At 45.7% G+C, this 124,051-nt stretch overlaps 5 protein-coding genes and 1 long non-coding RNA gene across 11 annotated transcripts; 4 read left to right on the top strand and 2 right to left on the bottom strand.

The window, feature by feature from the left end:
- The first annotated feature begins 19,642 nt into the window (after nt 1-19,642).
- FAM78B (family with sequence similarity 78 member B) lies at nt 19,643-26,792 on the top strand. Of its 2 annotated transcripts, none has more exons than XM_083621480.1 (2): nt 19,643-19,911; nt 22,631-26,792. In XM_083621480.1, exons 1-2 carry the CDS (start codon nt 19,649-19,651, stop codon nt 23,151-23,153), a joined length of 786 nt encoding a protein of 261 aa, XP_083477606.1. In that variant the 5' UTR covers nt 19,643-19,648; the 3' UTR covers nt 23,154-26,792. The 2 variants fall into 2 exon arrangements, with proteins under 2 accessions (XP_083477606.1, XP_083477607.1); XM_083621481.1 differs by lacking the exon at nt 19,643-19,911 and adding an exon at nt 20,949-21,049.
- An 8,874-nt stretch (nt 26,793-35,666) lies between these two features.
- Nucleotides 35,667-53,121, bottom strand: UCK2 (uridine-cytidine kinase 2). The gene is made up of 7 exons (XM_083621475.1): nt 52,867-53,121; nt 45,868-46,027; nt 44,407-44,503; nt 40,260-40,402; nt 38,601-38,698; nt 37,423-37,471; nt 35,667-37,081 (listed from the first exon to the last, which is right to left on the bottom strand). The coding sequence occupies exons 1-7, from the start codon at nt 52,981-52,983 to the stop codon at nt 36,942-36,944; spliced, it is 804 nt and encodes a 267-aa protein (XP_083477601.1). The 5' UTR covers nt 52,984-53,121; the 3' UTR covers nt 35,667-36,941.
- Nucleotides 53,122-53,496: 375 nt separating this feature from the next.
- On the top strand, nt 53,497-68,133 carry TMCO1 (transmembrane and coiled-coil domains 1). The gene is made up of 7 exons (XM_083621431.1): nt 53,497-53,654; nt 55,234-55,311; nt 55,987-56,046; nt 56,966-57,012; nt 60,461-60,528; nt 63,573-63,717; nt 67,721-68,133. The coding sequence occupies exons 1-7, from the start codon at nt 53,585-53,587 to the stop codon at nt 67,817-67,819; spliced, it is 567 nt and encodes a 188-aa protein (XP_083477557.1). The 5' UTR covers nt 53,497-53,584; the 3' UTR covers nt 67,820-68,133.
- Nucleotides 63,575-89,276, top strand: ALDH9A1 (aldehyde dehydrogenase 9 family member A1). 5 transcript variants are annotated; one of them, XM_083621418.1, is made up of 12 exons: nt 63,575-63,717; nt 72,499-72,705; nt 78,941-79,086; nt 81,118-81,247; nt 82,983-83,117; nt 83,895-84,091; nt 84,781-84,921; nt 85,816-86,004; nt 86,882-86,969; nt 87,608-87,749; nt 88,091-88,203; nt 88,748-89,276. In XM_083621418.1, the coding sequence occupies exons 2-12, from the start codon at nt 72,525-72,527 to the stop codon at nt 88,840-88,842; spliced, it is 1,557 nt and encodes a 518-aa protein (XP_083477544.1). In that variant the 5' UTR covers nt 63,575-63,717; nt 72,499-72,524; the 3' UTR covers nt 88,843-89,276. The 5 variants fall into 5 exon arrangements, with proteins under 5 accessions (XP_083477544.1, XP_083477546.1, XP_083477543.1 ...); XM_083621420.1 differs by lacking the exon at nt 63,575-63,717 and adding an exon at nt 69,950-70,052; XM_083621417.1 differs by lacking the exon at nt 63,575-63,717 and adding an exon at nt 70,069-70,178.
- A 9,444-nt stretch (nt 89,277-98,720) lies between these two features.
- Nucleotides 98,721-108,226, top strand: LOC310765900. Its single transcript, XR_014549863.1, has 2 exons — nt 98,721-98,853; nt 108,073-108,226. It is a non-coding gene; the product is annotated as an uncharacterized lncRNA (long non-coding RNA).
- Nucleotides 101,500-118,524, bottom strand: CRIP1 (cysteine rich protein 1). Its single transcript, XM_083621518.1, has 5 exons — nt 118,302-118,524; nt 112,336-112,430; nt 110,558-110,615; nt 101,908-101,955; nt 101,500-101,799 (listed from the first exon to the last, which is right to left on the bottom strand). The coding sequence occupies exons 1-4, from the start codon at nt 118,339-118,341 to the stop codon at nt 101,915-101,917; spliced, it is 234 nt and encodes a 77-aa protein (XP_083477644.1). The 5' UTR covers nt 118,342-118,524; the 3' UTR covers nt 101,500-101,799; nt 101,908-101,914.
- Between the last annotated feature and the right edge of the window lie 5,527 nt (nt 118,525-124,051).

The following is a 124,051-nucleotide window of genomic DNA, read 5'->3' as shown; positions in this document are numbered from 1 at the left end:
CAGAAGCAGCTTAGTCATACTGGCCACATGCTGGCTGTACGTCGGCTCCCTCGGCCAATAAAGCAAGATGAGCACTGCAACCCCAGAGTCGGTCACGACTGGACCTAATGGTCAGGGGTCCCTTTACCTTTACCTTTATGTGACCTCCTTGGTCCTGCCTCCAGGTCCAGGGCATAGCTATCAACCTTCCCTTTTTTTGCGGGAAATTTCCTTATTCCAGCGCCTTTCCTGCTGCTTCCCACTGCTATCCTGGATTGTTAATAATAATAATAATTTTTATTTATACCCCGCCCTCCCCAGCCAAGGCCGGGCTCAGGGCAGCTAACAAGCAATAATAAAAACAAGTTGAATGAATACAACATAAAAACAAGATTAAAATATAACATTAAAATATTGAAACATTAAAATATTAAAATGCACCCTCATCATAGGAGGAGAAAGGAAAAAGAGAGGGGGGGGGAATCAAATTGGCTCCAAGCCAAAGGCCAGGCGGAACAACTCTGCCTTACAGGCCCTGCGGAAAGAAATCAGATCCTGCAGGGCCCTGGTCTCATAAGGCAGAGCGTTCCACCAGGCCGGAGCCAGTGTTGAAAAGGCCCTGGCTCTGGTTGAAGCTAATCTAACTTCCTTAGGGCCTGGGACCACTAGGGTGTTGCTATTTATGGACCTTGAGGTCCTCTGTGGGGCATACCAGGAGAGGCGATCCCGTAGGTACAAGGGTCCTAGGCCGTGAAGGGCTTGAAAGGTCAAAAGCAGCACCTTAAATCTGACCTTGTACTCCACCGGGAGCCAGTGCAGCTTGAAAAGCACTGGGTGAATATGCTCCCATGGCAGAGACCCCATGAAGAGCCTCGCTGCAGCATTCTGCACCCGCTGGAGTTTCTGGGACAGCTTCAAGGGCAGCCCCGCGTAGAGCGAATTACAGTAGTCAAGCCTGGAGGTTACCCTCGCATGGATCACTGTGGCCAGGTCGGGGCAGGAAAGGTAAGGGACCATATTGTTAGATATCCCGTAGACTGTCCCCCGGACAGGTGAGGCTGCCGATCCCTTATTTTAAAATCTGAAAGTTGACAGCTATGGTTCAGGAACCACCAACTGCAGTGCACCTGAGTCTGCACATTTTCCAGGTTGGTAAGGGGCTCCTGGAAAGTATTACTCTAAGATTTGTTTATGTTTAACTGAAACTAAAAGTTTATACCAAAAAGTAACTCTTCAAGCCGAATCAGAACATCAAACTTGCTCTGCTTGTCAATTCTAAATATTCATTTTAGTTCCTTTTTAAACACATTCAACCTGTTGCAAAAGCTACCCTATGCATGTTTACACATACATGCAGGACAGGAAGGTTGCAATCATTAACAAACAGGCTGCTTACTAGGGATTAAACTCCACTGAACTCCATTTACCTGATTTCCAGGTTAATATGTACACAAGATTGCTTTTACCCACTCTTCATTTTTCTTGCTGTCTTGATGACTTCTCCCAAAGCCAGGTCACCTGCCCTCACTCCCTCTATACATCCTCCATGATACAACCTTTTTCGTCTCATATGTTTCACACTCCTAATGTATGCCATGCTTTCTAACCAAAAGCGAAGAGTGTAGAGAAAGCAGGGGTTTAGCAGTCACAGAAAATGACCAAGGGAAAGCATGATGCATGGAGCCTGAGATGTAAGCAAGCACAATATGTGAGCATTTAGGACACGTTTTCTTTTCCCAAAGCACAGGTGTTAATAGTTGGTCAGGGTGCACTTGTAAATTATATATTGGAGCTGCAGCAGGGCTGTTGGCTCCTTGTGGGATGTGGCAGCGCTAAATATGCATTGTAAAAAGAAGAGGTGGGAGTAAAAGAAGACAAGATGGTGCTAAAAGGAACCTGAAATGGCCTGCAGCTGATACTGGTACATTGTTCCCATGTATAATTGCTGCTTGGTGTGTCCTTTCAGACCTCCTCCATGCATATGCTAAGACAGGCATAGGCAAACTCTGGCCCTCCAGCTGTTTGGGACTACAATTCCCATCATCCCTGACTACCAGTCCTGTTAGCTAGGGATGATGGGAATTGTAGTCCCAAACATCTGGAGGGCCAGAGTTTGCCTATGCCTGTGTTAAGAGCACAGAGAAGGGGGAGCAGCACCAGGCAGCTGGCCTTGTTCCAGACATTCAGGGCCCTGTGGTCTCCCCTCCTGAGATTTATACTTAGAGCTGAAAGTCTGAAAATGGGCATCTACTTGCATACAATGAATGTGCACAGGTATTCCTTGCATTAAGGAACTTTGCATGATCAGGGAACCCAACTGTGTGGAGCACCTGTTCAGTTCACACAGTGGCCGGCTGGAGAAAAATGCTGGAAACATATCTGCCATAGATAAAATCAGAAGTCATTTTACAGTATAGCATTCAATACCATTACCTCAGCAGTTTCAGCTGGTGCACTTAGTCCCATCCTTATCTAGCTGTTTCTAGGATATAGTTAGCAAGAAAGGGTGGAAGAGATAAGGCTCTCTGCTCACACAGCTTCCTGCAAGGACACATTCTTACATGGTGCACGTTCACCTTTCTCATGCTTAGCTGACATTTCTGATTCCCTTTTAGGGAGGACTACAATTCTTCTTCCTTAGTTTGTATGCATGCAAACTCTTTTCACACCCCCGACTCTACACAGGAAAGTCTGGGTGGGCCTGTCGGGGGTGGAGTTGGTGACAAAATTTGAAAAGGAAAAGTGAGGTTTTGATGTGCCTGAAATTAAAACTTTTAAGGGACTTAAACTTTAGCATCACAATTCACAAGATTATTTAAAATGAATTGTGTGCTAAAACACTTTCATTTGTATTTGAGAAAGATAATCAAATATTGTTGTATTACTTATTCTTGCAATTTAAAATAAATTTAGCAGTTTCAAGTTTTGTGCTTTTCATTTTTTTCTTCATCTGTTTTTGAAAACTGAAATTTTTAATTAATTATTTAATTAAATATTTTCTTGGGTTACAAATGTACATGCATTGTCTCCTTTTTCCGGATGGTATTGTCTTTTCAGTTACATTTGAGACAGTGAGACACTGATGTTGCATACAGTATAAGGCTGGGGGAGAAGAGAGGTGAGGAGAGGGTGGTCAACTTATATTCTTTTACTTAGTGTACGTGGGAGGTTTTCGTGTCAGTGTCACTTGGGTGGGTTCTCTTTCTATTTGTTTATTATATTTCCTTGGTAGTGAGAGAGGTTGCGGGGGGGCAGGTTGGTTGTCTTCAGTTGACACGGGGACAAATAAAAGAGAATGCCTTCATTACATTCCTGGCCCAACAAGGCAACACTTGCCATTTTTTGAGCAGGGTACAAGCAGTTTAGCCTTGCCCAGGGTGCAAGATAGCCTGGCCATGGGTGTGGCCAATGCCATGGTCCTGCTCCTCCCTTCTCCACTTGTTCAATGCATATGGGGAGAATCCTAGTGCTGTGGAGTTGGGAGGGTCTAAGAGAGTCATCTAGTCCAACCCTCAGCAATGCGGGAATCTTTTGCCTAATGTGGAGCTTGAAGCCACGGCCCTGAGATTAAGATTCTCTTGCTCTACCTTGAAAGGGTTTATTATAAATATATAAATTCCATTAAAAAATGGGTCGCTTCCAGCTGTTTATGCAAAGGGCAAGGAAAATGATGGAGGATATTGTAACAAACAAAGAAAATTGAATTTATCTGAAATGAAACATCTAGCAGGGGAAGCTAATCCTCGGGCTGTAAAAGTGTTTGCCAACTTGTCCAGCTTGCTTAGAGCCCTTGAATCATATTCAGGACAAACTTTAGACATTTTGTTTGATTACCCTTTGGACTTTCCTGACCACCTTGTTTGTTCTGTTTATCCTGGGCCTGGTGAAGAAGGAGCAGCAAGGTCTTTCCTCTGTCCAGCACTCAAGCCACTGGGGGGACTAGGAGCTCAATGCCAACTGGTTTTCCTTTTTTTTTAATAAATATTTATTCAGTTTTTCAATTTTATACAAACAATAAAGAAAAAGAAAAAGAAAAATATTAAAAACAAATCAATTTCGATATCAATTTTTCAATAACATGTTTCTTTGACTTCCTCATACCTCCCCTTCTTGTTTTCTAGTTCAAAATGATTATCCAGCAAATCCTAATCTCTTAACATTCCTTTTAACTATCACCTTATTTTCCAATCAACTTTTTTAAATTTTATAACTTAAACAATATTTATCCCATTTCTTTTTATCATAACAGCTAGAGACCACATGAATTCAATCCAGCATGCCAACTGGCTTTCCAGGCTCACAAGACAAACAAAATAGCGCCAGATCAACAGTTAGAAAAATCTACCAAGAAACACAACCAGCCAGCGCTTTCATGTTGTATTGCCCCCCACCCAATCTCTGAGCAGGACAAGATCCCAAGGATTCACTTTCCTCAGACTGAGGGACAGTGGAAACTGTAGTATCTTCAGGATATAGGCTTTATTTATACAAGATACAACCTGAGCCTGTTGTCTTTGTCCATGGAGTTTTCTTGGCAGGGATACTGGAGTGGTTTGCCAGTTCCTGCTCCAGGTGGATCACATTTAGTCAAAACTCTCCACTATGACCTGTCCATCTTGGGTGGCCCTGCACAGCATAGCTCATAGCTTCTCTGAGTTATTCAAGCCCCTTCACCACAACAAGGCAGTAATCCAAAGCACTGCTAATAACAAGGCCAGTGGAATTGATGATATTCCAGCTGAACAATTTAAAATTTTAAAAGATGATGCTGTTAAGGCGCTACACTCAATATGCCAGCAAGTTTGGAAAACTCAGCAGTGGGCAGAGGATTGGAGAAGATCAGTCTACATCCCAATCCCAAAGAAGGGCAGTGCCAAAGAATGCTCCAACTACCGCACAGTTGCGCTCATTTCACATGCTAGCAAGGTTATGCTTAAAATTCTACAAGGCAGGTTTAAGCAGTATGTGGACCGAGAACTCCCAGAAGTGCAAGCTGGATTTTGAAGGAGCAGAGGAACCAGAGACCAAATTGTAAACATGCGCTGGATTATGGAGAAAGCTAGAGAGTTCCAGAAAGACATCTACTTCTGCTTCATTGACTATGCAAAAGCCTTTGACTGTGTCGACCACAGCAAACTATGTGTTGACCACAGCAAACTATGGCAAGTTCTTAAAGAAATGGGAGTGCCTGATCACCTCATCTGTCTCCTGTGGGACAAGAAGCTACAGTTAGAACTGGATATGGAACAACTGATTGGTTCAAAATTGGGAAAGGAGTACGACAAGGCTGTATATTGTCTCCCTGCTTATTTAACTTATATGCAGAATTCATCATGTGAAAGGCTGGACTGGATGAATCCCAAGCCAGAATTAAGATTGCTGGAAGAAATATCAACAACCTCAGATATGCAGATGAGACAACTTTGATGGCAGAAAGTGAGGAGGAATTAAAGAACCTCTTAATGAGGGTGAAAGAGGAGAGCACAAAATATGGTCTGAAGCTCAACATCAAAAAAACTAAGATCATGGCCACTGGTCTCATCACCTCCTGGCAAATAGAACGGGAAGAAGTGGAGGCAGTGAGAGATTTTACTTTCCTGGGCTCCATGATCACTGCAGATGGTGACAACAGTCACAAAATTAAAAGATGCCAGCAATGACAAACCTAGACAGCATCTTAAAAAGCAGAGACATTACCTTGCCAACAAAGGTCCGTATAGTTAAAGCTATGGTTTTCCCAGTACTGATGTATGGAAGTGAGAGCTGGACCATAAAGAAGGCTGATCACTGAAAAATTGATGCTTTAGAATTATGGTGCTGGAGGGGACTCTTGAGAGTCCCATGGACTGCAAGAATATCAGACCTATCCATTCTGAAGGAAATCAGCCCTGAGTGCTCACTGGAAGGACAGATCCTGAAGCTGAGGCTCCAAGACTTTGGCCACCTCCTGCGAAGAGAAGACTCCCTGGAAAAGACCCTGATGCTGGGAAAGATGGAGGGCACAAGGAGAAGGGGACGATAGAGGACGAGATGGTTGGACAGTGTTCTCGAAGCTACCAACATGAGTTTGACCAAACTGCAGGAGGCAGTAGAAGACAGGAGTTCCCGGCGTGTTCTGGTCCATAGGGTCACGAAGAGTCAAACACGACTAAACAACTAAACAACAACAACAGTTACTTGAGCTCCACATGCTCTAGGGCAGGCTTCCTCAAACTTGGCCCTCCAGATGTTTTGGCCTACAACTCCCATGATCCCTAGCTAGTGATCAGGGATGATGGGAATTGTAGTCTCAAAACATCTGGAGGGCCAAGTTTGAGGAAGCCTGCTCTAGAGTATGTGGAAGGTGCTGCCTTTGGAGAAGGTCAAAAGGTGGGATACCATTTTGAATGAATGAATGAATGAATGAATGAATGAGTCATAGAATTGTAGAGTTGAAAGGGACCTCATGCATCATCTAGTCCAACCCGCTGCAATGCAGGAATCAAGAATGATTTAAGCCTGAATAAAAGGCATCACTTGTCCAAGACGGAGATAGAAAACCACTTTCCTTTGATTTCTAAGGCTACTTGAAATTGCAGTCCTAACCCCACCAGTAAGCCCCATTGAATTCAATAGGATTTACTTCTGAGTAGACCTTGTTTGGATTAGCCATCACCTTAATTGCTCATGGAGTGAACAAATAAAGGTAGCATTCTAATCCCCAAAAACATTATCATGAGATCCTCCCATGAAATCACCCTGCAACTGTTTAACTTGGCAGAAAATCACGGGTAGAGCATGCACTGATCATGAGTTAAATCGTCTTTTTGCTTCACTTTTCTGCTGATGAGAGAAAATCAATGGACTTCTACAGTTTAGCCAATGTCATTAGGATACTGAGCAACTACTTCTGTAATCGGTTTATCTGTATATGCTATGCTTTAACCCTATCACAAATCGACTATGGATGGGACTACTGCAGCAGCTGTAAAGAGGTAGCTTTTGGAACTGTGCCTTCTCCTTCTCCCCTGGGGTTCATCTTCCCTGTTCTGTAAACCTGGCAACCTACATTCTCCTACAGGAGAATAATGTCACATGCCACCCCAATGTTTGAGTGGTGCATGATTCCAGGGATCAGTTTCCTCGGCATGACAGTGGTGTCTTCAGGATATATGGTTTATTTACACATCCACACAACTTGAGCCTATGATGGAGGGTCTCACAGCAGTAACACCCTAAGAAGGTATTGCTTCTCCCACAGCCACAGCCTTGGAATCAAGCAGAAATAATTCAATATCAATATCATATTTATATTGCACTCAGTAATCCTGTAAGTAATCCTTACAGCAATCTATAAGAGAGGCCACTTGATTGAGCCTCCTGATCTTAATATTGAGCACACTTACTTGTCAATCTCAGGAAAGTCTGTGTGATCCAGAAAAGGAACATTAACCATATAGCCAGTACAGCTAACAGTAATTTGGTATCTTAACTGATGAGTGCAATATAGGACCCCACTGGAGTAAGGTCTTTGCCCAGTCACGTAAAACTATAATTTTCTGTTTTCTCCAAATATTGAGGATTGAATAGTTCCCCCATTATAAAATAGCATGGTAAGCCATGGAGTTCATTCTTTATGAAATGCCTTGTAAAACAAGTAGTTCAAGCCATCAAGCCCTGGAGCTTTAATGAGTTTTCATTTTTTGATGACCTCTACTTTCACCTCTTGAATTGGACTATTAAGGTACTAGTGAGGTCAGCAGAGTGTGAAACTTCTGCTTGAGAAATATCCATGTTCTAGATGCAAACAGATTAAGTGAAAAGGTGTGAATTCATGTTGCTCTGTCTCACTTAAAGTGGAAATACTAGGAATTCAGAAACAGAAGGTCAAAACTTTTAAGAGGCAGCATAATAGGAATTTGATAGTGTGGGATAACCAGTCTCATATAACCAACATGCTTTAGTCTAATTAATGCAGGAAGGGGTTGATACCATACAGTAAGTTGTCTTGCCAGACTTAGCTGGGTCAACTTCCCTTCACTTTGGGAAGAAGTACCGTAAGTAACCAGGCCATTGTTCTCTCCCAGTCTACCTGTGAAACCCAAGGTGTGAGGAGATCTGAGCTGGTTGCTCAGTCCACCACTTTTCGGCCACTCTTGAATTCCTTATACCAATAATTTAGGAATTTTCACCACTTTGGAACTAAGCCAAGTTTTACTGCAGGTGCAACCTTTCTGACTGATGTATATTTAAATGCTTTCCATTGCTGTGTGTTTTGTTATTTTAAATCTCTGCTGTGGTTTTCTCACCAAAGAATACTTGCCCGGATTATACTGACAGTTGAAAAAGAAGAAGAAGAAGAAGAGGAGGAGGAGGAGGAGGAGGAGGAGGAGTTTGGATTTGATTTCCCGTTTTATCACTACCCAAAGGAGTCTCAAAGCAGCTAACACTCTCCTTTCCCTTCCTCCCCCACAACAAACACTCAGAATATGAATATCATTTATTACGGCCATAGGCCCATACAGGTAAAAACAACACATAAATAACAGCTTGTGCCGTAAGGAGAAAAAAAAGCAATCGCTAAAACACCACTATAACAATAAAATACTATAAAATGGAAAGGCATGCTACGCCTTAATTAGCTTGTAGAGCTCCTTGGCGTCGCTTTTGGGAAAGGACAGCAACTAGGAACCTAGCCACCTTCAGGGTCGTGTGGGTATCCTTGTCCTGCAAGATTTGGGCAAGGTGGAATTTTGGTGGGGTACCCTCTAGTTTCTGTATGATTGATCCCAACAAATTTGCCCGTAGCACATTAAACAAGGGGCAAGTGAACATAATGTGCTGGAGCGACTCCAGCGTCACCTTATCACATTCGCACACGGCGGGGGCTTGGCCCTTTGAGAACCTATGTCTCAGGACATTGGAGGGAAAAACGTTAAACCTCGCTTTGGTGAAGGCCAGTCTATGTGCAACAGTCGAAAGGGAGGAGAGGTATGATGGAACGCAGTAAGTTAAAGTGATACCAATGTTCTGGGGCGAACAAACACCTCCCCCCAGCGTATAATTTCGCTGTAAATCGATGTCATCCAGTCTTTGGCGGATCAGTCTCTGAGCAGTGATTTGGTCTAGTTTTAGGGAATCTGAGGGAGAGATTCCATAACTCAGGAGTTTGGCATGGATTCTACTAGTCCAAAGGCTAGAGAATTCATCTCGCCATAAGCATTGGGCAAGGTAATGGTTTGGTAATCTATGCCACAATGATAACCAGTAATTGAAGACTTGCTTCCACAGGCAAGTTTCTAGGGATGCGACCTTCAATTCTAGTCGCATGGCTGCGTTGCTTACGCACAGGGGGAGCATTAGGAGCCGACGTAGGAATTGGCTTTGCAGAGTCTCAAGGGGAGCAAGATCTGTCATCACGGCCCAGAGCGGGGCAGCATAAGCAAGCACGGCAACCACTTTTGCCTTGAACACCTTTAGGGCCGAGGGAACATGCAAAGCTCCGTCCGAAAAGAAGAATCGGAGGAGCGCATATGACAAGGTTTTGGCCTTATTAAGTAGGTGTTGAATGTGAGCTTTCCACCCCAAATTGTATTGAAAAATAACTCGTAGGTATTGAAATTTTAGGACTTGCTCTATTTTTGCCCCACCAAGCTTCCATTTGTATAATCTCCGGCTTCTGGAGAAGATCAGGATCTTGGACTTGGCATGGTTGATAGTTAATTGATTGAGTTGACAATACATGGCAAAGATCTTCAGAGCTCTGTTTAGTCCAACACGTGTATAAGATAGAATTACCGCGTCGTCCGCATATAAAAGGAGTGGGCAGCGGTAATCCGCTAGCCTAGGCGCGTGTGTACTTGGAGATGAGTTGACTAGGGGTGCTCGCATGTCGCTGATGAATAGGTTGAATAGGCAGGGAGCCAATATACATCCTTGGCGCACTCCCTTGTTTATTGGTATCGAATTTGTAAGTTCGCCCGCTGGAGTGAATCTCACTCTGGCAAGGGTACCTTCGTGGAGCTGGCTTATGAGCCATAAGAGTCTTCTATCAATGCCCTGTTTCGCAAGTTTCTCCCAAAGAATATTTCTAGGAACGCTGTCAAAGGCTGCCTTTAGATCTAAGAAGGCAGCACAGAGGTAGCCCCGGGGGGGGGGGAGGAGTACTTCCGTGCCAGATGATAAAGAACTATCGCATGATCGGTTGTAGAGCGTTTAGTTCTGAACCCTGCTTGTTCATGGCCAATCTGGTTAGTCTCATCTACCCATCGCAATAATTTAGTCATCAAAAAGCTGGCGTAAATTTTCCCTATGATCGAAAGGAGGCTGATGTTACGGTAGTTTTCCGGCTCCGTTGGAGAACCTTTTTTATGAATTGGTACAATAATGGCCTCCTTCCATGTTTTGGGGATGAGACCGGAAGCGTTGATTGCATCGAAGGTTTTGGCCAAGATGCCGGCCCACCATTGTGGGTGTAGTTTGATGGCTTCAGCAGGGATCAGGTCGGGCCCAGGGGCTTTGCCCGGTTTCAGCTGAGCTATTAACTTGGCTATTTCGTCAGGATCGGTGGGAGGCCAAATAGGTAGGTGGGTAAACAGGTGCATCAGATGGTCGGAGGGAGCATCTGCCTGTGAGAAGCATTTCTTCAGGAACCGTTCCCATGTCGGTGCAGAGATGACTGCCCTTGGGGAATTCCTCCCCCTTCTGTTAATCAAAGACCAGAATTCCCTGGATCTGTGTGGTTTTGAAGCAGTAATCAGAGCCTGCCAACGATTATGTTGCCACTCACGCTTGGCAATTATCTGCGTGCGTTTGTAAACTTGCTTGGCTTGTGCATAGCTAGCTGGCAGAGTAGATGCATCAGAGGTCTTGTATGCATTATATATAGCACGGAGGCGCTGTCTTGCTTGTTTGCACTGAGAATTATACCAGGGAGCACCGTGAGTATACTCGTTTCGATTTAAATTTTTGGGTGGTAACCTGAAGAAGGACGTAAGATCAGTCATATGATGGTAGAAGCGCTTCAATACTATGCTATGCTCGTCTGAGGCAGAGCCTATGTTGGGATAGGGCCCGAGGATTTCTTTTTGAAAGAATTCCAGGTACCTTTGAGCCTGTGTCTCCGACCATTTGATTCCTCTTACTTGGAAAGATTCGTTGGTTACCATCTGAGTCGCATGTCTATGAGCCTCCGGCTGCCAGTTCAGGGAAAGCTTAGCAGCAAGGGGAAGGTGATCACTAAATTGTACATTCTCGATCTTAAAAGTGGAAATACACTTAAATAGATCCCTAGAGACCAACAGGTAATCGAGGACGCTGTTTGATTTAACGCTCAGGTGAGTGAAATCCCCTGGAATATCGGGGAGGCATGTGCCATTTAAGGGGACCAAATTCAAACAGATGGCCATTTGATAGAGGAGTACTCCAGCCTCATTTGCTCTGTGGTCCTTAGAAGTTCTCTTCATGATGTGTTCCAGGTCATAATTATCAAGGTTTGGGGTAACCCACCATTTGGCTTTGGTCAACGAGTCCCAATTTGCTGCCGTACGGGCATTAAAATCGCCACCAATTATGGCCGGGGTGTTAGGAAACTTAACATAGCATGAGAGCAAATGCTCTTCTAGCGAGCCCCATTTAGAGCCCAGTTCAAGGGAAGAACCCCCAGGTGGCAAGTAAACATTTGTAACTAGGAGCGAGATCTTTTCCCCCGCAATCAGCCCGGTGAGGGCGTAGGGAGGCAATGCCTGTACTAGAGTAAATTTGGAATGTAGGTTGAGGGAGATGCCTATTATTAGGCCCCCTTTAGGGCGGCCTCCTTTCAGGGAGGGGCAGGCAGGGAGTTCTAGAAGCTCAAAGCCATTTAGCACAATTTTTCCTACTTCCCACGATTCTTGGAACAAGATGATATGAAACCGATTGATATACTCCAAGAATTCTGGCTCATGTTTTTTTCCCCTCCAGCCCGCAATGTTCCAGCTGAGGACTGATAGGGGGGAGTTCCTGTTGTGTTCAATTCGCTGTCATTTCGGGGAGAGAAGTGGGTCCTTTGGAGGCAGGGCAGACCCCACAAAAAAGTCAGTTATTTTACTTTGCATGGCAGGCACCTGTTGGAGGTGCCTAATCTTGGAGTTGGTAGTGGGGTGTTCAGACTGGGACAACAGAGCGGGTCTCCCGCTGGCTAACCCAAGGGTGGCCACTTCAGTAGGAGGCTCCACAGGATTTGCAGAGACTGCCCCACCGCGAGGTCTGAAGGTCGCCAATGAAACCATTTGATTTATATGTCCGGCCGGGTCTTCAGTCAAATCCGGATCATTTTTTGATGTAGGTGGAACGCTCCCCTGACCTGATGCTAGCGAAGGTACTGGGGGTGCTCGACGTACAGATACCGTTTGTATGTCGTGTCTGTGCCGCTCAGGAGAATATGAGGACTCCAATTCCGGCATTGATGGATTAGATGGTAAGGAATTGTTTTGGTGGAGGGGACTCTGAATTACACTCTTCAGCGGGGGACTCTTGGAGGGCGAGTCAAAATTTATCAGGAGTTGAGATGAAAGGCCAACTTGTGAGGCAAAACCTGGGTCTGCCAAGCGTCGATGGGCTTTGCCCACAGGTGGGGGAGGCATGGGTTTAGGAGCTGGACTGAGGTGTGGAAGTCTTCCTGCTTCCTTAGAACACGACTCCGAAAAGCTGGCATGGTTATCCTGAGAAGTGGGCAGGACTTTTCCGTTCTTCTGGACATATATGAGCTGATGATTAAGTACTTCTAATCTATCAATTATTTCTTGTTGTTCCCTCGGTGGAAGGTTGCCAAAAGTGGCTAAAAGCTCTCTTTCCTCCGGCGGGGTCAGAGAATTACATGCGCCAGTGGATTCCTTTAGAGCTCGTGGGGACGTAGGGTAAGTCCAGTTTCGGTGCGGATGGGTATCCTCCGGAAAAGGAGGCTCAATATCCCGAGATGCTCCCGACCTCTCCGACAGGGTCCGCTCCGTGCCGTAATCGGCAAGTAGAAGGGGATGGATCATGCTATCCATAAAAACTCTTGTTGGGATGATATCGTACCTAGCCAAGAGTGATTTCTGCCTGATGATAGCTGAAGGGATCCTTGGAGAGTAAAACGCAAGCATCACTCTCTGTTGCCTGAGGTGCTGGTTCAAGGGTAATACTGCAATGAGATCGCATTGTGTGATTTCTATGTTTAGGAGGTTGCTTAGTTGCTTTTTAACCCCACCCAAGGTGAGCCACCTTGCTGACCCTACCCCGATATTTAGGCAGATTTTCTTAGGTTGCAGGGACAATGCTTGATGTTTCAGTGCAGTATTTGGTTTATATTTAGGGATCTCACTTCCTTTTTTGGTTGAGTGTAAGGTCCTCTGGCACTTCATTTCCCCCGTATCTACAGTTGGTTTAGACATTGACCCGAGGTTGTCAATTTTCTGTTCAAGGCTAGATAACTGGGAGGATAGCACATCAATCTTCTTGAATATGCAATTAAGGGTTCTGACAACAAGATGGAGATGTTCATGTTGTTCTAGTCTAGCACAGTCCTCGGCTCCGGCGTCCTGCACCACCCCCAGTGGGGGGCTCCCTCTTCCTCCGAGCTTGCCGTCCGCAGTTTTAGTCTGGGGTAAAAATAATTCCTCTGGAGTTGACGTTGTTTCTGGAGACGTTAGAGGGTAGAAACGGTTCTGAGTTTTCACCCTATAGCAGTGATCAGTGGGGATACTCCATTTGCCAGACACGGGGGGGGGGTCGGTTTTTGATTGTTTAGTTCTTGGGGAGGGCGAAACCTCGTCACAATCCCTTCGGCGTTTGCTTTGGCCCATCGTTGTGAGTCTTTTAAAATAGCAGTGCTTAGAAGGTAATAAAAGTGGTAAAAATAGAAATACAGCCGGATGTGGGCCGGCGCAAAGCCAGTGAGACAGAGGTTGCTTCCAAGACTGCCGGAGAACACAGTTATCTGCTCATTAAAGCTAATTTACGATGCAGGCTTTACAGTTATCAGTTATCAGTAATGTGAGCTCCTGGCATGGGCTCCAACACCCTGGTACAATCTTCAGCAAGAGCTTGAAGGGCTGGGAGCCGCAGCACAAAGTTTAGGACGGATTCGAAATGAACTCCGGCAAATGCGTCTTACCTCGTCGCCTCCTTGCTTCTGCCTCACCACTTTCTTACAGTCTTGAGTGGTCGTGAGACTGTGGAGAGACCCGGCGAGCGAGTGACGGAGGGGCAGAGCAGCGTCAAGGTTGCTGCTGCTCTAGGCAAGTAATTAAAACCAATTGCTGAGCTCCTTTGCCGTGGGAGTCACAGGCTTTCAAGATTAATGGTGTCGTCTATTGTTCCTTATCTACAAGGCGCTGACTCATCCGGCACTTTCTCTGCTCACAGCTCTACAATCTTCTTCTCTCAAGCTCCGGCTAAAGGAAACAGTTGTAATTAAGAAAAATAAAATACTGGTCTAAAACGAGTTAAAACAAGATAAAAACAATTAAAACTCAGTTAAAATTTGTGGAGCTCTGGGGCTGACTGCCTAGCCTGCCGCCATCTTGAAAGCTCCCCTCACCCCCATATTATACACTCAAATAATCCACAACAAACACTCTGTGAGGTGAGTGAGGCTGAGAGACTTCAGAGAAGTGTGACTAGCCCAAGGTCACCCAGCAGCTGCAAGTGGGGGAGCAGAGACGCGAACCCTGTTCACCAGATTAGGAATCCACCGCTCTTAATCACTACACCACACTGGCTCCAGGGTCCAGCTTCAAAACTTTTAACAGTTGACCAAAGATCCAGCGAGTCTTAATCCTGCCTAGAAAACCCACCCTCCAGGATGTGGTGGTTCATTGTTGAGAAGGGTGCCATCTTCCAGAGCAGGCCTTCCCAACTCTTGTCTCAAATTAAAGTCCTGTGCAGCTACTTGATAGTGGGAATACAGGGCTGAGAGACAAACCTACTTAAGAGTCTCTGGCACGGATAGCTTCCAGCTGTTGATTGGTCTATCTGAAGCCATGCAGAAGCCCTTTCTGATAAAATATCCAAAGACCCGGTTGCACGCTCAGTTATAACCCTGCATTATTGCACCATGAAATCCTTCACAAGTATTCTTGGCCCAACCATACTCAGATGCTTACGCCCTGCAGGGATTTACTTTGTTTTAGCCACTAGATGGTGCCAGGAACCAGAGATTGGAATAGCAGCAACAATAAAAGCATTTCATCAAAACCTTACAATGAACATCCACAACAAAAATGCACAGTAGAACAAGCTGGCAATGATTTGCAGAGGTTCCTTCAAACTTTCTTACAACTTGATGACTTGATGTCAAAGAAAAAGAGCACTTTTCAAAATAGCTCTAAGAAGCCAAAATAGCTCTAAGAATACCTGAACTCCAACCAGTCATACCTGAGAACTAGAAAGGAACCAATGGAACACCAGTTTTTAAAAAGGAAACCATGGGCGTCCTAGAAATTAAAGGTTGGTTAGTTTGACACCTGTCCCCGGAAAACCAGTGGGAAGTCTTGTTAAGGATAAAATAATATAGAAGACTTACTGAAGCAGAGCCAGCATGGCTTCTTCTCACGAACCTATTGGAGCTTTTTGAGAGTGTCAACAAGCATATTGACAGAGGTGACATGGGTGACACAGTGTACTTGGTCTCTCAAGAAACATCCAACAAGGTACCTCACAAAAGCAAGCTTAGCCATCATAGAATGGGGTTCCCTAAGGATTGTTATTGAGACCTGTGCTTTTTAACTTGATCATAAATTATCAAGAGTTAGGGATGAGGTAGTCAAGTTTGCTGATGACTCTAAAATGTTCTGAGTCATTAAAACAAGTAGAGATTGTGAAGAGCTCCAAAAGGACCTCTCAAAACTGAGTGAATGGGTGGGGAAATGGCAAATGCAATTCATTATTTAAAAAGTGTAGAAGGATGATTTCGGCTCAAAAAAAAACCCCCAAACCCCAAACTCTTAATTTCACATTAATTATACATTCATAGGGTCTGAGCCAGTGCTGACTTACCAGGAATCCTAGGATAGCTTGTTGGAGGTGTCAACTCAGTGAGCGTCTGGCCGCTGTGAAAAGGGCAAATTCCATGCCAAGGATCATTAGGAAAGGATTGGACAATAAAACTGCTGATATTGGAATGCCGTTATATAAATCTATGGTTTGACCACATTTGGAATGCTGTGTACATTTCTGGTTGCTTCACCTCAATAAGGATATTGTAGAGTTGGAAAAGGTTCAGAAAAGGGGCACAAAAATGATCAAGGGGATGGCACAAAGGGAAGGCTGCAGTGTTTGAGATAATTTGGTTTATAGAAAAGGGACTAAGAGGGGACATGATTCATAAAACTAATCATGCCGTGGGAAAAGTTGATAGAGAAATCTCCCTCTCCCTCACACATCACATAACTCATGGTTGTCATGGCAGCCATGAAGTCCTGAGCCATCCCAGAGCCAGTCGCCGCCTCCTCCTCCTCACCACCGAGGTCAGCTCCATCAGCTCAGGCAGGGGGGCTGCTGGGCAGCGAGGTGGGCAGTAAACCAGCAGAATCCTTAATCTGTCCCAATTGCCCAATGCCAGGAACACTGGTGAAGCTGCATGCTCTGCTACCGGGGACAGAGAGCAGGTGGGGGCGTGGCGCACATCCCGAGGGCGTGGCACACCATCCCCAGAGGCGTGGCATGCGTCCTGGGGGTGTGGTGTCCAGCGCAGGGGTGCGCGCGGTGTGTGTCCTGGGGGGGCGCTCTGCGATGGCACCCTGCTGGAATAGTAGTGCTGGGGGCGGTCTGCTCCCTCCGCACTCCCTTTCCTCCGCCAGTGGCCAGGAATGCACACTCTAGATTCCCCCCAACTGGACAGAGAGAATCCCTATAAACCACAGTCAACTCCCCCTCTCCAATTCTCAAGTCTGTCCTGATATGGTAGGCGGGGGGGGGTTACTTTGTGTGCCATCCAGTAGAGCTGGGGTCAGCAACCTAAGGCCCATGGGCCGGAAGCGGCCCGTGGAGGTCATTTGACCGGCCCATGAGCCGCCCCTGAAACTGGCACAGCACAGCATGGGGACTCACTTCCACTGCACAGACGCGCACACACAATCCAGTTCATGGAGGGATTTCCGCGGGACTGATCTGGCCCAGGCAAAATAAACCTTGCTGACCCCTGCAGTAGAGCTTTCCTGGTTAGTACCATGCGTTTTACACTTTGGCCCCAAGAAGGTGACAGAACTGATGGTAGCTCACTGTGACTTGTTTGCAAGGCATTTTGAGGATAAAATTGTTTGCTTCTGCCAGCACCTTGACTCTGCTGCTTTAGCAGATGAATCTCAGGGGTTGTTGTGAGCATTGTCTAGCCCTGTAGTGTTGGAATAGTTTCAATTAGAATGGCCAAAGGACATGGGCAAGGTGCTTGGATCAATCAGGGTGGCCACTTGCACTCTGGACCCTTGTCCCTCTTGGCTGATAAGAACTAGCAGGAGGGGGACAGCTGGCCGGGCCAGGGAGGTGGTTAATGGCTCTTTGCAAGAGGGGCTGGTCCCTGTCTGCTTGAAAGAGGCCGTGGTAACACCAGTCCTCCAGAAACCCCCCTGCATTCCAAAAATCTAAGTAATTACCGGCCAGCTGCCAATCTCCTCATCCTGGGCGAGGTTTATGTATGGACTGGATCCGAGGCCTCTTGTAGGAAATTGATTTTCTAGATCCATTTCAATCAGGGTTTAGGCCCAACTTGGGCAAAGAAACGGCTTTGGTTCCTCAGTATGATGACCTCTGTTGAGAAAGAGACAGGAGAAACGTGTTTTTGCTAATTCTCCTTGATCTCTCAGCAGCATTTGATACCAATGACCAGAGGTTTTCAAGCTTTTTGAGTCCACAGCTCCCTTGATCAGAGGTCGGCAACCTTAATAGGAGGATGAGCCGGTTGACGCGCCATCTGTTGGAGGATGGGCCGGAGCGTGTGCGCATGCACGCTCTTCCGGGTAGGAGGAGTGCCCATGCATGTGCGCGCACACTATTTCCGGCGCTCCTCCGACCTTGAAGTGCGCCGGAAATAGCATGTGCACATGTGCACGAGTGCTTCTCTGTACCGCATGCTTGCGCACACGCTATTTCCAGCATACATCTGGGTCGGAGGAGCGCCCATGTGCATGCGCACAGGCGCCATCAACCCAGAAGTCAGTCCCCGCGTCGCACCTGTAAGAGAGGGCAGCAGGGGGGCGGCATGGGTCGCCATGGGCCAGTTAGACAAGCCTTGTGGGCTGCTACCGACCCATGGCCCTTAGGTTGCCGACCCCTGCCCTTGACCCATGGGGCTCAGGAGCTGTTATGTCACCCCTTGCCTGCAGAGCTGGCAGCCTCTCACCCTTTTTCAAAAACCCTCCCTTGGGGAGTATTCCCTCAGCCTCCTCTCCTCGGGAGTCCTCTGGGCAGCAGCTGCCACCACCCCTGGTCTCTGAGCTGCCCCCCTGCTCAAAAGAGAGGTGGCTCCTAACACTGCCCCACAGGGGCCTGGGACTTGCTGTCCATTCCCAACAGCAAGGACTGGCAGACTGGCTGGCTGGGCTCCCTCAACCACTTGCTTGCGTACTCCAAGGCTGCCTCAGCTCCTGGCAACCATCACCCCCTGGCCAGCCCCAGAGGCACCATTCACCTATGGAGCTTACAACCAGGGCTGCTGCCACAAACAGCTGTGCCAGCCTTTGGGAGGCAGAGACGCAAGAGAGCCTCAGGGGAGAGAGGTAAGGCAGTGGAAGTGCTGGACCGCTGTCTTGCCTTCAGCTTGTGCAGAATTTGGCGACCAGATTGTTCGCCAGGACAAGATGGTTTGAGCTTATTACACCGAACATGGCCTGACCGGATTAGCTGCCTGTTAGTTTCCAGGCCCAATTTGAAGTGCTCAGGACCGCAATACTTCCAGGACTGCCTCTGTCCATCTGAATCAGCCCAGACCCTGCCAGCATCATCCTCAAATGCCCTTCTTGGTGTGCCTCCTCCACGAGGTCTGGAGAGCCACAAGGACGAGCTCCCCATTGGTGGGATGCTGCTCTCCCCAGGGAGGCTCACCTGGCACCTTCCTTACTGTCTTTGGCACCAGGTGAAAACGCTCCCCTTTTCTGAAGCCTTGGCTCATGAAACAATTTACGGCCTTTTAAATTGTGTCTTTTGGCGCGGTGGGGTGGGGTGTGTTTTGTTTGTCATGTGTGTGTGTTGTTGCTTTTATACTGTAAACTGCCCTGTGATCTTCCCATGAAGGGCGGTATAGAAATTTAATAAACAATGGCGAAAGCAATAAAAACGATATTTTAACACCCCCCCCATCCAACAGCACCCGGTGCAAGGCTACAGGTGTTTCCCTGTGCGGCTTCCCTTCGGCTTCCGCCCGCGCCTCTTGGGGAGCCCCCAGCCACCGCCCGCCCGCCCCGCCAGCATCCTTCCCCGCGGCGGCCCTGCGCGCTTGGGCGCCGCTGCTCTGACCCGCTTCTCCTTCCCTTCACGTGACTCCTTCCCTCACACGTGTCCCCGGCGCGCCCTGCTCGGCGTCGGAGAGGGAGCCGCCGGCGAGTGGCGGGCCCGGCGAGCAGGTGGAGCCGCCGGGCGGGCGGGCGGGCGGGCTGCGATGCTCGGGGGGCGGCGGGCGGGGGGCGCCGGGGCCCCCGGGGGGCGGGCGGGCTAGCGGGGGCGGCGGGTCCGGGCCATGGGCTGCCTGCAGAGCGTGGCGTGCAAGGCGCGCGTGCGGCGGGAGCACATCGTGGTGTCGGACGTGTCGGCGTGCATCGAGCCGGGCGCCACGGCCCTGGAGGAGACCTCGCCCATCGTGCTGCGCTACCGGACGCCCTACTTCCGCGCCGCCGCGCGCGTCCTCATGCCGCCCATCCCGCGGCGCCACACCTGGGTGGTGGGCTGGATCCAGGCCTGCAACCACATGGAGTTCTACAACACCTACAGCGACCTGGGCATGTGAGTGGCGCCGGGAAGAGGGGGGGGCTCACCGGGTCGCCATAGGAACCCTGCGCCCTCCCACAAAGATGGCTACCCCCCCCCCCCGCTCATGGACCCCAAAGGGAGAGGCCGCCGCGGCGGAAGACACCGGGCAGGACAGCTGGGCCGGCCGAGGCTGCCCCGGGAGCAAGAGCACCCCCTCGGCCCGGGGGCGGGGTGGGACGGCGCCCTTGGGAGCAGCACCTTCCTTAGCTGCTGTCTTGGGCAAAGGCTGCTCCTCCTCGCCTAGAGTTTTCTGGGGCCAAGCAGCCCAAATCTCAGCAAACCCAGGGAGGAAATTGCTGAAATGTCTACAGTTGAAATACAAGCCCCGTGGCAGCTCTCAAGTAAAAGTGAAAATGGGAGAGGTTGGTGAGTTGCGGGTCTTCTGTCCTCTCGTGTAGCTTGGCCCTCAGCTGCTTCTCTGTGGGTGTCTCTTCCCCTCCCCTTTCGATGCTCCAACACCTACAGCAACATGGTCCTTTGTGAGCAGTGCTAATTGAGCCCACCTGGTCAGGTGAGTGCACCTGTCCTCATGTCACCAGGCACCCTTCTCCTCCTGCAAGAAAGCACCTTGGACAGTGCACTGCTGTGCCAACCACTGCAAAGCTACACGTCCCCCTTTAAGTGTAGCATCAGGAAAGTGAATGTTCTGTCCTGGCAGTGAATTACCTCCTGTTGCCAGAAGACTCAACAGCACTTTGGAGCTCCTTTTCATGTGGTTGTCTTGGGCCTCATGATGATTTGGAATAACTTGATACTCTTGAGCTCTTATCCTTCCTAATCAGCAATCATAATGATATTTGATTTTTACATTGTACTGTACTTTTATTTCAGAAATCCTTACAGCAGTTCTGTAAGAGAAGTCAATGGATTGTCCCCATATGAGGAGCTGAGGGATAGTAGCAACATATGTAGGACAGATTCTACAAAAGAAAGCCTTTGCCAGCTTGTTAATTGTCACCCTCTCCTCCCCCCCTTCTGATAGTAAAGACTGGCAGCCCTGGCAAGGTTCTTTGTGGATGCAGTTGCATTGTGGGAGTTCCCCAGTGACACTGCCACCAGATAAAAGGCATTGTGCTTGACATTTGTGGGGAACGTGGCCTCCATGCAAAAGGTAGAGTTGATCCTTAAATCGAATGAAGGCTATTTGTGATTTAAAGGTCAAGACCAGCATTTTGAAGTCTTCCCTGACATAGATTGCTGCTGATAGGCCCAAGGCTCATAACTTGAACTAATTGTTTTCTGTAGGACTTAATCTGTCTCTCACATCGTTGTGGAGGAATTTTGGCCCACTCTTCTGACTCGGCCATTGCAACCCCTTGATTCTGTTCTTTTTCAGCCATTCTGTTGTAGATTTGCTGGTGTACTTGGGATCATTGTCCTGTTGCATGACCCAATTTCATCCAAGCTTCAGCTGTTGGGCAGATGGCCTCACATCTGACTCTAGAATACTTTAGTATATAGTTCATGGTGAACTCAATGACTGCAAGGTCCTGTGGCTGCAAAACAAGCCCAAATCATCATCCCTCCACCACCGTGCTTGACAGTTGGCATGAGTTGTTTGTGCTGATATGCTGTGTTTGGTTTTCACCAAACATGGTGGTGTGCATTACGGCCAAACATCTCCACTTTGGTCTCATCTGTCCAAAGGACATTGTTCCAGAACAATGTTTGTTTTTCAGTTGCAGTAAGATCCTGCCACAGTAGATATATTAATATTGGAGGTGCTGAACGACTCTTTGTTATTTAAGTGAACAATGGAATGGGGTAGAAAATGAGGTATGCACATGTGTGAGAGAGAGAACCTGCATCTTAGAAGCTCTTGCGGGTGCTCCCTGTTGGGTTCTCATAGATCTACTGCATAGCCTTCTATGTTCCCCTAGTGTGAAGGTCAGATTTTAGAGCAGAAAACATCTGTGGCCCACCAGATGTTTCTGGAGCACAACTCCTATCATCGCTGGCAATTGGCCTAATGAGAGTTGGATGGCGACAGCATTGGGAGGGCCACAGGTTCCTTATCCCTATTTTAGAGAGTGATGTAGTATGTCAAAGAGCAGCACTACACTTTACCAGAAGAGTGATTAGCAGCAGTTCAATTAGAAGGGGACAGGTTAACGATGCTCTTGGTGTAGCACTAAAGTAATTGCTATCCCTGTTCTCTTTCTCTTGGGTTCCCTTTGTTCTCATACTGTGAAATGGGGTAGATAGATAAAAGTGGATCCAAACCTGAATCCATCCCTCCTACTGGAATCCCTGAGGTTGATGTATTAGCGTGCTTGAAAGTGTTGGGCACAGTCAGCTTCCTGCTGCTTCAGTGGCATCGTTGCAAAAGTTGCCAGTGAAGGGATGCTGTCTATGTGAGAAGGTTGTGTCACAATCAATACATACTAGCCAAAGCTATTTGCTTAGAAGGCTGTCTGCTGCTGAAGTGTTGTGCATCATTTTACTTCAGCTCTTTTGCCATTTAGAGTGGTAGTTTTTAATCTTTCCAGGCCTGGGAAATACATTTAGATCCAGCCTGAAGCATAGGACTCACTTTTAGTATTTTTCCTATACCTTTTATTGTATTTTTAGTCTTTCATTCCCCTTGCCCTCCTATTTCCCCCCTCTTCCCTCTTGCTCTTAAACATTCTTAGCAATTGTTAATACACCTCTTAACCCATGTTTTTATTTTGTTTTTGCTTTGCCCCTCTAGGTCAAGCTGGGAACTTCCAGACTTGAGAGAAGGGCGTGTAAAAGCCATCAGTGACTCTGATGGAGTGAGCTACCCCTGGTATGGGAACACCACAGAAACAGTGACCTTGATTGGCCCCACCAATAAGGTCTCCAGGTTCTCCGTCAGTATGAATGACAATTTCTACCCCAGCGTAACGTGGGCTGTTCCTGTGAGTGACAGCAACGTGCCACTACTAACCAGGATCAAACGGGACCAAAGCTTTACGACGTGGCTAGTAGCTATGAATATGACCACCAAGGAAAAGATTATTTTGCAGACTATAAAGTGGAGGATGCGAGTGGACATTGAAGTTGATCCCATGCAACTCTTGGGCAAGCGAGCCCGGCTAGTGGGGAGGACTCAGCAGGAGCAGCCCAAAATTTTGAGCAGAATGGAACCCATCCCACCAAATGCACTAGTGAAACCCAATGCCAATGATGCCCAGGTCCTTATGTGGAGACCCAAAAGAGGACCGCCTTTGGTAGTGATACCACCCAAATAAAAAATACACTTGATGGTATCAATGAGGGCTTTTGCCACCACTGGCATGGATAACTGAGCCAAAGAAGACCTCTGTGTTCACCTGCCTTTTGCGATACAAATGCAAAGAGGGCTTCTTCAAGACAGCGTGAGATCGCAATGGCCAGTGCTAGGCCACAGTAGAGTAGCTGGACGTATGGACTTCAGAAGATTTAGGTTGTTTCACACTTTGAGTGTGTTCTCATGTGGAAAGAGGCTGAAACACAGAGATCCAGAGTTTGATTTCCAGTGCCTGTGGCCAATGCTGCTTCCCAGCCAACTAGATGTAGTCCTGGAGGCTGTTCTTACCAGACATTCAGTGCAATGCCTGCTCTTTGGGTTAAGACAGGAAGGGATGGCATATTCCCACAACATGATACCTATGCATTTTTGATTGATAATCAATATTATCACCTGCTCATTAGAAGGAAGAAAATGTTTACAAAGGGGGGGACAAGAATGCCGTCTGTTAAGCTTCACATTTGTAGAAAGTGCAGCTTTATCCTGAGGAAACTGTCCATGGTGCTGAACTAAAACACATTTTGAACTACCAATAATATCACCCACTCTCCCTCTTTCTGGGGCTAATTGATTCGGCCTCATCGGGTTCAGACCTTTTGCATGTTTCTCGGTGTGTTTCAAGTAGTTGTAAGTGTAGGAGTTCTGCCATAGTTTTCTATGCTGTGGGTGAAATGCAAGGCAAATCAACTGGCTACACCTTAAAAACAAAACAAAATGAAAAACCACACACCATCCCCAGTTCTGCTTTTTATCCAAGCACAGTTAATCTGTATTTCAGAAGATTGTCTGTGCACAGTATGTTTCTCCAGCACAGTGGGAAAGGGTTATATCTGGCACCCAGAAAAGCCCAGGCACAATATTGCTCAGTGTTTGGGGGGCGGGGGGCGGGTTGGATTCTAACAATCTTGGTATGTTGTTTCTGCCATAGGAAGATTGAAATTGCCATTGAACAAGGAAAATGGGTAATGCTGGAAACACTACTTCTTTCCATATCCTCCCAATCAGTGACAGTTTTGCTCATGGTGGAGAAAAGACTGGGAGAAAGAACACCACCTGGAGCAAAAACGTTATCTTGTTAATGGACAGTCAGAGCTGGACAGAAACTCACAAGGTTAGATGCCACTGACTGACTGACTGACTGACTGACCTACTTATTTATTTATTTATTTCCCACTTTCCTCCAAGGAACGGAGGATGGCATACATGGCTCCCTCATTTTGTCTTCACAACAGCTCTGTGAAGTAGCTTAGGCTGAGAGAGTATGACTTGTCCAAGATCATGAAATTACCTTCATGCCTGAGTGGGGATTTGTATCTGGGTTGCCAAGTCCTTGTCCAACACTATTTGAAAATGCATGACATAGAGGGAAGGTTTTCTGAAAATTATTCCTTTCCCATATTTAATGTAGTTAAGGAAAGTATTATTAGATCATCCCATATTTGAGGAGGAATTTTTGATTTTATGTAGGATAAATGAAGATTGGAAGGTAATGGGAACTTCTCTTGAGCATACCACAGATTGGTAGCATCTTTGCTTATGATGGTGATGGTGTCCTAGCAGGAAAGGGAAGAGAACCTATGGAGTTTAGCTCCTGTGAAATCTCCAGAGATGTGCAGTCAGCTTACTTCTCTTTCTGCTCTGTTGCTGACTCTCAGCCAACACCCGTTCTGGAAAACTGGGAGGAGGAACACAGTGCGTCAGTGACTATAGCTCCAAGCTTTGGTTTTTGGTTCTCCAACTGTGGAAATGGAGCATTAAAAGGCTTTTGAGCAAAATTAGTGTAGAAAAGTGTGTAGAAGATCAAAACTACTGACATTAACTCCCAGAATAATGTGAACATACTACTTCAGATAGAAAATGTAGATGAGAGATAAACAGAAGTTGAAGATTTATGTTGTGAATTACTGTATAACAAACAATTGGTTGCAGAATCCATAATAGCACAGCACATGGGGCCTTTTTGTGGATTCCCACCATAATTCTGCAAGTGGTCAGCTACTGGCCTTAAGAATTTAAATTCTCAAGTGAACAGAGATTGGCACTCCTAAAGAGTGATACATTTTCCACTGAGTTCTTCATCTAGTCCCATCTCTTTTAGAGCTATGATTTCATTAGTCTCCAGGTTCCTCACTCAGCTCTTCAGCTGAAGTGCCCAGGCAGGTCTGATCAGAGCAGAATAGAGGGGTATTTGTCGTGATCTGGGCACTATATTTCTGTTGATGTAGCTTAGAATTGCCTTAGCTTTTTAAGCTGCCACTTCATCCTGCTGAATCATGTTTAGCTACTAAAACCCCTAGATCGTTTCTACATGTACTGCTGCCAAGCCAGGTATCACCTATCCTTTATTTGGGCACCTTAGTTAGCCTACCATAATGCAGAACTTCATATTCATTTTTGTTGAAATTCATTTTGCTTGTTTGGTTTTGTTAGTTTTGGCCCAGATCCTGCCAAGATCACCTTGATTCCTGCATCTAAGTATTAGCAAGAACTCTCAGTTTAGTGTCATTTGGAAATGTGATGAGCAAACATTGGACAGCACTGGGTTTAGGGAAACCCTGAGGGTTTCTAGGTTGATGACCCATTGAAGAGCACTCTTTGGGAACAGTACCTAGCTTTCCATCAAAATATGAGAGAGCTTGTTAAAAATCGTTAAGATACTTTGTGCACATCTGCACCCCTGATCTAGCAAGCCATTAGCTGCAGCCCAAAAGGAGATGAAATTAGCTTGACATGAACTCTTGCTGGCTCTTTGTAACCATTGTGCTTTTTTAAAGACAGACCAACTGTTAATAATCTGTTTAGAATTTTTCTAAGCATTGATGCCAAGTGAACTTGCCATCAATCACCCTTTGTGTCGCTATCTTCAGAAGGGGGGAATTTGCCCGCCATCAGTCACCTAGCATGCCACCTGTTCTCCAATAAGTCTCAAAAATTACAGGGACTCTGATACAGTCATACCTCGGGATGAATATGCTTCAGGTTAAGCATTTTCGGGTTGCGCTGCCACATGTGCAGATGCTCAAAATGACATCACGCCCATGCACAGAAGCGGCAAAACACGACCCGCGCAGTCGTGTGTTATGTTCACTTCAGGATGCGAATGGGGCTCCGGAATGGATCCCGTTCACATCCAGAGGTACCACTGCATTATCTCTGCAATGCAGCTCATGTGACCCTGGACCACATTTAGGGCAGCTAGGTGTTGCTGTTTGCATCTTGAGTAATAATTCCCTTAATTATTTCATCTATCTTTTTATTTTTTATTTTTGGCAGAATTTCACTTTTGGGAGAAGACAGAGGTGAAGTGGGAGTTGAGCAGTCCCATCTCCCTGCCTCCCACTAACATTTCCATTCAACTGATCTATGGTTTTCTTGTTCTTCCACTTGCTCCAGACTGGCTCCTTGTTGTTGTTTTTAACCTTACTCACAAGCTTAAGTTCATCCTGAGCTTTATCTCCGTGACACTTGCCCTACAACTTTGGCTATTCATGTGTCCTCATCCGTGATAGTCTGCCCATGTTTTCATCTCTGATAAAGAACATTGGGGGAATGTAACCAAAGTCTTCCTGCCCAGCCTGTGTGGGTTCTCAAGACCTGTGCCTTTGCTACAGGGAACCAGGCAGAGGGCCTTCTCGGTAGTGGCGCCCGCCCTGTGGAACGCCCTTCCAGCAGATGTCAAAGCGATAAACAACTACCTGACATTCAGAAGACATCTTAAGGCAGCCCTGTTCAGGGAAGTTTTTAACGTGTGATATTTTATTGTATTTTTGGTTTTTATGGAAGCCGCCCAGAGTGGCTGGGGAGGCCCAGCCAGATGGGCGGGGTATAAATAATAAATTATTATTATTATTATTATTATTATTATTATTGCTTGGCCCTGGCTGGGAGCAACTGCTATTTCCATTACCTCAGCAAACCAATGACTGTTTGAGGAGCCTAATGCTCTGAAAGACTAGGACAAACTCTTCCTGGAAATGTTCTGCACAAAGGATTATAATGGCCTCCCAAAAAGCTGAATGGAGAGTTTTATTATTTTCTGCTGTTCCTGAAAATTAAAATGGAACAGCTTATTGAAAGGTAGTGCAGTTTTAAATATATATTTTCTTATAAAATATCTCATTTAAAATTAATTATCCTAATTCTGGGGAAAAGAAAATAAACAAAGTTGCAGAAAAGGAAAGGAACAGTGAATTATAGTATGGAATACCCCCGCTCCAATCACACCCTAAATGTTGGTACTTGAATTTCTAACTTAAAGTAAGGGCAGCCATGATCAGGGGACTGGAGCAACTCTGCCATGAGGAAGGCTTACAACATTTGGGACTATTTACATGAAAGAAAGACATAAGGAAGGACATGATAGAGGGGTCAAAAATTATGTATGGTGTAGAGAAAGTGATGAGAAGTTGTTCTGTTTTGAACCATGGCCTCAGCAGTACAGAGGTTCCACAAAGGCTTCTGAGGTAGAAGAGGGCAACAGCATATCTTCAGGCGGGGGACATCCTGGCCCAACTAGGTCCTCTTGCAGAAATTCCTCTCCCACTTCAGCTCTGTGGCCTCATCCCCTGAAGGAGGGATCTGACCCCAGGGGGATGGCAAGTCTTTCTTCCTCTCTCACAACACTCCAATCCAAGACCCATCCAATTAAGCAGAAGAATGGGAGACTGGCACTTTTTCACCCAGCACAGAGTAAATTGCCGTGTTCGGTGGGCTTCGCACAGACATTGGACTGAAGACCAGTTGCTGGGCAGCATCAGTGGGAGGGGGCTGTTGCCCTCATGTCTGCTCCCTGGCTTCCCATAGACCTGTGGCTGGGGGAACAACCTGCAGGGCTAGATTGGCCTTTGGTCTGATCCCGCAGATGAGCCTTTTTGGTGTATTGAAGAAACTCATTAGGAGAGAGGTGTGCATGCACCCCAGTTCCCTTTTCTGGCTATCATGTGCCTAATGCTTGTTCTTTTACATGGTCCTGGCCCCCTGGTCAGAATGCTGCTTCTCAGCAGTTGTTTCTTTTTGAAGATGGACAACAATATTGTTTGTCCCTGGCAGCGTTAAAAGGCCAGTGTGAGAAACCAAAAACTGCCCCCATTGAAGATTTGCAGACAGCCAGTCCCCAGGCCAGAAATGCAAGCTAGCAAACATGCATTGGTGCAGTAGAATAGAGATCTGATTGACAACTAATACTGATGTCCTGTTACTTGGCTTTGGGATATAAAAGATGGAACCCATATCTGTGCAGTATAGTAAGTGGTGTTGTGTACATTAGACATGGCTATTCCAACAATCCCACTTGCCATGATAAGTGTTGTGCTACCTTTGGGCAGGAGGAATGGCCCGCCTCCAGGGTTTGAACCTGCAGGTGTAGGCAGAGATCTGCCTGCTAGTTGCTTGGCCGGTCCCCACCACCTCCAAAGCTGTGAGGAAGGTTGGAGGTTGTTTGCCAGCTACATGGCAAATATACCCTGGAGAGCCGTGTCGGGGTGGAATTTGGTCTTTCAGATTTTAGTGGCACCTTGAGCAAGGGTTGACACCAACTTGCCCAGAGAGGGGGGGCGGGTTGGGGCCTTCAAGTTTGGCTTAGCCAGCAAAACTGATAATTGGTATCCGTTCTCCTTGCAACTTGACTTTACTTCAAGCTACTTCACTGTTTGAGATACTGTAACTAAAAAGTGTTTGTGTGTGTATTTTAAGTGTGTTGCTCAAGTGAAGATCAATCAGGGGTGGTGATTTAAGAGGTCCCTCTTAGGCATATTGCAGGACCTCACTGCTTCTTGGGTGAGCGAGAGCATGGAACTCAATAGATACAACTTAAGGTGCAGGGAATGTTCAGGGAGAATGAGCCCAAGATGTTCAAAGCAGGGACTAATATTGTAAGCACTTTAGTCTTTGTTTGAGTGTAATGCCCAGCTGTGAAGGAATGCAGGTGTGTAGCCCACTAGCTAATTTCAGGCCCAAGGCAAAACTGGCCCCCACTCCAGGCTGCTTTTTGTCAATAACAAAAATATTTTTTTTGAAACATTTGGCACAACTGGTTCAGATACTGGATTAGTGGGTCATCAGAAGGGTCTCTGACAGTGCCTGGGTCAGCTGTTCTGACATACAATAGGTAGAGGATCCCAGGAAATGGGTATATTTAGAATGGGGTGGAGTCCTAGGAAAGCAAGAAAAATGCAGAGAAGGTACCAGGCCAGTTCTCAGATTACACTGGGGGCAAGAGAAGGCCTGACCCCTTACCCTTTCATTGGCCCCCTTAGCTCCTGTTTCTAAAGGCTGCAGAAAGCATGATTGGGCTAAAATTGGGGTGACTCAGGGTGGCTTGTGGGTTTCATTAAGCCCCCCCTACTTTTTCTCATATAAAAAAAGACTAGCATCTTTAGAGGGAATGGAAAGCCAAAAGACTATGGCCAACAGTCAAAGAGGTGAGGATGACTGATACTACATATTGATTGAAAACAGCCAACCAGATCTTTATGGGGCTGACATCTGCCAATGTAAATATGCAAGCCTTTCTGTTAAACAGCACCCCTTCCAAATTCTCACCTGTGCATAGGACAATGCTATTTCTAAAAACTAATACTCCCCTCATTTCATAACTGTTGAGCATTCTCTTTTGATTAAATTATTTTGCATTAAGGATGTACAAAATGGGCGCATTTTGCATTCTCAATAGTTCCTAGCCCTTAATAGGTTTTGGAAGCACTGCTGTTGTTGTTTTAAGAAAGTGTTTTTGGTGTCTGCAATGAGGCTGGAAGAGAGCAAGGAGCTTAGCACTATAAAGTTGTCAATTTTTTCCTTAATGTTGAGGTTGTATTGGTTAGGAATTTATGTAGACATAAAAATATAAGCATTAACTTGGATATAATGGCCTCATTTGCATGCATTTTTAAACAATAGCTAAATAAATGACAGTTTAAAGGTGAACACTCCGTGTGCTGGTGCACACTGTTAGAGTTGTGGCCCCTTCACTCCTCCCCAACTGCTGCAACCTCAGCGGCGATTTAGACCAGGCTTCCTCAACCTTGGCCCTTCAATTCCCATCATCCCTGACCACTGGTCCTGCTAGCCAGGATCATGGGAGTTGTAGGCCAAAAACATCTGGAGGGCCGAGATTGAGGAAGCCTGACTTTTAGACCAATGAATTCATGGCTTTTCAGTTATATGATTCAGCCGCTATCCACTATCCACCTTAGAAGACAAAAACTATGGCTGAGAATGAGCTTCCTTTCTACTCTGCTAAGTTTTGTGCACATTATCCAGCAACAGCCATTGGCACAATAAAACATCCTGCCTGCACTGCTTCAACTTTCTTCCTAGGGGCTGGCAGCCTTGGCAGTCTTTGCTTTCCCCAGTTCTTCGGGCTATCTTAGAACATTTTACTGGATCCCACTTGCAACTTGCTATAAATTGGATTCAGTGGGTTAAGTTGCAGGGAACTGTGTGGCAAATTGCACCTTGGGTCAGTTAAGTGGACTTTCTGGACCCTACCAACCTGTAATCGTTGCCTCTACCAAATGTATGCAATCTTACCAGTTGGCCATGTCTGTTTTGAAATGGTTCCCCCATCTTCTTGAAGCAGCCTCCCCCAATGTGCTCCTGCTGTTTTAGACCAAACTCCATCATCTCCAGCAACATGCTTATAGTCCAAACTGCAGGCTGAGAGCACCAGGGTGCAGAAGGCTGTTTCGAAAGGATCCAACATCTCTCAGGGATAAAAATAGAGCCTGTTTGTAGAATGGGGACTCACAAACTTTCTCCAGCTCTGAAACTGGACATTAACCTTCTTCAGTGCCCAGCTGCCTTTTGTGCAAATGCATGTCACACCTGTGCCTTTGCACAATGAGCTCCAGCCTCCAGGGTGGATGCATAGGAGCCGCATCCCCAAGACATCTGTTGCAGCAGGCTGGGCGGTCTGCCTTCACCACTAGAGCCAGTAAACCCTTATGGACTTTTCAGAGCCATCTTCTGGGGCCTCAAGAGTAGAGCAGCCTCCCCCTTGGCTCTCACAGATCTCAGAGCTGTGTGGCGGCAACTCTGCTAAAAACGCCTTGCCCTTTTTGCGAGAAAGCTGTTCCTGCACTGGACCCTGGGCTTATCCCACACTTGTCCTCTGCTTAGCAAGCACAGGTCTGAGTAGTTTTGCCTCTGCCCTGCTGCATCCCCCAGGAAGCCTGCTCTTTTAGCACTACATCTGCAGAAAACCCAACGGCTGTTTGTTCCAATTCAGTGCTAACCCACAGGTTTTCCCAGGGGTGGGGGGAGCGGCAGGGTAAATGGAAGTGTGGATGAGCCCAGAGAAAGCGGCCCTCCACAACTCCACTCTGCGTAGCTCCATGCCAAATTCTGTGCTTATCTTAATGTTGTGCATCAGGGAAGCAAGCACACTTTGTGTTCTGGACTTGAACATGAACTGCTTTAAACTGAAGGGTACTTACTCAGCTTATTTATTTGATCTATTTATTTTAAGTTATTTTTTTTCAATTAAGAGACGCACGCACCCTCCTCAGGTGAGCTCCTGAGTATGAAAGGTGTACAGAAAACGGAGGGTGGGGTCGGTTGTACTGAAACAGAGAGCTATACATAGGGAGGGATGATTTTCTCACATGTGCAATTTGTTGTCTTAAGCTTCAACCTTGTCGTTGTCCTTTATCAACAGGATTGGTTATTATTATACAACTTCCATTAAATCAGTTGAGGGGGTTGGAGAAAGAGGGTTGAATCTATTCCTTTCGATGTGATTCTCCTTTCATACCTTTGTCTGCTCTTTTTGGATCGCCCTCACCAGTAGCAGACTTTGGGCTCTCAAATTTCAGTGCTGCCCAGCATGTCACTAAAATTTGGCAGCCCCACCTCTTGGGGCTCTGTTCTACAGCGTCATGGTGGTGCCCTGTGCAGTGTGGTGTCCAGTGCAGCCAAACTGGTCATAATACTCTAAAACTGCCTCTGCCCTTGCACCCTCAGTTTTCTTCCTTCTCCCTTTGTGGTGTGTGTGTGTGTGTTTTTTACTCCTGCAGTATTAGATGTTGCCAGTTTCCAGAGATATTTATAGGAGCAGGAGCATGTGGAAGTCCCTTTGGAAAGAAAAATCAGGTATTCTGCCATTTTGAAAAGACTGGAAGCAGGGAAGGAAGAGGCAAGCGGGCTTTGCAGAGTGCCTTAAAACACTGACTTTAATCTGAAATGGGAAGGGGATTGCTCTTTATCTCTGAATTTTATAGAGGGTCAGGCAATGTTGCATTCCACTTTTCTGGGGTTTTAAACAAATTGTCAAATACATCATGTATTGCAAACAGAAGGCTGTTTCCTTTATTTAGGGGAGATGGGGCAGGTTTAAAGCTCTGGCTTCCAAATGTCAGTAACATTTGGGAGAGGATTCCGTGGACGTTCATCAACCAGGAAAATGACTAAACTAGAGGCTCCGATGATCTGTCTCACATCTGCAGAACCTTTGATTTTCTCATTTCTTGGTTATGGTTCAAAGATGTTAACATGATGCCTAACCCAACACATGTGTGTGTTTTTCATCGTAGATACCTTGAAAAACATTTTAAGCATTTGTAAGATGGAACTCTTCAGTAGGGCTTCTCTGGCAAATTTCAAATAATGAGGCAGTTGATGGAGAAATTATCCCCTTAAGTTCAGGAGACCAGGGAGTGGGGGGAAGGCAGCACTGCCATTTGGGGCTGGGAGACCAACTCCAGAGGAGGAAGGGCCCCCTCAAAGTTCCAGGCTAATGTCCTGCTAAAAATGACCAACTCAGCCTGATAAACTTTAAACAACTGAATAGGCCTGTTGGCAAAAGGGTCTTAAAGAGACATCTGAAAACCAGCTGCAAGGGTGCTTGCCAAATCTCTGCTGGAAGGGCATTTCACGGTATGACACTGGGAACGCTAAATACCTGACTTCTGGCTGAACCCATTTGGGCTTCTGAAGCATAAAAGGTAAAGCTCTGATGGCGTTTCCTGCTTGGCAGGGGGTTGGACTCAATGGCTCTTGTGGTCTCTTCCAACTCTATGATTCTATGAAAGCTAAAGGGACCCCTGACCATTAGGTCCAGTCGTGGCCAACTCTGGGGTTGCGGCGCTCATCTTGCTTTATTGGCCGAGGGAGCTGGCGTACAGCTTCCAGGTCATGTGGCCAGCATGATTAAGCTGCTTCTGGCGAACCAGAGCAGCGCACAGAAACTCTGTTTACCTTCCGGCCGGAGCGGTACCTATTTATCTACTTGCACCTTGATGTGCTTTCAAACTGCTAGGATGGCAGGAGCAGGGACCAAGCAACGGGAGCTCACCCCGTTGTGGGGATTCGAACCACTGACCTTCTGATCAGCAAGTCCTAGGCTCTGTGGTTTAACCCACAGCGCCACCCGTGTCCCTTCCTTCTGAAACATAGGCGGCCACTATTAGCTCTTCTCCGAATGATCTCAGTGATTGAGCTGGGGTAGAAAGGCTGAGGCAGTCCTTAGGGTATCATGGACCCAAGGAGGTAAAGAATTTTGTGGACTGAATCTGGCCCGGCAGCATATGGGCAGCAAGTGCAGCAGTTTTCATGCCCTCCAAATGTTCCTATTTTCCAGGGAAGGTCCTGGAATTATGAAAGCCACCCCAGTTTCTGATCTGATCTCAGAATGTCCCTCTTTCCCCCACTGGTGCCGCCACCACCAAGCCTAGGGAGGAGCCAGTGCTTGTGGTGCAGCGGTGGCGGCATTGGGAGCATCCCACTGCCTCTCCTGGGCTGCTGCCGCCAGCCTCCTCTCTTGGGCAGCTTGTAGCAGCTGTGGAGGAGGAGAGGCTGCTGCCAAAGACCAGCCCTGTGTGACGTTCCGACTCTGAAGGACAGGTATAAAGGGGGAGCAGAGTGGAGCGCAAGGAGTCCTGCTTTTTTTTTATTTAAAAAAAGCTTTGCGTGTCCGCGTCTAATCTTGTCCCCTTTCTAAAATTTATTGGTGTATTTTTCTTTTTGCAAATCACTTTTCAGCAATCCAGTTTGGAGGTCACCAGTGCATGAACTAGAGTGGCTAGACTACCCTTATCCAGATGTAGCTGATGGACCACCTGAAACACTTGAGCCTCCAATGACAAGCAAGGCACCTGCCCCTTCAGAGGGAGTGCAACCCCATTCAGAATAGGAAATGGGTTTGTCAGCTGTACCTGGGAGCCGCCTACCCAGTCACACTCCATTTGTTGGCCCTCTTCCAGTCTGCCACTACATTCTGGCCCTGGGTCCAGGGCTTGCTCAGCCACGCCCTATGCAAATGTTAAGGAGAAACAGGTGTGCGCCATCAGAATACTGACCACCCTGCGCTCCAAAACAGTTACCAATATCAGGCTCATGTTGACGTTAAATAGGATTTGGGGACAAAATAGTGCCCTGTGGGATCCCATAGCAGAAGTGCCCCCTTGCCCTACTCGGTATGTACTCAACTGCACAGGGAGGAAGGGCAGCATTGAAATACAGCACCTCCCAATGCACAGTCAAGGATACTGTGGTCTCAAGATTGGAAAGAAAAACTGAATATCAAACTGAAAATCTTTTAGGCACGACAAAACTCAGTTGTTTTGCTATAACAGACAACCATAGGAAATTATGGTATTTATTAACAGAGAAATCCAATCTATCACACAACCAAATTCATCTATTAGGAAATGATGGTGCAACTGGCGCAGGGCAAACTTCAGAAATCCTCTCCTCCCATTACCATGACAGGCATCCTTTGGGTCTCCCTCCCGCTCGGCCCCAACTAATCTGCTGTTGCAGGCGGGGGGGGGGGGGGGAGCAAGCCAGATGGTTGGCTTGGGCTGTCACTCAAGTTAATCCATTCAATGCTAGAGAAAGACAGCTTCAGCCCAGCTAAAAATGTCTGGTATCATGGACAGAAACTGGCCTTGCCTTTCTGCTGAGCAAGTGTTTCATGCCATCTCAACCGGTTAAGGGTGGTGTGCCAAAGAACAAAATCAAAGTGGTTCTGGGTTAACATGCGAGCGGGGAGCTCGGAGACAGGAGGTCCAAAGTGGGGGAAGCTCAGGATCTCACTGGCCCCTTTCTCCACAGCATGCATCATTTTGTGAAAGCCCTTTCATCTCTCCCCCAAACTTCCTTCTAAACTAAACAGCTCCAGATGCTGTAAGGTCTCCCCACAGGTGACTTGCTCCAGCCTCTTCATGATTTGGGTTGCCTTTTTCTGCACCTTTCGCAACTTTATTTTTAGGTGCAGCAACAGCCCATTCTCCTTTTGTCACATGTTCCCAGCCCTCATTCATTGTTCAGAAAGAGAGACCATTCTAAATTTTGCAAGGCATGTTACAATAATGCATGTAGAATGGCATAGTTTATGTGTGCAAACAGAACTCATGCATACAGATGAGTTCAATGTGTATGCTACAGGAGATCTTTTTAAATACAGAATTCTAGAGCACCTGATGTTACGCCTAGGAAAGAGTAGTCAGCGTGACCAAAATTATAAACAAAAACCACAATACACTTTTCATGCCACCTTTATTAAGTCTGAATATTACATCTTGAAAGCAATAATTACGGAAAAGAGCAAAGTCCCAAGAGTTCTCCCACCTGACCTTATCCAGAAATTCCATCTAAACCCTGAAGAACAAGCCTCCTAGACTTGCAGGCAAAACAAGTGGCTCTTCCTATTCCCCTTCTAGGACAGGAGCAGGAAGCTGCTAATATTTAGCTGTGGCTTGTCAGCCAGCCAGGACCCAAAACACCAGAGGACATACAAGCACCTTCTCTCTCCAACCACACCATTAAGGTGGGTGGGGGTGGTAGAAAACATTGTTGACTGCTTCAATCTGTATCAGCACAACCCTACACTGAGCACCATGGCACACGCACCCCTTTTCCTGTGTCCTGGTCACTCCCCATTCATTCCCAGGGCCCAGTCAGAAATGCTCACTATTAGCCCTGCTCATCCAAGTCAGTATCTATACATTGCTCCCTGGCTGGGATGGACACACAACACTCTTGTGTTTAGCACCACTAGGATGAACATGCAGAACTTCTGGTGATCCAAAGGCATCAGATGAATACCAGTTCTGAGGCTGGCTCAGGAATACTTGGGAAGGCAGAGAGTATGTGGCCATATAGTCACATGGGTGCAGGCTTAAAGCCAAGCAGCACTCGGGAGCTGTGTCTGCCTTGCTCTCATCACTTTTAAGATTAGTCCGTTGCAGAACTATTGCTCAGCAGTAGGGGGATGAAAACGGGCATTCTGAGCCCAGGTGAGACTTCAGTTGAAACCTTTTTCTCTTAACAGCTCCCCCATCTCTCATCATAGCAGAGCCCAATGATCTACATTTCTGAAAGCACAAGCCAAAAATGGTGCTTTCCTTACCCACTTCCCTCCCTTCTTAGCTGATAATACAAACCTGAGGTCCAGATGTGATATGAAGCTAGTGGCAGAGCCATTTGGGCACCCAGTTCTGGTTCAATGCCCCAATGCCTTGCACACAGCACCATCTTCCCCAAAGACAGAGATGCCACCTTTCCATTCCACAAAACCTAGAAATCATCAGCATCCTCACTGTAGGAATGTATTGCCCCGTGTTGGAGTTTGGAGCAGAGCCACCCTAGGAAGGCAAAATCTGACCATGGAAGCAAGAGTCCTTAGCACAGACTCATCAATCTATCCATCAGTCAGAAAAGAAGCCACCAAGCCCGGCAAGCGTGTTTGTACATGGGGCTGTAAATACAGGGCAGGAACCAAGGGCATTCAGTTCCTAAGGCAGCAGCCCTGAGGTCAATGTGGCCGGCTGCTTGCTTCTGAGTGCTGTTGCAGGCGGGGAGGAGTGTAGCCATTCAGGCAGCCGTTGGGCTGGCGCTTGCCAAGGCCTCCGTTCAGAATGTCCTGGATGTGCTGCACAATCAGATTGATGGCCACTGGGCAGAGAAGAGGAGGAGTGATTAGAATATAGTCCGCATAGAGTCCCAAGTTTCCTTCAAAATGCCTCATCACCCTCCACACATACTTAACATCTCACTCTACTCCACACCATGGTCCTCTCTCAACAAATCTATCCTTTTCTTGCAGAGTTGGAAGGGACCCCAAGAGTCATCTAATCCTAACCCCTGCAATGCAGGAATAAGAAAAGGAATTGTTGCATTGTTTCCAAGGCTGTAGAAACCCAAATCCTCATAATTACCCTCTCCAGTTTCACATTCTCCAGAAACAGCTGCACAAGTCAAAAGCAAGTATTGTACTTGGAACGTCAACTACTCACCAAGATTATCCACGCCCCTTGGGATAATCACATCAGCATACTTCTTGGTCTGCCAGAAAGATAAAATCACATTACAGGGTGCTGCAGATGAAATCCAGAGCTGTTACCCATACCCGTTTGAGAGAACTGCTTTAGAATTTTTTCTCCTCAGCTCAAACAGCTGATGAAGTAATGAATGCTGAAAATACATTTCCTTGCTCCCCTTTTCCCCTGGCAGAACTGCTGCCAGGTTCCACATTTCACAGCAAAAAAGAGGAGACTTTGTGGCCCCTTAAGTACATAAGGAGAGCCTGCTGGATCAGGCCAAAGGCCCAACTAGTCCAGCACTCACAGTGGCCTCCCAGAGCCAGAGCATAACTCTCTCCACCTGTCATTCCCAGAAACTGCAATTCAGAGACATACTGCCTGACAGTGGAGACAGAACACACACACAGTGCGGAGTAGCCACTGATAGCCCTTCCCTGAACTGGAGACATAGAGAAAATTAATTTTAAATTATTATTAATGATAATAAAGTTATATAACAAGGAAAAAACATGCACACCCATGAGATATGGATTTGTGTGCACTTTTTACACAGTATCTAGTCTACGGAAGTTTATGCCATGATACATTTGTTACATCTTTCAAGTGTGACAAAACTTAAATAATATGGCAGCTGTTGCAGGATCACTTGAGGAAGCTCTGCAGAAAGAGACCCTGGAATTGCAGCAGGGATGCATTCACAGAAAGCCCTCAGCCCTTATGGTAACAGATAAAAGTGTGAGAAATTGTGACAAGTGCAAGGAGCCTGCAAAAAACCAACTTCATATGCCACAATTTATTTTGAGCACCTGTTTGTGGAATGTCCAGCACAAAAATATCCAAAGTTAATCTCTCTCATGGACAGGAATACAAAGCTCTAACTGGGAAGAGAAAGTTACAGATAGGTAGCCGTGTTGGTCTGCCATAGTCAAAACAAAAAAAAAAAATTTCTTTCCAGTAGCACCTTAAAGACCAAGAACTAACTTAGTTGGTCTTTAAGGTGCTACTGGAAAGAAAATTTTTTTTTTTGTTTTGGGAAGAGAAAGCACCCAACAAATCTTTCCCCCTTGTGAGCCTCCCAGGCACTCACAAGGAGGCCAGCCCAGCACTGACAGAGATGCAAAAGCCCTGGGGCTACCATATCCTTTACTCACAGGCAAGCAGAATTCTTCAAAGGCTGGCTTCACAAATGTAATATACTGAGATAAGATCTGCTCCAGGTCCCTGCCTCTCTCGCTTATGTCTCGGAGAACTGCAGGGGGGAAAGAAACCATGAGGAGGAGACTGACAGCAGCAGAGCTAGAACACAGCTACACTGACAGGTTGCCCAGCCAAGCAGAATATGGTGCTCTAAGCGGCTTGCTTTTTCTTTTTCTGCAAAGAGCAAGGCTTAAACTACAGAGATAGTTTTTCTTTAAACAAAGGAAATAAAACTTGAATACCAAAGTGTCCCGCCCCCCCCCCGCCCGCCCCAAGAAGTTAATAAGAACAGGAACTTGTGCTGGGTGGGGAAAATACAACACTGCGCTACTCAAAGCCAGCTTGGAAAGGAGTATGAGACTTCTGCAATGCGGAACAAGATGCATGTAAGACACCACAGGGCCACTCCCACGGTGCTGAACAGTAGCCTCCACAGACGGTGGGCTCAGCAGCCCCAACAGCTCTTAGCTGTGCCTGCCTCCAGGTTGCTCGCATGAGGAAGCTGCTGCCCCTCCCAACTGGAGGCGTCCTTCCAACTGGGAGATGCTGCTGGACCATGGGGTCTGCAGGAGGGAAGGGGAGGCCCAAAGCCTATACAAGCCAGGCTAGCCCCTCGGGGGCAAAAGTTACATCCAGGGGGAGACAGCACCCAAATGGGCCTTTGCAGGTACCCCACAAACTCTGCAGCCAGGGAGTAACCTCCTGGGGTGAGGAACTCCCGGGGTACCCTGTACAGGCGCCCCAGGGGGCCAATGTTCATCCAGGCGAGCTCCATCTTCACAGTAAATGCTCCACTGTTCTCCATCCATTTTCCACCTCCTCCACCCTGAACCACCAGGAGCCTCCAGAGGTTTGCAAGGCCCTGGGGGAAGGAGGCAGCTGAAGAGAGCGGGAGGGAGGGAGAAAACTACTGCTGGAGGCAGAAGACAAAAAGCAGGGGGCGGAGGAACAGATTGAGTGTAGGAAGACCAAGTAAAGGTTTTTCAAAATGGCTTTCCCAACTTTTCTGTGCCGTGCCTGGGGGCTGCTGGCTGAGGAAGCAACAGTGTCTTGCAGTGGAGCTGGCAGAAGTTGAAAGGGCAAGGGGGCTGCCCTGCCCCTAGATGTACCCTTTCGAAAGGGTGGGTAATGACAACCCACAAAGTACCCCCTTCCTCCACTCTTGTCAGGGACTGGGTAGAGGAGGCGGAGGAATGGTGGATACCGCCTCCTCCACCTGAACCTACCAGAGAAGAAGGAGACAGCGTAGATTGACAACAGGAGTTTGCGAGAGGTCACAGCTGAAAGGCTGCAGAGGGGAGAAGCTGGGAAATATTGGGAGAGGAATAGGAAGCAGCAGCAGCACCAGGGGACAGACAGCTGACAAGACTCAGTGTCTTTAGAAAGCATTCCACCACCCCCCACCCCCCAGTGGGCATTTAAAGTAGGAGAGCAGAAAGCTCAGATCAGCCAACATGGAAGCCTGACAACTATAGGAAAACAAGGTTTTCCCTCACCACCACCACCACCACGTTATCCTCAAGTGCAATGCTTTGCTTTTGTACTGTTGTGAACTTCATTTTTAAAATAAACTTTTTTACTCCCCTCTTCATCTGAAAAGGCTACCAACTTACCCCTGCGGGAGAGTCGGGTGTCTGCATCTGTGTCCACAAAGAGCTTCATCTGGAATAGGTCCCGAACCTCTTGGTTGTAGAAGGCCAGGATGCCCTCAAATAACACCACATCAGCAGGGTACACAGTCACTGCCTCTTCTTTGCTGTTAATATGCGCAAAAGAGATTAATGCATGGTCAGGAAAGCCATGCAGATGACAACAGGGTCTGATCCAAAGCTCTTATGATGCTCCTGTTTTTGTTTTTTTTATTAGGCTATTGTTCACATTTAAATTAGTTTTATTTATTTGTATATGTTTAGGTAACATGAAACCAAAACATGGCATATAATTATTTATATAAATAAAATGATTGGGAGCAGTTTGTTGCTCCATCCACATAGGACTGCAATTTCCTGAGAATTCTTTTCAGCCCAAGAAATAAGTGAAAAAACCTGTGGACTTTGATTGGTTTAACTTCAAGAAAAGGAAGGGATGAGCACATAAAGGATTGTTTTTTTCTCTTTCCCAAGCCTATCACTCAGAACTCAGTATGCCCGTGAACTACAACTGAGGACTCGAAAGTTCTCAAACAGATCCATGAACTAAAAATGGTAGTTTAGGAACAGACAGACAAAAGATCTGCAGGAAGCAGCCTCATTTTTGACACATGGAGTCACTCCTCCAAAGAGTTAAAGACTTTTGTTGCAAACTTTTTATAGTTCACAGCTGCTTCTTTTAAGGCACCAGATATGCGCATGATTCTTAGATGGGTGCAGAGTAATCCTCAAGTGAGAGGCATATAACTGATGAAATGAACTTTGGTCCATAAAAGCTTATGCCCTAATAAATGTGCAAGTTTGAAGGCATCCCAATATTCTGTTTTTAAAACATTTTGTGAGGTAGTATGTCTTGAGCCAAGGGACGCGGGTGGCGCTGTGGGTTAAATCACAGAGCCTAGGACTTGCCGATCAGAAGGTTGGCAGTTCGAATCCCCGCAACGGGGTGAGCTCCCGTTGCTCGGTCCCTGCTCCTGCCAACCTAGCAGTTCGAAAGCACGTCAAAGTGCAAGTAGATAAATAGGTACCGCTCCAGCGGGAAGGTAAACGGCCTTTCCGTGCACTGCTCTGGTTCACCAGAAGTGGCTTAGTCCTGCTGGCCACATGACCCGGAGTACGCTGGCTCCGTCGGCCAATAAAGCGAGATGAGCGCCGCAACCCCAGAGTCGGTCACGACTGGACCTAATGGTCAGGGGTCCCTTTACCTTTACCTATGTCTTGAGCCATACACTACAAAAACAACAGAATTATAAGACTAAAGAATCTAAATACTGATTTTTAGCATCAGAAATGTCACTAAAAATTACTTTAGATGTTTCCAGTGGTTTTTGTTTATTTCTACAGCACTACCCATGGATCCTTGGTTTCATAAGCAAAGATAACAAATCTGGAAGGTGTTTATAATCTAAACTTGAATAGTGGTGAGAGACCTTAACACTGCATGTTCAAATATTTTTTATCAGCACTGGAAAACTACACAAAAGTATTGGAACAAGAGAAACCAATATACAGTCCTACCTTGGAAGTCAAACGGAATCTGTTCCAGAAGTCCATTCAACTTCCAAAACATTCCTGCAGCCAATCGGAAGCCACGAAAGCCCTGTTGGATGTTTGGCTTCCAAAAGAACATTTGAAAACCGGAACACTCACTTCCGGGTTTTGTCGTTCGGGAGCCAAAACGTTTGAGAACTAAGCAGTTCGACTTCCAAGGTACGACTGTATACAAAAGGTGGTGGGGCAGGGAGGGTGAGAAGACAGGAACTGGAGACCCCTGGGAAAGGTATTTAATTGGAAATATCTATAACTTATTCCCCCAAAGAGGAAGACAGGTGACACTATTCTCCTTTAAAGGAGGAAGCTGCCAGAGATTATGCGCTCTAGTTCTCTTATCTCAGTTTTTTCTTCTCCTCCTCCTCCCACAAATGCTATCTCCAGGTTTTTGGGGCTACCTTTCTGCTCAAATAAGTTACAATCATAGAATCAGAATCAGAGTTGGAAGGGACCCTGAGGATCATCTAGCCCAACCCCTTGCAATGCAGGAATACACAGCTGTCCCATACAGGGATCAAGGTTGTAATAACCTCTTTCATGTGGTAGCTCCACAGACTGTGGTACCTCAATGTCCAGTGCTTCCAGTATCCTTGCAGTTTGTGCCACTTCATTTGTTGAGAAACAGCAGCTTAAATGCAAAGCCCCAGTGAGAAGCAGGTCTTGCTTTACAAAGGCATTCTGTGAAATGGCAGTGAGATTTGTGCTTCTGGAGTTTCAGGGCAAGGATCCTGATACATTTGAAATTGGGACCCAATCCAAGTTGCACAAGATGTTCTGACTCTCATCTCCTCTAGCGTGAAAGGGTGCCTAGTGAAATGTATCAAGACTGCCTGTTGAGATCTTGGTCCTAGAGTTTAATTAGTTATTTTATGTCTTCCTCTACCACTGCATGTCCAGGCATACTTCACTGATCCATTTAATTAAGAAAACTTTCAGGTTGACTTCTTTTGATTTTCTCATCCTCAAATTTAAACATCTCCTGTTTTCAGGTCACCTGCCTGATAGTGGAGTGCTTTATTAGGGTGAGCTGTTTTCTTACTTTCTTATAATGTTAACTTTCCATGTCACAGTATTTACTAGTATTTACTGCAATTTCTGTGTCCATTAATTTTAATAAGATTTCAGCTTATTTGTAATAAGACTTCTATTTGTAATAAGACTTCATTCCAGGCTGAGAAAAGTTATTGGCACGTTAGAAACTGGCAAGGAAAAGTGCCCTTCATTGGGACTCTGCATGGGAGTTTTGGTGACTTTTGACAGTCTGCATTCACCACCAGATAAAGCTCAGTTTTGCTAGCTGATGTCCCTGGGTAGTGCAGAGCTTCTTGTGCCAGAAACAGGCTTAGAATGGACTGTAGGGCTTAGAATGGACAGTCTTGGATTTGTCAAGAAGAAGAGTTTGGATTTGATATCCCGCTTTATCACTACCCTAAGGAGTCTCAAAGCGGCTAACATTCTCCTTTCCCTTCCTCCCTCACAACAAACACTCTGTGAGGCAAGTGGGGCTGAGAGACTTCAGAGAAGTATGACTAGCCCAAGGTCACCCAGCAGCTGCATGTGGAGGAGCGGAGAGGCGAACCCGGTTCACCAGATTACGAGTCTAATGCTCTTTCAGTCTGACTGGATTCAGGATTCTTTTCTGAGAAAACAGTACAAAAAGGAGATCAGGAAAAGCTCCCTGCTGATATGTCACAACTTGCTACCTCCTCAGGTTATGCAAACTAAAAAGCAAACATAGAAACATGAAAAGAACCCATCCACATTGATAAGTGGCCCTGTACCAAAGGAGCCTAAACTGAGAGGATGTAAGAGATTTCATTCACAAGATACACGCACAATGTTCACAGTCTGCTTCCATGGATCCCTTCAACTTCTCTGAGGAGTCCAGCTTTAAAAGGCCCCTCATCATTTGGAATAGCTCTGGTCTGTTGGCAGGAAGAGGGCAGATGCCATGGGGAGGAGAGGAAATTATGTCTCGTCGTCATCATTGCCATGGAGTTGCCCAAAAATAAACTCTAGACCAAGTACCTCCTACCTTCTCAGACCCACGTCTAGAGCAAACATGCCTTTTGGGAACCATTTCTTCATCTTTTACCATGTAGTTGCATACTGGAGTGCTCATGTCGCGACCAGCCTTGGATCGGGGTGTGACCCATTGTGTGGGGCCCGACCCACCAGTTGAAGACCACTAGGCTACAATTCACTGGATTTGGAATAGTGAAACTGAATAAAGGCAACAGCTCCTTTCTTGTCATTTCATTGCAGGGAACGCACCCGACACAACATGGGAGTCCACCTCTGTTTTCTTCTACCAAAGCAAACACTAGATTAGTGTTTACCTCTGATAAACAGGAGGGAAGTAGGAAGAACTGTTTTACAATTTTCCTTCAACTAGACCATTAGATATTAAAGGTTGGTTTCGGGGCAAGATGCAGCATTTACATTTTATGCAAATGTTTTCCACCATGGGCTCACTGGAAGGATCTGCTAATGAGAAGCAATGCAGACAGAAAGCGCCACATCCAAAGCACAGAGCAAAAGAGGGGAGAAGCAGACTTACCGAGAATGAGAGACAAAGTCATAAACGGGGATCTGAACTGTTTTCCCTTCCAATATCTCCCTAAGAGTTTTGACGATCAGCTCATTGTCAAAGGCATCTGTAGCAAGAATGAGAGAGGGGAAGTTAAACAGCTGTGTCTCTCAGTGCGAGGTAGGTCTCCCTAGTGAGGCAGAGGAAGCCTCAGAGGAAAGCATAAACGTCCCACAAAACCTTCCTAGTTAGGTGAAGTCTTCTGGATCACAAGAAAGATACAATTTTTGGCTAACCAGAAATTGTGCCTGCCAGGTTTCTACCCAGTCCCACTTGACAGCAGTGGCCAAGGAAGCCTCTGAATGAAAGGATGGCTTGGAATTAGTGGGCTCTGACTGCAGCACCAGCCAAGAAAGCCCCCAAACTCTTATTTCCTGCTCTGGAACAGGAAAGGGAGGGGGGCCTGCCATTTTGGCTCTACCTGGCAAAGGTGATCCAGGAGCCTTGGCCAAACAGCCTCTGGGTATTGGTGGGGGGGAAATCACTGGGTAGCTGCCAGATAATTTCTCTCCAATTCTGTAGTTTCAAGCTTGGGAGAAATGGTTGTCACACTCAGTGGAGAGGAACAGTCCTTTTATCAGAGTGAACAAGACTATCTTTGCTCTCATGGTTCCTTTCTATCTGAAATAAGTTTACACAGAACTTTCCACTGCAGTGGGAAATATGGAGCTTGGGAATGAGTGAAAAGGCCTCTTCAGCTTTGGTACCTGTACAATGGGGGGGGGGGAGCCAACAGGAGGCCTGGTTTCTACTTTGTTCTTCCTCCCCCTGCTTCTTTGCTCTTTCCTCATTGTAGTTTCACCTTGGCTTTATATTGTTTTCCACTATACTGTATATCATTGCTTTAATTTAATTTTTGATAGCTATGGATCAGCTCTACCTCTCTTTTTCTGAGGCCTGTAACCTGCTAATTTAGGTAGCCACTTCATCTACAGAATAATCAAAAATTACTCATTACTTATTGTTATAACTTCAATAATCAGTATCATGAATGATCAGAACATTGTATATTATGTAACTTGGGTAGCTGAAGGGAAGAAAGAATTGGTTAAGCTTGTACTCCAAGCAAATTTAAAGTAGCAGGATGAACATAAGAGGTTTGCAGGGGAAAGGGTTATTGTTTTGTTTTTCTTCTTCTTTTATGTATTTTGTGTTTTTATCTTGCTTTTTTTTTGCTGTGAACTGTTCTAAGCTCTATGGATGAAGGGCAGCATAGAAATTTAATAAATAATAACAACAACAGCAGCAATAACAATCTATCCTATTGTCAAGGTGGGGCCTCCTCTCAACAGCTCTCAAATGATCTCTCTTGAGCAGGGCAGGTTGTTTTGACATTGCAATTTCCCAGTTCTGTCTTTGGGAAGTCTAAGTAGAAGCTAAGGAAAAAGCCTATGCCCCTCTACTCCCTTCCCAGGCTTCATGATGAGTTACCTGGGTGGTCAAAGTTGAACTGGCCTTTGAGAGCTTTGGCTTTTTGCTCTGTACTGAGCACACGATAGAAGCTGTCCTGGCTCAGAATCACCACCTGTTTCTGGCGATGGTCTACTTCATTCTGACCAAGCAGTTGGACTATTTTGGCACAGACAGAGGACTGCAAAAGATGCAAAGTGAGAGAGAGAGAGAAACATAATCTGAAGTGGACTGAAGGACTGACAGGTGTTGACCCTCCAGTTGCAAAGGACCCAACTTATCCGCAAGCTTCCAAGGGGCAGGGGGCTGCTCTGGAAAGGAGTACGGCAACATCTGCCAAATATATAACTGTGTCCCCTGGAAAGAACAGAAAAGTGAAGGCCCTGCAACACCTAGTCCAGCAGGAACATGTTCATAGGACAGGGATCAAGCATGTAAAACTTCTTTTATAAATGTTGCAGGCATACTTGTCCTTCATTAACAGGCTGTCCTTTCATTCCTGTTAGTTCACCCCTTTCAAGCTTACATACCCACAATTAATTTGATCTCCTTGCCTCTCCCTTGCCAGGGAGGAGACAGGTTTGTGCCCCATGGCTGGAAGGCATTCCAAGCACCTCCTGACCCCCCCATCTTTTCCTTTCCAGCAGAAATATGCTGACAGAAGGGGCAGGCATGTATCATCAGCTGCTTCCCTTTTCACATATAAATCGGTGGATCTCAAAATCAGTAGCCGGAGCATTAGGCAATGACAACACCTGAGCATTGTCATCATAGGCAGAAAAGATATTCTCATATAGGCTTTGGCCCACTGCTCTGTCCTTCCACTGGACTGTCCTTTGGCCAGCTGCTTCTCTCCCAGCGAGGATTTCATGTCTCCTGCTGGTCTTTCAAATGTCAACAGACCATCCCTCCCCAACCTTGGACTAAGGGTATTGCAACTTGCTTCCAGCTCAGTCTGCAACCTTCTTTCCAGCACTCATCAAGTACATCATATCTGGGCACTGGGGGGGGGGGGCATGACCAAGCAGGGAACGCTCCACTATTTTACGGGACTTGGGCTCAGCCCAGGCCAGGTCAAGGTCACAGCAGGCCTGTTCTGATGTTCCTGACAGGAAGTCTCATTGTAAGTACTCCAGTTTGCTACACTAGTCAAAGGAACAGGATAAATCTACCAGACAGCAGAAGAGCTTACTGAGACTTTCTGCAGGGCTCCTAACTTGTGATCATTCTACCGGAAGCAAAGCTCACTTCACTGGCTCAGCTGGGAGCAACATTTGCCTCCTCCCCTTCCAGAACATCTCTAGCTGTTACCTTTCCGCATAGTCATTATAATAAATTCCATAGGAAACCTACAATATATTGCAGTTTATCCTTAGTCCCCAATAGGAGTGCTCCAAATCAGGGTTGTAGTCAGCCTGGAACAAACATCTCACAGTACATTTCTGGCACTCTTGGAGGACACTTTCTCCCTTTCCCACCCAATCAAAAACTTTCCCCACTGTGCTATATGGTACTAGAAGGCTGCCAGTCCTGAAGCAGAGAGCCTTTTAACCTCATGGGATGTATCCCCCCCTAATTCCAATTCCTATTTCCAGGATATCAGCAACTGCTACAGGTTCAAACAGGCAAATTCCCCTCAATCTTCCTCTATTCACCTTTGCTTCTACTGACATGTTAACAGTTGATGTTTCAATTGCCTTCAATTATCACCATCCCCTGGCCTAATAACAAACTCTGATGACTGAGTACCTGCCAGCCTGGAAGTGAAAGGGAACCACTGAAAAACAAGGTAGTGGTTTCTACATACTCAGGAGACACAGCAGCATTTACATCTGCAAATTAAAGATGATTTTTAAATATACACCCCAAGATAACCTGACAAATCCCAGAATTTACAGAAAGCTGATGGGAGTCAAGCCTAGACAGACAAGAAATCCTGCCAACCCAACAGAGTTCACACACAATGCTAGGGTCAGTTAACAAAAATTAAAAAAACAACAAGGAAAATGGAGGGAAGAGGGCAACAGCCCATTCAGGCCTGTAACAGCTTAAAGCAAGTGTCCTAGAAATGGGGATAAGTTTGTAGGGTACAAACAATGAAGCTTAACAGAAACCCTTCCTTCCCTGAACCACACAAGGAAGTTTTAGAATCACAACTGTAGAGTTGGAAGGGACCCCCAAGACTCATCTAGTTTAATCCATGCAATGCAGGAATCACCGTTAAAGAACCCCTCACAGATGACCATGAAGGAGAGTGACATCTAAAGGGAGGCACATGGAAGAGGGAGCAAGCTTGTTTTCTCCTCTCCAGAGGGTAGAACCCGAACCAATGGATTAAAGTTACAAGAAGGAGATCCCAACTAAACATTAAAAGGAACTTCCTGACCATAAGAGCTGTTCAACAGTGGAACTGTCTTCCTGGAAGAGAGGTTTTTAAGCAGAGGTTGGATGGCCATCTGTCAGGGATGCCTTAGTTGAGATTCCTGCGTTGCAGGGGGTTGGGCTAGATGACCCTTGGAGTGCCTGCCAGCTTGACAATTTTTTGATAGGCAACACTTGAAAGAGAAACCAAGCTTTCAGAAGGAAAGCTGTATTTACAGCAGCTGTACGTCCTAACTATGATAAATGTAGGTCTTTACAAGATCTAAAATCCCGTTGTACATGTAAAACTAATGGTGTAAAGCCTGCTTTCCTTAGAGTTGACAGATTTTTAATTATCTGCACTCCCAAATATTTTATTAACTTGTGGCAGGATTTAAAACCCATCTGTTTCTGAATGATTGATTTGTTAGCGGGAGAAATTCCCATTCTCAGCAAGTCTCCCCCTACCATCTGGGTATAATGATGGTGGACTTTGTATTGACATTCATTTTTAAACTGTTTACAGCAGGGGTCAGCAAACTTTTACAGCAGGGGGCCGGTCCACTGTCCCTCAGACCTTGTGGCGGGCCGGACTATTTTTTTTTGGGGGGGGGGGGGGAAATGAACAAATTCCTATGCCCCACAAATAACCCAGAGATGCATTTTAAATAAAAGGACACATTCTACTCATGTAAAAACATGCTGATTGCCAGACCATCCATGGGCCAGATTTAAAAGGCGATTAGGCTGGATCTGGCCCCCGGGCCTTAGTTTGCCTACCCATGGTTTAGACTCATTAGAAATAACTTGTTTATATAATATCATGAGCTGCTGCTGCTCACCAGTGGACAACTACCATTTGTTTTAGAGTTGACACACTAGTCCACAATCATACCTACACTAATATCCTAGATATCACAATATTTTCGGTAAGCCAAAAATCACTTCTCCACAGGGGAAAACCAGCAGAAAATGCTTAAAGAGAGTTCAGATAAGGTGTGTTAAACTCTAGCCTTCCATTTAGCCTAGCTAGAGGGTTTTTCCTGTTTTCTTTTCCGTATGTCAGAAGCTTGTGTATCCAGGAGCAAATTACACTTCATTCTTAATCTGTTGTACAGGAATCATTTTTAGCATTGACTAAAAGCAAGAATCTCTAACAATAAAACTGTTACAGATAGGTAGCCGTGTTGGTCTGCCATAGTCAAAACAAAAAAAATTTTTTCCTTCCAGTAGCACCTTTCGTGTGCATGAGCTTTTGTGTGCATGCACACTTCTTCAGATACACTGTTTTCTGCTCAACTATTGAGAAGTGTACAGCACATCCTAGATCACAGGTTAGGGCAGGCTTCCTCAATTTTGGCCCTCCAGATGTTTTGAGACTACAATTCCCACCATCCCTGACCACTGGTCCTGCTAGCTAGGGATCATGGGAGTTGTAGGCCAAAAACATCTGGAGGGCCGAGGTTGAGGACGCCTGGGTTAGGGCGTCCAAGGAATACTGGCTAAGCTGGGCGGTATCTGGTTTTCAACACTGTGATATACCAATACATCAAAATGTCTGAAATAAGGATGGAGCTATGTAGAGGCAAATGTGGTAATGTCTTGGCAACTGCTACTACTAACGGGTCTAAAAATGATAAAATTTTACTTACCTCTTCCTAAAATCTTCCTTTTTATATGGAGGGGAACTATTTAGGGGGAACAAACAACATAAACACCCCCAGAAAATAAAAACACTTCTCCCCTTTCCTTTTTTTGCCAGTGGGGTAGGTGGGAGGGAATAAAAAGGAAGCAGTAGCAGCACATAAGGAAGTATAGGGTTGGTGAAACAATGTGAGAAAGCAAAGGGGGGAGGGGAGAATTGGGAGAGTTCATGGGTGAGAAGGAGAAAATGGGAAGGATAACAAGGGTGGGGAGACTATCACACACAAACATGCAGAAGGGGAGAAGTGAGGAAAGAAGCTTAAACAGTAGGGCAAAGTTTTTGTTTTTATTCTGAAGTAAATAACGTTTCACAGGAGAAAGGAAGGGGGAAAGGGGCTTCCACCAAGAAGCCCAGAGTCAGCTCAGACCGGCATCTCCATAAGCCACTTACCAGCCTGGTGCACCACCTACTAGCTTACTTAAAGCAAGAGCATCTGAGGGAAGTTTCTGCTGGCTGCTTTTGCCAGTGCCTTGTGACTCACTGCCCCTGCAGGTGGTAGCAGAGAGCTGAACTGCACAGGAATCAAAAGCAGCACTGGCTGGCTATATGTGCATAGCACATCCCCCCCCCCCATGATTTGTGATATATTGCCAAGAAATAAATTTTTAAACAGTTATCATGATACAGACTTCAAAAAACAGTTCTGAATGTTATATTGATACCACCCAGCCCTAGAAAAGGGCTTAGAAAGGAGCAAGATTTTGTTCTGCCATATGGTCCTAAGCAGTCACCACCATGACACCCCTCTCTCCATATACTGGCAGAGTATCTAGGAGCACAGCTTCCCATTGAGCCAAAAGCAGTTTAGTCCTGCTGGCCACATGACCTGGAAAGCTGTCTGTGGACAAATGCTGGCTCCCTCGGCCTGAAAAGCATCCCATAGTCACCTTTGACTGGACTTAACCATCCAGGGGTCCTGGATTAAAGATCTCTTTCTTTAATGTTATTTCCTTGCTAGCTGTTATTTTTGGTTCACATATAAAGCCCAAAGAGAACCTTGTTGATTTTTACCATGAGTACATCTGTCTTGTACTTTGGCTGCTTTGCACTGGAAAACAAGGAAAATTGGGGAGGTGGAACTTATTGGTCAAATACTTGAAAGAAGTAATTGTTTGCTTCCTGTTTAATTATTTTTATTGATTTTCAAATTATTAAAAATCATTGCCAAATTAATTCAATTTAATAGGAAACAAACAATTACTGGCCACTTGATTCAGCTGTTAAAAGTGGGAGTTGTGATTTCAAACAAAAAAAACCTCACCATTTAAAAACATCTCTTAATTTGTTTTCCTAATAGAGCTCAGTAAATAGTTTAAGAAAAATGGAGGAACAGCTCTCAAGTTTCTTAGAAGCTGAGGGAATGGTGACATCTGTGTTGCCTTCACCCCCGACATCTGCAGAGAAACCCAGAACGGAAGCACCTGCAGCACTCAAAACTGCAAACCGCAAGAAATGAAATAAATAGAAAGAATCATAAACTCTTTCAGTATGCAACAACTGCAGCGAGAATATTAATGGCCCAAAAATGGAAGCAGGAAGAACTACCAACTCTTGAGGAATGGAGAATGAAGTTAACGGAATATGCAGAACTGGACAAACTAACTGGAAAAATAAGATACCAACGAGATCACAAGTTCATTGAGGATTGGGGAAAATTTTCTGAGTATTTGAAGAGTGTATGTGGGTTTTAAAGAAGCTAGTGGGTTTTAAAGAAGCTTTGTGAAAGAATAAGGAATATTGCAAGAATTCAAATATGTTTGTAAAGGTATCTTAAAAGGCGATACTAATTTTGGAGAATGCGTAGATAATAAATTTAAATACGGATGATTGTCAGAGAAGCTGAGGGGAGTCAAAAAGATGAAAATATGTTAATTGGGAAATTGTTAATTGGAGATATTTGTGTAAAACTTAATAAAAATTTATTTTTTAAAAAAACTGCAAACCGCTATTTGGAAGGGCAGGTGCAAGATGAAACCTACAATTCTGACATGCTGTTTTGCTTCAAGACTATCAAGTCTCAGGAACAACACAAAGCCTGGAAAAAATGTGGGAGCGGGTATAAAGAGTTTTCAAGTGGCTGTTTTAATACAGTATATAAACCCCCAAGCATGCAGGGTCTTAAGGACTTGAGGGGAGAAAACAGAAACAAGACTAGAGTTTCATCAGTCCAGCTGCAGGAGAAGCAGAAAGAGAGAAGGATCCCACCAGTCCATGACCATATTCCTGCCACCAAAGGATAAGCCAGCAGAGCGAAGCCACCCTGAGGGCTTTCTAGCCACTGAAGGACAGGCTAAGCTCTTATTTTCCTCTAGAACAGGATAGTCGGAATCTGGCTTTTGTCTTGCGGGAATGTGGAGACACGCAGCTAGCTGCACAAGGAACACGACGGGGTTGTTGCTCATAGCAGCTTGCTCCCCCCTCAGACCTGCTCCCAGCAACTCACCGGCAGGCCTGCAAACCTACCCCCCTCCCACCACTCCAATCTCTACGGGGCAGGAGAGCAGCGCCTGGGGGAAAAGGGATGCCATCCTTGTACCTGTATTTTGGGGGAAACTTTTCGCTATTAGCGTACACTACTTCAGTGAGCTCCACGCGCAGCTGTTGCCTTGACAAAGGGCCACTTCTGGGCCCGGAGCTCCCCGTACACGGAGAACGGAAGCCCGCTCGCCCACTCGTGCCGGCCCTCGAGGCCGCCGCGTGGCCGCCCGATCCCCCTCGCGCGCGCTCCCGAGGCCCCCCGGCCTCACGCGCGGGCGGGCGCGCACGGGGTGCGGCGGCTGCGCGCACGTGGCGGGACGCTCTAGCCCCCCTCCCTCAGCCACGGAGGCGCCGGTGAGGTCGCAGAGCCGCCCCAGCCGGGCTGCTCTCCATCCGGATGGCGACAGTGCCTCTGAGCGCGTGCAGAGAGGCGCCTGGAGCGGGAAGCGCGCCGCCGCCGCCCGGCCCCCGCTCACCTTGCCGCTGGCGGTTCCTCCGCCGACCCCGATGAGGAAAGGCTCCCCGCCGCCGCCTGCTCCGTCGCCGGGCGGCCTCCCGCGGCCCTGCACGCCCTGCTCGCTGTCGCCGGCCATGGCTGCTCCCGCTCGCCTGCGGCCGGCGCCTCCTCGGCCTCCCCGCCGCCTGGCCCTCGCAGGACCGCCCCTCCCGCCTGACGCACGTGGGAAGCGCCCGTCACGTGTACAGGTCCCCGGGGCGGCCTGGCTGCTCTTTCGTGTCCCTCGGCCGCATCGGGTGCAGCCCGCGCGCCAAGAGAGTCATGCGTCGGCGAAAGAGGCGGCAGCTCCCACCCCGGGAGACGCGCGTCTATGGGCGCCTCAGAAACGGCTTTCTCCTCGCGCCTCACCGCTGCCCGCCGGCCGTGGCGAGGGGAGGCGGGAGATGGGAGGGCGGGCCAATCAAGTCCCGGCACCGCGGGGGGAAGCTGAGAGAGAGGCCGCGACCGTCCAGGCCGCTGATTGGGGGAAGGCCCCCTCCGTCCCTCCCCCGCGTCCTGGCAGGGGAAGCTTGCGATTGGCCGAGCGAGAGCCGCGTTCTCTGCGCTGTCGAGACCGAGGACAGGCTCGACTAACCGCCAGGAGGGACGCAGAGGCCAGCGAGGCCGGGAGCAGAGCGGCGCGTGTCTCGAGAGCGCCTCGCGGATTTCCGGTTGGGCCCAACTTCCGGCCGCCCAAGATGAGCACCATGTTCGCCGACACCGTCCTCATCGTCTTCATCTCGGTGTGCACGGCGCTTCTGGCCGAGGGTGAGGGGAGCCCCGGGCCGGGCGAGGGCGTTGCGGGGCGGAGAGGGCGGGCGGGGTGGGCTCGCGGGTGGCTTCTCCAGGCGAGAAGCGTCTGCTCGAGCCTCTCTGGGAGAGACTAGCCGGCAGCCGTGGGGCGGCAGAGGCATCGGAGCTCTCCCCATTCTGTAGGGATAGACAAAGGGATCCACCTAAATTTCCTCGTCGTTCTGAAAGGCACAGGAATCTCGCCGCCCCACCTCGGCAACAGCCTCGCAACATGCTTTGAATTCCTCAAGTTGGAATTTCCAAATACTATAAAAAAAATCCTGCCAGGGAGGGAGCTGAGTTGCGCATGAGCAGGGGGGCAGCTGCATCAAGTAAATCAAGAAAAATACTTAACCAACTTAGGTTCTGCCCCTCCCCAACATGAAGCCTGTCTCCCCACCCCCAATGAATCCTTGCTATAACCATGGAGTTGCAGCACTTCACCTTCAGGAGTGGAGTAAGCCATCCTAGTATATACTAATTGTGACTTCATTCTAGATCCTTATGTAGCCAAACCAATGAATGCCAGTTTGCGCCGGGGGGGGCGGGCGGGCGGGCGGCGGGGAGAGTTGTGGACTGTCCTTGAATTCTTTGTCTGTACAGTGGTACCCTGGCTCTCAAACACCTTGGTACGCAAACAACTTGGAACCCAAACACTGCAAACCTGGAAATAAGTGTTCTGGTTTGCGATCTTCTTACGGAAGCCGGACGTGCTCCATTTTGGGTGTTACGCTGAGGTCTGCTTTTGCTATTTATATTGCGTTTTTGTGGCTCTTTTTTGTGGCTGTGTGGAACCCAGTTCAGCTACAGATTGATGGATTGTGTGACTGCAGTACATTATTGCTTTCATTTTATGGATTATTAGTCTCGTTAGATAGTAAAATTTATGTTAAATTGCTGTTTTAGTGGTTGTTTTTAAAAAGTTTGGAATGGATTAATCCATTTTGCATTATTTTCCATGGGAACGCGTGCCTTGGTTTTGGAACGGACCTCTGGAACGGGTTAAGTTTGAGAACCAAGGTACCACTGTACTGCAGCTACTGTTGCACTAGCACCTGCAATGGTTACAATGGTGTCTTCTTGCCATTCTGTAACTTGGGTGCAGGGAATGAAGAGATGTGTACATTGGCACTTTCAGGAGCAGTGGTGATGTTGATGCTTGTAGTCCAACTTAAAATCCCAGTCTGTTATTTTCAGATGCTCCTACTCATGCACCAAAGCCTGTTTTAAAGTACCATCAATATCTCAAAGTTCATGTGCTCACAAGACCTACCATGATGGGCAATGGGCTTCATCTCTCTTGGAAAGTGACATCAGTTGCTAGGGGCTCCCACCTCTGACTTTGTGAATGATGGTTGAGTCATGCATGCTGTCACTGGGCTGGTGGAATCAGTTTGGGAATAGCTTGTAACTCATGGTACTGCAGTTGTAGGAAGGAGACCGTAAGCTACTAGGGCTCAAGTTACTGGGTTTGGAAGTCCTCTGGCAGCCATGCTGAGCGCTTTGTAGATACATCGGTTATTCTGTTTCCTGATTATTGTGCTATTTGTTTCAGGCATAACATGGGTGCTAGTTTATAGAACAGACAAGTACAAGCGGCTGAAAGCAGAAGTGGAGAAGCAGAGTAAAAAATGTAAGTTCAAATGCATGATGGAGCTTGTCTTGTCCATCAACACTCCAATTCTGGGCAATATTTCTTTAAATTGAGCTTAACTGCTTTATCTTGAAATAAATGGATCCCTCATCATGGATTTGTCTGTAAACCACCCAGAGAATGCAGTTATATGGCTGATAAATAAATAGTCATGGGCTGTGTATTAATGTGAAACACTTCATGAGCTTTTGTGGCCTAGTGTCTGCTCCATCAGATCCATGATGTATTATTTTAAATAGGCATAGAGATAAAACTTTTAAAAGGGAGTAAATGTGAGCAGGAAGCTCAGCAAAGTTGGTGTTTTTAAAAAAAGAAAAATCAGTATTTTGTGCTTCATAAAGCTTATGTTACAATATGAACTCCATTCTGGAGGCTTTTACTTCTGGACACTTACAGCACCATCCTAAACATGTCTGCTCAGAAGTAAGACCCATTAATTTCAACACAGCTAAACCAGTATAGAATTGAAGCCTTATAATAATATAATTTAGGCAAAAATAAGCATTTCACCATTATTAATTGCTTTTCAGCTCTTGCTTACCATACCCATTGGTCTGATTTTTGTTATAGAGATTTCTATGAGGCCTGAGGGTCAATGGGAAGAGGAACCGTTTTCTTAATGAAAAAACTCACTGTGTTGTTTTATCTCTGCAGTGGAAAAGAAAAAGGAAACTATTACAGAATCAGCTGGCCGACAGCAGAAAAAGAAAATAGGTAACATTGGGGGCTACATGGTTTGTCATGTTTCAGTGTTCAGAGTGGGTAGGCCTGGGGGACAGATCTGGCCCAATTGCCTTCTCAATCCGGCCCGCAGATGGTCCGGGAATCAGCGTGTTTTTACATGAGTAGAATGTGTCCTTTTATTTAAAATGCATCTCTGGGTTATTTGTGGGGCCTGCCTGGTGTTTTTATATGAGTAGAATGTGTGCTTTTATTTAAAATGCATCTCTGGGGCATAGGAATTAGTTCATTTTTTTTTCCAAAATATAGTCCGGCCCCTTCTGAAAAAGTTTGCTGACCCCTAGTTCAGACAGTTTCATGAGGGAGTGAGGGAAGTGGTTTTCACACACACTCTGTTGAAAAAAATCAAGTTCCTTCTGTAAATCATGCAGTATGAGATCAGCTCTTTAACTGTGCTTCCTGAAAACTTGTTATTATTTCTATTTATTTATTTAATCAATCAAGAACATGTAATTCATTACATTACTCATTAGATAGAAAAATGCATGTTAAATTGCTGTTTTAGGGGTTGTTTTTCATCATCTGGAATGGATTGATCCGTTTTCCATTACTTTCTATGGGAAAGCATGCCTTGGTTTAAGAACGCTTGGTTTAAGAATGGACTTCCGGAGCGGATTAAGTTTGTAAACCAAGGTACCACTGTACTGTATACAGTTTTGCATTATTTGGATGGTTTGTATTGAGAAACGCTCTTGAGCTTCCATGGGGAGGAACAGGATTGCTACTATCTGTACTGAATGTCAGAGCACCTGAAGTGGGTTGGTGACCTTTACATGCCTCAGACTTTCAGTATGCCTTTTTGTTGCTGTTTTCCTGCTGTAAGTCCCTTACAACCTTATTGGGAGCAAGTTCTTGACTTTGTGACCTGCAATCATTTGTTTCTCTTTTTCAGAGAGGCAGGAGGAGAAGCTGAAGAACAACAACAGGGATCTGTCAATGGTGAGGAAACAGAGCAAAGTGAACCTTTATTGTAAATCCCTTTGGGAAAGTGATTCCTAAATGAAGAAAGTAATAATAAGGAGTAGGAACTGGGGCAGCTTTTCAGAAAAGCAGTGTGTTTAACCTGCAGACATTACAACTAGGAAGTGAGACCAAATTCCACTATCTCTGTGGGATGCAACACTTAAGAAATAGATGATTGGTAGAAGTGAACTGAAGTGATGATGAGTTTATATGAAAACTAGGCAACAGCTACCATAAAGAAAAAGAAAAAAAAATCAACAGCTACCATCAACTAATGCAACATTTCACTTTTCCATTACTAATGCCTGTGAAGTATTGTCTGCCAGCCAACTCCACCTGCTTGATGTTCTTTTAGGCAGTAGAACACCCGTGCTCCTGTCTCTCACCTGCTGCACAGAGGCTCCTGCCAGGCTTGGATTCTGTGCCCAGTTGGCACCACCCTTGGCCACTTGCTGTGCAATTTACCTCTTCTTCTACATTATCTGCTATTGCAGATGCTATTGAAAAAACATTGCTTATTACTTATAGTTCCTGGTGTTCAGTTTGTTTTTATGCTTTTATTCAAGATATTAACAAAATATTAAATTGACCAAAAGATTATATAATGTTAGTACAAAATGTCAATTAAAACCCAGTTTTAATTGCATACATTATGTATACATTATGTATGTAATTGCATGCATTAATTAAACAACACTGTTATGTTATATAAGGTAAAGGGACCCCTGACCATTAGGTCCAGTCGTGACCGACTCTGGGGTTGCGGCGCTCATCTCGCTTTAATGGCCGAGGGAGCTGGCGTACAGCTTCCGGGTCATGTGGCCGGTGTGACTAAGCTGCTTCTGGCGAACCAGAGCAGCGCACGGAAACGCCGTTTACCTTCCCGCCAGAGCGGTACCTATTTATCTACTTTCACTTTGACGTGCTTTCGAACTGCTAGGTTAGCAGGAGCAGGGACCGAGCAACGGGAGTTCACCCCGTTGCGGGGATTCGAACCGCCGACCTTCTGATTGGCAAGTCCTAGGCTCTGTGGTTTAACCCACAGCGCCACCCGTGTCCCATGTTATGTTATATAAAAAGGTAAAGGTACCCCTGCCCGTACGGGCCAGTCGTGTCCGACTCTAGGGTTGCGTACTCATCTCGCTCTAGAGGCCATGAGCCGGCGCTGTCCGAAGACACTTCCGGGTCACGTGGCCAGCGTGACAAAGCTGCAGCTGGCGAGCCAGCACCAGCGCAGTACACGGAAACGCCGTTTACCTTCCCGCTATAAAGCGGTCCCTATTTATCTACTTGCACTTAAGAGGGCTTTCGAACTGCTAGGTGGGCAGGAGCTGGGACCGAACGACGGGAGCTCACCCCGCCGCGGGGATTCGAACCGCCGACCATACGATCGGCAAGTCCTAGGCACTGAGGTTTTACCCACAGCGCCACCCGCGCCCCTGCGCCACCCGCGTCCCATAACACCCGTTATGTTATATAGTTAACATCTAATACAACTAATATCTAGCTGTGATTTCTGCATTGCAGGGAGTTGGACTGGATAAATCTTGGCATCCTTAACCTATCATTCACTGTACCCATACCAGTACTGATGTATCTATACCAGTACTGGGGGAATAATTGAAGGTTTTAATGTTTCCTATATATTTCTTTATACCTTCCCTAATTTGTATGACATAAGCAAGTTTCAGAATAAGGATCAACACTCGTGTGATTGGAATGCTTGGTTTTGTGCAGACAACAATGGAAGCTATTTTTGAGATCTGGCAGAGAATCCTAGGATGACCTTTATAGACTTGCTGGACCACCCCACCCCCGGAACACCTCTAAATAGTTGCATGTGGTGACCATGGATTGCTTGGGCAAGTAAGGTGTTCTGTAGGTTGTAGTGAAGTTTGACACTTGAATTGTACTTGGGCAACTAGTGAAGGATAGCTTATTTGAAACTCCTTAAGTGGCTTGTAATGTTTTGGTTCCCATTTGCTAACTGTAGGGTTAAGGCAGGCAGCGGTACAATACCTATGCAACTACATGATGCATTTAATTGTATGTCATGAGTCCTGACATCCGTGCCCCAGGTATGGTGTTGGAATATGGAGGAGGATACGCCAAACGATGAGCAGTCTACAGTAAAGCACATCTCCCACCACCACCACCCCTGCCCCCAGTCCTTCCCCTGTGGAATGGGAGACTGATGCTAGTTGGTAAACTGGGCTCTCGGCAGGAAGAAGGGGCAGGTTACAGGATGCAGTGGTTCAAAGACTGGGATTGGGAAACCAGTGCATGTCAGTCCCAGCAGCATATTAAGACGGGACACACCTCTTATGAAGGAAGAAAAACTTCTCATTGAGACCTAGTAAGCAATCATGTTCTGAGCATGTGCCAACAAAATGGCCCAGTCTCATGAATGCCAATGCCACAGATGCAAAAGGTTAGCTCAACATTTCCTATTAATTAGGAACCAAGTGTGAGGTTCAGGATAAAAGATGCTAACTCATAATAAAAAAGAGCAGGGAAGATGCATAAAATGAGGCCATTACTTGTTTTTTTTAGAGTCAGCATCACTGATAGGTTAGGAGGCAAGCTATTGGCGACCTTCACTGCTGACCTGAGCCCTTAAAATAGAAATAGGGATGGCTGTTTTGAATGGAGCCAACCATAGTTAGACAATTTAACGAGTGCTAATGCTGTGTTAGTTTTGCCAGCCAGTTAAGTTTTTAAAATCTACTTTGCTTCACTTAGACTCAGAGCAAGTTGGCATCTGGAAGTCAAGTGCTAGTACAGAGGTCAGCAACCTAAGGCCCATGGGCCGGAAGCAGCCCATGAGGGTTGCTTAACCCGCCCAAAAGCCGCCCCCAAACCGAGCTGCCCGCTTGGTGAGTCCCCACGCACTGCTCTAAACCGGCGCAGCACAGTGCAGGGACTCTCTTCCGTGGTTCTGGAAATCACTTCTACACATGCCCAGACACCAGAAATAGTGTCTGCGCATGTCCACGGCACCGGAAATCGCTTCTGCGCAGGCGCAATTTTCTGCGTCTTGGCATGTGCAGAAGCAATTTCTGGCACTGCGGACACGCGCAGATGCGATTTCTGGCGTTGCGCTGCACCGGTCCAACCCGCGGAGGATCTCCGCGGGGAGTGATCCAGCCCATGCCCGGTAAGCCTTGCCGACCCCTGTGCTACTACATTTCCTGGTCTAACCTTCTATAGCCTTTGGGCTGAGGACTCCATAAACATCCAATGGCCTCACCAAGGTTGACTATTTAGTGGCTCCAGATAATGCATATGCACATCCCAGTTGATTCATCAGTTTTTGTGGGAGGAGACACTCAGTGGCGATAGTCACTTCTCCAATTTTTCCTCTCCATTGAATCTGCATTTGCCAGACACTAATATGGGTCCTCAATTGTTCTTTTGACTGCAGGTTCGCATGAAGTCCATGTTTGCAATTGGTTTTTGTTTCACTGCTCTGATGGGAATGTTCAATTCCATGTAAGTGGTTACCACTCTTCTTTTCTTTAAGAACTGTTCACAATGCTCTATGTTCTCTTCTTCCTTCAGGGTACAGTGAGCCCACAGCTTATGTCGGGGCTACAGTAAGCACCCAGTGCCAAAACTGTATATAGCCAAAACACATTGGGTGATATGGCAGGTGGGATTGCCAGAGTTTATTTCCCACCCACCCCCTTTGTAATTTTTTATTTTTTTGCCATGCGCATAAAGCTGAATATGCTCAAGTTAAATGCGCATAAATTGCAAGTATACTGTATATGTTTTCCATAGCTCACTGTGCCTTCCTGGGAACTGCATGGAATTAGCATAAAAGGAAACAGTGTTGGTGCAGACATGCTTGCAGCTGTGCAATAGCCATTCTTGCAAGCGGTTGATGTCAACTGTGTGTGTGTGTGTGTGTAGGAATTTATATATAAAGGGGGGTGGAAAGAAGAGGATAGGAAGCTTAATTTCCTCTGCAGAGGAGAGTGGGTGTGACCCGAGTCTATCTAGCCATACAGCTCTGGTCCTTAACCCCTTCATTCACTAACTAGCAGGCATGCATAGTTATATTTGACTGCCATCTCCCACAAACTGAGTTGTGTATGTGTGACATAGGACCTGTGGAAGATCACAGAGCTATTTTCATGATTGCAGGGGAAAGTTGCAGTTTTCCAAATAATGGAAGTAGCCACTGTGACTTCCCATTAATTCCCATGTCATACACTCATAAGCTGTCTGTCTGCACTGGCTCAGACTCCAGCAAGATTTTTGGTCAAACATATGCATATCTCTATTTGCAGTGAACTTCAATCTTCTACTTTTATCCCAAATATTCAGTGTTACGGTTCTAGTAGAAATTAGCTGAGAGCTCCTCACACTAGCAATATGGATTCTCATTGGTAATTTTGGTATCTTTTCATAGTAGAAAAGGTGCTTTTCAGTTCTCATTTATCTCCCCAGCATTTCTGTGAGATGAGCTAGGCTGAGATCAAGTAATCTGGTCAGGCTATTCAGTGAGCTTTATTAAGAAAGACCTTGCCTTTGAGATGCTGGACTAGATTTTGGTCTGTTCCAGCAGGGTATTTCTTACATTATATTAAAAGTGAGTTTTTGTAAGAACTCTCAAAGTGACTTAGTCATATTCATTTTGATAATTAGATTAAATTCCTACATTCATCTTTCTTCCCTAACAATGTAAAAGGCATGGGGCCCATACCCTGTAGCACTTCCTGATATTTTTTCTTTTAGCTGTGTCCAGAAAAGAAGACAGGAACCACGTAGAATATCACAACAATGTCAGAGGGAGATAAACATCCGTTCCTATCTGTTCTGCCAAAAATTCCTTTGCTCTCCAGTTGGCACTTACTGGAAGTGCAGCTCCTTGTATTGTTAACTCTGCGGGAAGAAACACTCATTTAAGAGTTTACAGTACCAGAAGCACCTGCTGAAAATGAGAGAGAGCTTCATATAGCAATGCACTATAGGACATGCAGTTGGAAACTAGTTAGCCCGATGCCTAGAGTCCACCATCTACATTTGTCCCCACAGTAACCTTGGTTAAGGAGCATTATGCACTTCTCTCCCTGCCAGGAGCTTAAAATACACAAGTTTCTTTTCTCCTCTGTATAAATAGAGCCTGGAAGAAACTTCGTTCCCCTTTGGAAACTCATAAAATGTTTTCAAAACCCAGTTTGGTTAATTGATTTCTGAGAAGTTTGTCCTTTATTTTACGTGCTGTTGCTCTCCTTCTGTTAAAGGATCTGAACACTGAGTGACGATATTGGACCTGAGCGATCTGAGCTCAGCTCCAAAACACAGTTGTACAGTCTTCAATCTGTATACCTCAGAGGGTTGAGGCTCTGAAGTACTGAAGTAAACAAAAGGGTTTTTCTTTATCTCTGTACACCTAAAGAAATTGTGGTTGCTCTAATCAGGAGACGACTAATCTGCTTTGAACCAAATACTATATATAGTTAAATTTGGCGTTTTCACCTGGGAGCTACAAATTTCCTGTAGTCCTTGTAGTATTCCAGTGGCTTAAGGTTCCTGGTGGCACACTCTTCACAATCGGATTGTTTCTGGGTAAGTTTTACTACAGTCAAAGCTCGGTTCCCAAACGGCTCTGTTTTGGAACATTTCAGCTCCCAAACGCTGAATACCCAGAAGTAAATGCTCCGGTTTTCGAAGGTTTTTCAGAAACCGAATGGCTTCTGGGGAGTTTTTTTCTTTTTTCTCCATTGACTTTGCCAGCTGCCTTTTGATCCTCGGTTGTCAGAACGTTTCGGAAGTTGAGCAGTCTTCCAGAACAGATTATGTTAGACACCCGAGGTTTGACTGTACCAGCATGTGTTTACAGACTTACAGTGGTACCTTGGGTTACATACGCTTCAGGTTACAGACTCCGCTAACCCTGAAATAGTACCTTGGGTTAAGAACTTTGCTTCAGGATGAGAAGAGAAATCGTGCTCCAGCGGCGTGGCAGCAGCAGGAGGCCCCATTAGCTAAAGTGGTGCTTCAGGTTAAGAAGAGTTTCAGGTTAAGAACAGACCTCTGGAATGAATTAAGTACTTAACCCGAGGTACCACTGTATTCCATACTTTGGCACAAACAGCTCTAAGATCAAACTGTCAGTTCAGTTCAGCAGCTCTTACAATACCATAAATCTGGTACCTCTGAGTGATTTTAGTTAAGATGGATTCCTTAGCGTATTTCCTGGATATAGCCAGAATATGTCAGTCGGAAACCGTGTCCAGGCGGAAGTCACTGAAATGTCTGGGAAAATCCAGACGTATGGCAACCCATACGTCTAGATTTTGGTGAATTTCCAAAAGCTCAGTGACTTTGCGCCCCCCCCCCCCCAAGAAACAACTTTTGTGTCTCGGTTTTCACTTTTTTGAAATATGGCAACCCTCTTCATGCTGTGCATTGAATGTTACACTGTTTGGCTTAAATGCTCCATCTGCTGCCTTGTTTGGAGAATGTGAGTCTGGACCACAGACAACTTGTACTGATAACCAAGTACATCTGTATGCTTTTCCCAGATTTGATGGCCGAGTAGTTGCCAAGCTCCCCTTTGTGCCACTTTCCTACATCCAGGGTTTGTCCCATCGTAATCTTCTGGGTGAGGATTATACAGATTGTTCCTTCATCTTCCTCTACATTCTCTGCACTATGTCTATTCGACAGGTAAGTGCTACTCTGTGGAGGGTTGCCTTATTCAGAAACTTTGTTGGGAACACCGTGTTTCACATTTTATTACTTTTATCATAATTGATAAAGAGGGCTGGCACAACTACAATGCTGTGATATAAAGATGCAGCCGTAGCCGCCTTCTCTTCCTCCTTTCCTCTAACCTTCCACCATTTTGATACTCATTCATATGAGCTTGATATTTTCTCTTGGGCTTATTAAATAACCACTCATTCAGGGGGCACATGTATCAAATAAGAATTGTCTCCAGATTATTGTAAATGAGTGAGCGCTGCTCTCCCTTATTTTTGGAGGCCACAAATGACTAGCGTAAGTATTTTTGTTTTGACTGTGTTTGTAAGCATATCTGAAGTCTCGTATTATAATAATGGTATTTCATGTCCATGTCCTCAGTATCCTTGCCTTTGTACTTCCTATTTTAAAAACAGCCAAATTCAACTCAGAAATTGGCAGGACATGCTTAGCAGTTACAGACTCATATAAGAGCAAGTGATCTTTTACGTAAACTGGTCATAAGTTCTTAGTGCTGAAAACAAACCAGCAGCCATTGCAGCTGTTTAAACGGAAGAGTAACATGGCCCCAATAACTAGCTCTGGTTAACAGGTGCCTCATTCTGCATGGGCTAAAGTTTCACATGCACCACAGAGGCCGTCCCATTAGACATTGCAATACAGTAACCCCACAAAATATGCTGGGGCTACATTCTGGGGAAAGCGGCAAAAGCCAAAATCGCATGTAGTCAAAACACAGTAAGTGCAAGGGTGGGTGGGACGGCCAGTCTTTTTTCCCTGGACTCCCACCCCCTTTTTTGTTTTTTTGTAGAAGCGGATAAAGCTGAATGCACGCAAATTAAATGTGTGTACATTAATGTATAAACATTATAATATATTGTTTGGAATCTGTTGATGAGTGGAAGTACATTAGAGAGACATTGCAGTATTGCAGAACTGTTGATTGGAAGAGGGTAGCAGAGATTTGACTCTTTCACACTTCGGGGAGGAATGTTTGAGGCCATTGCACTGGTGATCTCCAGGAGATGTGAATAGCTTAGGTCTCAATTGATTTGCCCTTGGATGTTTTGATGTTGAGGAAATGTTTTGAGCCTTGGCTGGGACACTGCTCACTCCTGACTTGAGCTTGAGGTTGCCTGAAATATCTCCCTGCAGTAAGCAACTTCCTCTGTGCTGTTTCCATGTCCCCTTGGCACGTCAATCCTGCCTTGGAGTTCTTCCTGCTTCCTGCTGAGGGTGTGAAGTGCTGCATGGATTGTTTTTCAAGGACCCTTAAGTGGCTGGGAAAGTTGACCAGCATCTGGACTCGGTGTGAAGATGTACATCCTGTCCCTTGTTTGTTCTTCCTCTGCTCACTCCATGTGACAATTTGGCTGATTAAAATGACTCAAGGCAGATTGTTCCCATTTCCTCTTCCATAACTGAGTTGCCTCTGTTAGCATGGATTAATTTATAGAACCTTAAAGACTAACCAGTTTTATTACAACATAAATATTCATGGACTAGAGCCCATTCATCAAATGCATACAGGGTGAGGTGCTCTATTGTCGGGGGGGGGGGTGTCATACAGATACATATGCAGACATACCGTGTAAATGGGGGTTGGGAGAATTTAAAGTTGGAGTTGAATGGAGCGCAAAAGTATAGTCAGAGATAATTCAGTTAGAGCTTAACCATAGGCAAAACTATCATTCACAACAGGAGTGGTGGGCAATGCTGATATGATTGTGTCAAGTGGTAGCATGATTAGATCTTAAGTTTATGCTAAAGCAGCACAGTGATGTGTCCCAGAAGCAGTTATTGGTAATAGAGTAGTTTTAGCATTGCTGAGAAAATTCAAACACGTAGTGGGACAAGAAATGGAGTGTTTTGCTTTGTATGTGTGTGAGTCACTCTGTGCTCCCTCTACTTTGATCTGTGTTTGGGGTTCCATGTCACTCTGTATAAAACAGAGCTCTCGGTCCCTGTTCACCATAATGTAGAATCTAAAAACTGCTGTGAATTTTGGTCAAAATGAATGAAATTTGCTATCCCCAAAGTGGATTAAACATGCCCAATTGCAGACGGGACTTTTGTGGCAGAAGTAAAAAGGATTCACTCTCCTCCATAATTTATTTTAATTTTATCTCAACTGGTCTATCACTGTACAGCTCCCATTGGAGGTTTGGGAGCGTGTCATTACAACCCTGGATTTGCATAACGTCAAGGTGAAATTGGGGAGCAAAGACAAGGCTGGTTGCGCAACAGCTGTGGCATGGGAGCCAGGAAGGAGAAACAGAGAGATGATAGAAGTAGTTGTTTTAAACAACAGCAGAAGTTTGAGCGAAGTGGGTATAGGGAATCACTGAGAGGAAAATGGTGGTTTTAAACCTCAGCAGAGGTTTGAGTAGAGTAAGGGTGAAGTAGTTGGTGGTTTTTATGTTGATCTTTTCTGTGAACCACCCTGAGACCTCCAGGTATAGAGCGGTATATAAATTCAATCAATCAATAAGAAGGGGAAAGTGGTGATTTCAAATAATGGCAGAGGTTAGAGAGCAGAGGGTGGTGGGGGAAGTGGCAGTTTGAAGGAAGGACTGAGTACAGTTTGGAAAGGTTCTGTTGTGTTAAGTGTTTTGGTGTTAGCTTCTGTGTTGTAATCTCTGCTGTTTCTCCTTGTTACAGCTGGGTGGGGGGCATTATTTGAGGGGGGAAAGTCCACTAGTGTAGGTCCATCCCTGCTTTACTTAAACTTCTGCTGTTGATTAAAATAGCCCCGTTTTTCCTTTCAGCATCTCTCCTTTCTTGCTGCACTGTTCTCTCTTCTGTTTCTCTGCTGCCTTGTGCACAAGGATGCAGAGCCCTCAAATATCCCATAGCACCTTCATACAATGTGTGTCACTCCTGGTTCCCTGTGTTGTCTTCAACATGAAGGTCCAGGTTCAGTGTAGTAATTTTGAACATACATTTAATCTACAAGCAAACACTGCTGTGTGGGCAATGTCTAACTGAGCAAACTTAAAGATTAGGGGTGCACAAAGAGGGCCGCAGAATATGAGAGAGGATAACGGTCTGGGAGCAAAAGAGTTGAGAAGAGTGAGGAGGGGGGAAGGGGAAAGGGAAAGGTGAAAAATGGGGTGCAATAAAGGAAGAGGTAGGCATGGGAATGGGGACAAAAATGAAAGCCAAGGGACGAAAGAAAGGGTCTGCAGAATCAGATGGGGGTGGCAGCTTCATAACTGGATGAAAGGTGTAAAGGGTGCTTTGTAGTTGCAATTGGTGGGAGGAGACAGGTGCAGGAGGTTCCCCATGGAGGTGTCCTGTGTGCAAGGGGAGCTGCCCTAAAGGAGAGGAGGCAGCTGCGTAGACTTTGAAGCAAAGCGGGGTTGCAGAATAGAAGAGAAAAGTGGCTTCGAAATAGGGTTGGAGAAAGGGGAATGAGGTTTTCAACCAGTTCAAGGTTCTAGGGGTTTAATGTGTATTGGAGGGTCAGAGCCTCCCAGTTTCATATTTTGAAAGTGGGGGTTTGTCTCTTGCTCTTTCTTACCTTTAAGCAATTAAAAGGTGGATGAGTGGTGTGTATTCTAGCTTGTGCATTTTTTAAAACTTGCAACTTTACACCAGCCTTTCCAGTGCTAGACCTTGCACACCTCTTGATAGGCCTGGCAATGTAAGGCTGTCTAGAATGCTCCTTGCAGAGTTTGGAAGAACTCTGGTTTTGTTTGTTTCTTTGCTTGCAGTAAAATACAGTTTTCTAAAAACTTTAAAGTTTTTTTAGTTAGTGAAAACCAATGCTGTGCTCTTCAGTGCTCTGTGGGCAAAGCATAGAGCTATTCCATATAGAAGAGTACAAATACAACAAGGCTTTGTGGGGACCCTGCTCCGACTATGCTGAGAAGACCCCTAAATCACCCCAGTTGGGCCCTAAACAATGCACACCCTTGCACGAAAGCAAACCAATGTGAGTTTGTGTTTTTCTCCTGTTTGCCAGAATATTCAGAAGCTGTTGGGTTTGGCTCCTTCTCGAGCTGCCACCAAGCAAGCTGGAGGATTCCTTGGCCCCCCACCTCAATCTGGGAAGTTCTCCTGAAATAAGAGTTGCATCTCACTAGTCGAAACATCCTGACTTTACAAGAAACTCTGGATTGCACAGAAGGCTTCCTGAACATGTTGCCTATGTAACTATCATACCTTTGTTTTGCAAAGAGATCAGCACTGAAGCACATCTTTGGGCTAGATCTTGTACTTACTACTCTGAGGCAGTGGAGAAATATATTAGTGGAATTAAATGGAGTGCTGTTTGATGAGAAAAGTGTGACTTAGAAGTAAGCAGCAGTAGTATTCTTTCTTGTGTAATAACCTTTACCTTTACCAAAGTGAAAATAAAACAAAAATTGTTTTGTCTCTGTGCTTCCAGTTCATATAGTTCACCTCAGACACTATTCTGAGGGAGGCTTTTATTCCACAAACTCCCAACAGCTGCAGAACGGCAGCACTGGTTTGTTTCAGCCACTGGCTTCCCCTGGATGTTTTTCGATTGCAGTTGGTTAAGATTAGCATTGTATATAAGCGATGTCAAGAGACAGCTGAGGGGGGCTTGGCTTGCTGCTGAGTCAAATGGCGGCTTGATTTCAAGTCTCTGGCAGTCTCCTCCATTTGTAGTGCTGCTCCAAAAGTTTTACAACTACCTCAAGATGGGTCATTTCCCAGGCACACATTTTCTTCATGTCTCCTGTCTTGCTGATGCAGTTTTCCTGTATGACAGCTTTCATTCCCTCCCATACGGTCGCAGTTCTGATTCCTTCTGTGTTGGTTCCAAATACGACTTCCATTCTTCCCCAATCCACTTGACCACCAGGTGGTGCTGCAACATCATGGGAGGGAACTGCCGAGCCAGGTGCCCGCTTGCATGATTCAGCAGAAGACAAAGGGACAAAATCAATATGACTGTATAGCTGGTGGGAATGAGGCTAGAAACAAAAGTTGGGAGAAGCAAGTGCCAAGCACCAGTGAAGTATTGGCTTGTGTTTTCATTTTAGAAGTTATGGAGCCCTTGCTATCCATGTGACCATCAGAAATCACATTTTAATCACCTAACACGGGTGGTGCTTGGGACACGGGTGGCGCTGTGGGTTAAACCCCAGAGCCTAGGGCTTTGCTGATTAGAAGGTCGGCGGTTCGAATCCCCGCGACGGGGTGAGCTCCTGTTGCTCGGTCCCTGCTCCTGCCAAACTAGCACAGTTCGAAAGCACGTCAAAGTGCAAGTAGATAAATAGGTACCGCTCCAGCGGGAAGGTAAACGGCGTTTTCGTGCGCTGCTCTGGTTCGGCAGAAGCGGCTCAGTCATGCTGGCCACACGACCCAGAAGCTGTACGCCGGCTCCCTCAGCCAATAAAGCAAGATGAGCGCCGCAACCCCAGAGTCGGCCATGACTGGACCTAATGGTCAGGGGTCCCCTTTACCCTTAACATGACAACACCTTCTTGAAAAGACATCAGAGTTTGAAGGCTTCTTTTTAGAAAGGGCCCTCACTGGGTCAGTAAACAGAAGCTAGAGTTACAGTAGTTGATCTCCCTTTTGGCAAAAAAAGATCTGCCAGCAGCATCATGTAAAACATCTTGAACTGCCCCAAATTCAATTAATTTGAAATAAGGGGTGCTTTAAGGTCCTGGAGAGGAGAGGAGAGGAGAACAGTGCATCATAGCCTTGCAAACACAGAACTTTATTAGGATACTTTAAAACACAGTATTAAATGATTTGGAAATAGTAACAAATCTTATTGCTGCGAAACTGCGCAGCATAAAATTGGAAAAAGCATTGTGCACCTTCAATCTCAGAGCAGTATGGACTGCCATAACAAAGTATAAGTTAACTTCCTATAGAAGAGCTACTAATAACCAGCCAAATAAGTTTATATAACAATGAGCTTTATCGCACTTATCAAGATAAGATACAACTGTACAATAGGTTTTCATTATTGTAATAACTTGTGTGCAAACATTTCTTTTTATTCATTTTTGGTATGCATTAATATAATTGCTTAAAAAATACATTTAGAAGAGCACCGGGTTTAGGTTGCAGTTACCTGGGAGTGAGTCTCATGGATCTCAGCTTATTTCTTATTTCTGAGTAGACGGGTAGAGAACTGCGCTGCCAGAATTCTCCCTATTGAGACAGCAGTTAGTGCGCACGACGCAGTTTGGGGGGACACGAATTTGGGGGCAACAAAAAGAGCGGCTGTGTCTCGGATGGTTTCCCCTCAACACGCAAGTCTTCAAACCTGCCTGGATCCTCTCTCTGCCCCAAAGGAAAGCCCGATTCAGGTGAGGCGGCGGGGCGGGGTCCTGGCGGCCCCTCCCGCGCCGCGCTCGCCAAGGGCCGCCCCGCCCCCCGCCCCGCCTGCTCCCTCGGCCGCTCCCGGGGCTGCGCGGACGTTGCCAGGAGGCAGAGTGAGTGAGGGTCGTGGGAGGGGGGGGTCCCACGGGGGGGGTCCCACCGCGCCCCCAGGGCAGCGGGCCGGGAAGCCCCTTCGCCTGCGGCGGCGCCCGGAGAAGCGCTTGGAGGCCCCGCTGGGCCTTCCGCGACGGGCCTCCCCTTTCCCTGGCCGGGGCCTGCGAAGGGCGTCCCGCCGAGGGAGGCGTCGGCTGGGCCGGGGGCGCCAAGGGCCGCTGTCATTACTGTGGTTCAGTTGGTTGCTCGCTTTCTCCTGCCCGAGGACTTGCGACGCCGCCCCCCCGACCACGAAGGGGGGGTTTCTAAGCCCCCCCCCCCCGCCAGCTTCGAAGAGGCCTCGGTGGTTAAAGGCGGGAGGCCTGTGGGGAGAGAGCGGCGTTTCCGCCTGGCGCCCCCACCTCGCTCCCCCCCAAGCGGGGCCGCTGCAGAGGAGGCAATGGGAGCTGGGCGGCGCTGCCTCGGTTGGGCCGAAAGCGGGAAATGAAATGGTGTTGGGAGTCAAGGAGGACCTTGCAGCAAAGCCGGGTTTGGCGCTGTAGCCCCCCCCTCCTGCCCCCCTAAAGCGCCATAAAGCAAGCCTGGTGGTATTTTAAGGACCAGCCAATTGGTCATGGCGTGAGCTTTCATAGATTCTAAATTACAGATAGGTACAGTGGCGTAGCGTGGGGGGTGCAGGGGGGGCGGGCCGCACCGGGCGCAACATCTGGGGTTAGGGCAAATCCATGGGTTAGGGGGCGCAAATCCACGGCTTAGGGGGCGCAAATCCACGGCTTAGGGGGCGCAAATTACTTGCCTTGCCCCAGGTGCTGACAACCCACGCTACGCCACTGGATAGGTAGCCGTGTTGGTCTGCCATAGTCAAAACAAAAAATTTTTCCTTCCAGTAGCACCTTAAAGACCAACTAAGTTAGTTCTTGGTATGAGCTTTCGTGTGCATGCACACTTCTTCAGATAGAGAAGTGTGCATGCACACGAAAGCTCATACCAAGAACTAACTTAGTTGGTCTATAAGGTGCTACTGGAAGGAAAAAATTTTTGTATAGATTCTAAAAATATTCTCTGCGCCTGTGGAGTTTTATCAGCAAAGCACAAACAGAAAAGCACTTCCAACTTCAAGAAACAAAGTAAAATACTCTTGAGCATATGGATTTTCATGCTTTAAACTCCCTTAACTCATTTCTTTTGCTCTCTTCCCACAAATAATTACTAAAATATGTAGAAAATGATAAGGACTTAATATGTGCCCCCTCCCCCCAAATAAGCTTAGGGCCACAATAAAACTTTGCTCCAGGAGAGTGTCTTCCATGAGACAGTATTGAATAGCCTCTGGCCAAATGTGGTTCTGAGAAGAAGAACCTGTCGGGGGGCTGTGCCGCTGCCCATGATATTGTGGTATATAGAAGTGATGAAGGAATAGAGGGTATGCACACTAAAATAATGTTGGGACTCCTCCAAATCTTGACGCTCATCTTGATGTGTTAGTGTCTCTGTGAGATGCTATTGAATCACATTTGACCCAGTCACATCCACAGCCATGCATTTAATGTGCATTCGGAACCTTTGTTGTGTTGGGAATCTTAGTTCTGTGAACAAACTGTAAAAAAGAGTAAGAGATAGGGGCATACATCCCACAGGAAGCTTTTGGGCCACCCTGAATCCTTCACCCATGCAGTTAGAGACTACTCCTGGGGACGAGGATGCATCGTTTGTGGAGCCTCAAAACAGCTTGCAAAAGATTCTCAACACCGTACTCTAATCTCCGTCCCTTCCCCCACCCCCATGGGCTGTTCTGGGGGGTTCCCCTGACGCCTTCCAGAGCCAGTTTGGAGGGCCACCCTGCACACAGCACCCATATGGATGCAGGACTCTTCAGGAAGCTTTTGCTGCTCTTGCTTTTGATTTTTCTGGGTGCCATGCTTAGGCCCTCTCCCACAGTGCTCCTCTACAGCTCTGGAGTGGCTCTGAGCAACTGGATTTCACTTGGCACAAGGTGAAAGGAGCCTTTCCTCTGTTGGCTGATTTGTGTGGCCTATCTCTTGGGGACAATCTGTAGCCAATTGCGTAAAATAATAGGAGGGTTTAAAAGTGGATTGTACATGGCTCTGTGTTTTATAGACATGCTTGAAATTCTTTGAAGGGTAAAACTTGATAAGATAGTGTGTTTTATATTGTTTTTGTGAACTGTCCTGGTAGCTCTATGGAGGGCAGTATATAAATCTTTCAGATAAATGACACAGCAGTAGGCGGATTCCCAGGCACCTTGCCTGCTGCTTTACAGGAGCAGAGGTTGATAGGCCTCTCTTCTGTCCAATGCAGCCTTGTTCCTGCTTGCCAGCTGTCAGATGCTTCACAGTCCCCGCTTCTTACTCATTCTCCCTGGTTTTCCTGGTCTGCTCCGTTGTGCAGCAATGAGCACCATCACTGGCACATTTCAGCTGCAGCAGCCCCTCAACTACCGAGAGGGTGCCCGCATTGAACCTGTGGATGGAGATCACAGCGAGGAGACGTATGAACCAGCAACTGGTAATTATCTCCAGGGTGATGTTCTGGGGGGATGTGGGCTTCAGGGAGTGCAGCCCAGTTGCTGCAAAAGGTGGCTTTGGAATCCCCACCCCAGACTCTGTAGTACATCAATTTGCTATTGACTTGGCATTTTAGATAACATTCACATTCAGTGATGTGAGGTGAGAATATTATCGAGAATGAGAATATTCTCGAGAATATTCTCTACTAGAAAATTCCACTCCACAAACTGTAAATTCTAGTGTAAGAACCAGTTTTACAACACTCATTTAAAAAACCTAGTAAATAATAAGTCAAGCTGTGATATTGGCAGTGTAAGTAATGAATAATGATTTTTTTGATCCAGTTACATTACTGGGCCTTGTGTCATTCACCATTGGCAGTTTTGAAATGTGAGCTACAGAAAACAATTTTTTTTAGTTTTAAAAGTGCTTTTCATTTAATATGATGAACATTTGAATTCATATGTATTTCAACTGTATGTAATAGCCTTTTTTCTATTTTGGTGTGATCTTATTCTTAGCAATTCTATACCCTTGGCCATACAGTGTGATTATTTTTACAGAAAGTAGCTTTAATGCTTTATACACTTAAAGTACCTAGGCCTATACAATTATGTGTAACAGCATGTGAGGTGGCCTTGATTTAAACAGTTGTTGTTTCTATATTTTTATTTAGTGTCAGTAACTGGTTTTTGCAGTGCCATTCAATGGTACAAGGTGCCATATTCTACTATTTTAAATGAAAATTCTCCAATATTTTCATTAATTGAGAATATTCTCAAGAATTTTCTCCAAAAGATTATTCTCGAGAATTTAACATCACTATTTACATTATTCAAATAAGTTTCTGGCTTAGATTTATTCCAACCAGAAGAAACAGGAATCTATGACCTTTGAAGCTGTTGGCTGGCTGCACTCGTGCCAAGGTGCATTCTGAATTGTTTATCTTTTAATGCTTGAACTTTGAATTTGCTGATTGGTAAAAAAATGTGGCTGAGGGCTGATATGCAAGACTTGCAAATAATGGAGACAGTGGAGTACTGGTTTTTGTCCAGACACATGTATTTTTTAAACTATTGTATTTGCTGTAACAATAATAAATGATAAAGATGTTTATAAAAATGTTGGTCAGTGTCTTTATAAATGACTTGGATGAAAGAATTGAGAGGATGCTCATCAAATTTGTAGAAAACACCAAACTGGGAGGGGGAGCTAATGCCACAGAAGACAGAATCAGGATTCAAGATGACCTTAATAGACTGGAAAACTGGGCCCAAGCTAACAGAATGAATTTCAGTTGGGACAAATTTAAGGTTCTACACTTAGGCAGGAATAACCAGCTGCACAACTATAAGACACCTGGTCAACTATAAGACGTACATGTGAAAAGGATCTAGGGGTCTTAGTAGACCACATGCTAAACATGAGTGATGCAGCAGCAAAAAAAGGGAATGCTATTCTAGGCTGCATCAACAGATGCAAACAAGGGAAGCAATAGAATTGCTCTATTCTGCCTTGTGGCAGAGCCATAGCTATGGTAAGGCTAGCCAGGGGTTTTTTGCCCCGGGTGAAGTCTTCAGAGGGGCGCCATTGAGGCTCCTAAAACCTTGTTTTTGACCCAGGTGAAATCAAGTCTAGTTTCATCCCTGCTTGTGGTGTCCAGTTCTCAGCATCACAGTTTAAGAAGGATGTTAACAAGCTGGAACATATGCAGGGGAGGGTGACCAAGGTAATCAAGGGTCTGGAAGCCCAGCTTCCAGACCCTTATGAGGACCTTATGAGGATCAGTTGAGGGAGCCTGGAAAAGAGGAGACTGAGAAGAAATAGGATTACCATTTTCAAATATCTTAAGAGCTGCCATATGGAAGATGAAGCAAGCTTGTTTTCTCCTGCTTTGAAGGGTAGGACTTGAACCAATGGATTCATGTTACCAGAAGGGAGATTCCAAATAAACATCTGGAAAAACTTTTTGACAGTAACCTGTTTGGCAGTGGAACGGTCTCCCACGAGAGGTGGTAGACTCTCCTTCCTTGGAGGTTTTTAAGCAGAGGTTGAGTGGCCATCTGTCAGGGATGCTTTAAGCAGAGATTCCTGCATTGTAGGGGGTTGGGCTACATGAATCTCAGAATCCTTTCCAACTCTATGATTCTATGATAAGTTAGAGAGTCTTATTGTCTGTCATTTACCAAAAATCATTGATATTTTACTGTATCATTTTCCCTCAAGCATGGATTCCCCCCTCTCTAATAATCAATAAATAAACACCATTTATTCAGTTCCCTGTGTATGACTCTGATGGTGTTTCCTGCTTGGCAGGGGGTTGGATTCGATGGCCCTTGTGGTCTCTTCCAACTCTATGATTCTATGTATGTCTCTTTATATGTCTGTCTACACAATATAATGTCAGGTCCTGTTTTCAATACAAACCTTTTGGAGCAATTTCTTCAGAGATGTGCAGTGTCAAATATTTGGCAAATCACTTTCTTGCTACAGTTAGCAAATCAACAACAAGCAAATATTGAACTTGGCTTGTTATATTATTCAATAAAACTATTTGGGGAGAAAAGGCAATTTAAAAAAATCTGTGGTAATGCATTTTCCATCATAAACCAGAGTGTCCTGATGCCATTGCAGTGCCATCAAATGGGATAGAGGTTGCTGAGTTTCCAACGTGTCTGAGAAGTCAGACCATTTCCCACCCAATTTAATTGGCATAGAATATTGCTTATATAAGCTTATTTTATTTTTAATTATTGTCTTGTTCATTGACACCAAAGAACCAAATTTATAATACTTTAGTCTTGAACATCAATTTGTGTTCTTATGGCTAATTACCCTGCTAAAGGTGGGCAGGGACAGAGCTGTAAGTGAGTTTCTGCCTGCCCTTTTCTTCCGGTTTCCCCCCTCGCCACTTTCATGAAATTAGGCCAAGGGCCATGAATTGCCTACCCCTGGTGCAGGCATGGGTGTGATGGGACGCTTCAAGCTTTTCCTCTTGGTAGGCCATGTTGCAGAATAAATAGCTTTTCCTGTTCAGCACACAGCCTGCAGTCCTATGCAGAACATAATAGATGAACCACACTCTGTCTCTTAAGAAGCATAGGAAAAAGAAAGAATAGAAACCCTGCCCAATAAATAGTTGCTGATGTATAATATTCAGAAGAATTCCTTGTCAAGCCTGAATCCAGAGAGGCTCAATTGGACATATCACAATGGCCTTTACATCTCAAGAACTTTGACAAGCTGAAAGTGAGGACAGCATGCTACACACTCCTTCCTTCTGGGTGCAATCTCTTAAGGAGAGTGATTGGCGAGTGTGTAAGGATGGGCTTCATCAATTAGAACAAGCCTCCCAGCCCTTCTTCTATGAAGTGGTGGTCTGGGTCTGCTGCATCCTCCATGTTGAGAAGACTGCACAGTGGCACACTGGACCCCAAAGTGCCTGGGGGTCTAATTGTGTGCATTGAGCAAGCCACATGCATATGAATATGAACCAGAAAGAAGATTGGGTACTTTCTGGGTGAGCTGTGCAGCCAGGACCTGCATCTGGATGCTATGTGTGCACCTGGGCTCGTTGCCGAGAGTGGCAGATCAGAAGCAGGAGCTTTGGCAAGTGTGATCTGGGGTCATGGGAGAGAAGGACAGTGCTGGATGCCTAGTGGCAATATGACAACAGCAAGTATGAGACTTCTCTCAGGAGGGTGATCTTCCCCTTGGAGAAGCTGCTGACATCCTACAAGCGACGGGGGCCACCAGGTGGCGCATTGGAAGATGGCCGACAATAACATCTCTCCGACCCACACGAGGTAATTAAGAGGCTGCTATGGGACGTATGCAGCCTTCCCGCCCCCCCCCCAAGGAGATGGGGGGGGACTGCCTTGCCAGCGGTGTCCATAATTCACCCCTGGATTCGAAAGAAGGGGGTGCGGACACTTGGCACAAGCCCTCGGGTGAAGTCGGCTCTTCCTGACGCTGTCTCCAATCAGCGCACTGGTTCGCTTTAGCTCGAAATATATAATTGGAAATATAAAATTGGAAAGAAGCTAAAGCACATACATCAAGTGAAGATCGGGAGTAAAGACTGCTGATTAATGGATCTCTGTGAGCGGAGCGACGGACGGGACAAATAAATCAAGTGATGAATCACCATTAAGAGACTGGTATGTTTGGAGTGAAACGGAAAGGGGGTGGAGGAAATAACTTTTCTTTTTTTTGCCTTATGTGAGTATTAATAAACCTCCACCCCAGAGAGAAGAATCATTGCAATTTATTAATCACAAGCAGGAATTCAAGAACTGTGTGGAGTGAATTATTGATCAAAGAGGATTGGTAAACATCGGAGAATGGAGGAAAGTTTTATGACACAGTTTTAAATGGCGTCTTGCCAAGACAGGCTTGCCTAAGAAGGACGGGGGGAGGAAGACCAGGGTCATCGGAGTGTGAATGGTGATCGGAATGTGATCTAGACCTGGCAGAGCCCTCTGAGATATGCTTGGCAAGCCTGGGAAAATCAACGGACAGACTGAGGGAAAGTTTTTTACGGAGGTGTGGAAATGGCGTCTGTCCTTATGTGATATGATTTTTGGAGAGTGTAAAACCCACACAGAGGATGTTTGTTTTCAACCCGCTTGTGAAGATTATCAGAGATCGCAAAGAAAGGAGTATATGATAACAACAAGAAGATGAGGAAAGTAATAAAGAGACTATCTGGACAGAACTGGATAGAACTGTCTAATTAAAGCAGCAATATAAGTGATGCTTGGACCCCTGTTCAGAGCTTGAAGTATGGGTACCCCCAACAAAAATTTAAAAATCTGGCTGTATAATTTGGAACTAATGTGATTTGGAAATAATGTGATTTGATTGGCCTGCTAATAAAAATTATATTAAAAAAAAAAACATCCTGCAAGCGACTGTTTATGAAGGACAATGCAGTGAACGCCGTTTGTTATGGTGAAAAGAGCATGTGACCTGGCCTGCTGTGGTGTGAAGACAGCCTCAAAGTCCATAAGAAAGTTGTTATCAGCACAAAAGGAGAGGCCATTTGGACAGCCAGTACCTTGATGACAACTGCAGTACTTGCAGTCATGGAGTTATGCCAAAAATCAAGCATGTGATAATGGAAAGACACCTACGCTCACAAGTGGGTGCTTGTCCTGAAAGCTGCCCAGAAGACGATGATGATCAAGGCGAGTCTTATTGGACACTCACAGCAAGCCCCATGAGAAAAATCCCCAGGCCTGGAAGTATAACTATGTGGGTTGCTGGAAAGGAAAGCGTAAAAGAAGTCGTCCCAGTGGAGCCAGACAAAGAAGGTCATGGAGAGTGTTGTAGAACACGGAGCAGCAGCCTCATCTACCTCAGACTCTTCAGAGCTACAAGCAGAAATCAAGGAAGAAGAAGAAAGAGACGATAGAATCAGAGCTTGCTGAGAGTGGCGGGAAGCTAGTTGAAATGGACAGTGGCACAAATGTGAAGAAGAAGAAGAAGAAGAAGAAGAAGAAGAAGAAGAAGAAGAAGAAGAAGAAGAAGAAGAAGAAACAGCTCAGAGTAACCTGTGAGAACCACCCTGCCCAGGCAGCCTGAACCAGCCTGAGGAAGAGGAGTCTGAAAGCCCAATCCGTTGCAAGTGCAGAAAAGGCAGCTTTCCAATAACTCTGAAAAATACTCTCTTTACCAAGTTTCTGGATCTTACAGTTACATATGATTTCAGCATGTAAGTAATAGCTATTGACATCTCAAAAGATTTTCAGTCAACTCATCATAGAACTGTAAAAGCATGGGGGGAAATGTAGGAGAAACCAGTTTTGCCTCCACTTTTAACCTTCCTAATGACTGGTGGAAACAGGATACATTATGCAAAGCAAACAATTTACAAATTAAACTTGCTTAATCAGTATGATTGTGCAGAATTCTGCTTTTCTTGTTGCTGAATGTGGACTATCTTGGGTGCTTGTTTTTAAGTGTGCATTGGTCTAAGTATATTTTTATGTTGTGAACCTTCCTGAGATCTGAGGATGAAGGGCAGTAAACAAATGTAATAAATAATAATCCTCTTTCTGGATTGTGGCTTTTCAAAATTAAGGAATGTGGCCATTCAGATAAATCTGTAATAGTAACATAAAATCAAAATGCAAGACCTGCTTCTGTAAAAGCTTTTTGTGACAGAGGTATGCTAACAAGTTGTGCTTTAGAAACCTGAATTATTATTGTTGTTATTATTTTCCCTTCAGGGCGAGTTATTGGCAAATTTCTCTTCTCTGGAGAGAAGGAAGTAGATCTGGCTGTGCAAAATGCACAGGCTGCCTTTAAAATATGGAGTCAGAAGTCAGGCATGGAACGGAGCACTGTCCTGCTGGAGGCTGCCAGGATAATCCGGGTATGTGTTAAAAATCACATGAGCCAGCCCAGCCTCCTCTCAGGCAGCGTTGGCTGCTTTCCAAGGGGATACCTTTTCAGCCATTGCCCACCAGTTTTGACTTGGCTTAATAACTCTAGTTTGTGGTTGCTGCTGGCCTCTCTCTTCTCCTGAGTTCTGTGCAATACTTGAAGAATGAGAGGAGATCTTGTGCAAGGTGTCAATAGAAGGAGAGGTTGCTAGAGAGGGAAGTGCATTTGTCCCTGGAAGCCAGATTTGTGGACTCTGGTTTGCAGTGCTGTGTCAATCACTAACCTATTAACAGCTCTAGGTAAGTAAAAGTCACCTTTGCTCAGATTGAAAGCCTTGGGGTGTCCTTGCCTTCCCAACCTTATCATACTGCTCAGAGCTGCTTTATATGACATGTGCTTGGAGGCCCTTGGATCATAGCTGCCGTTATGCCTCTGCCATATAGCCATTGCTTAATTCGCCAAAAAGAGTTAAGGTGGTTTTTATTCTTGTTGGCTGACTGCATTATTCTGAATTATTTGTACTTTAGTGGTATTTTGATATGTTTTAATGTTTGTTTTTATTTTGCATGTTGCTTAAAGGCTCATTGCAGGAGGTTGCTGGTAGTAAATAAGAGCAGTTCAAGAGAAAAGCCCTCTTGGTCCTGCCACGTCCTGCCGACACACACGTTACAGCTACTTGGAGTTGCATGTTTCCTCCATGGTGCCGCTCACCTTGTGGAATGTCCCCCCCCCCCACACACACACCCTGAGCATTCAGCAGGGGCCAAAAGTACTGCTATTTTACCAGCTACTAAAAATGTATCTGTTCATAGAGGCCTTCCTGTTGTACCGTATTTTTCGCCCTATAGGACGCACCGGCCCATAGGACGCACCTAGGTTTTTTGGGGGGGGGATAAAGAAAAAAATTATTTCCCCCCCCCCCAGGTGCGGGGCTGGGGCGGGGGAAGCCCGAGCTTCCCCCGCCCCCAGCCCCCAGAACAGGCTGCTATCCGCAAGCCTTCCCCCACCAGCCCCGACAAACTCTGGGAGTATTCCCCACCTCCCGCAGAAGCCGCACGCTCTTTAAAGGGGTTGCACGGCTTCTATTGGCTCTTCTAGCTTGGGGATGGCTGCGCGCAAAGGAAGGCTGTTCCCAAGCCAGAACAGCGAGACGGAGGGCTCCGTCTCGCTCTTCTAGCTTGAGGACGGCTGCGCGCAAAGCCTCTGCAGGGCAGCGGGGTGCTTTCACCCCGCTGTCCTCCAGAGGCTAGCAAGGCTGTTCCCAAGCCAGAACAGCGAGACGAAGGGCTCCGTCTCGCTCTTCTAGCTTGGGGACGGCTGCGCGCAAAGCCTCTGCAGGGCACCCGCAAAACCGGCAGAAGCCATGCGCTCTTTAAAAGGGCTGCACGGCTTCTCCTGGCTTTTCTGGGAGGTGGAGGGATTCCCTCGCAAAAGCCTGCAGAAGCCGCGCAACCCCTTTAAAGAGCGCACGGCTTCTGGCTTTTCTGGGAGGTGGGGGAATTCCCCCACCTTCCTGAAAAGCCCGCAGGCTGCCATCCGCAAGACCTGGGAGCCCGAGGGAAGTCGTGCCGGGCTCCCAAGGCTTGCGGATAGCTTCTTGAAGCCTGCATTCGCCCCATAGGACGCACACACATTTCCCCTTCATTTTTGGAGGGGAAAAAGTGCGTCCTATAGGGCGAAAAATACGGTACCTTTTTTTTGTTCCTTAGACACAGCAGATATAAATGTTTATAAATGTAGTGTTTTAGTGAATTGTCTTCAGTTATTATAGTTCACATTGCCTTGGCATGTTCTGCTTCAAAAGTGGTATATACATTATTTTAATAAATGAATGGCTAGAAATAGCTGATTATAGAGCACAAAGAAATATGCACAAATGTATATCACTTCGCAGTTCTAACTTTTTTGGCACAGACTTTCTTTTGGTGGAATATAAAGGAAGCTTGGGCAGCCACTTAATTCCAGTTCCACTTGCTGCTAGCATAGTTTGATTCATACTGTGTCTCTGTTGGGATTCTAGGAGCGAAGGGAAGAAATAGCTACCTTGGAAACAATCAATAATGGCAAATCCATAACTGAAGCCCGAATAGATATTGATACATCTTGGCAGTGTCTGCAGTATTATGCTGGCTTAGCTGGCTCCCTAGCAGGTGAGAGTCTGCAACTCCATTTGTTAGTTCTGTTCCATTAGCTCTGTATTTTTTCATTCTTCCCATGTCGTCTAATACACTCCTTGGAACAGTACAGAAGTCAAATGTGGGTAACAGCTTCAAGTCATGGGAGGAGCCTGAATGTTCAGACAGGAAACATTTGTTGTTTAGATAATATGGTTTGCTACTTTTTCCAGAATTCTTGTATTCCGCTTTATGCAGTGATGTCTGGAGTCCAGCTCTTCTACTGGGCATGAAAAATGGTTCCGTGTGTGCAGTGTTGTGTACTTGCTGAAACTAATATGACATCAGGTGGCTCAGCTACAAAGGAAAGAATCAGGATTACCACTTCCTCCTTTGCATCAGAAAGTTGGCCCTTTTTAAATGTGGTGCAACAAAAAAGGTGCCAAGTTTAAAGTGCAGTGACTTCTTGATGCAAAGGAAAAATTGGGAGTGCACTTAAAGCATTCTCAATCCTTCTTCCTTGTATCCACAGCTTGAGCTTTCTTGCACCTGTCATCACATATGATGGGCAAATTTTGCCCCAAACAACCTGCTGAGCCAACCTCTGAGACCTAGCAGGCCGAATAAGCAGGCTGGAGGTTCCCCATCACTAGTCTAATATTTAAAATGCATTATTTCTTCTTTTTAAAGCTGCAGAAAGAAACTTCACAGGCAGCCACAACCATCCAGGGCCCCTACAGAATGGTTCCATGCTGAATTTGTTAGGTTCCAGTGGGCACGTGGGGAGTTTCACTCTGTGGAATGGGGAGATGACTTGGGTGGTGGATGTATCAGCATATCCCAATATTTAGCTGCTGATAGATCACAGTGTTGAAAACCAGGTATCACCCAGCCCGCCCAGGTAGCCAATTCAGAGCCGAAAGCGTATCACAGAAAGCACCATGAGGGAATAAATGCAAAAACTATTAGGTTACAAAGCAAAACAGAACCCTTTCACCTCAAAAATACAGTTAAGGAAAACTACCAGTATAAAGAAACCTTTGGGAATTTGAGTATAGTGCTGGAAGATCATGCAGTGGCTAAAAATCAATATCTGCAGTCACTGGTGACCTTGAACCACGCAGGTGGTAAATTGGAGCAATTAAATAAAATATTTTTTCCTCAGGAAGAAGGTTGCACTCAGAATCCAAAGCAAAAAGCCATTCAAATGAACTCAAGGAATGGGGACTTATTTGCAATCCTTTTTATAATATAAAATGTGGGACGCGGGTGGCACTGTGGGTAAAACCTCAGCGCCTAGGACTTGCCGATCGCATGGTCGGCGGTTCGAATCCCCGCGGCAGGGTGCGCTCCCGTCGTTCGGTCCCAGCGCCTGCCAACCTAGCAGTTCGAAAGCACCTCCGGGTGCAAGTAGATAAATAGGGACCGCTTACCAGCGGGAAGGTAAACGGCGTTCCGTGTGCTGCGCTGGCTCGCCAGATGCAGCTTGTCACGCTGGCCACGTGACCTGGAAGTGCCTGCGGACAGCGCTGGCTCCCGGCCTCTAGAGTGAGATGAGCGCACAACCCTAGAGTCTGTCAAGACTGGCCCGTACGGGCAGGGGTACCTTTACCTTTACCTTTTATAATATAAAATATACCATACGTTTTATACTCTTTTTATTCTTACCTCTTTAAAATGTTTTGGTTTGGTTTGTTGTGGTTTTTACTTTGCAAGCCACTATGACCAGCTGTGGTGCTCCTGCTCATCTTGCTTTGTCCTTCCTGTCCAGGCCAGCACATCCAGCTTCCCGGCGGATCCTTTGCTTATACGAGAAGAGAACCTCTTGGAGTCTGTGTTGGAATAGGAGCCTGGAACTACCCTTTCCAGATTGCCTGCTGGAAGTCTGCCCCGGCTTTGGCCTGTGGTAAAAGAGATGCTCTATATGAGGAGTGAGAATGTGGGTGTCATCCCAACAGCTAGTACCAGGGGGTGGCTTTGTAGGGTGCCCATGCATGGAATAGGGAACAATACTCTGCAATATTATAAAGTCAAGTATATAAATGGCAGATGAAGAAGAGAGGTAAAGGGTAAAGGTAAAGGGGACCCCTGGCCATTAGGTCCAGTCGTGACCGACTCTGGGGTTGCAGCGCTCATCTCGCTTTATTGGCCGAGGGAGCCAGCGTACAGCTTCCGGGTCATGTGGCCGGCATGACTAAGCCACTTCTGGCAAACCAGAGCAGCACACAGAAACACCGTTTACCTTCCCGCCGGAGCGGTACCAATTTATCTACTTGCACTTTGACGTGCTTTCGAACTGCTAGGTTGGCAGAAGCAGGGACCGAGCAACAGGAGCTCACCCCGTCGCGGGGATTCGAACCGCCGACCTTCTGATCGGCAAGTCCTAGGCTCTGTGGTTTAACCCACAGCGCCACCCGCGTCCCCTGAAGGAGAGAGAACACATTAATGTGGATTGTGAGGCCACCAAATTAAGATGGGGATTTGCGGGATGAGCATTGTGGTAGCTCCATTTCTTGCTTCTGTCCCTAGTAGAAGCCTTTACTCAACAATCATGTTTGGACTGGGCATTCAGCTGGGATCAGAGAGGCCAAATCCATTGCCCACCCCAGCTTTCTCCTTTGCACCTCCAGATAGAGTTAATGCACAGCTGTTCTTTCCCCCTTGGCCCATGTGAATTGCCTAGGTAACGCCATGGTCTTCAAGCCTTCTCCCTTCACCCCTGTCTCCGCTGTGATGCTGGCAGAGATCTACCATGAGGCTGGAGTTCCTAAGGGGCTTTTCAATGTGGTGCAAGGTGGAGCTGCCACAGGCCAGTTCCTGTGCCAGCACCCGAATGTGGCCAAGGTCTCTTTCACCGGGAGCATTCCTACAGGAATCAAGGTACAGGACACCAATGCCGGCTGGCAATATTGAACTGCAAAGTTTAGCCCTCTGGCTTCCCAGGTGGTAAGTCTACAGGAGCGCAAGCATGCGATGCAAAGGCCAGTTTGGAGTACCTGGCATGCCTCTGGAGTGGGGAAGGCCAGCTGGAGAGGCCCCAGAGGGCAGGATAGGAGAAGTTTCTGTTTATGCCTTTGCCATTCGCTTCAGTCAAATCCCTTTGGGCTTTTGAATTGCTAGAGGACAGTGTGTTTTGAGCAAGCCGCAGATGTAAAGCATGTCAACACTGTACTTACAGTCGGAGCTTTCCATGTTGTATCCTTTGGGGAAAGCGCTAGCCTTTCACTGCCTGCCTTTCAATCCATGTTGCTGGAGAATTGTCTGGCAAGGACACATGAAAAGCAAGATGAAATTTCAGCCCTGAGTGGTTAAATCTATCATGTGTTACAAAATGCTTTTATGCATGGAAACAGAGTTGTGTTAGCGTAACATCACTGTAGGCTCATAATTGCTTGACATTTAATCCTGACTTATCACCAGAAAGTATCTTCCGTAAGCAAAAGATATAGATGCTTATTCAGCAGACTCCCAAATGAGGATGTCCCTTTTCACTTGTCTAGAGATTTTGCAGAGTTGTGATAGACTTGCTTGTGTTGCTCATACACCTTGTTCCATCTTTGCTTCAATAGATCATGGAGATGGCAGCCAAAGGGATCAAGCCAGTTACTCTGGAGTTGGGGGGCAAATCCCCCCTTATTATCTTCTCTGACTGTGTCCTGGAGAATGCTGTAAAAGGAGCTCTCATGGCCAACTTCCTCACACAAGGCGAGGTGTGGACCTCCTGAGGAGCTTGTTTATGTCTTGTCAGGGAAGTCCAAAGTTCAGTGGTAACATTCTTCTACAGCTGAAAAAGAAATCTGTCATTTCTAAATTACTGCAGCATGGAAGGCCTTGGTTTTTAAGATAAATGAGAATCTGATCTTGACATGAAAACAGATGCCTGTAAAGTCCCAACTATTTAGGGCGAGAGGCCAAGGCCTATCCCTTTCTTACTGGTGGGCCTGCTAGGTTCACGTTTGCCCCTTTGATGCAACTTGTTGTATTTAGTCCACTCTTGAACTTGAAGCCGTAAGGCTCCATCAAGAGTACTCATGTTGTAACTGTAAGTCAGACTTTCTTCAAGATACCACTAACAAGACTATAACGTTTGATTATATTTTTTACTGACATGGAGTTCCATTTGGATTTTGGGCCATAGACACCCAAATGTCTCAGGCCATTTCTGCTTTGCTTTATGCCGTAGTTCACTCTTGTCTGCTCTTTATATTTTCCCCACATGGTGGCACTGAGGGTTCTAAGAAAATCTTTCTGCTCTACTTCCCAACAAACTTTTTTCTTATCTCATTCAAGGGAGGGCAGCTCCAGTTTTTCTGGTGGGCTAGATTCTCAATATTCAGAGGACACATAAGAAGACACTTCAGTGCTATTCTTATATTCTAACATTTGTTTGCTATGCAAAAAGTGGCACTACAGCTCACACTCTTGTACTGTATGGAAGAGTCTGATTTTCTCCATTCCCAGGAGATTTAAAATCAGTGCCAAAGATCCAGTGAGCAGGTGGCTCATTGTGGCTACCAGAGCCAGCAAGCAAGGTGTGGTTGGTTGGTTGGTTGGTTGGTTGGTTGGTTGGTTGGTACTTTCTTAGATCTCTCTCTGTGCCTCAGGTTTGTTGCAATGGCACTCGGGTGTTTGTGCAAAGCGAGATACTGAATTCCTTCACCAAGGAAGTCATGAAACAGACACAGAATATCAAAATTGGCGACCCCCTGCTGGAAGACACACGGATGGGAGCACTTATCAACCACTCCCACCTGGAGAAGGTGTTGAGCTTTGTTAAACAAGCAAAGGATCAGGTGAGAGTCATGAAGTATATCAGATAGCTTCTCTTCACCCCAAGAACATCATACAGACACCATATTCTGTGCTCACAACAAAGGCTGTGCCTGGCAAGGCATACATGGAATTTTGATATATATGAAGTTGTGTTCCCCTCTTTTGCTAGGTTCTGAGGGACTACATCTGAACAGTTCCTGATAACTTACAGGAAAGTTGACTTCGTGGGATGTGCTGTCAGTGTTGTACCTCCCCATAAGTAGCAACAATAGATTCAGCCATTCATGTCAAGCAAATAAATAGGGCTCTTTTGCAGGGGTGGCCATGCTGTCAGTTCTCTGCTTATGGATCTAGCAGGTCGCTTCAGATCTGTTGGAGTACATTCTCCCTGCAAGATTAAAGGTTATGAAATCCAGAGTCAACATAAGCCCAAGGAATTCGAGACCATTTGACCATTCACATTTAAGGACTTTGTCCCTCAATTGTACTTTGCCTTCTGGCAAGGGTTATGACTTTTGTTTGCATGGTGCTCAGATTATCTCTTTTCAAGACTGAATAATGCTGTCAGTTGCAAAAGAACCCTATGGAGACTAGGATGGACTGGTCAAAGGACTATAAATAGAGGGCACTGTCCAGCAAAGTAGTTCTGTTATTGCAGCAACTTCTGTCCCTTCCCTTCCCTCTCCTCTCCCTAAATCTGTTCTGGGAGTTGCCCAACCCTCTGGAGCATATTTGGGGAGGCTGTGTAAGGAGGGGGGCAAGAGGGAAAGAGACGGAGAGGGGAAATTCCATTGCACAAACGGAAACCCATGGCTAACGCAACAACTTCACTGGATGCTTCCCATAGTTTCCTTTTAAGGAGTCTAATGGTTTGCTCTGGACATTTTGCATTTACAGGGCGCAGTGGTGCTGTGTGGAGGAGAAGCCTATGTGCCAGATGACCCTAAGTTGAGTGGTGGCTTTTACATGTCTCCCTGTGTGCTAGGTATGAACCCCATTATTGGTTGATTCTCCAACATGGTCAGTACCATGTTGGTGCTGAAGGGGATGGAAGATGAGCACAGTGCACAGATTTGTATGGCATTTTTAGCTGAAGAAATTGGCTTCCTTATAATCTTTCCTGAGGTTGAGAAAGGATGGTGGCCCCTTTCATTGTTCTGCAGGCGCCTAATGCTATGATCTGAACTACATGATCAGATGATTCGTTTGGGATGGTACTCAAGGTCCACATGTTTGAATGTTCTGTACTATAAATAACCTCCTGTGCAGAGAAGTAATTTCTTCTCCTTACATAGTAGTTTTATTTATGCAGGAAGCTTTCATATTTAGAGTATTGAGGGTGCAGTAAATAATTCAGTTGTCAGGCACTGAGCTCCTGTCCACACTTTACTTGGAAGCAAGTCCTGTTGTACAAAGTGGAATTTATTTTCAAATAAACTTGCATAGATTTATAGGCTGATAGTTTGTCCAGATCTAAAGCAACAAGCAGGTAGTTCTGAAATCCCAATTTGTTTCATAACTGCAGAATAACTGGGTGGGAGAATCTGTTTCTTCCTCACTTGTGCATTCAGAACAGTTGCATACCTATTTAATATTATTTGATCACTTCTGTGTTGCTCTCAGGAAACTGTAATGACAACATGACATGTGTACAAGAGGAGATTTTTGGACCTGTCATGTCCATCCTGCCCTTTGACACCGAAGAGGAAGTCCTAGAAAGAGCCAACAGCACTCGTTTTGGCCTGGCAGGAGGTGTCTTTACCAGGTACCATCAAGGAAGGGCATAGGTTTCAGGAAGGGAGATGGAAAATGAAACGGGCCAGACTGGACAGTAAATGGGGCTGCCTGCTCTGTAATGTGGCATCTGTGGAAGATGCAAGTTGGGAAGCAGCACATCAGCCCAGAGCATGATGGCAAATGCTTGCTGCCTCTGCTCAGTTGGAATTGTGTGCTATCCTCATCAGCTGGCATTCCTCCGAAGTGACAGCTGTGCCTAGTGGCATTTGGCCTACTCTAGCCTGTCCCATAGGAAGGCCAGGGAACACTGCAGGGTTTCTGGGCCTTGGGAGACACACTGGTGCTTCACCCCATCCTTCTGCTTCCTAGGGACATCCAGCGGGCTCATCGAGTCGTGGCTGGTCTCCAGGCGGGGATGTGCTTCATCAACAACTACAACGTCAGCCCTGTGGAGCTGCCCTTCGGAGGATACAAGATGTCAGGTGAGCTGCTCAGCTGGTGGCAACAGTGCTGGGCTTTGGTTCTCAGCATATTACGTACCAGTTGGCAAAAGGGAATGGAAATATTAGCCAAGCTTGGGTTGTGGACCAAGAGAGTTGCAGCCTTCCAGAGGAATGTGGTGCTCGCCAAGAATCCTGATGTCATTTAGTTCCTCTGGCTTAAGGTCGTTCTGGGTGTTGGCCATACAGCCTGCCTGAAACAGTTGGAGATACATACATCTGTTGTTTGCAGTGCTCACCCTGTGAGAAAGGACATGCACATGCTAACTCCAGCTTTTAGGTTCACCTGTACATCCACTTAAGTAAGGAAGTCCCTTCCCTTGGGTCCTTTGCATTCTCACAGGTAAGTTGCCAGCAAGCTTACTTCTGAAACCTTCACAAGGAAAAACATATTTTTAAGAGCAAATAGTGGCATCAGATGCTATGTTCTCCATTCCATGGTGCAATTCCTGCCATGCAGTTTTCCAGAGTTCTTCTCACAGGGAGCCATAGAGTTGCAGTCTTACCATGGACCTCTCTCTTGCAGGGTTTGGCCGAGAGAATGGTGAAGCAGCAATAGAATATTACTCTCAGCTGAAGACTGTCTGCGTGGAGATGGGCAACGTGGAAACATTGTTCTAATGGCCTGTTCTTGTCCATTTATTCCAGCTAACACTCGACTGAAGTGCTGTGTGCCATGGGGGGAGGGGGGCTGGAGTGTGTGTTGCTCTTGCTGCCCCTCTCTTTCTTTGAATTCCCTTATTCTACTCTGCTTCCTTGAAATAATTCACGGTGAAGATAGGAGAAAATGTTCCTATCCACCAGTTCTCACATTCTGCCTCTTGCCTAATTTTCTGACTTTAGGAGCAGTGCATGCCAAAAACCACCTGCTCCCATTTAGAGGGGCTGTGACAACATATCTGCTTGCGAGCTCTCTATTTTAGCTGCCACGTAACTAGACATCTACTACCGCAATGAAGGTAGATCATATATATCTGCTACCTTTTCTAATCTGGCACTTTTGTACACAGTTTTCTGAGCAAATAAAAGAGCTGCTATTTCAGTATTAATTGCAAGAGGTAATAGCTCTCTTTGCAGTCAAGGGACACCTGTGCTGTGGAGGTGGAGGGGTGGGCATATATACATGCACAGAGTTTAGCCGTCCCTGTGCACCCATCACAGACATGCGATCCATAGGGTCCCTAATAGCTATTTGATTTAAATGCAAAATTCAACGGGGGGGGGGGGGGCTGGCAGGGGTGACAAGCTGCATTGTTCACCCACATGTGACAGTTTCACATGGTGAATGCAATCTGCCTCTGGTGGAACTGCCTTAAACCCAGAGGCCATCAGCTGTGCCCAGGTGGGAAGGAGCCATGGCTGCTTTAAAGAGGGATGGAGCTCTCTGGCAAACCATGCCACTTATGTAGGAAGCAATGTCACTGCAGCATTTTGTAAAAAGCAGGTTATCAGCTAGCTTCAGAATCAATTCCCCAAAGTTGGGAGCCTCTACCTCCACCTGGAACAAAATCTGTCACATGTTCCTTCCTCACAGATTGTGGGAAAGCAGCAGCAGCGGTTCCCTCTCTGGCTTCCCCACTGAGCCATGGATGCTTCAGCTGAGATTCCTGCCTTGCAGGGGGTTGGACTAGATGACCCCTGGGGTCCCTTCCAACTCTACAATTCTAGGATTCTAAGGGATTGCAGGTGACCTTTCCCTTAGTCTGTAAGAGGGAAAAGGGGCATTTTGAGGAGTATTTGCCAGACTTCCTTCCCTACAGCCTGAGCAAGACGTGCTCTGCTTCTTAGGGCCAGTATTGCCCTTGGAACAGTAAGTCTGGGGTCTTTGTGCTTGTCCTGTAAAACAGAATCTAGACTTGTAGTGTTGGGGGACCCCAAGGACCATCTAGTCCAGCCACTTGCAATGCAGAAATAGCACAATGCATGTGGCCAACACACCCTAAAGACAGGCATGGCCAAACTTGGCCCTCCAGATGTTTTGGGACTACAGTTCCTATCATCCCTGACCACTGGTCCTGTTAGCTAGGGATGATGGGAGTTGTAGTCCCAGACATTAGGAGGGCCAAGTTTGGCCATACCTGCCCCAAAGATGCAAGCAGAAAGCCAGGTGTGGCAAGCCAAACGTGGTATGTTGTGAATCTGTTTCCTGGGAATGATGAATAAATAACACCAGAGGGACAATGCCTCTGGAAGACCTTTGCCTCCTCTTCAGGGGCCACATGGCAAAGCAGACAACTCTAAAGAGAAATGTTTTGATCCTGAATTCTAGCACCTCCAAGCAGGTGAAGAAGGGAAACGGGGGGGGGGGGGGGACTCTGTTAGAGGGCTACTCCCATATCCCTCCTGCCTGTTCTGAGGAGAAAAATGTCTCGCCTCTTCACAGAAACAGTCCTGGAGCTTTCTTAGTTTCCTCCCCAGACATCTTGCCCCTTAAGGGAGAAGGGAGGTGGCACAGATAAGTTGAAAGTTTGGGAGACTCACTTTGTAACTCCCGCACAGAGAGGGAACATGCCAGATGTTCAGAAAACCACAGTCCAGCCTTCAAAAGGCAGAAATTAAACTAAAGGGAAGTAACCCACAGGAACTTCATCTTCCATCAGCTATTAACACCCTCCGTGCTTTTGCCTGTAAGAGCTAAAAAACCCAGAAGCAAACGACCCTTGGCTGAGGTTGAGCCACCTCCGCTTCCTCAAGACAGTTCAGCCTCCTCCCCAGCAGGCTTGGTAGTTGCTTCCCTACAGAGGACCACTGTAGAGAGGCTAAAGCAGAGTTTTCCAAACTGTTGGCTGCAGTGTGTCATGTGAATGCTTCCTCCCGGGGCTGGAAAGGGATAACCTTCAGTTCATAGAACTGAATTACTGTGTTGTGAAATGATGCATGTCTAAAAAGCATGACAAATTTGGAAAACTCTGAGCTAAAGTGTTAGCTGCACGTTCTGTCCACTTAGCACATTCCTTAGCCAGCCCCAAGGCGACAGAAGAAAAGCCCCTGGAAGAGGGGCAGAAAGGAGACCCTGTGGAGCTGCCGCTTAAGGGAGATCTGTGAGATCCTTTTATGTCTTTTGGGTGGTGCCAACTCTTTCCCTTATGGGGCGTTCTATGAAGAGGAGCTCTCCGTCTATGATAGAGGTCCTTTACCTCTTTGTAAATGTTCTGTGAGGGCAGAGTGTAAAAGAGGAAGCCTGCCAAACCAGTTGCCTTATCAAGGCACAATGGCTTTAGCTGATCAGCAGAAGCCCAAAGATTGAGCTCAATGTGGCTCTCTAAATGGGTGGCTTAGGCATTTCCCACACTTTTCTCACACTCGACCACGTGACCCCAGGTAGAAGAACAATAGCCAGAGTTGCGCAATGAGAGCTGAGCTGATGCTGGAAGCTGGAGGAGACAGCAATGTCTTGCTTGGGGTTGGATCCAAAGCTGAGTTTGGGCTCTCCTAGAAACCAAATGAGGAAGCAAGAACCTTTCGGTCTCATGGACATATGTGTAAATAAAACCATATATCCTAAAGACACCACCATCTTGGGATGACCTTCATTCCAGGACACCAAGGAAATGCAGGCGCCCCAGGAACCTCTTGCCGCACAAAGATTGGGGTGGCGTGCAACCATATGTTTCCATCCAAGCTGGTGAACCCTGTATATTTATAAACAAGTAGATTTTGCTAGTTTGCATCTTCCCTACAAATCCTCTTTTCCTTTTGTGGTCATTTCTTCTTTTAGATTGTCATGCTCAGATTGTTGTTGTTTTCTAAGCTGCCCTGTGAGCTTTTCTGGCTGAAAAGCAGGGTATAATTATTTTGAATGAATATCCATATGTGGGAAGGGGAAAGGTGGAAACATGATGGCTGGGGGAGGGAAGGCCCCTCTCTCATGGGAGCATCATCGCTGAAGAAGAGGAACACAAGTCATCCTACTTGCAGACTGGAGGACACTCTTTCCCTGTTCCCTGTCTTCAGGGAGCACAGTCAGCTTTCACTTGTAAGCAGAGGAGGCGGGACTGCCGACATCTCCCTCGCGACCAAGTTGTAGACGACTGTAGAAGTGAACATGGGAAAGGCCGTTCCTTTCCATGGGAGCCTACAGACATTTGTCTCTGCAACACTTGCCCCTGGTCTCTTTGGCTGTGCACCAAAAAACCTTGAAGCTGAGCTGGAGCTGTTCGAAGAGCAGGCATCAGCCAGCCCAGTAGGAGAGTCATCTGGAGTTTCTCTGACTTCATGGGCTTAACTTCTTGTGGAAGATACTGTGGGGAAAGAAAGAAAAAATGCTAATTTGGTCTGCTCAGCTGGCTTCTGATGTTCCCTCAGTTCTCACAGCAGCTTTCCCATCATCTAAAGTCTTATGGCATGTTTATGATGATGATTGGCATTTCTCAGGCCCCTTAATGTCAGAATAAAAATAACTGCCCTTAGTGTGCCCTGTTTTCATAAATAGGAAATCCAAAATATTAATGGAATGTGCTTTGTCTGAGGTGAACTTCTGAAAACAGCCAGCTTCTGACTTTCCATAGCAGGCAGATGTCAATGTTTAGACGCAATTCATTCTTGGTCCACGGAGAAGGCAGGGCAGGGAGCCTAAAGCTGAAAGCAAAATCAGTCACTGGCAAAAAGTGGTCATCAAAACCCTAAAGAAACTTCTTGGAGTGAGATCAGGATAAAAGCATCTCTGGTAGGTTGCTGTTCAACCTCCTTTCTGAAACTCCAAAGGAGTTTCTTCCATTATGTTACTTGCAGCGCAGCAAGCAAAGAGGCTGGCCCGGCTGCCATATTCTCAGGAGAGCAAGTAGGCCGCGTTGCTGCGTTGTTTCCTCAATTCTGAGAGATGTGGGTAGCAACTAGGATCATTTTCAAATTGACCTACATTCATGAAAATAAAATATGTGTTGTCTAGGATGTGCATTCATTCCCCCCCCCCTTCTGAATTTGTTCCCACAATGACAACTTTTATATGTGATGCCTAAAGCATGCAAGTACAGCAGAGTCACCTATGAAACACACCATTCCTAGGTTTCCTCAAGGATGCCACCATATCTCAGCCTCTGTGTGCAAAAAGGTGAAAATACTGTAACTTCACAGGACTGTTGTTACTGGGATAGCATATGTCTGCTTAAACACTTGAAGGGTGCTCTAAAGAGGCTGAATGTTAATCTGCGGTGAAAGTGTTAAATGTCAATAGACTATAGGTTTGCTGTGAAGATGAGACAGATAGTGAAACTACAACTGCCACCTCAGTGGGAAAAGGAGAAAAGCAAAGAAAGATCTGCTCACATACTCAGGGTCAGAGTGCAAATTAAAAATCATTTGACAAAGATCTGGCACCCCCCACTTGCATATGTTGAACCCCTTGCCATGCTTGGGGATGGAGATCCTAATCTTTAAGGTGAGTGTCAGAGCCGCCCGAGGTCCCAGCTCACAAAGGACCAACGCTGCTTCGTTGTTAAGTACAAAAGTCTTTATTGAATTTCAGTTTCACTTCCAGAGCCGCAGCGTGCAGCTCTACGTCTCAACTATCAGACCGCTGATGCTCCGTCTGAGTCTCCTCCCCCCAGACACCAGTTTAAGACTCTAGCCTTACTCCACCTCTTCCTCTGTTCTTTCCGCCTCTGGTTCCGCCTGTCCGTTGGGGTCTCGCCCTTTCTAGACTCTTCTGATGCTGAATCCCCTGAGCCTTCCCCCTCCCTCCGGCGGGCTTTAGGAGCTGGTTCCCCATCCGGGTCTCCTGCTGTCCCCCGCGCCTGTACATTTGAACTTGGCGCGCGCGCCCAGCCAGCAACTTTCCTCCTGACCGTTTCACTGCTGCTGTCACTGCTTCCCCCTCTGGGGGGGCTAGCTGCAACTGACCTCCCCTCCGTTGGAGGCGTGGTCAGCCCTGACTCACTTTCTCTCCCCGCTGGAGGAGACGCTGGCCCTGACACATGTGACTCTTCCCCCCCCCACTACGCTCTGGTGGGGAAACTGGTCCTGATCCCCCGCTGCTGCTTTGGGGTTCCCCGCTGGCTCCTTGTTTCTGGTGCGTCCCCCCTGGGACCCCCCTTGCCCTGACCGTCGGCGCCCCCTTCTGGGAATCTTCTGATTCGCTGGAGAAGCTTGTGGAATCTCTCGGGCCACTGTCATACTCCCCTATGCTGCCCTCGGATTCTTCCCCTTTGCTCTCCATTTCCTCTCTCCCCTGTGCTCCTGCTCCTGAGCCCCTGACAGTGAGCAACTTATAAACACATTAAAATCGAAGAAAAGACCTGCAGGATCCGGCCCATGGCCCTTCTAGTCCAACATCCTGTACTCTTGGGGCCAACCAGGTGCCCCAAAGGAAGCCCACCAGCAGGACCCCTGGGCAACAGCAGCAACTCGCCCTGCTTGTGGTCCCCAGCAGTGCAATCAGAAGGATTTGCTGCCTCAAACATGGAAAGGCAGGACAGAGCCAGGAATCTGTCTAAAAGCATCCCAGACTGACGGCCATCACTATGCAAAACAGGGCAGTTATTCTAGATCAGGGATGGTCAGCTCCCAGGACACTGCGATCTACCCACAGAGTTAAAAACTGGCAGTGATCTACCACCTTTTGAGGGGTTCAGGTCAAAGTTGTTGAGCTTTTTTTAGGAAGGAAAGCCCTGGTTTTGGGGGTTCAGGTCAAAATAGAACTTTTTTTTAGGAGGAAAAGCCCGGTTTTGGGGGGTGGTTTTCAGGTCAGAGTTGTTGAGCTTTTCTTAGGAGGGGAAGCCCTGTTTCTTTGGGGTTCAGGTTAAAGTTCTTGAGCATAAGGAAGGCATAGGGACTGCCTCCATAAATTTCTATCTCATCTTTCAGTGCACAGTGTGTTTTATAACCTTATATCGCGGGAGAGAGAGTGGCTTGAACAAAGCCATCCAGTGGCTGAATAGGAATTTGGAGTGGCTCTCTCACTCTTTCTCAGTCCTAGCCAGCCCCGTGTCTTAAACAAAGCCATAGCAGTTGGCTGCTATGGAGTCTGATTGTACATTCAGGCTCCCTGACCAAAAGTTTCCTCCAAGGTGTGTCCCCCCCCCCACACCTTTCTATCTATCTAGCCATCTCCTGTCGACAGTCTGTCAACAGAGATAATTATGTGGTGATTAATTAGAGCCACACCATAAATATTGGATATCACATTATCTATGGAGAAACAGAGATTCTGACTGAACATCAGGCAGAACTTTCTAACAGAGTTGTTTGACATGGAATGGTCTCCCACTGAGAGGTTGTGGGCTCGCCTTCATTGGAGGTTTCTAAGCAGATGTTGGATGGGCATCTGTCAGGGATGCTTTAGCTGAGATTCCTGCATTGCAGGGGTTGGACTGGATGGCCCTCAAGGTCCCTTCCAATTCTATGATTCTGTCTCCTTCCTCTGCTATGCCAAAAATAGAGTATGGGTGGTTATTCCATTTGTGCAATGCTCTCCCCAGGGAGGTTCAGCTGGCACCTTTAGGTGCCAGGCAAAAGCATTCCTCTTCAAGCAGGTCTTTGGCTGATTGACATTTGATGAACTTTTAAATGTGTTGTGGGAGGGGGATTATTATTATTTTGTTGTTGTTCTTATGTATTTTGTGGTTTTATATTGATATCTACAGCTGAAGGGTTGTATGAAGAAGAGGAGGAGGAGGAGGAGGAGTGACATGGGCAAAAGCAGCATAAATTGGATATTGTATAAATAACCTTCCCCTTTTTCTTGGTCTCAGGCTGTTACAACTATGCATCTGTTGCAAAGACAGCCAACTTCCTGTTTGATTCATTCCACTCATTATCTGTCCATTTCCACCCACGCCCAGCGTAACAGATTGTTTTTTGCTTTGATGACTAAATGTTTATAGCAACCAGAATTTCCACAAACCTCTGAAATGGCACAGCAAGAGTTTCCTATTCATGTTCTCGGTGTCAGATTATTTGCTTGGGAAAAGCTTGCTATGACAAGAGACTGTTTGGGTTCTTTGGCAAGAAGCTGCAATTTTCTTCTGAGAACAGAATAGCAGATGTCCACCATATTTCCAGCCTCACTCACCAGGGGCCTCGGTCTTTTTAAAAACCACCCATGTTATCTAAGGCTTCTCAATCTATTGAAGAATACTCAGCCACCTGCTTTGTAACAGATTAATTTATCATATCAATGTATTTGTATTTTACCCAATATTGCCCAAACACCAATCTAGGTGTTGGAATGAAGTGGAAAAACTCCATTTAAAATAAGTGGGAGCTCACACTTACTGTCAGAAGGAAGTATCACCTTTATTATTTTATTTTTCATTTCCTATTGCAGCAGCAAACATGAACAAAAATACCCTTAAGAACAGATAAATGCACTTTTAACTTTCTGCTTTGGGAGTTTGAAGTGACCAAGTTGCTAGTTAGATGGATTTACCATTTAAACAACCAATTATGCAGCAGTAACTTTAAAATTTCCTGCAGTGAACCACAATAAAGGCAGCATATTTCATCCACGCTTTTTGAAAGCATATTATTCCTACCCTATCATGATCTGACATTTGTCACATTTATCTCTTTGCAGTCTGGCAAATGAATTTTAATGCCAACGCCTTTGTAATCCTCTTTGTTGCACATTCACCTAACGATTAGCAGGAGCTATAGTTGTAGCAGCAGTAGAACTGGCAAAAGGAAAGGGTGGCCCTTGACCCTTACTTCTGAAAATAAGTGAAAGGTTCCATTTAGGTTTTCCTTTCCTCCCTTCAGTAGGATTGCTTAAGTTCAAGTCTACATAAAGGCTCTGGCAGAGACAGTATTTTCCACAATCCAAGTATATGGCTACTGCAGTAGGAGATGGGGAGCCCAGATGCTCAAAGAACAAGAGTGGTGTCACCTTATTCTGTAAATATTAGAGCCTCATGTACAAAGAGAAGGGTTAGTTGTTTCTCAAGGGTCATTTTGTGACTACAATTCAAAACATTGCTCTTTCAGTGCAGCAATAACACAGAACCTCTGCAGCAGAAGTGTCCCCTCAAAAAGAAAGTGTGAACTAGTAAATTATAAGTAAAATACATATAAATGTACTTAAATGTAAATAACATAGTAAATTGTGTATGTGTATTGCGTCATGGTTTAGGAATATTTGAGAAGCCCCTTGAATGTGTAGCTTGTGTAAGACGCTGTTGACTATCTTCACTGTAGGACATTTGTTGTCAAACAGTGAGCCTTGGCCATCTTTCCCGGAGTCCTCTTCCTCCTCCTCCTCCTGCTTGCTGCCTCCCAGATTCCCAGTCTCCCCCTCTGCCCAGTTCTGTCACACTTTATGCCAAGGGTCCTCTCATGGGCTCAGGGCGAGGAAGAGCACAAGCACTGTTAAGTTGTGGGTGAACATATCAGACGACACAGCGATTCTTCAAACAGCTCTTGTTTATTCACAGGCCATAACAGAACTGAACTGAAGGGTTCAGCCAGCCTGCACAGTAACCATTTTCTGTAACTATCCAATCACTGAACGTCACTTTTGATCCCTTATTTGCATAACTATCTACAGTATCCCCCTGCTGGCCCAGGGTGAGAACTTTAGTACATAACAAGCACATCTGGGGGAAGCAGGAAGTTTGCCTTTGTTTGCTTGCTGCAGTATCCCTGACAACGGATTTGGGTGAGGAGGTTCCCAGGTGGCTGTCCTTGTCTGTTGTTGATGTGCAGGTATCTGGGGATTTATACTGTGATTCCTTCCCTGTGTGCCTTGCCCTTCCCCTTTCAGGTAGCATCTTTCAGGTAGCATCTGAGGCTTCTGTATGACGACTCCTTGCTACTGCTTTTTATCTGCTTAAAATCCCACCCCCAAAAAAACCCAAAATCCACCCCAGCTTCAGTAACAGTTCCTTAATTCTACACATAGGGTTTGAGAAATGCAAGAAAATAGCAAAGTAGCTTGATGGTGTGTGTGCCCAGAAGTGTAAGTTTGCCCCCTCCTGTGGGTTTGGGGTTTTTTTGGTAACACCCTTCCCTACTAAAGAACCCCACCAGCACCAACAACGTCCCTTCTTTTTTTGAGAGTCCCCCAGTTCTATGAGGAGAGATGTAAAAATAACTGTGAAAGTGAGGAGTGTCTTCTGTGTTTCCCTCTCCTTCTATCCCCAACATCCCTCTCCCCTCTTCTTCTCTACCTCTCCCCACAGGCAAGGGGGGACAGCAGAGCCAAAGTAGGGTCTGCTGATGCAGTCCCTCAGAATTCTACCAGGGGTCTGAAGCCTCTTGCTGATTGGCTGCCAAGACAGTAGTCAGAGGGGGTGGAGCCTCTTGCTGATTGGCTGCCAAGACAGCAGCCAGAGGTGGGTGGAGCATCACTTTGGGCTATGATGGATGTCACCAGCTAATCAGTTTCAGCGCCTGAATGGAATTTTCCATGGGTGCAATTGTGGGATGTGTTACATCAGTACAGTCAATTACAACATGCTTTACTTCCTAGAGTGGACAGACACAAGGGGTGCGTAACTTCCTGTTCCTGCTCTAAGTGACTCAGCCTATGAGTGTGACTCATGCTCTGCCCTGTTTGTTCCTGTTCGATTCAACTCATAGTTAAGTCTAATCCATTTTGTTAGCACTTAGGCCCATCCTCACAAAGGATGTAAGCCACGTTATATGTTTGTAAACTGAAGCTTAAAGCCTGCCTTCTAGGATGTGTACTGTGAACAACTTGTAAGTAAACTTATTGTTATACTTTTAAATGCAGACTTGTGAGTCTTTATTATATTTTAGGAGGGAGAAAAGGAGAGATTGGATTAGTCATTTTGTAGAGATTCAAACGAATCTACCAGCCAGCTTCTGTGAATATAGAGGGGATTTGCTCTGCTACGTCACTCACTAGCATGAGTGAAGGAAGGATTTAACAAGTGCTTAACAAATATTTCCTTACCTATTACACTAGGCAACAATTTTTTACTTTTTGAATGTTGTCTAGATTTCTACAACTGATTTAGGGTATTTTTGCACTGCTGAATCAGGAAATGGCATCCGTTTCTCTCCATCAGGTCAGGTTTTTGTGCTATGTTGATTTGAAAAAAATCAGATCTTGTGACAAAATTGATTACAGTTTTGTGGCATTATCAGCTGATTTTTGTCAACACATATCATCCTAAATACGTTTTTAAGAGAAAAAATGTTTTTCCAACAACATATATTGATTACCTGATAGAAACATCGATCACTGTAAACTGAATGGTGGGCATTGATAAAGGCAAGTACACGTAAATTGCATGTTGCTTCACCATTTTTCAAACTTCAGGGCTTGAACTTCCATTTCTTGGAACTCCTGGAATGCTCAGTGGCAGGGAGGTCTCTCTTCAGAGTCCAACAGTAGTCAGCCATCATGACTGCGTCCCAGCGACCCTGATACCTGGTCTCCATCTCTTTCATGTCCTGATGGAATCTCTCCCCCTGCTCGTCACTCATTAAACCCAGGTTCTCAGGAAACCGGTCCATATGTGAAAATAGGTAGTGCATCTTGACGCTCATGTTGCAGCCCAGGTTTCTGAAAGCAGTCAGCATGTTGTTGACAAGTTCTGCGTAGTTTCTGGCCTTATTGTTGCCAAGAAAGTTCTTCACTACCAGAACAAATGCCTTCCACGCTTCCAGTTCCACTTCGTTCATTGAGTTTCCGAACTCTGGATCTCTGATGAGCTGACGGATCTGAGGACCGTCAAAGATGCCAGCTTTCAACTTCTCCATGGTCAATCCTGGAAAAGCCTGGCACAAGTAAGTGAAGCAGTCACCATCCTTGTCCAGAGCCTTGGTGAACTGCTTGATTAAGCCGAGCTTGATGTGCAGCGGTGGGAAGAGTATTCTGTCTCTGTCCACCAGAGGGTCGTTGATGACGTTCCTTTTTTGGCAAGGCACCAATTCCTCCCGCACAGGCCAGTCCTTCTTCGTGTAATGCTGAGCACGGTCCCTACTATGCCACATGCACAGAAAACATGGGTACTTGGTGAAGCCAGACTGTTGTCCCAACTAAAAGTTCACCATCTTCAGGTCAACACAAATAAACCACTTATGCTGATCATAACCAATTTTCTCCAGCACATACTTCACCGCTTCATAGTTCTCCTTCAGTGTAGTCGAGTGAGGCAGGGGTATAGAGGCAAACTGGTTGCCATTGTGTAGCAGAACACATTTCAGTGATCGCTTGCTGCTGTCAATGAACAGTCTCCAATCTTTGGGTTCGTACTGTGGCACTCCAAGCTTGAGCAGAAGCTGCGCAATATCTGCACAGTACACCAAGTCCTTCTCTTCTGAGAAAAAACGGAGGTACTCTTGATGCCTGTTGCGGAAGAAGCTGATGCGAGCACTGTCAGAGAGGAGGTTTTTTTCCTTCAATCTGGATGCCAACAGTTCGGCAGAGTCCTTTGACAAGCTGAGGTCGCGAACTAGATCATTCAACTCCTTTTGGGAAAATGGATGTGGAGCATCATCTTCAAGAACCACTTCTTCTTCTTCATGTCCTTCAACATTGGAGGCATCTTCGTCACTAATGTCAGGAAGTTCTCCGAAGATAGGCACTGGAATTTCATCACAATGAGCTACAGGACGATGTGCTGATTGAAGATCAGGATACTTGAGGCTGCTCCGGTTCTTTCTGTTGATCCCAGTAACATCAACAGCGCAGAAGTAGCAGTCAGTGACATGGTTTGTCGGCTCCCTCCAAACCATGGGAATTCCAAAGTTCAGACTCCTCTTGCCATTGGTCCACCCACGTAGAGTCTCGGTGCATGCCTTGTACACCATGTATGGTACCCAAGCTTTATCCTGGTCACCAAGTTTAATACCAAAATAAGCATGGCAAGCACGCCTTATGAAATGCCGCACCAATTTATGGAAGATTTCAAGGTTTTATGAGTTCAAACTGATCCCTTTTCGACATAATACCCAGAACTATCGGACCTGAATTCTTCTTGTTATTAAAATAATCATTTCCAATCAAAACAATTATTCGACATGGCATTTTACCCCCACCAACTTCTTCTAAAATGCTCCACACAAGCGTACATGTGAACAAAAACGTAAAAAAATGACATGTGGCCATAGCTCAAAAACTTGACCTGATTGAGCAAAACCAATGTGATTTTTGGATTCAGCACATCAGATTCGTCCTAAATCAACTGAAAAAACGCAGACAACAAATTTGTTGTTGACCAGTGTTATCCTAAACATCCCCACAGCAACGGCTAGTATCCATTCCATCTGGGATTCCAAAGAAGATTCCAAAGGGTCTGCTCAAGAGCCTCCAGGGCAGCAAATACAAGCACATCACGCCTCCCCCGCTTCCAAAGATGAGCTGCAGCAAACCTCTTCAAATCAATATTTTATTACTGAGACACAATCATCATCATGGACAGCAGAGTCTAAAAGCAGGGCTAGGCTTTGGGCAGGAATTCATTTCCAAGAAACTCAGTGTTAAAATTAGGAAAAAAGATTCTGGTCTCCATTTATACAGAGCAGGAAATCTCCCAGTTATCTAGCATGATGCTTCTTTTGAAAGCCTTCATAATAAGCTAGCTTGCTACATGTTTGGGGTGGGGGGGAGGCACATTGCGGCTATTATGATTTGTGAAACTGCTGGAATCCACAGCCAATTCCATCCTTCCAGCCCTAAAAAGAAGGCAAAGAGAATACTGTGAGCAAAATGGATCTAAACCATCAGGGCTACAAAAGCAATCCTGGGTCTATCAAGAAGAAGCTTTAATAACAGGAATTTACCTGAACTTCATTTGAAGGTGTGGCTTTCAGCCCCTCCACGGCCAAACCCTGAAAGGAAACCAGACAAATCAATACTAGTGGCATTTTCCACACCTGGTTATCTAGCCATGAAAAGAGCCACCCAAGATGAGGCTCTGAATGGGCCTAGGCCAGGACTTTTTAAAGATAATGACAATTCCCTCTGTTGTAGCCTCCCAGACATATACAGAAAAGGGGTTTTTCCCTCAAGGGACAATATTAGTTCATCATCCATAGTTATCCAGGGATCTGAAAAGTCATATTAATTTAATGAAAGGACAGTACATCTCTAGTTTGGTGGACCATGATCACCAAGCAGCTTGCGTCATCAATCCCTGCCACATGGAAAGGCAGTTCTTTCAACACACTCCTCCAAAGGGTACATTTGGCTATTTGGCTCTTCTGCGGTAATTAGCCTCTCAAACAGAGACTGAAGATCATCTCCCAGACCCACTTGTGAATGGGTGCAGAAATCCTAGTTTGGGGATTTGGGGCTATGTCCACACCCTTTTGCCATTGGTACCAGCTAAGTCAGATTACAGGAAATGTTGAAGCCATTAAAAAACAGATTCTTCCTGCTGTATCTGCCTCTGCATCCGTATCTGCCCCTTCTGCGCCACAAGGAAAAGACCTTGCACAAGGAAAATATCCTGCACAAGCTGGGTCTAAAGGAATGGCTACTGAAGAGGGATTCACTTCAGTATTAAATAAAATTTATGAAACCTTGGAAAAATTAAGTAACCAAGTTACTGAAGCAACCACTAAAATTGACCAAAATACTACTAGCATCAACAACTTGGGGCAGAAGGTGAATTCAAATACAGAATCTATTGAAAGACTGTTGCAAGAATCCACTTTGAATCAAAAGGCAGCTGAGGAAGCAAAGGAAAAAGCGTCGGCTGTAGAGGAAAAGATCCAAACGATATGTAAAGAGCTTAAGGACCACCGGTCGCTTCTGTCCATGATCGAACTTGAGGAAAAACAGACTAATCTGAGGATCAGGGCGTTACCTGAACTTGAAAAAGATAACTTGAGTGACTTTCTTACGCAGGAATTTGCAGAATTTTGGAATTTGGATGCTAAGCAAGACTTCAAGATAGTAAGTGCTTTTAGACTTGGAAGAGGAGGGAGAAAGAACAGGGTGAGAGACTGTTTGGTTACCCTCCGAACGAAAGAAGAGAGAGACAAAATATTGAGCCTGCATTTCCAGCAGACTTTGGAGATACAAGAATCAAGAGTAGAGATCTTCAAGGATATTCCGAAATATTTATTGGATCTTAGAACTAACTACGGAGATCTGGTGGCCCTGTTGAGAAGAAACAGAATTGTTTTTAGGTGGGAGTTCCCCCAAGGCCTCTCTTTTACCTTTAAAGGGAAAAAAATCAAAATAAGATCAGTGGAAGACAAGGAAAAATTTCTGAGAGATCATGAAGAGAACCTTCAAAAAGAAGCTGAAGAAGAAGAAGAGCCAAGAGCATTAAAATCAGGAATATTAGATCTAGGACCACCACTTTTGGGGCTGGACAAACCAGTGAAAGAGACACCACCGACAGAAGAAGAACAACTACTTGGAGCAGTTGGAGGAAAGTAAAATAATTACACCATGTCTCTGCAATTATTAAGTTGGAACATTCACGGCTTTAACTCCCCGGAAAAAAGGAGGAAAATTTTCCATTTATTGAAAAAGGAACAATTAGACTTGATCTGTTTACAGGAAACTCATGTGATAAGGCTACATAGAAAAGTATTGATTAATAAAAGATTGGGCCAAGAATTTATTTCATTGGACAAGGTTAAAAAGAGAGGAGTTGTAATTTACGCCAAAGAGAGCCTATCACCGAAATTTATTTTTAAAGATGACCAAGGAAGATGTGGCAATCGAAATTCAAATTCAAGGAGAGAAATTTTTGATAATAGGAGTTTATGCACCAAATGAGGGGAAATCTGAATTCTTTAAGAAGTTGCATGAGACATTGTTGGACTACATGGACTATAATATCATCATGATGGGACTACATGGACTATAATATCATCATGATGGGGGATATGAACGGAGTGGTGTCTACAAATATGGACAAGTCGCAAAGACAGGTAATTACTAAAGACGGCAGACTACCAAAAACCTTTTTTGACATGACTGACAACATGGACTTAATTGACATCTGGAGAACTAAGAACCCCCTGGGTAGGGAGGGAACTTTCTTTTCTGAAGCCAAAATGACATGGACAAGAATTGACCAAATTTGGATAACTAGAGGACTGGCTCCTAAAACTCGAAAAGCGGAAATTTGCCCTAAAATCTGCTCCGACCATAATGCCGTGAGAATAGAGATGAAAGTAACACCAACTGGTTCCTTTAGATGGAGAATGAATGACACCCTGTTTAGAGATTCAGAGGTTACCAAGAAGGCCCAAAAAACCTTGAAAGACTATTTTGAGATAAACATGAATTCTACGGTTGAAAAAAGAGTAATCTGGGACGCAAGCAAAGCGGTTATGAGAGGTTTTCTGATTCAACAGAATGCAATAAAGAAGAGAACTCAAAATGAGAAAAAAGATAAAATTTTGGAGAAAATAAAAGGAGAGAAGAAACTAAGAGTGAAACCAAAGTCGCAAGAGATTCTGAGAGAAATAAAGTTGTATCAAGTACAATATATGAAAATGATAAATCAGGAAATAGAATGGAAAATCAAGCAGATGAGACAAAAGACATTTGAATCGGCTAATAAATGTGGGAAACTGCTGGCTTGGCAGATGAAAAAAAAGACAAAAACTGAATACCATTACAAACTTGGAAGTGGAAGGAAAGAATATACAGAATCCAGTCGAGATTAGAAAGTCCTTCCAGAGATATTTTAAACAACTATATACACAAGGGCCACAGAAAGAGACCAATATAGATCAATTTTTAAGAACAAATGGATTACAAAAAATCTCTCAAGAAAATAAATTAATGCTGAATTGTAAAATAACAGATCAGGAGGTGGAAGGTGCCATCCAAAATATGCAGCTGGACAAATCTCCAGGGCCGGACGGTTTGACCTCAAAATACTATAGATCTTTGAAAGATTGGTTAATTCAACCACTAAAGGAGGTTTGGAATGAAATTCTAGAGGGGAAAAAAGCGCCTGAGTCGTGGAAGGAAGCTTATATTACACTTATACCAAAAACTGAGTCCGAAAAAACACAACTTAAGAACTACTGCCCCATATCCCTACTTAACGTGGATTACAAAATTTTTGCAGATATTTTGGCTAAAAGACTGAAAAAGGTACTAGTCGAGGAGATACACAAAGACCAAGCTGGCTTTCTCCCGGGTAGACACTTGTCTGACAACACGAGAAATATAATTAACATTTTAGAGAAGTTGCAAGTGAATATTAATACTAAAGCAGTTTTGATATTTGTTGACGCAGAGAAAGCCTTTGACAATATTTCTTGGAGTTTCATGCAGAAAAAATCTACAGGGGATGGGGGTTGGTCAAGGTTTTGAAAATGGTATAGGTGCAATCTACTCAGAACAAAAGGCTAAATTGATAGTTAACAATGTGGTGACAGAAGAATTTAAGATGGAGAAAGAGACACGACAAGGCTGCCCAATTTCCCCATTGCTTTTTATTTCGGTCCTGGAGGTCTTGCTAAACATGATTAGAAGGGACCATTTGATCAAAGGTATTCAGGTCGGAGCTAAACAGTATAAACTTAAAGCGTTTGCAGTTGACTTAGTATTGACATTACAGGAGCCAGAATCTAGTACTAAAAGAGTATTAGAATTGATTCAGGAATTTGGTCAAGTGGCAGGATTTAAGTTGAACAAGTTAAAGACTAAGGTACTTGAGAAAAATTTAACACCGATTGAGAAAGACAGGTTTCAGAAGGAGACGGGATTAACATTGGTTAAGAAAGTAAAATACCTGGGGGTTAATATGACTGCTAAGAACCTAAATTTGTTTAAGGATAATTACGAGAAATGTTGGTCAGCAGTGAAAAAGGATCTTGAAATATGGTCAAATTTGAAGCTTTCCTTGTTTGGTCGAATTGCTGTTATAAAGATGAATGTATTGCCAAGAATGTTATTTTTATTTCAATCATTGCAAATTTTGGACAAAATGGATTGTTTCAAGAAGTGGCAGAAAGAGATTTCTAGATTTGTCTGGCAGGGCAAGAAGCCCAGAATAAAATTTAAAATATTAACTGATGCTAAGGATAGAGGTGGATTTGCCCTGCCAGACCTTAAACTTTACTATGAATCAGCAGCATTTTGCTGGTTGAAAGAATGGCTGCTTCTTGAGAACACAGACATTTTGGATCTAGAAGGTTTCAATAATGTTTTTGGGTGGCATGCATATCTGTGGTATGACAAGGTTAAAGCTCACAAAGCATTTAAAAACCATATTGTCAGAAGAGCATTGTTTAATGTCTGGATAAGATATAAAGATTTACTTGAAAATAAAATCCCAAGGTGGTTATCACCGATGGAAGCGAAGGCTCAGAAAAAGCTCAATATGGAGGCCAAATGGCCAAAATATTGGGAGATTTTGGAACAAGAAGGTGACAAATTGAAATTGCAGAGTTTTGAGAAACTAAAAGATAAAGTGCGAGACTGGCTTCATTATTATCAAATAAGGGAGGCTTATAATATGGATAAAAAAATTGGTTTCCAGGTGGAAAAATCAAAATTGGAAACAGAACTGTTAGATCCCAAAACTAAGATATTATCAAGAATGTATAACTTGCTGTTGAAATGGAATACACAGGATGAAACGGTTAAATCTGCTATGATTAAATGGGCACAAGATGTTGGACATAACATAATGTTTGCTGACTGGGAGCAGTTGTGGACCACAGGTATGAAATTTACGGCATGTAACGCCCTAAGAGAGAATATTTTGAAAATGATATACAGGTGGTACATGACACCAGTCAAGCTTGCAAAAATATATCACTTGCCCGATAATAAGTGTTGGAAATGTAAGGAAAATGAAGGTACATTCTTTCACCTTTGGTGGACGTGCCCAAAGATTAAGGCCTTCTGGGAAATGATATATAATGAAATGAAAAAGGTATTTAAATATACCTTCCTGAAGAAACCAGAGGCCTTTCTCCTGGGCATGGTCGGCCAATTGGTGCCAAAGAAGGACAGAACTTTTTTTATGTATGCTACAACAGCAGCAAGAATACTCATCGCGAAATATTGGAAGACACAAGATTTACCCACCTTGGAAGAATGGCAGATGAAAGTGATAGACTATATGGAATTGGCGGAAATGACTGGCAGAATCCGCGACCAGGGAGAAGAGTTGGTGGAAGAAAATTGGAAGAAATTTAAAGACTATTTGCAGAAACATTGTAAAATTAATGAATGTTAAAATGATGCAGGATTGAAATGAGATGGTTTTAGTAACAAAGTTAAAAGAATATGCAAAAAAGGATTGATAATTAGATGAAAATATTATGTTCAATATGTTAAGATTTATAATTAAGATAAAAACAAAGAGGGAAAGGATTTGCTGAATTAACTATGTGAACTGGAATACAAAAAAGGGAGGTGTGAGGAGGTCAGGAAACGAGTAATTGAAATATAAGACACGAAAAGATTGATTTGTTTTTAATTGTTGTTTTTTGTTTTTCACATATTTTGTACTTTTTTCTGTATTTTTGTATTTTTTTCTTTTTCTTTTTCTTTTCTTATATTGTAATTTTCTTTGTTTGTAAAATCTCAATAAATATCTTTTAAAAAAAACAGATTCTTCCTGGTGTTTCTCAGAAAAGCATATCAAATAAAAAAGCATATCAAATAATCTTATTTTACTGTTTTAACAATGTAAAATGTATCATTTACAACTTAGAATATAAAAGGCAAGAAGAATTCACATGCAATTTACCTGTATGCTCGTTTCATAGACTTGGTGCGGAAATGTATATTGCATCTGAGTGTTAAGTATAAGAATTTATTCTCTAATACTGTAGATTGTCTTACATTATTTTTTTAAATAAAAGCATTTAATGTTGGGACCCACCCTAGTTTTGTAAATAGTTTAAACATATAGCTGCATACTTTGTACCAGACCAAATACTCTCATTTTATCTGAATGGAAATTGTAAAAATATCAATAAGCATTTACAATATGTTGGTTTTTTTCCCAGTGTTTCCCCATGTCTTCAGAATCATCTAACTGCACAGAAGGTGCGAAGAGATGGAAAATGGAGCCTCGGACGTGTTGCAAAGGTGATTGGGTGGGAATTGGATTAGGAAGCTCCAAGGCAATCTTCAAATGTGACAGTAAAGTCTGTCACCATATGGCTGCCACACATTAATGTACAACAGCAAACAGCAGAGGCACTTAATGTTCAAATATATAAAAGGATGTCACATAGAGGAGGGAGAAAGGTTGTTTTCTGCTGCTCCAGAGAAGCGGACACGGAGCAATGGATCCAAACTACAAGAAAGAAGATTCCACCTAAACATTAGGAAGAACTTCCTGACGGTAAGAGCTGTTCGACAGTGGAATTTGCTGCCAAGGAGTGTGGTGAAGTCTCCTTCTTTGGAGGTCTTTAAGCAGAGGCTTGACAACCATATGTCAGGAGTGCTCTGATGGTGTTTCCTGCTTGGCAGGGGGTTGGACTCGATGGCCCTTGTGGTCTCTTCCAACTCTATGATTCTATGATTCTATTCTATGATTCTAATGTGCAGCCCGGCCAGCATCCGGTTTATAACTACTTCACAGAGAGAGTTCTGCCTCCTGTGAGCCAGAGAGACTCCAATATACACGGGGATACTCTGGCATGTGATCCTATTTCCATAAGATGAAATCTTTGGAGCAACAAGTGCTTTGCAGATAAAATCGCTCAGATTCGGGAAGAAGTAGACTCCACCGTGGGAGCAGGGCCGGGGCAGGAGAGTGCTAGAGTTCTGTCTAGTCAAGTTGAGTGTGATCAATTCCAATCTGTTACCTCCGAGGATGTGGACAGGCTGCTTGGACGAGTGAAACCAACCACCTGTCTCCTGGATCCTTGCCCATCCTGGCTTATAAAAGCTAGCCGGGAAGGACTGGGCGATGGGCTTCGTGGGGTGGTGAATGCTTCCCTCCGTGAGGGAGCCTTCCCAGACCCGCTGAAAGAGGCGGTTATTAAACCACTTCTTAAAAAACCATCTTTAGATGCGGCCACGATGGCCAACTATCGCCCAGTCTCAAATCTTCCATTCTTGGGCAAGGTGATTGAGCGAGCGGTTGCCGAACAACTCCAGGCACGCCTGGAAGAAGTGGACCATTTGGATCCCTTCCAGTCGGGATTCAGGCCTCATCATGGGACTGAAACTGCCTTGGTCGCACTGGTTGATGATCTCCGGCGGGCTAGGGACAAAGGTGAGAGCTGTTTCCTAGTTCTGCTGGATCTCTCAGCGGCGTTTGATACCATCGACCATAACATCCTTCTGGACCGTCTTCAGGGGCTGGGAGCTGGAGGCACTGTCATACAGCGGTTCCGCTCCTTCCTCCTGGGCCGTGTTCAGAAAGTGGTGGTGGGGAATGAGTGTTCAGACCCCTGGGCTCTCACTTGTGGGGTGCCTCAGGGTTCTGTCCTCTCCCCCATGCTTTTCAACATTTACATGCAGCCGCTGGGAGAGATCATCAGGAGGTTTGGGCTGGGTGTTCATCAGTATGCGGATGATACCCAGCTCTACCTCTCTTTTAAATCAGAACCAGTGAGGGCGGTGAAGGTCCTGTGTGAGTGTCTGGAAGCGGTTGGAGGATGGATGGCGGCTAACAGATTGAGGTTGAATCCTGACAAGACAGAAGTACTGTTTTTGGGGGACAGGAGGCGGGCAGGTGTGGAGGATTCCCTGGTCCTGAATGGGGTAACTGTGCCCCTGAAGGACCAGGTGCGCAGCCTGGGAGTCATTTTGGACTCACAGCTGTCCATGGAGGCACAGGTCAAATCTGTGTCCAGGGCAGCTGTTTACCAGCTCCATCTGGTACACAGGCTGAGACCCTATCTGCCTGCGGACTGTCTCGCCAGAGTGGTGCATGCTCTGGTTATCTCCCGCTTGGACTACTGCAATGCACTCTACGTGGGGCTACCTTTGAAGGTGACTCGGAAACTACAACTAATCCAGAATGCGGCAGCTAGACTGGTGACTGGGGGCGGCCGCCGAGACCATATAACACCGGTCTTGAAAGACCTACATTGGCTCCCAGTACGTTTCCGAGCACAATTCAAAGTGTTGGTGCTGACCTTTAAAGCCCTAAACGGCCTCGGTCCAGTATACCTGAAGGAGCGTCTCCACCCCCATCATTCTGCCCGGACGCTGAGGTCCAGCGCCGAGGGCCTTCTGGCGGTTCCCTCATTGTGAGAAGTAAAGCTACAGGGAACCAGGCAGAGGGCCTTCTCGGTAGTGGCGCCCGCCCTGTGGAACGCCCTTCCAGCAGATGTCAAAGCGATAAACAACTACCTGACATTCAGAAGACATCTGAAGGCAGCCCTGTTTAGGGAAGCTTTTAATGTTTGATGTATTACAGTAATTTAATATTTTTTTGGAAGCCGCCCAGAGTGGCTGGGGAGGCCCAGCCAGATGGGCGGGGTATAAATAATAAATTATTATTATTATTATTATTGTCTGGAGGAATCTTACCTTTTGGTCCAAACAAGGCAGCATAGCAAGGGTGGTTGCAATAAGGCTTACCATCATGCTGCAGAGAGAATACAAACATCTCAGAGGAAGCAGGGTAGATGGGACAGTTGATGGAAGGATTGTAGTATGTATGGAAGACGGGAAAGACCCAGAGCCACCAACCAATTCCTGCTGGAGTCTAAGATGGCAGAGCCTCGCTTGGCTGTCTGCTCTTGGGGCAAAAGCCAGGCCTGCTGCTCAGAGCAGCTGCCTGCAGCTCTGTTTGCCCTGCCAGAGGAGTGGAGTCCACAAATAATGGCAAAGCAGGGGTGGCCAATTTTGACAAACCGTTGTGACAGTCCCCTCACAAACAGACAAACCCAATCCCCACAAGAGTCTCTCCTTTCCAAAACCCCAAACCAACCCCTCCAAGAACTCCCACTCCACATTCCCCCACCTACCCAGCAATATGTCCTCTGACTCCCTTTAAAACACACACAAAGAGAGACAGAGAGAGAAAGAGAAAGCTTCAGTTCCCCCACCCAGGAAGAAACCCAAACTCACTCATTCCACAGCTCACAACAAACTCACACAAAGATACCATGGTAACACAACACACCCACACCCACTCAGGAAGAACACACAAGCCATTCAAACAGGCACCCCGCCCCTCACCAGGCAGCCCCAGCTCCCTTTCCCCATGCGCTCCCCTCTTCCTGTTCTCAAAAGAGGCTGCTGGGCTGGGTGTGCTGCAAAGCAACGTTCCAGCTGCACCACCCTCTTCCTTTGCTGCTCAGCTTCTGCACAGAGAGAAGGGAACAGGATGGCTGGTAATGGGACTAGTAATGGGACTCTCTCTCTCCCCCCCCCAAAGTTAAACTAAAGAAAATAAATTGTAATTCTGTAATAATCAGGAGGGGTGTTGGGCAATCCAAGTGGCAAATCATTGCAGTCAATGCTTTGCTCCTTCCATGAACATGAGAAACGGCACTGCAAACCAGGGATTTGTTTGTTAGCTGGTGGTTACTGTGGTGTGAAAACCAGCCACCCTGGCAGCACAAACACGACCTGCAGCCAACTAATCTGAACAATAAGGCTGCCTGTCATCCGGCGTTCCTTCTGAATTATTTCCCTCTTCTACTTGAGGGAGGGGGAGCATACATTCACTCCTGAAAGGTGGGAGACCAGTTAATAAGCTGCCAAAAGAAATGTTTTTGTGATCCTCTTTTCCCCCTGCTCATATGTATGTGTAAGGGAAACAATGGGAACCCCAATAATTTAACTGGGGGGGGGGACAACAACCCACCAATAAATTAGGTAAACCATAGGTCCTGTGTAGAACTTTAAAAAGGGGACATCTTCATGCACAGGTAGCTTTTAGAAATAAATATAATTGATGATATCATATATTGTTCTCCCCAATGAGACATGTGAAAAACAGTAAGAAACAGGTGACCAGAAATCATTGACTAAAGTCCATTTCACATAGATATTCTGCAAGTATCTTGCAATATCCTTGGGAGATAAAGATGGCATATAAACGTAATAAATAATAAGACGAAGAAGCCAGTGGCTTTAGTTAGCAGGCTATCTGCACAATCTGTCAGAGCAAGCACACATCACAGTTCTGCTTCTGTTGCTCAACCCACTTTAGAGGCACATGCATATGTTTGCAGCAAATTATTCAGAAGCATCACGTCAGAAAAAGCCACATGGACATATGCAGTTACTCTGCAAACTGGCTCCACCTGGAAGTTTGTCATGCAGGCAAGAAGCAGCCACCTCAAATCTCGACTTACCTCCGCATGGCCACCTGCAGTCAGGGTCTTGCTGCATTTTTCGCACTTCAAGCACGGCCGATGCCAGTCTTTTCCCAGGGAAGTGACTTTCTCAGCTACCATGGCAGGGACACAAACAAGAAATAGTGGTGATAATAATAATAATAATAATAATAATAATAATAATAATAATAATAATAATTTATACCCCGCCCATCTGGCTGAGTTTCCCCAGCCACTCTAGGCGGTTTCCAATCAAGTATTAAAAACAATACAGCATTAAATATTAAAAACTTCCCTAAACAGGGCTGCCTTCAGATGTCTTTTAAAGAGAAGATAGCTGCTTATTTCCATCACATCTGAAGGGAGGGCGTTCCACAGGGCAGGCGCTACTGCCGAGAAGGCCCTCTGCCTGGTTCCCTGTAACCTCACTTCTCGCAATGAGGGAACCGCCAGAAGGCCCTCGGTGCTGGACCTCAGTGTCCGGGGTGAACGATGGGGGTGGAGACGCTCCTTCAGGTATACAGGACCAAGGCAGTTTAGGGCTTTAAAGGTCAGCACCAACACTTTGAATTGTGCTCGGAAACGTACTGGGAGCCAATGCAGATCTCTCAGGACTGGTGTTATGTGGTCCCAGCGGCCACTCCCAGTCACCAGTCTAGCTGCCGCATTCTGGATTAATTGCAGTTTCTGGGTCACCTTCAAAGGTAGCCCCACATAGAGCGCATTGCAGTAGTCCAAGCGGGAGATAACTAGAGCATGCACCACTGTGGCAAGACAGTCCGCAGGCAGGTAGGGTCTCAGCCTGCGTACCAGGTGGAGCTGGTAGACAGCTGCCCTGGACACAGAACTGACCTGTGCCTCCATGGACAGCTGTGAGTCCAAAATGACTCCCAGGCTGCGCACCTGGTCCTTCAGGTGCACAGTTACCACATTCAGGACCAGGGAGTCCTCCACACCTGCTCGCCCCATCACCCAAAAACTTCTGTTTTGTCAGGATTCAACCTCAATCCGTTATCCGCCATCCATCCAACTGCCTCCAGACACACAGGACCTTTACCGCCTTCACTGGTTCCAATTTGAAAGAGCGATAGAGCTGGGTATCATCCGCATACTGATGAACACCCAGCCCAAACCCCCTGATGATCTCTCCCAGCGGCTTCATGTAGATATTAAAAAGCATGGGGGAGAGGACAGAGCCCTGAGGCACCCCACAAGTGAGAGCCCAGTATACAAGCACTCAGTGTTGGTGGCTCCTTACACCAGGGTTACAGTCACCAAAACGGAATGACTAGTTGCCATTTGGGGGGCAGACGTCTCGAAAGCCATATGGACTATATGGGACTGAAAGATGATGGACTATATGGGACTGGCAGAAATGACTGGCAGAATCCGGGACCAGGGAGAAGAGGCGGTGGAAGAAGATTGGAAGAAATTTAAAGACTATTTACAGAAATTTTGCAAAATTAATGAATGTTAGCATGATGTTGGATAGAAATTGAGTGGTTTCCAGCTGTAATGCTTTAAGAATATGGAAGAAGGGTTAATTAGGTTAAAAAAATAACTAAAATGGTGTTGGATTGGAAATAAGTGGTATTGGTAACAAAGTTAATAAGAATATGCAAAAATGAATTGATAATGTATGAAAATACTGAGTTATAAAATGTTAAGTTATAGAGGTAAGATAAATGAAAGAGGGTAAGGATTTGCTGATTTGATTATTTAAATGGGAATACAAGAAGGGGAGGTGTGAGGAAGTCAAAGAAACAAGCAAATGAGTTTTATGTTATGAAAAACAATTGTTTTTAATTTTTCTTGTTGTTTTTGTATGTTTTATTTATCTTTTTATTTTTATTTTTTCTCTTTTGTTATTATGTGTTTTTGTATGTTTGTCTTTGTGAAATCTTAATAAATATTTCTTTAAAAAAAATGAAATTCATTCTAATTGTGCAGATAAAATAGTACAGATAGAATTCTACAGGATGTGTTGCTGGTGTGTGAAAACAGTCAAGATCCAAGGATCTCCAGACATGCACCTCCAGTTGGGGGAGACATCAGGCGCCATCCTGGCATCTTCACCTGGTTGCAAGTGGCCGAAAGCCAGGTGCAAAATGTGCTTGGCGCCTGGCAAATTTTGAATGCTGCAAGCCCCAAACCAAGAACTTGGGAATTTGCTGTGACACATTTGTCCAAATAGATCACCTACTTGTTCAGCTTCTGAGGGACTGCAGGCAGACAGCCTCTCCTGCCGCAAGTATCATTTGAACTCACTTGCCACATCAGCTCAGTCAAACACATAGATTTCAACCACCACCAGTACAATCTATCTGCTTCCCCTCCTAGTCCTATTTACAAAGGGTGTCATCTTAATAAGGCTCTTTCAACTACTGCAGCTCACAAATATTTTCCAAGGGACAAGGCTTAGATTTTTCACAGCAACATTGTTTAGCTTTATGTTCACACTTAAAGATGCGCTACATCCATTTTTCTAAGCACTACCCAATTTCAAACATGCCTTGAGGTGCTCCTGCAAGTTCATTTCCTTTTGCAGCAGTGTAATAGCTTTGCTGCTTCGGAATACTGTGGTCCTGCTCTTTGTCATTTAGAAATCTAAGAGCAAAAGTCTCCAGATCACAAACCACAAATTAAAGGAAAAACTCAACAAAATCAGGCAAATATCCACTGCATGCAGAAAGAGAAGACTTTGCTGGAGACACTTCAAAAAATAAAGTTTTTTTAAAAGGCTAAACCACTGCTGTTTACAATTTATAAGGGCTGGGAGATTTAAAGGGCTTTGCAAATACATTTTGAAGCAAGAGCTACATTGCTGGATTTCTGTTGATCAGGCCCTGCATTAACACCTTAAGCAAATAGGTAAGAAAATGCTAAAAGCAGCACAGGATGAAAGGTGATATGAGCCAACTCAAGTCAGTGGCATCAAGCCAGCTCCGTCTACAGAAAACTTCTAGCTACTTCCCCATGAACTGGAGCTATCAGTGTCAAAGGCAATCATTTCCTGTTAACCATTTCCTGTTCAACAGCACCTACTACATGAAAAGAAAAGTGACATGAACAAAGTGTTATGGTTTTTCTAAATACAGCAGTGGCAGGATGCATATCTGACTTGAAGCCTCACTCATCTAAGGAGGAAGCAGCCTGTGGAAGTGTGCCCTGGCCTCTGCACATGCTCAGAGCTCCCCTTCCCATATTGTAAGACTCCAGGGCTGAGCTCTGCTGCAGATCAGACATAACTGCACGTATAGTTGGATTTGTACATTTTGTCCTCAAATGTACACAGGAGCTCTGAAATTGATTGCCGCGTCTTAGAGGTGAACACAGTGTCTGCTTGGCAGTCCAGACTCCCTCAGATGATGCTTGAACACTAATTCTCTGGGTCCCATACAAACTTGTAACACAAATACTGTACACCTTTTCCCTATTTGAAAAAAGGAGGCTTAATTGGTGTTCTTTAGCTTTTAAGATTCATTTTTTAATCTTTTTATGGTTCTGGCTGCCTGTTTTGTATTTCCAGCTGTGTAAACCAATATGCTGTGACTGTATGTTCATTCTACATGACTGTTGTATCACTTAGACATTGTTCCTTTTTAAATACGTGTGTGTATGCGAAAAGCAAGAATATTTTACATAATCATTCACAATCATAAACATACATACACATAAATATTGATCTGTACATGAACATATGAATCCAAGTTATTGGCAGCCCTATATCCATTATACAGGGGTACCTCGGGTTAAGTACTTAATTCGTTCCGGGGGTCCGTTATTAACCTGAAACTGTTCTTAACCTGAAGCACCACTTTAGCTAATGGGGCCTCCTGCTGCTGCCGCGCCGCCGGAGCACAATTTCTGTTCTCATCCTGAAGCAAAGTTCTTAACCTGAAGCACTATTTCTGGGTTAGCGGAGTCTGTAACCTGAAGCATATGTAACTGAAGCGTATGTAACCTGAGGTACCACTGTACTCAATTCTATTTTGGGGACTGTCAGAACTCACTTAGCCATTTCCTCTCTAATCGTTTTGTAATGACACATCATCACAGTTAGTTCTATGACCTCTAATTCCCCCCAAACTTTCCTGATTAGTTCAGTTTTTGGTCCTCTGTTCTGTTGTTTCTACGATCAGTATCCTTGCAATGGATTGGTATTTGCAAAATCTGTATTTTATGTTTTTAATGCTCTCGTCGGTGTGTAAAATTCAGCAAACGTAAAGATTTGTATGTGAAACATTTCCTTAAATATTTCTATTACCATTTGCCAATATTACTGCTTTCTTACAAGGCTTCCCCCCAATAAAAATCACCTTTTGGTTCCTGTCAAATCCAACTCTTTCCCTCTCTTGATCTACAGATTTTTTTCCCTCCAGTACCACTGAACTGCCATTTTTATGTAATTTTATTTATAAGATATGGCAATTGAAAAATTAGAGCCCCTCTGAAACAAAAACTGGATTTTTTGTTCAACTAGTTTTCAAAATTATTCCCTTGGAATTTCTCTATTTGTATTGTAATTCAATTTCATCATATAATTATGGATTATTTACCTATTTTTAAAAAATAATAATTTAAGTATCTTGGAGAACCTTTGAGATATCTTTCAGTTTGTTTGACTCAGTCTTCTCCTTCCAAATTTCCTAATTATCAGCCTGTTCGGAAAAGTCCCAATTTGCAAATACTGAGTGGGTCTACCTTCAGTTTTGCTTATACTTGTTCAATGGTCTGGAAATCTTTCCAATCTTGAAAGATTTTCTATTTATTTTCTTTCCATATCTGGAAATTTCCCAGTTGTCCTTTTAGATTGAACTGTTCATATCTTCTAGTAGAGAAGTCAATGGGGAGGGTTTGAGGAATAAGAACAGTTGATATTGATGCCAAATTTTTATACATGCTTATTACATGTGACTCACCTCTGTAAAATGTTTGCCTATCTTCTTTACTTGTCCAGAGTGATACTTAATATTGGGGTGCCAACTCACCCTCAGGGCGTGCGACGCCACACAGGGAGGGGCTCGGGCGCAGAGACACAGACTCTGCCTCTATGTCCAGGCTCCCCAAAAGGCCGCCTCACTGGCTGGATGCAGAGGGCGAAGCTGAACTTTCTCTCGCAGCCTGCCGGCCTTTCTCCTCGACTTTGTGGGTGCCCAGCCTCCACCATTGCATTACTGTGGGTGCCCAAGCAACCATGGCCCCCTGGTCTTAACGGAACATTCCTCCTATGGTCTATTATATTTCCTCATCTGGTACCACTGCATCATCCATGCCGGACCAGACCTGCTGCATCAACATGGCAACTTATGTCTGGAAGTCCCCATCCTCTCATCTTGTTTTCTCCAGGTTCCTTCCTACTCATTTTCCTCTATCCTATTGTCCCTCCCCCCCCCCAACTTAGCGCTATTTTATTGGGCCTGCATTGCAAACAGGGCTGTCGGGAGCAGATTCCTTGACAATACAGTCTTGGTTCTTCCCAGTTTTCTGGGTCTGCCAGACAACAGGCTTAGCCAAGCCTTCGAACTTGGCTCTTCTGTGCCTTCGCCACACCGCGGAGCAGCCCACGTCGTCGTCGCAAAGAGCCCGAGCCTGCGGATCTCCGTGTCGCCCTCACTGTTGCCGCCGAGGGGCTGGGCGTCGAGGAATCCCCGGGAGCGCGGGCTCCGAGGCTGCTCGGCTCCCGCAAATCTGGACAGAGCTGTCCAGGTCCTGCAATTGGACCTCCGTTTCTCCCCGGGGAAGCCGGTTGCCCAGCCCGTCCCGTCCCGATGCGCATTTGCCCGACCCTCCCGCCTCCGCTGCGCCCGCCGCCAGGACCGCCGGCAGCTCGGCCCAAGCGACCCTCCCTCTTGGCCCAGCCTCGCCGCGCGGCAAGCGGCGGGTCCCCGAAGCAGGGCTGCCCGCGCGAGAGACGCGCCCCCGATCCAGGGCAAGAGAGCCTCCCGCCACCCCTGTCTAGGCGCCCCGACGGGCAGTCTTACCGAAGTACACCTCCTTCTGGCACTTGGGGCACTTGGGCATGGCGGCGGCGGCGGCGAGCACTCGGTCTCCCCGACGGAGGCAGCGGTGGCAGCTACGAGCGGAGAGCCCTTGCACTGGCTGCTCGCTGCTGGCGGAGAGGATCCTGCCTGGCCTGGGCGCCTCCGGCCCCGCCCGCCCGCCTGGGCCGCACCCTCGAAGCTCCGCCAGCGACGCCTCGCCCTTTCCTCGCCGCGAGGAAGCGTCCCGCCCGAAGCCGACGGCCCTTGGCTTAAACGCAAGCGAAGCTCCTCCAAGTTCGCAGCAGCCTGAATTAAACAGGCACCAGCCTTTTGAACTCGGCGGGCTCAGAAATGACCTGGGTACCAACCAGTGTAGTTGTTTAACGGAAATGCCCGAAATACCCAGGTAGTTAGAATTCAGTTGTTTCCAAAGGCGGCCCCTTAGCGATTACCAGAGATGGAGATATGGGGCTAAGCTCCCTCTCTGACCAGTAATGAATACAGAAAGACAGGAGCTGTTTTATCCCACGTCAGCTTATCAGTCCATCTAGCTCAGTGTTGTTCACACTGACCGGCAGCAGCTCTCCAGGATTGGAGGCAGGGTTCTCTCCCACCAGCCCGACCTGAAGATGCCATGGGGGACTGAACCTGGAACCTTCTGCGTGCCGAGCAGCTGCTGTACCACTGAATAGGGCAATTCCCCAGTGGCAAGCTGATAGAAGGCATTCTATGTCCAGAGTCCCTATGCACCCCTAGTGACATACCTGGGTCTAAGTATACACACACACCCCCGATGGTGAACTTGCTCCTTTAAGGGGGTACAGCTCCATCCAACACTGGCTGGACTACCAACCTGAACGCATGAACCCATCTTGCCTGAATTGAGTTTCACTTTATTGGCTCTCATTCAGTGCATTAATGTGCTCAAGCACTGATTCAGCACTTCCCTATCTCATCTGAATCAGAGCATTATTGCTCTCCTTTGAACCCTTCTGTCTGAATCAGTAATATGTCATTGGCTGGCACAGGAACAAGTTGAGGCTAAGGAAGGAGAGTGGGACTCTTGCCTCCATTGCCATATGTATGTTAATAGAACAGCTACACTGCTGGTTGTTCTTACATGCTGAAGTAACCCAGCATAAAACAGATTTTGGGTGGAATTCCTGTAACTTCAGCTCAGCATTTTTGTCTTACCTTGTCTCCACAAAAAGAAAAGTTAGAGCTTCGTCCTTTGAGTGTTGGAGTTCCTTCCCATAATAGCTGCTTGGCTCCCATGAAGCATCCTGCGGGGGCAGCTGGTTGCCCTCAATCTGATGGACACAAGCTCTTTATATACAGTCACCACCAGCTGAACTATTTTCTCCCCTCCCAGCAGCCTGATGAGGGCTAAAGTAGACATGCTGTCATGAAATGAATGACAGGATCTTGTGTTCTGTTTGTGTATCATAGATGTGGCCCATCAAATTTTGTTGAGGTGTGCACCCATGGATGGATCGATTTATGTCAATGAGAGAAGGGAGAAAATAGCAAGACAAACAAATAAGGACAAGGAAGAGGTAAAGAGACAAAAAGTTAGCAAACAACCAAGAGTTGTTGGGAAGTTGTTATGTACTGAGTTGAATAGGATCCAAACTGCAGCAGTCTGATTGGTCCTAGAACAATAGGATCCAAAAGGCAGCAGTCTGATTGGTCCTAGAACAATAGGATTCAGAATGCAGCAGTCTGATTGGTCCTAGAACAATGCAGCAGTATGATTGGTTGGCAGGAACCACCCAATCATGCTCCAGATAGAAGTGAATCCACAACTTGATTGGCTTACAGTAGAATTCCGGAATTAGCCAATCATGTGCAGCCCATTGTGTAAATAATGTATATAAAGCAGATACTTTGAGGGGACTTTCATTCATTCATTCCTCCTCACCACTATGAGCTGAATAAAGAGCATGAAATCACTTTGCGACTCTGAGTATATTTCAGAAGTCAAAACAGGAGATTTTTCCTGCAGAGAAAAATACTTGTGCCAAGTTGGCCAGAGGCAGAGCAAATCTGAAAGGCTGGTGGCAGAATGACTGTTCCTCTTTGCTTGCACACCACAAAGTAGTAGCCCCTCATCCCCACAGAGGATGGCCAGAGGAGCTCAGTGGAAGACACAGCCATGAAATAGAAACAGACCGAGGCAGAAGAAAAAAGCTGGAATGGATCTATGCCTTGTGGACGAGGGAGTTCCTCAGCATCCTTTTTATTCTGTCTGCACCTCTCTGCTTCCCTAGATCCTTTTTTTTTTTAATTAGTGTGTGCCACCCCCCGCCCCCGCCCCCTGCTGCACACACCTATGGTGTGTGTGTGTGCTTTCCTGAAGGCAGTGTCTGCATGTGGGGCATTTATCCCATGGAGATGGGTTCATTAGAGCAGTCAGGGCTCAGCTGTATCAAGTGAAATGGCAAGCATTTTTATGGAAACAAAAAGTTCGTCCCAAAACCTCAAAGCTATATTCTTCCTTTCCTGTACCATGCATCCTTCCACATGTTATTGCAGAGAGAGCCTCGGATACTTTTCTTTCAGTTTCCTGCTCTCTGGCCAGTCAACTCTCTGCTCCGCATAGCCAAGCTCAATCCAAAACAATGGCTGAGACCAGGAGGCTCCACCCTCATGTAGGGCAATAAAGTACGACCACATATTACACGGTATTAAACTTCTTTGGATCCAGGCAAGGCTTCCTGTGCACAGTTCTGGTTAACTCCCCTAAAAAGGGGCATTGTAGGAGTTGGAAAGTGTTCAGAAAAGGGCAATGAAAATCATCAAGGGAGCAGCTCCCCTATGAAGTTCGTTCGCAGCATTTGGGACTTTTTAGTATAGATAAAAGGTGCCCAAGAAGTGACATGATAGAAGTTTATACAAGTATGCATGGCATGGAAAAAGTGGATAGAGGATTTTTCTCTATAACAGTAGAACTCATGGACATCCAATGAAGCTGAATGTTCAGCGATTCAGGGCAGATAAAAGAAAGGGCTTCTTCACACAGTGCAGGGTTAAAACTGGAATTCGCTCCCACAGGAGGCAGGGAGGCTAAATTAATTTCTTAACCCTAGCTAAGTTTCTATTTTCCCCACGCATACTAAGTTTTGTTTTTCTTTTAGAAAAGCACTTGAACAGCGACAGAGGCGCCAGCTCGAAAGGGCGATGGCGGGGGCAACGTCTCGCGTGATGTCAGGACATTGGGCAGAGCTGAATGCAGCGGTGGCAGCATGGCAGCGTGGTTTCAATGGCTGGCAGCTGTTCCTCCTCCTCTTGCTGCTGCTGCCACACTGTCAGGGGCTGCTCTGACCCTCCTTCTCCACCCACTGATTTCTTTGGACATGAGGAGGGGCAAAAAGGGCGCTGTCCCCAGTAGTTGGTGCCCCTGAACAGAGCAATTATACAATGCACATGAAAGTTTATACCCAGAACAAACTTAGTTGGTCTCTAAGGTGCTACTGGACATTTTTTTATTTTTTGTTTCTACCCAGGTAAAATTCAGAGTTTAACTTCGTGAGCAACTGTGTTACTTTCTGCTGGCCATCAAAGCAAAATTCCCTTAGCAGACTGGCTTGTCAGACAGTTAAATGCAGCACAGAATCAGGATTCCTTGTACACGAAGCAGCATTCCAGAAGTACATCTGCTGGTTCTTGGGAACGCCTTATCTTTTGTTAGCCCCCCATAGTGGATACAGTCAAAAGCACTGGGGGAGTCCTCGACTGACTAGTCCTGTCTTAATTTTGACATGCACTCCCTACTTCTTTTATAAAGGGAAAGAAAACTATTCAGGAAAGGAAGATTCAAAAGCCAGGTGGAAGGGAATCGGCCTGGATTTTACAAACCAATGAACTAATCAGTGATCTTTTTTAATTTCTCTGTAGGTTTTATGGTATTATTCTTGTAAACAGCTTTGTTTTTTGCGGTATACACATATATTTATAAAATACATAACTAAATGTTGCACAGGTAACATGTAGGCTGTATCTGCCAGTATTTGAGAGCTGAAACTCAAATTTCTTGCTTGAGTATTAGAAGCTGTGCAGCAACCAACCTTTTGTTTGGAGTCTGTTTCTGGTCTTTTATGCAATCACAGCGTGAACATGAGGTTGTTGTGATCCTAAGCTCTCCCAGAAGGAAAGCAGAAAGAAAAACAATGTCACTGGAAACAAAAGCTACATGGCAACAGGTACCGGTAACTCCCACAGCAAACAGGTAACTCCCACCTCCACCACAATCAACATTCACCAAGTTCACCCCATAATGCTGTCATATGAACTGTGTAGGTTTGCAAATGACACCAACTTATTTAGGATGGTGAAAACTCATATGAACTATGAATAGCTCTTCTAACTGAGTGAATGGACAACAAAACAACAAAGAAACAAACTTTTTTTTTAATTGAGGGGGTTCTTTTGTGTATTTTTCAATGATTACATTCCATTTTTTGTGAATGTGCAGATATTTTTTACAACTGTTTATGTTTTAAATGCTATGGGGTGACAGAGAGAAGATGGAACTGCTCAACACCTGTGTTGCCTCTGCCTTCACTCCAAAGGAAAGCAATGCCCAACCTGGTGATAAGAGAATAAAAGGTGTAAGGAGGGAGCTACAGCCCAAGAAAGGAAAAGAGGTGCTACTTTAAAGGAATTCAGATCTCCAGGGCCTGATGAGCTGCAAGCAAGGGTTCTAAAGAAGCTTGCAGATGGAATCTCAGAACCTCTGTCTATAACCTTTGAGAATTTTAGGACAAGTGAGGTCCCTGTAGACTGGAGGCAGACAATGTCCCTATCTTCAAAAGCAGGGTGGAGGCGGGGAAACCTAGGTAACTACCAACCAGTCAGCTTGACTTTGGTGTCTGGAAAGGTCTTAGAACAGATAGTTCAACAGTCGGTCTGTGAGCACTTAGAAAAAGATGCTGTGATTACTAAGACCCAGCATGGGTTTCTCAAAAATAAGTCATGCCAGACGAATATCATTTCTTTTTTTTGATGGAGTTACAAGCTTCGTAGGTAAGGGGAATGCTGTGTATCTTGATTTCACTAAGGCTTTTGGTAAAGTCCCTCATGATAAAGGGACTGCTGAAATTTGGGTTGGACAAGGTAACTGTTAGGTGAATTTGTAGCTGGTTGACTGATCAAACCCACTAATGCTCACTAACAGTTCATCCTTGGAAAAAGTGACACATGGAGAGCCGCAAGGTTCTATCCTGGGCCCATTTTTGTTTATAAATGACATGGATGAAAGAACTGAGAGGATGCTCATTCAATCTGCAGACAACACCCATCTGGGACGGGTAGCTAGTGCTGCAGAAGACAGAATCAGGATTCAAGATGATCTTAACAGATTGGAGAACTCGTCAAAAACTAACAGGAATTTCAATAGGGACAAATGGCAGGTTCTGCACTTAGGAAGCATATAAGACGGGAGACAACTGGCTGGCCAGTAGTTCATGTGAAAAGGATCTACAGATTTTAGTGGACCACAGGCTTAACATGAGTCAACAATATGCTGCAGCACCAAAAAAGGCAATGTTATTCTTTTGGACAAAGAGGTTCAACATTCATTCATTCATTTATTGATTTTATATACTGCCCTATAGCCGAAGGTCTCAGGGCAGTTCACAATAAAAATCACAATTTTTAAATCAAAAATAAAAATAATTCAATAACCCCCCCCCCCCAAAAAGAGCCACCTTTTAAAGGGTATAGGATGTTGATCTATCAAGCAAAGGCCT

This window comes from Podarcis filfolensis (genome assembly GCF_964270895.1).
Source record: "Podarcis filfolensis genome assembly, chromosome: 6".
NCBI classification, from domain to species: Eukaryota; Metazoa; Chordata; class Lepidosauria; order Squamata; family Lacertidae; genus Podarcis; species Podarcis filfolensis.
This window is presented reverse-complemented; position numbering and strand designations above follow the sequence as displayed.

Bases quoted from the DNA above. Each gene is read 5' to 3' on its own strand.
- ALDH9A1 (XM_083621418.1), top strand. From the start codon at position 72,525: ATGCTTCACAGTCCCCGCTTCTTACTCATTCTCCCTGGTTTTCCTGGT. The intron at 79,087-81,117 runs GTATGTGTTAAA...TTGGGATTCTAG, and splicing joins AGGCTGCCAGGATAATCCGG to GAGCGAAGGGAAGAAATAGC. The intron at 81,248-82,982 runs GTGAGAGTCTGC...CTTCCTGTCCAG, and splicing joins CTTAGCTGGCTCCCTAGCAG to GCCAGCACATCCAGCTTCCC.
- TMCO1 (XM_083621431.1), top strand. From the start codon at position 53,585: ATGAGCACCATGTTCGCCGACACCGTCCTCATCGTCTTCATCTCGGTG. The intron at 55,312-55,986 runs GTAAGTTCAAAT...TTATCTCTGCAG, and splicing joins GGAGAAGCAGAGTAAAAAAT to TGGAAAAGAAAAAGGAAACT. The intron at 56,047-56,965 runs GTAACATTGGGG...TCTCTTTTTCAG, and splicing joins ACAGCAGAAAAAGAAAATAG to AGAGGCAGGAGGAGAAGCTG.
- FAM78B (XM_083621480.1), top strand. From the start codon at position 19,649: ATGGGCTGCCTGCAGAGCGTGGCGTGCAAGGCGCGCGTGCGGCGGGAG. The intron at 19,912-22,630 runs GTGAGTGGCGCC...TTGCCCCTCTAG, and splicing joins ACCTACAGCGACCTGGGCAT to GTCAAGCTGGGAACTTCCAG.
- CRIP1 (XM_083621518.1), bottom strand. From the start codon at position 118,341: ATGCCCAAGTGCCCCAAGTGCCAGAAGGAGGTGTACTTCG. The intron at 110,616-112,335 runs GTAAGTCGAGAT...TTCTCTCTGCAG, and splicing joins CTGCAGGTGGCCATGCGGAG to CATGATGGTAAGCCTTATTG. The intron at 101,956-110,557 runs GTAAGATTCCTC...GTTTCCTTTCAG, and splicing joins TGCCTTGTTTGGACCAAAAG to GGTTTGGCCGTGGAGGGGCT.
- UCK2 (XM_083621475.1), bottom strand. From the start codon at position 52,983: ATGGCCGGCGACAGCGAGCAGGGCGTGCAGGGCCGCGGGAGGCCGCCC. The intron at 46,028-52,866 runs GTGAGCGGGGGC...CATCTTTTGCAG, and splicing joins GAGGAACCGCCAGCGGCAAG to TCCTCTGTCTGTGCCAAAAT. The intron at 38,699-40,259 runs GTAAGTTGGTAG...TCCCCCCTGCAG, and splicing joins CACCCGACTCTCCCGCAGGG to TTCTCCGAGACATAAGCGAG.